General features: G+C 41.6%; 5 protein-coding genes across 11 annotated transcripts; 3 read left to right on the forward strand and 2 right to left on the reverse strand.

Moving 5' to 3' along the window:
* Positions 1-3,532: 3,532 nt before the first annotated feature.
* On the reverse strand, positions 3,533-14,068 carry mthfr (methylenetetrahydrofolate reductase (NAD(P)H)). 4 transcript variants are annotated; one of them, XM_010752642.3, is made up of 12 exons: positions 13,905-14,068; positions 13,085-13,346; positions 12,483-12,721; positions 11,460-11,570; positions 11,175-11,368; positions 9,866-10,116; positions 9,286-9,420; positions 8,493-8,673; positions 6,234-6,416; positions 5,769-5,870; positions 5,562-5,681; positions 3,533-4,435 (listed from the first exon to the last, which is right to left on the reverse strand). In XM_010752642.3, exons 2-12 carry the CDS (start codon positions 13,330-13,332, stop codon positions 4,214-4,216), a joined length of 1,986 nt encoding a protein of 661 aa, XP_010750944.1. In that variant the 5' UTR covers positions 13,333-13,346; positions 13,905-14,068; the 3' UTR covers positions 3,533-4,213. The 4 variants fall into 4 exon arrangements, with proteins under 4 accessions (XP_010750944.1, XP_027132637.1, XP_010750941.1 ...); XM_027276836.1 differs by having other exon boundaries at positions 13,833-14,068; XM_010752639.3 differs by having other exon boundaries at positions 13,749-14,068.
* Positions 14,069-15,937: 1,869 nt separating this feature from the next.
* On the forward strand, positions 15,938-51,041 carry clcn6 (chloride channel 6). 3 transcript variants are annotated; one of them, XM_027276834.1, is made up of 23 exons: positions 15,938-16,249; positions 16,801-16,860; positions 16,961-17,026; positions 17,575-17,640; positions 17,731-17,797; positions 18,390-18,496; positions 19,307-19,433; positions 19,935-20,002; positions 22,071-22,129; positions 22,252-22,384; positions 24,342-24,455; positions 26,128-26,294; positions 26,573-26,684; positions 27,092-27,221; positions 38,508-38,661; positions 40,848-41,004; positions 41,172-41,278; positions 44,621-44,807; positions 46,988-47,148; positions 48,125-48,281; positions 48,373-48,480; positions 48,642-48,730; positions 48,846-51,041. In XM_027276834.1, exons 1-23 carry the CDS (start codon positions 16,175-16,177, stop codon positions 48,856-48,858), a joined length of 2,484 nt encoding a protein of 827 aa, XP_027132635.1. In that variant the 5' UTR covers positions 15,938-16,174; the 3' UTR covers positions 48,859-51,041. The 3 variants fall into 3 exon arrangements, with proteins under 3 accessions (XP_027132635.1, XP_019116674.1, XP_027132636.1); XM_019261129.2 differs by having other exon boundaries at positions 15,939-16,249; positions 48,605-48,730; XM_027276835.1 differs by having other exon boundaries at positions 15,940-16,249; positions 16,773-16,860; positions 48,605-48,730.
* A 6,601-nt stretch (positions 51,042-57,642) lies between these two features.
* Positions 57,643-82,620, forward strand: nppal (natriuretic peptide A-like). Its single transcript, XM_010755934.3, has 4 exons — positions 57,643-57,700; positions 80,886-81,104; positions 81,369-81,679; positions 82,421-82,620. Exons 2-3 carry the CDS (start codon positions 81,021-81,023, stop codon positions 81,675-81,677), a joined length of 393 nt encoding a protein of 130 aa, XP_010754236.1. The 5' UTR covers positions 57,643-57,700; positions 80,886-81,020; the 3' UTR covers positions 81,678-81,679; positions 82,421-82,620.
* On the reverse strand, positions 77,362-79,884 carry LOC113745309 (uncharacterized). Its single transcript, XM_027276837.1, has 2 exons — positions 79,382-79,884; positions 77,362-78,682 (listed from the first exon to the last, which is right to left on the reverse strand). The coding sequence occupies exons 1-2, from the start codon at positions 79,458-79,460 to the stop codon at positions 77,544-77,546; spliced, it is 1,218 nt and encodes a 405-aa protein (XP_027132638.1). The 5' UTR covers positions 79,461-79,884; the 3' UTR covers positions 77,362-77,543.
* A 4,111-nt stretch (positions 82,621-86,731) lies between the features above and the next one.
* Positions 86,732-88,138, forward strand: nppb (natriuretic peptide B). 2 transcript variants are annotated; one of them, XM_010755933.2, is made up of 3 exons: positions 86,752-86,961; positions 87,419-87,695; positions 87,949-88,138. In XM_010755933.2, the coding sequence occupies exons 1-3, from the start codon at positions 86,848-86,850 to the stop codon at positions 87,957-87,959; spliced, it is 402 nt and encodes a 133-aa protein (XP_010754235.1). In that variant the 5' UTR covers positions 86,752-86,847; the 3' UTR covers positions 87,960-88,138. The 2 variants fall into 2 exon arrangements, with proteins under 2 accessions (XP_027132639.1, XP_010754235.1); XM_027276838.1 differs by lacking the exon at positions 87,949-88,138 and having other exon boundaries at positions 86,732-86,961; positions 87,419-87,709.
* The last annotated feature ends 24,978 nt before the right edge of the window (positions 88,139-113,116 follow it).

Below are 113,116 nucleotides of genomic sequence, written 5' to 3' on the forward strand. Positions count from 1 at the left end.
CAAAGCAACGACTGTACAGAGTTAGTCTGAACTGAATTAGAGTTTAGTATTCAAATTTAAATTCAAATTTTATTTGTATAGCCCAAAGTCACAAAGTACATTTGCTCTGAGGGCTTTACAATCTGTACAGGGAGTGACACCCTCTGTCCTTAGACCCTCGGTTTGAGTGAGGAAAAGCCCACAAAAAACTCTTTTAACAGGGAAATCAACAGAACAAATCAACAGAGACATATTGTACAATTACAATGAATGAGCTGAATTAGAGTTTAGTCTGAGTTTGTACCTGATGTTCTTCACACTGGACAGGTAAGTGAGGTAGTAATTGTCATGACTTTTCCATGACTGCTGAAGTCGGTCTGTGGATGCTTGAAAAGAAAAGAGCAGCAACTCATCTTGAGCTGAATAATTAGGACTTTATTCAAAGAAACACGTGAGTTTGCGATGCATCCACTGATCGGATCCCTTCCAAATCTCCATGCCGAATTGCCCAAATTGTTGTACCCCTCTTCTCCCAGGCTAGGTCTTATACTCACAGGAAAAACATGAATAAACATTCTGAAAATGTCCTTTTAAGGAACCAACTTCCATAATTGTCTTCCCTAACTTACTTTACCACATCTGTTTCATTACCAAGAGATGGACAATGAAGGTAAAAGAAAGGTAAAAAGCTCAGCAGAACCTCTCACCATTTTCCCCAGAAAGATCGTAAATACTATAGAATGTTTATTCTTCATGCAGAGAGAGGTCATAAATACTATTGAATGTTTAGTCTTCACAGAGAGAAAGGTCATAGCAAATTCTTAACCTTAGGAGAGACCAATGAGATACTATGAAATGCTTATAATGCTTATAAGAAAATATACCACATTCCCCCCTCCGCAGCTTTCTAAAGTCACGGCAGAGAAACACAAAGCTTATCACAAAGCCTATAAATTATCTTCAAATTTTCTTCTCACTTGTTTAACTGCAACAAAGTCCCTTTTCCCAATAATCAATTTTAATTTCTGATACACACTACAATTTAAGTCAACTATTTTAGTATTTTCCCTTACAGTAAATCCTATGCGCACATTATTTTTAATTCCTTTTAAACTAGAGAAGATCTCACCCACAGGCAAATCAGGATGAGGAACTTCCCTTCAACTCAATCATGTCCTATTAACAACAAAAATAATCATCACAGAATATTGTCATCTTTTAACATAACTCATTAGAAAGAAATCAAACTGTATCATGCAAAAGAAATATAGCATATAAAGAGCACAAAAACATATATTCAGTTGAAACTATTAGCCATGTTGCCTCCAAATGTAGCAAATTTATCCATGGTTGGCTAAATCAATCGATCCAATTATCCTCCCTTGTATCTTATTAGTCATTTTATTCCCCATATTACTTATTTATACTGGTCCCTATTCAGAGTTTTGAACACCTCTGCTCCAGGCAACAAGGCTGAATCCCATTCCTAAAGTAAATAATAAAGTCATCATTAACATATGAATATATATTCAGAACAATTCAGTTAACAAACATATCACAAAACAAATCAAACAAACATGTATACATGGATCACTTAAATGGTAAATTAATTGAATATTCATTAAGCTATCACTAATTAACATAGTCATCTTAATATATGATCACACTCTAATAAGGTCAAATACTCAAAATGGATACATTTCCATCACACAACCCTCTGTCACTACTTCTTCTAAACTGTTCAGTTGACTTCCAAAAAACAGTCAAATCTCGTCCTTGCTTCTCTGGATCTTCCTCATCTTCCAAAAGGGATGAACTTAGACCTTTGCTGCTCGTACGCAAACAAGTAGTTGGCATTCATCTGCCCATAAGCAACTCATGTGGTGTCATATGCAACTAACTCAATTCAGTTGAACGACACACCATTAATGCAAGTGGAAGTGCTGCTACCCAGTTTAATCCCTTATGTTGAAAAATTTTAGCAATTTGGTGTTTAATTACTCCATTCTTTTTTTTACAAATCCCCTGACTTTGGCAATGATAGATCACCCTGAGACACTGTTTGATTCCTAGCTTTTATAGAATCAGCTTCACTGTTTTATCGATCTAGAATCATCCATTATTGCTACTTATACGATCAATTTGTTATTTTCCTTCTAACCTCCCCCCTTGCAACATGGGCAAGCCCATGTGCCTCCTGAATCATTAGACCCAACAAATCAGGGGTGCCACAATTAATCCCTCATGGTTTCTCCACAAGCCTGTGGAGTCCTGACTAGCACCTCTGTCCACCCCCAGCTGTCTGTCTATGGCATCAACCGCTTCCTGCATCAATATCACATCCCTAGGAGTGATCTTATCCTCTCGCTCTATCTCATGGGTGACTAGAAGAACTTTCCCTAGTTTATTTTCACCTGTAACTGCTTTGGCAGCTTCATCAGCTTCCTTGTTACCTTGTGTTTATCTGACGTGTGCTGCACACTTAGCAATTGCAATCTCCTTAGGCTTCATCATAGCCTGCAACAACTTCCCTATCTGTGCATGATGCTATATTGGAGAGCCATCAGTCCAATACTCCAGGTCTGCCTCCTTTAATGGAAGGGCCAGCAAATCTGACCTGAACCTTGAGTACCACTCTGCTTCTTGTATGCAATCATGAGGTTCTCCTTCCTCCAAGGTTGGCAAAGTCTCAGCTGGATTCACTGAGACTTTTTCTTGAACATATTGCAACTTTTTCTGAGAAACCTTAAGTCCGCGTTCTGCCAATATCTGTAGCAGCCTAACTGAGTCTTCATGAAATGTTTCTTTATCAACTGAGGAGATAATTATATCATCCACATATTGACACACTTTGCTGTTTTTTTCCCTGTCCTATGTGAGGGAAATGCTTGAATCCTTGAGGTAGTCTTTGATACTGGTAAAACTGCTCCACATGATATTACTGCAGCTAAACCAAATAGCTTCACTTTCCCTCTGGAGCCTCTATCTCTGCTGGAATTACTACCAGAGGATCTTAACACAGGTAGTAATCAAACCAAAGATGGTGCCATGTGGGTAGCCACTTGTTACAGCAGCTCTAAACTTTTCTTACAGCTTTTAGTGTTTTTGTGTACTTTTGTTTTGCCACATCAACACTTCAAGCAAGTGTGCAGCTATGGATGTGCATATTGTTACAGTTGTAGTTTCCATCTTGCTGTTTTTTTTAACTTTTTGGTATGGTTGCGGGAAACTCATTCAACCATGGCTCCATTGTTTACATCTGGGATCAGCTGTTGGCCTGCCGCTAACTAACTTAAATAATTCAATGGATTTCTTGCCTCACCCTCATGACTTCAACAAGTACTGTTTGTATTTGTTGTATTTGTAGGTGAAGACTGACCTGAGAACAGTCTGCAGGGAGAGCAGAACATCAGTGGTCCCCTCGCTGCTAAACTCCACTATGGAAAGAAGAGCTCTTGAGCCTCCCCCCCCCCCCCCTTTTTTTTTTTCAAAAAGCCCAGAGATTGGATGTAGGCTGTGTCATGAAGTCTTTGTAAATAAAACAATGTGTGAGTACATTTCTGTGTTGTGGCATTTATTTATTTATATTTTCTACACATAAATGTCAAAAGCTGCAAATCAAGAAAAAATACTAAGGGATTTAGGGGATAACCAATGGTGTTCAGCGACGTGTGGTCACTTAATGCTCAGTGAGTACACTTGGATTAACTGCACTTCCTGTTCCCCACCCCCATACCCCCAGACAGACCTGGTGGACTTCTGTACTGTTCTAGTTGATGATATCATATCATCATCATATAGGGTTTTTCGTTAATGTGTAGTGGTGCGGTCTCTGAATAGCTAATGAAGTCACTATAGGTGCAGTAACTCCCATTAACTCTGGTCAAACTAAGTTAAAAAGGTTCAGACATACACCTCATCTTGATCTAAACAACATCACACATTATGAAAGATCTATTTTACATGAAAATAAAAACATTTACTGTTTTAAAAATTTTGTGGGGTTTTCTCATTTGTTATGTTTCAGTGTTAAAAATATTCAAAGATATTTTATAAAAACTTTTTTTTAACGATATTTTCATTCACTCAAATGTAAAAACATTTATAAAAAAAAAAGTTTTCCTGTAAAAAATACTGTTAAGTACACTTCTTACTCACAATAGCAGCTTTTTAAACAATGCATAAAATATCAACACTTCCACAGTTTTCTTTCTTTCCCTAAACACAGTGAATCTTATTCAGAGATTGCTCCATCACTGAGTGGCTCTGGAGGTGCATCAAGCAGCTCAAACATGTCATCAATGACCTGCCACAGACAGTTCTCCAGAGGAAAGTCATTGTCCACCAAATTGACCAGGAAGTAGTTGTCGTGGATATACTTGATGATCATTCGTGAAGGAGACTCATCTTCATAGAGTTTAGCCCACTGCTCAATCCACAAGGCAAAGGCCTCATCCTGGGGAAAACATGGGGCAGGTTTAACCTTTGTGTCTGACATGGACACTTTTGTCCAATTCTGATTTTCATTTTGTGACTATTTCATAGTGGTTTAAGAAAGAGCCTTGAAAATTGGTAAAGGTTAATCATTTTTCACCAATTTTTGAATTCCAAACCTAATCCTGTATGCGCCTTCCAACTCTGAGAAAATCAACTTTCCGGCACATTTACCATGTTGGACACTTTTGTCCAATGTGGTAAATGTGCCTGTTTGATGCCATAAAAAAGGCAGATATGAGAATTTATTTTCCATTTTTTTTTGCATGAATCTCCTCTATTGATCCAAACCATTGATTTAATTAATTTCAAATAATTTAACCCCTCCAATGCCAGAAAATAGAGTCCATGGTAAAAAAAAAAGGCACATGTAAAGGGGGTTATTTCCAATATAGTGAAGGCAAATTAGATCCACCTGGGCCTATATGTAAACAAGGTCTTAACAGGGGTGGGTGTGTGTGTGTGTTTGTTTGTTTGTTTGTTTGTTTGTTTGTGTGTGTGCTAGTCTGTGTCATGTGTGCACATTGCCATTTTATGCCATTGCCCCATAGACTTCAATTTATTTTATTTATTTTTAAATAATGGAAGTCTATGGGAGCCATTTCTTTAATCTGACTACACAAAAAAAAACAAAAAAACCCTGGAAATCAATCGTGTTACTCATCAATGACATATCCAAGACTGTTATAATCCCCACAAACCAAATCCAATTTGCATTCAGTATATCGGAAATAACCCCCTTTTCATGTGCTTTTTTTTTTTGGATCAATAGAGGAGAAGTGGATTAGAAGATGCATGCAAAAAAAAAAAAAAAAGGGCAAAAATTCTCAAATATGCCTTATTTATGGCATCAAACACATTGGACACTTTTGTCCAAGTGGTACTTGTTCCAGTAAAAAATATTAGGGTACAAAGGGTAATAGGCAAACACAATATGCTTTTGATTTATGTTGATGTCCCCATCATCTCACATCAAAGTGCCAATTCTACTTCACTAACCTTTCCATAAGACAGGCAAAAAGCTTTATTATCTATTATCATATATGATAAGTGAAATCCCTTTCAGCACTGGCAGACCTTTATCTTACCTTCCAATACATGAAGCTGACTGGGTCTGCTACAGTAGGCTGAACGATTTCCCTGCCAGGAAAGATCCCCCATGTCACAGCGTTAGGCTGCATGTCAGGGGCGTTGGTGAGGTTATGGCCCTGCATAAAATAATATTTAATGTGACATATTGAACTAAATGCTCACACACAAACATGGAATGACAGAAGCTTTCTGTTTAAACTTACATGCACATTAACAATGTGGTAGTTGACACGGGGCTCATACTTCTTCAACACTTTGAGGAGGGCAGTTACATTTTCACTGGAGGTGAAGAACTCCAGATAGGCCTGTTGGATTTAAAACAAGAGGATTAAGGTAGCATCTGGATGGTTGTGGCTCAGGACATAGGGTGGGTCATCTAGGAATTTGAGGGTTTAATTGCTGCAGTCCAATCATAGTGTCATTGTGCAAGAACCCCAAATTGCTCTCAATAGCTGTGATGTCAGTGTGAATGTATGTGTATGAGCATCAGTGTGAGCAGATAGGAAGCACTGTATGGCTCCTAATGAGCATTTGAGTGGTTGGTAGATCACAAAGGCACTTTTTAACTACAAGTCCATATCAGATAGAAGACCCCATTCTCTATCCATTCCACCCCATTCTCTATCCATTCCAACCAAACGCACAAACAAGACAAAAAGTTCTCTTACCTTCTGAAAGACATAGCCCCCTGCAGGTCCCCAACCTACTATAGGGTCTGTGGAAGATTTGCCATTGATGTTGGGCTGGGAGTTGATGGTGAGGACTCCTCTTCTGTTTACCTTCTCTAGCTCATCTTTCAGCAGGTTGGTCTCTGGGGCCAGAGGCTCATCATTCCATGGCAAACACATTACCTAGCAGGAACCATAGCCTGATCAACATGGTTAATTTTTAATTTTTGTCTTTAAAGCATCAATTTCACATTTTGGGAAAGACGCTTATTTTCTTTCTTCCTGAGAGTGAGATGTGCACAGAGTAAGTAAGTAGTTAAGCACAGAGCTGGAGTCAGCTGTAGTCTAGTCCAAATAGAGGCAAAGGACAGTGCAGCACCTGATGAAGTTAGGCGCATGTCATCCTCTCCGGGTTGGGCTCTAGTTCAAAATTAAGGATTAGAGATAAGGTTTGGAAAACATCTTTCCAGTATTTTTTCCAGGCTGGGACATGTCCACAACATGTGGATAAGTGCAGCCTCAACTCTCTTACATTTCTCGCTGCAGCTGCAGTTGGCCTTTAAAGCATCCCAAACCATCAGGCTAGAGGTTTCAGGTGAGGTATTTGTATCAAAGGAGAAGGTAATCTGCTCCTCCATAAATTTCACAAAACCATCATCTAAGTCGATTTAAATGTCTATGTCTCGTCATTTGAGGGAGGCCAGGAAGCGTGCCTGGTCAGATATCACTACACTCTGATAACCACAGGTGAGGGCCAGTGTTGATCTTGACAAGGAAAGAGTCTATCCTAGACATTGGTGGACATGTGAGAAGAAGGAATACCCCCTCCTGTTTGGGTGGAGATATTAACATACATCGGAGACACCATAATAAGGTATGAAGGACTAAATGAGTGAGCCAGATTCACTCATTTTACCAGCATTGGGGGAAAAAAACAATCGGTCCAGTACAGGATCCAACCTGCAATTGAAATCCCCACAAAGTATGAGATAATATGAGCTTAGTTCTGTTGCTGGCTAACGTAACATGATGCCTGGATTAGTAAAACCACATTTAGAGAACATGCTCAGTTGCAACACACAGTTACTGTAATGCGATTTTGGTCATTCGATTTGGATCGGGACACTTGTCACTAAATCATCAAGCAATCCAGAGATCAACAATCGTGTACCTCAGAGGAACTTCCAGACTCCCCAGACAGTATCTGTCAGAATTAGAGGAAATCCGTAGGAAGAAAATGCAGCTACAGCAGTCTCAAAGAGCATTATACGCAGAACTGACTGAACTGAAGAAGACAAGAAAAAGCTGATGTGATCAGTCCAACACACCAACTCACCATGTCACCCTGTCACAACTAACCTTCCTGACACTGTGTGCTACCTGAGGATAGGCCACCCCTACAAGCAAAATCTGGTCCTCCAAAGTACCTCCCACCTCCACCTCCCCCTCCACTGGAAGAGCTGGAGGGAGAAGATGGTGACTGGCCTGACCCCTGTCCATGGCTAGGAACTGAGGAAGCAAACAAGCCTTCTCCAGTCATCGAACCTATGCTGAACATGCTGGAGAAATTGATGACTTAGCTTAAAGTCATAAGGGATCAATCAATAGCCACCTCACCAGCAGTTAAGATGTCATCCATACAACTGATCACAGGGTACCAGAGATGAAGTGGTAAGCCTCAAGCAGACCTTAATGCTGTATGGCCCAGACTTGTTGCAGATTCTTATCTTAATTCTGCAACCTCATACACTGACACCATGACAGCCCCCCAGTCTCTAAATACACAGCTAGAGACAGAGCTATCTAAGACCAACTTTCTAAATGGATAAGGACACATAACAGATGCTGGCGTTGTGCAAGATCTAACCATGTATCTCAGTGTGACCTGACAGTCCACAAGGCTTTCATAGTGTGACCTACAGTAGCCTTGTGGACTCTCAGAGCAACCCTTCAGGTCCTCTATGCTATGAATACTCAAGAAGAGAAAGAAACAGCCAGAGAAGAGAGATGTCTGTCAGTACCACCATGAAGAGCTGTACCTTGACCAACCACCTGACACAACAGGGTCTTGGCTTAAGGTCGCGCGCACACACACACACACACACACACACACACACACACACACAGGTGCTGATTGGGCAAAGAAGTCATTTAGCTCATATGAGCAACACAGGAAAAACACACGCAATCAACAGTTTGATGTAAAGAAAGTTATCAGTCTTCTGTGTTGTAGAAACATTTTCTGTTCCAGTTGTCTACCTTGTGACCATGGCAGTTTGGTTGGGCTGTGATGTAGCAGGTGAAGACCTCAAAGACGCTCTCTTCATTCTTCAGCTCCTCCCCCCACATCTGCAGCAGTGCATCTTTGGATGACTTGCTCTTCAAGTAGAACAGGTAGTAGTCGTTTAACTCACCAAAAGCTGGAGACGAGGAGTTTCCCCTGAAAACATCAATAACAGGACACCATTTAGTCGTTTGACAGTAGGCTTCACACTCAGTCATTCACATAACTCTATTAATCCAAATTAAGAAAGTAAATTTGTTAATAACATAATTAAATTATGTATTTATTTAAAAAAATGCATCAATGAGGAAATTCAAATTTTGCAGAATATAATTTATATATATACAGTGGTCCCTCGTTTATCGCGGGGGATACGTTCTAAAAATAACCTGCAATAAACGAAATCCGCAAAGTAAGTTTTACAATTATTATACATGTTTTAAGGCCGTAAACCCCCTAACCACACACTTTTATACACCTTTTTACACGCATTTTGTACAGTACTCCCTTAATTAATCAGGACGCAGAACACACGTGCGGTTCTCACTTAGCCAATCAGGACGCAGAGCACAATGCGCGTCCATACTGTTACAGTACGCTGTAAAAAAAGCATGCAAAATTACACTAAAAAAATCCGCGAAACAGCGAGTCCACGAAAAGTGAACCGCGATATAGCGAGGGACGACATTATATATATATATATAATTATCATAGTAGTAGTAGTAGTAGTAGTAGTAGTAGTATCTGTTCACGTGTAATTGAGCTCACCATCTGCCATTGGGGAACTCATCCCAGTCCTGGGTTCTGTAGATGTAGCTCTTGGGCCTGGAAGCCCAGAAGATGGGTCGAACATCTTCTACCTTCCGTTTAGGATGGGCACTCACTGCCCAGGGAAGAGGCCGCCTGTCAAACAAAACAAGCTCTCAAACTATAACCTTTTCATTCCATTCCATAGCATACAATGACCCTGATCTACAAAACAGCAACACTGTTGATGCTGGATAACCTAGCACCCTTTAACATGAATGCTGTTTGTGCTATTGATGTATACAGGAGTACTATGAAAATGTGTTGTTAAGGGCTGTAGATGTCACACTTTTCAACTTTCATTATATTTCCAGTATAACAGATCACTAGCCATACTGTGATATAGATACATGTGAAATGTTATATGCTTTATTGGAAACATAACACAGCACACACATATTTCTTTTGTTATAAAAACTGTCAACATTATTAAAGTTTAAATTCAAGTTCTTGGAAATACCGTAAAACATTTCTATACTTTGCTAGAGCATGAAGTACATTTGAACTGGGAGTATTAAGCAAGCAGAGAGACATTAGTCACCTGGGGTCTTCTATCCACAGGCCCAGCTGTCGAAGCACCTCCATGGTCGCAACCTCTCGATTCAGTGTATAGAAATGGAGGCCTGGTACGTTGCCACTGTCTAGCAGCACATGGCACATCTCCACTGCCTGTTGGATTCCGTAGTTACGGATGGCAGCATCATTATCTTTGATGGGCTCGATGACTTTGGTGATCTCCTCTGGTACCTCAAGCTTTGACAGTTTGACAAGCTGACGTAGAGACTGGTAACCCTGGAGATGAACAAGGTAAAGTTCAACTTCTAACTTCATCTTCAATCTATGGAGTCTTTACAGAGACATAAAGAAAGATCTGTGGTAAGCACTCAAGAGTTTCTCCTGCACAAAAGACTGGTTGCGGTTTATGGGGTTCAACTTTTATATGTCTTGTGCACATGGGAAATGATGTGTTGATCACCAGAAACTATTTGGTTATTGATATTTCAGAGTTTGATGTCCTGTTATTCATCAACCAACATGCTAATACTAACATTGCTAATATTGGCCTAGCAAATCTATTGGCTAACATCTACTCTGGAAAGTCCAATAAAACGCAGGGCACAGTGGAACAAAGCGCTACAGCAGGAGCACAGTGAACTCTTTGCAATCAGGCTACTGAAAAAATATGAAAAATCATGAAAACAAAGAATCCTGTCAAGGAGGTAATGAATCGACCTAGTGTTGTTTACCCTACTTTTACGGATAAGTATGTATGCATCTTCTACATTTAATATGCCAATGTTTGTCTATCACTCTTTATTTTATTTCACCTAATTAATAAAGCAAGCATGTCATACTTACAGTACATATTGTGCCTATGTTTGAAAATGCTAAAAACAATAAAAAGGATATTGGTCCTTGCAGTTTCATGAAGCTGTAGAACTGGCTTACCAGTAGAAGGCCATAAAAAAAATAAAAAAAATCAGCCTGTGATATGTTCATGACAATAAGAACAGTATTTCTATTCATGGAAGCAGCAGTGAGTTACCTGAATTCTAATAAACGTTTCATCCTGAACGTGACGCACACGATACATTTGAAATAATGTGTCATTTCCTAGTGTTTTTTTGTTGTTGATTTTAGTTCAAATGAATACACATCCTTGAGATATCACCATATCTGTTTACAATGATAAACAAAAGTTTATTATCTGAACATTGAATGTGAACAATTGTTTCAGTAGAATAAAATACCGCTATCACGTTTTTTCCCTACGGACACCAAACGCAACATGTCTTTAGGAGACTCAAAATTGCGCAAAAATACATTCACAAATATAAAATCTGAGTTACCTGAATGGGAAAGATTCCAGGTAGGATGGGACATGTGATACCAATTGCTCTGCAGTCATCCACAAACTTCAGGAAGGATTCTGCCCTAAAGAACAGTTGGGTGATAACAAAGTCTGCTCCAGCATCCACCTTCTCCTTCAGGTGTCTGAGATCCTCCTCATAGCTCTCTGCCTCAGGATGGCCTGTGGGGTATCCTGGACACAAACATATTTAATTCACTTACTGATTCTTTAAAGGGAGTTTTACCTAAATTTTCTACTACCAGTGTGGAGGAACAAAACATACCAGCGACACAGATGTCAAAGTAATCGTCAAACTCTGACCGGATATGTTTAACAAGGTCGATGGCATAGTTGAAGCCTCCCTCCTCTTCCTCCCAGTCTGCTCCCACTGGGTCTGGAGAAAGATCAATACATCACCACTCAGCTGGAAGCCACATTGTTTATTTAGGCAACATTTTTCATTTATGTGACATAACTAACAGGACTGAACTGTTGAACATGAAAACACATTATACAGACATCACAGAACATGTCTCCCTCATAGGTGCCATTTCAACACAATTCTCTTAATCAATAAACAACCAGTTTGGGCAGGGGTGGAACTAATATTTACTCCTCTTTTCTGAATTTTCCCAGCCACTCAGAGTCATTAACTACAAGTTACCACACATTTTTGAGTAAAAAGCAGGAATTATAAATTATTTTGACTATAGTTAGGGTCAGAGGCACATATGTTGATGCATTATCACAGACTGGTATATGTCAAAGTTTAGTCAGGATATTGTTTTGAAACCATTTCATTTTTTTTAATGGCAGCAAATAGTCACTCCTGTTGTCCTCCTGGGTAAAACTGACCCATCTAGTTTGACTGTTAAAGCACAAAATGTGTGCGTGTGTGTGTGTGTATGTGCATGTTTACAAATGTGTAGCTTTGAAATTGTGTGTTGTCTGGAGGCCCAATGCCAATGTTTACAATTTTACAAAGAGTTGGAACACCTGTTTCTTTGAGTGTGTCTGCATGTGCGTGCATGTGTGTGTGTGTGTGTGTGTGTGTGTGCTCATTGGAAAGCGCAATAGTGTGACCCTTTTCACCACTAAATGTGGGTGGGTTAAATTGACCCGGGAAGACCACAGACGCTGTAAATTTTAATAAAACACACAAAATTCTACAAAAATAGTCATAATTAATTTGACTTGCAAAGACCATAGTGTGGAACCATCAAAGTTATGACATATTAACTTTTGAAAATGGGTCAAATAGACCCGAAGACAACAGGAGGGTTGTTATGAATGTCACATTTCTTACCTCCCCTGAGTGCCATGATGTTTTTGAGGCCCAGGTGCTTTGCTTTGCCCAAGTAACCAGTAATCTTTTCTTTGGTCTGGTTGCAGCAGGTCAGGTGGAGGATACTCTCCAGACCACAATAGTTGACTGCTGTGCTGGCAATCATCATGGATGAGGTTTCCTTGTCTGAGCCTGGGTCCCCTGCTGGGTGCCAGGTAATGTCAATAAACAGCGGTCCTCCAGAGCCCATACGGTCAAATCTGAAGAGAAATGACATGTTCTAAAAACACGGTCCAGCTGTTGTTTGAATCACTAGTGATAGTGCCACGTTGATGAACCCTGCCATTGATCTCTGTACTTTCAGTAACCCTCGTTTCTAGAACTCCAGAACTGGATCAAAGTGGATCACTGTGACATATAATTCAACTAGCTTCTTGGAGCTATTGCCCACTGTTGTTGACCAAGGCAGCCGGAGGACAGTGGAGTTTGTGCTGAGACAAAGATTTTTTTAAAATAAGAAATTACAACGTTTCACTAAATGTTTTGAACGTGTCCTTGTGTCTAACCTTTGGGTGGTTCGATTCTAAGCGTATTTCTATAGAATCCAGTTTGAGTTCACATGCCTTGAGATGAGGTTGACAGCTCCACTGGCTGTGCGAGGAGGAAAGAATTCCAGCGAGAACCAGCGGTCTCCAGACTCCATCCTCCTCCGCATCTTGTCCCGCAGCCTGTCCGCCCGATCTGCGTCCAAAACCGGCGTAGAACACCGGGAGCTCTCCTTGGAGCTCTCTCCGCCGCTGTTGCTGGCCCCGCTGGAATCGCTCTTACATGACTGCATACTACAGTCCAGGCGCTGAACGTGGTTCACCATGACAGCAAATTATACTAAAAGAACAGAAAAGAACCCGGTTGTGTGAATTGAGAAATACTGCTGCAACCTCACTTTGACCACGCGTTTTGTCAATATACAGCCCCAACTGAAAGTTAAACAACCCCACTCTACCATTCCCCACCTGGTCCCATCATACCAAGGACTAAGGACTAAATAAAGACTAAGGACTAAGCATGACCTCTAAACTGCCTTATTTGTAGTTAACATGCGAGTGAAGACGTGTGGTAGCAGCAAACCCCTATTTAAAGCCCGCTAGCTCTCTCTGTGTCTCACAGCGAGGTTAGCCTACTGGTTATTACATGAGAGCATGCAGAATGTCCACAACAAGCCTCAAGCCAAAGCCGGGAACGTTCTCTTTACGTCGGGAAACATAAAGCGCGTGTAGCTTCTCCCACCTCCCGCAGCCGCCCGTCTTTATGTCGCCTGTGGATTTGTTTCCATCCAAGACGGGACATTAGTCGCCAGAGAAAGAAACGCACATGGGTAGTCTGCTGGGAGAGTAGAATGTCCGGTGTAACGGTTTAACGAGCGACTGTGTTAACTGTGGCTACCTTTAGTGTATCTGTGGATGTCGTAGTTAACAACTGTTGAAATACGAGCTATCAAATAAGACAGGGAAGCCCAATTGGTTTATTTTGGCGGCATTGTAACGTTAATGAAAAAACTGCACAAAGAGCCATTCACGAGGACCGCTACGTATTTTCTGTTTTCAACAGCTGTCGTAGCTACCACCATAGACATATATACATAGACGCCGCATTGAGCGGGTTGGTCGTTGGTCGCGATACGTCAACTGTCCGCCATATTGGATGTGGCAGATCTGCCCGTAAACTAATACAAGGAAATGGACTGAACTTCATAAAGCGCCTTTCTACAAAGTTCTTTAAGTTAATGCCTCTTATACACCCATTCACACACACACTAATATATCTGGTAAAAAATAGGCACCAAAAACAACGTATGTAACTTTTAAAGTGATGATTATAAATGTTTACTGCTTATGTTAGCACCAAACCAACGTATGTGTTTTTCTAATGCTGAGTGTTTACAGCTACTAATGTGTGTAACACTGTTACTGTGATGATAAATATTGAAATATTTATATTTAACATTTAATCAGTGTCTATAATAACCAGATCCTGAAATGTTGATGTGACATGAGGGTTTTCTGAATAAAGAGCACTAACATTTACATTTATATTCACAATGATAAACATGTACACGCACGCACACACACACACACACACACACATATATATACACATGCACACACACACACACACACACACACACATAACACATATATATTAATATATATAATATATATATATATATATATATATATATATATAATATATATATATGTGTGTGTGTGTGTGTGTGTGTGTGTGTACTATATGTATGTATATATGTTCATGTGTAATGTAAACGTCAGTGCTCTTTATTCAGAAAACCCTCATGTCACATCTACATTTCAGGATCTGGTTATTATAGACACAGATTAAATGTTAAATATAAATATTTCAATATTTATCATCACAGTAACAGTGTTACACACATTAGTAGCTGTAAACACTCAGCATTAGAAAAATACATACGTTGGTTTGGTGCTTACATAAGGAGTAAACATTTATAATCATCACTTTAAAAGTTACATACGTTGTTTTTGGTGCCTATTTGTTTCCCTGATATATTAGTGTGTGTTTGAATGGGTGTATAAGAGACATTAACTTAAAGCACTTTGTAGAAAGGCGCTTTATGAAGTTCAGTCCATTTCCTTGTCTTAGTTTACGGGCAGATCTGCCACATCCAATATGGCGGCGACGTCGACGTATGATTCAGCGCTCAATGCGGCGTCTATGTATATATGTCTATGGCTACCACAACCAGACGGGTGGCAGTCGCCAGATAACACGGTGGCTCATTGAACCGAAACATCGGCTCGCACCAACGAGACGGTGCTGCATTATCTAACATGGGAAACGAGACGTTTCTACACACATGATGAAAGAAACAAGTGGTTAACTCCTCGTGTCGGTCCGTAAAGTTGATGTAAAGACAAGTTTCACATCATCTTTATGAACCTGACCCTCGTTCTAAAATTCTAATAAACTTTTCATCCCGAACATGACGCACACAACACATTTGAAATAATGTGTAATTTCCTAATGTTTTTGTTGTTGATTTTAGTTCAAATGAATACACATCCTTGTCAACCCGAGATATCACCATATCTGTTTACAATGATAAACAAAAGTTTATTATCTGAACGCTGAATGTGAACAATTGTTTCAGTAGAATAAAATACCGCTATCACGTTTTTTCCCCACGGACACCAAACGCAACATGTCTTTAGGGAACTCAAAATTGCGCAATAATACATTCACAAATATAAAATCCGCAGCAGTTCTTAACTAATCAAATAGCTGTCCTTGCAATATCACAACAATCCCATTGAGTTCTATCTGACTCTCTTCATGTGAGACTTCTAAAGACACGTTTAGAGACTCGTACGACAAGCAGCTTTGATAGTGTGGAACGTCTTTCCCTCTTCTGCGTCATATAACACTGTGGAAGTGACGCCCATGGGTCGTTTGGATGCCATAGGAAATATGAAAACGTCTACGACGACGTCAATGTTTCATTTTAAAATCCAACTTTAGGACACAGTTGCAGTGTGATCCTCTCATCTGCTGTAAAACACGCTGTCACGTGCAGTGCTGACTAAATGTGTTTTTCTGGCGAGTTTGATCTTTTCAAATGAGGAAAATCTTACGAGTTTTACGATAAGCCCTGAACACAGCACGCCTCAACAACGAAGATGGCGTGTTGTGGAAACTGTTTTTGTTGCCAATGTTGCTGTCGAGAAGGAGAGACGCGGACACCCGAAGAACTGGTGAGATATATTCACCTTATGAGCCTGGAGGGGATCTCCTCATTATTTTCTATCAGGATATGTTTCTCTGAATTTCACCTGAACTCCTCAGTGCCATATTCTGTCTCGCTTGCTCCACCCTGCTGCCCAGTGACTGAGTTGTCATGTAGCTCTTTCAAACAACACACAATGAACTGGCAGTATTTTTGTTTTCTGTTTTTCATTGAGCATGTGGCGGAAAAGCCATTTGACTGAATTGACTGTACAGGTCTTTCTTTTCTTTGGAATACAGCTCCCTTCCTTAAGAGCAGTCAGACAATGTATGGACTTTTATGTTTGTATGTTTGAGTTCCCCTGTTATACCTCCCAGATAGCAGACCAACATTGAATCAGTGTTGCCTTGCTATCTGGGCTATCATCGATTCAATGATTGGGAGAGATTATCAATATGCTGAATTTACCTGAAGGCCACATTATGTGAGCATATTCTCTGTCAAGTATTAGTACATTTGCAAAATAAGTCAACTCACCATGCTGTGAACAGTGTCTGTCAATGTCTTTCTTTTTTAAAGACAATCCTCGGGGAAATCCGGGATGAAGAAGATGAGATTCTACCCAGGAAGGACTATGAGGTGAAAACACATCATTAGGAAAAAGATTTGATTTGATTTCATGCCAGCACACAGATGAAGTAGAGGTAATATTTATATAATATTTGTTTTGGACTTACAGAGCTTGGATTATGACCGCTGCATCAACGAGCCCCATGTGGAGGTTCTGGAGGGGATGGACAACAAGGTAGAATAAGTTCAAAGTGTATTTTGCTCAGATGTGGATAACATATCTGCAGAGCATCCAGATGATATTTGATTTGTGTACTATAAACTATCAACCATGGGAGATGCTTATTGTTTTGAATATTTGATTGAGGATCTACACAGTACTGATAATAAGGTCTTTAGTATAGATGATGTTTGAAGAAGCTGTGATGTACTACAGTGTTTCTCTAGTTTTTTTCATGGGTGGAAATTTGTCACATATGTAATGTTCTGCTCAGGTAATTTATTTCTTGATTCTATTTCAGAAATATGAAATCATTATGTATCAAAAATATCATCCGTGACTGTGGAGACAAAAAACATGGGATCAAAGCAACAAATGCTGTTAGTGTAGATTTGTTTACAACAACATGAAATGTAGATTTGTATCTGTTGCTATTTAATGTTTAGTTAGTGTGACAAAAACAACTTGGAGATCGGAGTAAAAAGTTAGTACTTGAGGTTTCAGTCCAGAATTTGCATTCAGTTCCCACTTTCAGATATTTTCTGTTTTTCATCTCCCAATAGAAAGCCAAAAAATATGAAGCAGTACGGTGGATGATGATGTTTGCTATTGGAGTGTCAGTGGGGCTGGTAGGTGCCTTTCAGATACATCGTTTTATCTTTGCTACGTTTCAACATGTTTCTGATGACCAGGGAGTGTTACCTTCATGTCTCTTTCAGGTGGGGCTGTTCGTGGATTTCTTTGTACGCCTCTTCACCAAAATCAAATTTGCTGTGGTTGGTGATTGTATCCTTTAACATTCTCTGCAAAGTTCTAAATATGAAACAGCAGACCTCATTCTCACATCAGTGTTCAATGACCCACAGAAGCTTTTATGAAAATGGCACTTAAAATACAGTCTGTGATGTGGTCTGACTCTGCAGCAGCCTGTCAGGACCACTGTGAGCTCAGAATATTTAATCCAGACATCACAATGTTAAGACAGTAATTAACAAGTTTCAACATTACAAACATACAACCAGAGTTATTCTATGAGGATGTAGTCTAATTATTACAAGAATGCCATAACTAAACAAATAGTAATAAACATCATTTTACAGCATAAAGGATGCAATAGTTCAAGAATATAGTTGTCCCCATTTAAAAAATATCTTCTCAAAAAATAACGCCATTGTAAGTTAAGTTATTTCAGTTTCTGATAAGTCACATAGGCGACTTACAGTATGTTTGGACAATAAACCTGTAGAATGCTGCCTGAAAAAAACATTTTATAGGTGTTACGAGTCATTGTGTAACTGCTGTTGTATTGATAAAGTGATATAAGAGACAGGACTCCTCAGTGTTGGGGGGTTATTCAACCTTAGCTGAACACCTCCAGCTGTAGAGAAGTGTAGGGACAAAGGCTGTCTCCCTCTGTCTCTGCTGGAGCTCCTGGCATTCAACATGACTTTCATCTTTATCGCCAGTGTGCTCGTCCTCATTGAGGTAAGACTGCTCACATATAATCATTTTTTTCGATTGAAGTTATTTTCTGCTGGTCTAACAATTAAAACTGCAAACAATGCTGAATGGGCCCTTGCACCCTGTGTGTGCTGGGAAGTAAAGTGGCTATGGCCTTCTTCCCAGATGTTGGTCGACACAGTTCCGACTTTTGATGTGTTTAGGATATTGCACAAAGGAGTTAAGGGTCACTTCCTTTGATCTACACTTGTAGAGAATATCTACAAGTGTCTACATCTAGGTTACATGTGTCGTGGGCCTGTTTTATTGAAATATTGCTATCACACCTTTTTGCTGCACCCTTGAGCAAAATGTAAATTTTTGCTACTTCTGACATGTGTGCCATGTTTCATGAGTTTAAGCACCTTTAGGCTCTTAAAATGTGATTCATTCAGATAAAGACAAACAAAAATGATAATCATAATATTAACACAAGGGATTCTGTGGCCCATATAATAATACTAATACTTCCAAGCACGTTGGTAGTGGGACCTGTGGGCTTGGACCCCTGAAAATCTCCTTCAAGAAGAAGCATATTTGTTAAAATAAAATTCTAGCACGAAGTCTAGCTACTGGTGAAAGATGAAAGATTTCTACACAAACATTCTCCTGGACAACTGTTTCTTATCCTTTGGGATAAAGTGGCACAGGCTGGCACTAAGCTGGTAAAGTTTGGAAGCTTTTTGATCACATTTTACCTGGTATCAATAGATTGTGTTGTTTCATTTTAATTTAAACAAAGTGTTGTGAACCATGTGATGATGCTAACATGCTATGTTTTGGCTCCCTGTATAGCCAGTAGCTGCAGGTTCGGGGATCCCAGAAATCAAAAGTTACTTGAATGGAGTGAAAATTCCTGGAATTGTCAGGCTGCGAACTTTTCTCTGCAAAGCTGCTGGAGTCCTGTTCAGTGTTGCTGGAGGTAAATTATGACAGAGAGCTGTGTGGATTAAAGTGGCTGACAGCTGACATTTGAACCCTAAATGACAGTAAATGTGGCAAATTTCTTGGCAAATATACAGGAAAAGAAAGTGAATTTCTTTTTACACAATACTGCTTAGGGTGCTTAGAGCAACACTAAGATCACAGTGCTGAAGGCTTTTATACCGTTGCACTAAGGGGGGCCGGGTGGTCAACGCGTGACATCACGCGGTCTCCTTTTAGGACCGCCCAAAAAATCCTGGACTGAAAATGGTGAAAAACTGTTTGGAACTCACTCACTAACCCTAACTCCCCATTTCAGTAATGTAGCGTTCAAAGTCTTTTCACGTGCGTTCAGCAACTATTTTCCAACATATTTATTGTGTTTTGAAAGAAATCATGGAATTGCCTTTACACTGACTTTAAATATCCAGAGCTGGCGATGAATCAGTAAAGAGCAGGGAGGTGGACAGTGCCTCTGACTTGGTGTATTTCCACTCAGGTCTGTTTGTGGGGAAAGAAGGTCCGATGATACACAGTGGAGCCATTGTGGGAGCTGGTCTTCCTCAGGTACACCACCACACATCCTGAACACAAAGACTCATACTAATAGTCTGTGTTAAGGTTTAAAGGTTCATACTGTTTTAATATACAGTGGTGGTCAAAAGTTTACATACACTTGTAAAGAACATAATGTCATGGCTGTCTTGAGTTTCCAGTTATTTCTACAACTCAGATTTTTCTCTGATATAGTGATTGGAACAGATCCTTCTTTGTCACAAAAAACATTCATGAAGCTTGGTTCTTTTATGACTTTATTATGGGTAAACTGAAAATGTGACAAAATCAGCTGGGTCAAAAATATACATACAGCAATGCTAATATTTGGTTACATGTCCCTTGGCCATTTTTATTTCAATTAGGCGCTTTTGGTAGCCATCCACAAGCTTCTGGCAAGTTTCTGGTTGAATCTTTGACCACTCCTCTTGACAGAATTGGTGCAGTTCAGTTAAATTTGTTGGCTTTCTGGCATGGACTTGTTTCTTCAGCATTATCCACATGTTCTCAATGGGGTTTAAGTCAGGACTTTGGGAAGGCCATTCTAAAACCTTAATTCTAGCCTGATTTAGCCATTCCATTACCACTTTTGATGTGTGTTTGGGGTCATTGTCCTGTTGGAACACCCAACTGCGCCCAAGACCCAACCTTCGGGCTGATGACTTTAGGTTTTCTTGAAGAATTTGAAGGTAATCCTCCTTCTTCATTGTCCCATTGACTCTCTGTAAAGCACCAGTTCCATTGGCAGCAAAACAGGCCCACAGCATAATACTACCACCACCGTGCTTGATGGTAGGCATGGTGTTCTTGGGGTTAAAGGCCTCACCTTTTCTCCTCCAAACATATTGCTGAGCATTGTGGCCAAACAGCTCCATTTTTGTTTCATCTGACCACAGAACTTTCCTCCAGAAGGTCTTATCTTTGTCCATGTGATCAGCAGCAAACTTTAGTCGAGCCTTAAGGTGCCGCTTTTGGAGCAAGGGCTTCCTTCTTGCACGGCAGCCTCTCAGTCCATGGCGATGCAAAACACGCTTGACTGTGGACACTGACACCTGTGTTCCAGCAGCGTCTAATTCTTGGCAGATCTGCTTTTTGGTGCTCCTGGGTTGACTCTTCACCCTCCTGACCAGTTTTCTCTCAGCAGCAGGTGACAGCTTGCGTTTTCTTCCTGATCGTGGCAGTGACAAAACAGTGCCATGCACTTTATACTTACAAACAATTGTTTGCACTGTTGCTCTTGGAACCTGCAGCTGCTTTGAAATGGCTCCAAGTGACTTTCCTGACTTGTTCAAGTCAATGATTCTCTTTTTCAGATCTGTGCTGAGCTCCTTTGACTTTCCCATTGTAGCGTTTGTGGGTGTTTTTATCCAATGAGCCCTTTTTAAATGGCCTCAGAGAAGTCACCAGCTGTAGTCACTCATGATCACTCACAGGAAGTTAAGAGGTCATGCTATGAAGCTCATGTCATTGACACAACTTTCTAAGTCTCCAAAATTGCTCATTCATGTTGCTGTATGTATATTTTTGACCCAGCAGATTTGGTCACAATTTCAGTTTACCCATAATAAAGTCATAAAAGAACCAAGCTTCATGAATGTTTTTTGTGACAAAGAAGGATCTGTTCCAATCACTATATCAGAGAAAAATCTGAGTTGTAGAAATAACTGGAAACTCAAGACAGCCATGACATTATGTTCTTTACAAGTGTATGTAAACTTTTGACCACCACTGTATACTACGTTTTTAGTGTGTATGTTTGTGTGTATTTAATATATGTCATGTATGTATGGGTATTCTGTGTAAAACACATTCCAAAGCCGAAGCTAATGTGAGACTTCATCATGCTGATGTACACAAATGAGCAGGCGTCCTTTTTAGTATGTGTCCTTATTTGAGCTCGGCACAGAAACTGTAGTAAATTGCTGGAGCCTTATATTGGCTTAATTTGATAGGACTTGAAAATTGACTAATATTTAGCTGGATACAGTTTGATTGAATTGTAAAAATTATGAACTGTTAAATGGTCCAGCCACTGACTGTTAATGTCCCTTAGGTGTGCTCATCAGATGTTCTCTCTCAGTTTCAGAGCATCACTTTGAAGAGGATCAAATTTAATTTTCCCTACTTCCGCAGTGACAGGTATGGCTGCCGTACGCACTCTTATTGAAACACTGAACACTGTTCACTGCTTCCCTTGAGATCAAAATATGATGCAAATATTGTCAAGCAAAGCTCATTGTGTTGTCTTCACTGTTCTCCAGGGACAAGCGAGACTTTGTCTCAGCAGGCGCTGCTGCTGGGGTAGCTGCTGCCTTTGGTGCTCCTATAGGGGGCACACTCTTCAGTCTGGAGGAGGGCTCCTCTTTCTGGAATCAGTCCCTCACATGGAAAGTGGTATGTCACCTTATTCAAAAAACACTGACTGCTGAGACATTTCTGTTCTCTTAAATTTAATTTACATAGCGCCAAATATAGCCTTGAAAGTATGTATGAAAGAAAATCTATACTTGAAAAGGTGTATAGAGCCTTTAGTAAGATGCTGAGATAGGCAGGGGCAGATCCTGAGATGGTTTTGTAGGCTAGCGTCAGAGCTTTGTGTTTAATTCTGGCAGCTACAGGCAGCCACTGCAGGTAGCTGAAGAGTGGGGTGACGTGTGTCCTTATGGGTTGATTGAAAACCAGTCGCAGCATTCTGGACCATTTGCAATGATTTGATCGCACAAGCAGGTAGGCCAGCCAGGAGCGAGTTGCAATAATCGAGGCGGGAGGTGACTGTAGCCTGTATCAGGAGCTGAGCGGCATATTGGGTCAGGTACGGTCTGATTTTTCTAATATTGTACAATGCATAGCGGCATGACCTCGCTACGGAGGAAATGTGCTCAGAGAAAGAAAGACGATCATCTAGTACGACGCCCAGGTTTTTAGCAGCATGGTTAGGGGTAATAGTGACAGTACCAATTTTCAAGTTGATGTCATGGCAGATTGACTCATGGGCAGGGATGACCAGGAGCTCGGTTTTTGACAGATTAAGCTGGAGATAGTGGTCTTTCATCCAAGTTGACAGATCAGAGAGACAGGCGGAGATGCGTGCGGAGACCGTGGTGTTGTCCGGGTGGAACGACAGGCTGTGTGCTGTGTGTCATCGGCATAGCAGTGGTAAGAGAAGCCGTGTGAGCGGATAACATGGGACCGCGAGGTGGTGTAGATGGCAAACAGAAGGGGACCCAGCACCGACCCCTGCGGCACCCCCGTGGAGAGGGTATGAGTCGATGACAGACGACCTTGCCAAGACACATTAAAGGAGCGTCCAGCGAGGTAGGACTCGAGCCAGGAGTGGGCAGTGCCGGTAATGCCCATGTTGGCGAGTGTGGCTAGGAGTATGTCGTGATTGACTGTATCGAAGGCAGCCGATAAGTCAAGAAGGATGAGTACAGATGATTGCCCTCATGTTCTGGCTGTTTTTAGGGCTTCTGTGACAGATAGTAAAGCTGTCTCGGTGGAGTGGCCACTTCTGAAACCCGACTGTTTTGGGTCAAGTAGGTGGTGATGGGCGAGGAAGTCAGTGACTTGTTTAGAGACCGCCTTCTCAATGGTTTTCGAGAGGAAGGGAAGCAGTGACACCGGCCGATAATTTTCAACCAAGGCGGGGTTAAGCGTAGTCTTTTTCAGTAATGGCGTAACTCTGGCTTGTTTGAAGGCAGCTGGAAATACGCCCGGGGACAATGAGGCATTAATCACGGATGTGATCGTTGGGAGTACCGTAGGAGCGATATCTTGTAGGAGTTTAGAGGGGATGGGGTCTAGCAGGCAGGTGGTGGGTCGGTTGTCAATGATCAGTTTGGATACCTCGTCTTCTGAGAGAGGGGTGAACGAGGAGAGAGTTGCGCTGTTGTAGGAGAGAGTTGCGCTGTCTGTAAGTCGCTTTGGATAAAAGCGTCTGCTAAATGCAATGTAATGTAATGTAATGTAATGTAATGTATATGACATGCCATCTTGGGACACTTTACATATTCGTTTACACAATTCCCACCATAACTAAGCACTTGGTGGCAGTGGCAAGGGAAAACCTCCTAGCACTATAAGCTATATCCAAAAGGAAAGTCTTATGCCTATTCTTAAATGTGGAGAGGGTGTCTGCCTCTTGAACAAGAACTGAGAGAGGAGCTTGATAGCTGAAAGCTCTGGCTCTCATTCTACTTTTAGAGTCTATAGGAACCACAAGGAACCCAGCATTCTGAGAGCGCAGCATTCTAGCATGGTGATATAATATGATGTAGCACTAAAAAAGGGTAAATAAGTACTGTAAGTAGAGAAGACTAAATGTCCATAAATCCATTCTATTTTATTTCAGCTCTTCTGTTCCATGTCAGCCACTTTCACTCTCAACTTCTTCCGTTCGGGGATTAACTTTAACAAGTGGGGCTCTTTCCAGCTGCCTGGTCTGCTCAACTTTGGAGAGTTCAAGGTAAATAGTCATTATCCTTAATTTAGCACAACATGTGTTTAAATGATTGTTTTTGTATTCATACATTCTTAATTTCCTCATATATGATTACAAAAACATTTCACTTTGATTGTACCCCTGGTTATATGGAACAGAACCTCTCTGCATGTCAAATACTGAAACGTATCATCCTCTGTGTGTAGGATTTAGTGGCATATGGCGCCATAACAGAAAACCTCCTCTCTGGAGCCAATGTTTGTTTTGTCCATTCTGGCCTACTGTACAAACATGACGCTTCAACATGACCGATTCCATGGAAGAGGATCTAAAGCATCTGTAGACAGCTGTCAGTGTGTCCCAGTGTGGAGAGGCAGACAGGGATCATATAGACCATACAAACAGATTTATGCACTACTGTGGATGGGGGAAAATCAATACCTGTTTCAAGGATCGGTGTATAGGACCTTTGCCTCTAGCAGTGTACTTGTGGATTGCAACCCCTTCCACTCATCCTCCTGTTCTAAACGTGAAGGAGAAACTGCAGTGGCTGAGAATAAGAGAAAGCTGACGGTCCAAATGAAGATCCATGTGGTGTTTTACAGTTGCCATCCACCATGCTCCTAATTACTCTGCTACTGTCATGTCTTTGGATATATCTGGAAAGACGTTCTGGGGCTAGACTGTTGATTACTAATTTGAGAAAAGAAAAATAAGTAAAACTCTCAAAGTTAAGTACGTAGATTCTATCTTGTTAGTATGTGATGGTGATGTCAGTGCACAGGCTTTTTGTCTGGTAGATGGTGATGCTTCAGCCCTTACTGTCCTACAATATGAAAAATTAGAGAAATTCATAGTGTGCATATGCATATGATCTCTGTCTTATCAACACTGCCTCGCTAGGAGACTAAATAAAGATAAAGATAAAGATAAATAGAGGACTGCATTATCTGCATAAAGCCCTCCCCTACTTCACCTATCTTGTCCAACACCACACTCCTTCCTGCAACCTCCTTTTAACTAGACACTAACCTCTTGTTTCCACCATCCAGGACCAACCATAGGTGATGAACTCATAACTGTCCTCACCCTGGAGCTCCAGTCTATCACTGCTCTGATCTGTCAAAACATTTGAGAACTGCTATCAATTTAAATGAGTTGTGAATTCAGTGCAAGCCACAACCTCTCTTAGATTTCAGGAACAAAATACCCAGAGAAAGAAAATAAATATTCTTATACACATATTTTACTTATCAAACAGAAAATATAGTTGTACACCTGATTTCTCAATCAAGTTTTAAGACTAGCTTAATTGTCTTGTCAACTCATCAGTGTTGTGGAGAAATTCAAAGGTCAGTGGTGAGGTCAGGAGGGAAGAAAGTGTTCAGAAGCCTCTGATGTCTTATGCTGTATTATTTATTGACGCTTGGCCAAGGAGAATTAGAGACACTCTCAAAGTTCATCAGAAGTGCCTGAGTCCGTCTCACATTCTGCCCAACTCATCCTGGTGGATAGGCTTTAAACCCTAAGATAACACTACAAATACTATACGCCCAGAATTAGTCAAAGTGAATGTCTTTACCCATGGAGGTGTTATTGTCAGCATATTCTAATCTGGAGACACAGATGTCTGTTTACGCAAAATTGGGACGTCAACAGCCACTTTACCTCTGTTGCAAAACTCCTTGCTCATCAGTGTCCAGATGGAGATAAGAACTGCCACCTGTGGACAGCAGTGGACCTGGCCTTTTTTATCCTGATGGGAGTGGTGGGTGGCCTGCTGGGGGCGCTCTTCAACTGCATGAACAAGAACCTGGCCAAGTATCGCATCAGAAACATCCACCCCAAGGCCAAGTTTATAAGGTTTGTGTGTGTGTGTATGTGTGTATGTATGTGTATGTGTACATATATAAAATTGAGTACGGTCTCGACCTGCTCTATATGGAAAGTGTCATGACATAACTTTGAAAGCCTCTTAACTGTTTTTAATATCAGATCTGCTTTTCAAAAATTGAAAATCCAGACTAAAGCCTATCCCAGCTGACTTTTGGGTGTGAGGCGGGGTATACCCTGGCAAAATATCACACTCATTTCCTTACAAGCATGTAATTAGTAATTATCCGATTGCTGGACTTTTCCAGAGTCCTTGAGAGTCTGCTGGTTACCATGGTGACAACAGTGGTGATATTTGTAGCTTCCATGCTGTTGGGTGAATGTCGTGACCTATCCTCCCCCACAACCCATAACACCACGGTAAGTATGAGTCCTTTCCTCCATCATTAGGCATTCACATTAAGACAGTGTCAGGTGCTGCAGTGAATCGTGGGACGCTGATTAACCAGCTTAGTGCCATGAGTTCACTTTCACAAGTCTTTCAAAGTTCAGTACTATGTTATAAATTCTGAAAAACACGAAGAGTTTGCAGATCTGGAAAATTCTTTATAAACATTGAATTCAGTTTCCATACGAAAAGGCCTGAACAAGATATAAAGTTTGAATGAAGTCTTAAAATGTTCTCTTGCCTACACTAATGTTAGCTCTATAATGTTTCTTGAATAGAATAGAATCCACAGAACACATGCACAGTCCACTGACCACACACACTACATTCAGCATCATGTATTTATTATCTCATATTAAGTTCTGTCTTTTGTTTTCAGGTGTCTGGCAGCGAGGACATCAACTCAACCATCCGCCAGTTCTTCTGCACCAATAAGACCTACAATGACATGGCCACGTTATTCTTCAACCCCCAGGAAGCTGCCATTCATCAACTCTTCCACCAGGATGGTAAGATAGGCTTATCAAACACACATTCTTAATAGCTCCATGTTTGCTAAATTAGTATTATGTATTTCTTATTTTATCTACAGTTTTATTGGGGATAAAGTCAGTTTTAGTTCATATCTTGCAAACTGTACATGACTTTTTCAAATGCTTTCATATTTACATGCTCTCTACATAAATCTGCCAATAGTGAAAAAGCCAAGCACCTTTCTACCAATAAAAATTTGGCTTAGTTTGGCTTAGTAAGAGTGGGTTGTGAAAGTGCATATTAAGTGCATGGAAATAACAAAAATTTACTAAAGCTACAAAACAGAAATTAATTGACAGGTGGGTCAGTTACAGGCAGCTTGTTTGAGCAACCAGGCTTCATTGATCCCACCTCAGGTTGACTGACGATTCACATCTTTGCCCATATTTAGATTAGCTTGGAGGTGGCAGAGGCAGGACCATTAAGATTGTGACAACCAGAGCCATCCCCACTTTCACAACGTAAACTGCCAAAAATTACCATTAAATTAAAAATGAATCAGTGAAACTTGCTACAAGCTAGTTATTTTGCCAGACCTATGCACAAGACCCTTATGAATTGTACATTTCCTCCTGGGACCACTGACGTGTGCACAGTGTACTTTTCAAGTACATACACCTTCTTGTGGAGGAATAATAATAATTATTATTTCAACAGGGTCTTCGCAGCAGTCACAGCTTGGGTATTAAATATTGTCTGTGTGGTATACATCCAATTAAATTTTATTTATATAGCTCTATATCATAACAAAAGTTATCTCATGACACTTTTCATACAGAGCAGGTCTCTTTATAATATTATTTTAGAAACAGACAGACAGACAAACAGACAAGTCTAATAGCAGCATAACTAAGGGATGACCTGAGCCAGCCCTGACTATAAGCTCTATCAAAAAGGAAAGTCTTAAGTCTACTCTTAAAAGTGTTGACTGACTAGTATTCTAGAAGGTTAGTAAGGTACTAAGAGCTCTTTTAGATATGATGGTGCCTGACCATGAAGAGCTTTGTATGTAAGGAGAATATAATTCTAAAGATATGTAATTTTTTCAAGAACACAGCTATTCATTTCTGTATGATTTTTTTTAAGCCCTCATGTATATGAGATTATTTGTCCTCTTTTAATGCTTCTAATGCTAAAGCTTTTAATGTGTCCCATAGTATGAAACTATTAGGCGAGGAAGGACCGTTTGTTTCACAAAATAGTTTGATTTGATCCCTGACAAATTTACAAAAGTCACTTTTTTTTAAGGAGGATTCAGACGCTACCTGTACATATTGGGCATTTTCTCAGACATTACTATAGATAAAGTGAGTGGAGAATGATCAGAAAGTATCCTTGGCAAATAATCAGAATGCTCTGTAAGTCACAAATGTTGACAGTAAGAAAAGATCTATTCTAGTATGGTAAATGGACTGTACTTATATAGCGCCTTTCTAGTCTTCCGACCACTCAAAGCGCTCTACACTACATATCTCATTTACATTCTCATTCACACACATTCATACACTGATGGCATTGGCTACCATGCAAGGTGCCAACTGCTCATCAGTTTGTGGAGCTAACCATTCATACACATTCACACACCGATGGCACAGCCTTCGGGAGCAATTTGGGGTTCAGTGTCTTGCCCAAGGACACTTCGACATGCAGACCGCAGGAGATCGAACCGCCAATCATCTGATTAGTGGACGACCCGCTCTGCCTGTGAGCCACAGCCGTATGTGAATTATGACGGTTTGAATAATAAGAATAATCAATGGTTTGGGGATATATTTGCCTCCAAACATCTGTTAGATTAACTACTACCTTAACTACTCTAACATTCATGAATGTTAGAATAGTCCAAGCTCACTTAGACTTTGAAGTGGAAGTTGCTGACTTGTCCAAAATTGGGTCTAAACTGAAGTTAAAGTCTCCTCCCATAAGAATATGTTCACAACCTCCTAATACTTTAAGAAAAATGTCTTGAATAAAGGAAATGTCGTCATAGTTAGGGGAATAAAGGTTTAGCTAAATTGGAGCTTCTTTGCATGCAGCTCCTTCTTAACCTGTTTGTATTCCTTTCTGCGCTTCACCAGGTTTGCACTCAGATCTGGGAAAAACCTCACTGCATTTCCATTGAAAGTGATTAGTTCACCTTTTTCTCCGGATGTCTTGCGGCGATTTGGATAATTTTATCCCGGTTCTGGTACTTAAGTAGACTGATGAGAATGGGCCTAGGTCGCTTATCTCCTGGCGGGCATAATGTCGAGGACCGATGCGCTCTTTCAATAACACTGGGGAGCAATTTGAAAAAAAAAAATCTGTTGAGTTAGATTTTTATGCTGATTAAAACTAAAATCGGCATGTCAGTGTTTTTTGACACGTCAAGTTTTTTCTCCACAGCTTACCCTCCAGATAAGCACATCCTGTCTATCACTGTTTTCAACCCTGAAATAGAATGATTCATTTCGGCAGTCTTGGCGTCAAGCTTTTGGGAGAGTGCTTCATTACCACATTTTATTTCTTCTAGTATGTCGTGGCTTCCTTGGACTTCACATTGCTCTTCTGCGGCCATGTTGTGCTCAGCACTCAGTGCTCGCTTCACGTGCTACAGTTTCCTGAGAGGAAAAATGGTCGATAATTGAGCTTTGCGTCTTATTTCGAGATCTCAAGTCCATATTTCACCGGCTGGGAAAAGTTTGAGGTAGAGCGGGCGTTATTTATAACTCAAAACCGAATTTACTATAAGAGCTCCGGAGCATAGTCTTCCTAGCTCAGCTGCATCACCGAAAGTCTAAATGAACTGTTCTTATGGAGAAAGTCACACAGCTGATTAGCTACAGCTTTCTCAAGTATCTTAGACAGAAAGGGAAGGTTTGATATCTGTCTGTAATTGGCTAAAACCACTGGATCTAGAGTGGGCTTTTTAAGAAGAGGTTTAATTACAGCTACCTTAAAGGACTGTGGTACATATCCTGATAATAAAGACAGATTATTAATTTTCAATAAAGAAGTGCTAACTGGAGGTAAAACGTCCTTGAGCAGCCTGGTTGGGATGGGGTCTAAGAGACGAAGAAATTTTTGAAGTCATTTGATGAAGGTCGATGGGAGAGAAACAGTCTAAGTATATATCAGGTTTTACAGCTGTTTCCAAACTTGCTGTATTAGAATGCAGACCAATGCCTGTTGAGGGCAAGAGGTGATGATCTTGATCTTGCCAGACTAAGCAAGATTCTTCCAGTTTAGTGGCACGCCATTTGCGGTCAGATTTCTCTTGCTTTAATTTGCGAGTCTGCTGGCTATAGTCGAGAGTTGTCCGTAATGAGCCTAGAGTAGAGTAGAGAGTAGAGATACTTTATTGATCCCGAAGGAAATTAAGGTGTCCAGCAGCATATACATGTAACACATTAACCAACATATCAGCATAACAACAACAGCAAAAATGCATAGCACATACACACATTGCACAAAAACACCACATTCAGCCTATCAGTCATTGCACGTGATCCTTTTTTGGGGGAGTCCAGTCAAAAGACCATTACAGTAGTCAAGTCTACTGGAGATGAAAGCATGGATCAGCTTCTCCTGATCTGTTTGGGACATAAAGCCCTTAACTCTGGATATGTTCTTAAGTTGGTAGAAGGCTGTTTTGGTGACTGATTTTATGTGACATACATACATACATACATTCACTCAACTGTCTTTCAAAAACACCAGGTAGTAAAGTGTCATAAAAATAGAAAAATGTCATACTAATAGAACGCCTGTCATGGTAATGAATAAATAAATAAGTATTAGTGCAAAACAAGGTAATGATTGGGGGTGGAGTGTGGTGCATAGTTTTGAGAAGGAGATAAGAGAGGTAAGAGAAGAGAAACACATTACTTTACTAGTTATTGCACAGTTGTGATTCAGTTATTGTCCGGTGGATTAATATTGCACGTCAACTGTGTGTGTGTGTGTGTGTGTGTGTGTGTGTGTGTGTGTGTGTGTGTGTGTGTGTGTGTGTGTGTGTGTGTGTGTGTGTGTGTGTGTGTGTGTGTGTGTGTGTGGTGTATAGTCAGTGGCCTCAGTTGCCCAGGCTGGGACACTCAGGTTTGTGTGTGTGCAGTCAGTGCATGGGTTGCCCAAGCTGGGACACTCAGATTTTTGTGTAAATTAGTTTGTTAAATAAGTGTATGAGTTAATAAGGTGGATAGTGTGCTGAGAGTAGACTCATGCTGTCCAGTCAAAAACACTTAGCTCTTTAAGTGAGGTGTTGAAAAGCTGTATGGCCATGGGAACAAAGGACCTACGCAGTCTGTCCGTCCTGCAGGGGAGGGACCGGAGTCTACTGCTGATCAAGCTCCTTTGATTAATGAAAGTGGTGTGTAGGGGGTGTCGGTCATTGTCCATTATAGACAGCAGCCTGCTCAGGGTCGTTCTCTCTGCGATTGTTGTGAGCGCCTCCAGCTCCATGCCCACCACAGACCCTGCTTTCCTCACCAGTCTGTACAGTATCTCTCTTCCTAGTGCTACCTCCCCAACATACCACAGCATAGAAGAGCACACTGACAATAACAGACTGGTAGAACATAAGCAGGAGTCTGCTGCAGACATTGAAGGACCTCAGCCTCCTAAGGCAAGGCAAGGCAAGGCAAGTTTATTTGTATAGCACAATTCGTACACAAGGCAATTCATAGTGCTTTACAGAGGCAAGGAAAAACATTTGACATTAAGACAAGCAATAGCAATAGAAATAAAAAATGAAAAAGAACAAAATTTGATTAAAAATATCAGAATGTCATTTAAAATCATTAAAACAGCAAATTTGAAAACAATTTAAAACATTAAACGAATCACTGGATTATGATTACAAATTCTTTAAAAGTTCTTTAAAAGAGCTCAGCCATAAGCACGTGAAAATAGAAAAGTTTTTAACCTGGATTTAAAAGTGCTCAGAGTTGGGGCTGATTTCAGTCCTGCTGGTAGTTTGTTCCAGTTGTGAGCAGCATAACTGCTAAATGCTGCTTTACCGTGTCTGGTTTGAACTCTGTGTTCCACTATCTGACCTGAGTCAGTAGATCTCAGAGCCCTACTGGGTCTATATTCTACTAACATGTCATTTATGTATTGTGGGCCTAAACCATTCAGTGATTTGTAAACTAGTAGCAGAACTTTAAAGTCTATTCTGTGGCTAACTGGGAGCCAGTGTAAAGACTTAAGAACTGGGGTGATGTGTTCTGATCTCTTTGTTCTGGTCAAAACTCGAGCTGCTGCGTTCTGAATGAGCTGCAGCTGTTTGATACTTTTTTGGGGGAGTCCAGTCAAAAGACCATTACAGTAGTCAAGTCTACTGGAGATGAAAGCATGGATCAGCTTCTCCTGATCTGTTTGGGACATAAAGCCCTTAACTCTGGATATGTTCTTAAGTTGGTAGAAGGCTGTTTTGATGACTGATTTTATGTGACTGTTGAAGGTCAGATCTGAGTCTATCAACACGCCAAGGTTTCGGACTTGGTCTTTAGTTTCTAGAGACAGTAACTCAAGGTGTTTACTGACAGCAACCCTCTTCTCTTTATTGCCAAAAACAATGACCTCAGTTTTTTCTTGATTTAACTGAAGAAAATTTTGGTTCATCCAATTTTTGACTTGCTCTAGACAGTTACATAATGACTCTATAGGACTGCAGTCATCTGGGGACAGCGCAAGATATATCTGTGTGTCATCTGCATAACTATGATAGTTGACATTAGAATTCTGCAGAATTTGACCCAAAGGCAGCATATATAGGCTGAACAAAAGGGGTCCAAGAACTGACCCCTGAGGAACCCCACATGTCATAGCCACTCGATCTGATTGATTACTTCCAATGGTCACAAAATAACTCCGCTCCTCCAAGTAGGACCTGAACCATTCTAGGACTGTTCCACGGAGTCCTGCCCATGTTTCCAGTCTGCTCAGCAGTGTGCTGTGATCCACAGTGTCAAACGCTAAGGAAGTAGAGCCTGCTCTGCCCTTTCTTGTATAATGCATTTGAATTAGCGGACCAGTCCAACTTATTGTCAAGGTGTACTCTCAGGTATTTGTATGTCAGACGGTCTCCACAGTCTCCTCACCAATAGTGATGGGCAGCAGTGGAGGGGTGGTTCTTCTGAAATCCACCACCATTTCCTTGGTTTTGGGGGTGTTCAGCTGCAACTGGTTAGCTCTGCACCACCCAACAAAGTCCTCCACAAGGCTCCGATATTCCCTCTCCTCACCATCCTTGACACACCCCACAATTGCAGTGTCGTCAGAGAACTTCTGCATATGGCATGACTCTGAGTTGTACCTGAAGTCAGTGGTGTATGGGGTAAATAGTACTGGGGAGTACAGGGGGGTGGAGTGAGGATTTACTGTACATTCCTCAGATGGTGGGGTGTGCATGAGGGTGCTGTTCATGCAGTCAGAGGTAGTAGATGGGGGGGAGGAGGCCAAAGTAGGGTGAGTTGAAAAGTCACATTTAGGGAGAGGTGGTATGATGACAAAGGTTGTGTGGTCATTGTCTGGGGCATTGTCCGAGGCCTCCCGGTCGTTGTCAGGGGCATTGTCAGAGGCATGTGGGGGAGGTGATCTGGAGGTGTCAATGGCTGCCCCATTACCTGAGTTGTCGAACCGGTTATAGAACTGGTTCAACTCGTTGGCTCTGGACATGTCTCCATCAGCCTCCAGGCTTATTTTTAGTTCCCTCTGCACACTCCTCAGCTCTGTCAAGTTGCCCTCCTTAAAAGCTTTCTTCTTCTTGTTCAGGAGTTTTTTGACATCAGTGGTCACCCACGGTTTGTTGTTAGGGTAGCAGCGCACAGTTTTAGTGGGAACAACAATGTCCATACAGAAGTTGAGGTAGTCAGTTGTGCATTCTGTTACTTCCTCCAGGTTCTCACTGTCCTGCAATACACTCCATTCAGTGGACTCGAAGCAGTCCCTTAACTCCTCCTCAGCTTCTGGTGTCCATTCCCTAAAGGTGCGCGTGGCAACTAGAAGTTTTTGTACTTTAGGCTGGTACAATGGCTGAAGGTGTATGAGGTTATGGTCAGAGTAGCCCAGTGGAGAAAGGGTGGCACTGTATGCATCTCTCACATTTGTGTAGAAGAGATCTGTTGTACTGTTTTTCCTTGTTGCACAGTCCACAGATTGGTGAAAGTTTGTGAGGGTCGAGTCCAGTGTAACGTGATTAAAATCGCCAGAAATAGCGAAAAAAGCATCCATGTGTTGTGTTTGTAGCCTCGCAACGGTTGTGTGGATGACGTCACAGGCAGTATCTGGAAGGGCTCGTGGCGGAATGTATACACACAACACAATCGTGTGCGAGAACTCTCTCGGCATGTAATAGGGTCGCAGACTCACCGCAAGTAACTCCACGTCTTAACTGCAAAAGTTCTCCTTCACCGCTGTTATAGAATTTTCTATCCTTAGGCTTTGACTAGGTGCCACCATATCTCAACACTGTGGTGGCCAGGGTCGAAGAGGCCTGTTGCTGCCTTCCTAGTCATAATAGAAAGCTTGTTATTGCCGTTCCAATCTGCGTAAACAGACATCTGTGTCCCCAGACTAGAATGTGTTGACAATAACACCTCCAAGAGTAAAGACATTTTCTTTGACTAATTCTGGGGCGTATAGTATTTGGGGTGTGATCTTTGGGTATAAAGTATATGCACCTTCACAAGTTTGTCAGAATGCGAGACCGACTCAAGCACTTCAGATGAACTTTGAGAGTGTCTCTAGTTTTCTTTAATCAAGCGTCAATAAATAATACAGCATAAGACATCAGAGGCTCCTAAACACTTCCCTCCTGACCTCCCCATTGACCTTTGACTTCAGCAATTTCTCCACAACAACCGTTACATGTCCGGGATTGCACCACCTGTTGTTAATATACATCAGCAGTCCTCCTCCCTTCTTTTTCCCAGAGAGTTTATTGTCTCTGTCGAGTCTCACTGTACTGAAGCCTGGTAGATCAACATTAGCATTGGGGACGTTGCTAGTTAGCCACGTCTCCATCAGGCAAATCAAACTTGATTCCCAGTACAGCTTTTGGTTCCTTACCAGGGCAGCCAGTTCGTCTGTCTTGTTCAACAGCGAATTCACGTTTCCCATCACGATTGCTGGAACAGAGGGCTTGTATCTCCACTTCTTCTCCCGTCGCCTAGCTCTCACAGCGACTCCAGATCTACAGCCCCGGAAGCAAAAAACCTCCTTCGGGATGTTCATGTGAACCGCACCAGCAAATTTGCGTAGAGCGAGCAGCTGATTCCTTGTGTACACAAGTTTGCTACTGCCAGAATGTTGTAATGACTGATCCATATCCATAGGATAGAATAAAGATTACTCCTTGAAGTGTTTAAAAGTTTAAAAAGTAAGAAAAATTTGAAAAAAACGAACATACACGAGAACAAAACAGACAAAAAACACGGAGCTACTTGGACTTGCTGCCACTCGCGCCGTCGCCCGCCTGTAATACTATCAACAAGATGTTTTATTTGTGAGGGGCTAAAGGAAGCAGACAAGTCCTCTGCTGCATTGAGACATGGCATTGAATTCAGTACTGAAGGAATCACTTCCTTAAATTTGGCTACAGCACTATCAGATAAACATCTGCTGTAGGAGTTTCTGCACAAAGGCTTATAGTATGAACTCCAGTATGGTGTACAGTATTATATTCAGAACAAGCTTTTTTCTTATCTGATAATTAATGTACAAACAAATTATTCGAACAAATAATGCCAATTAAGATGCAACATTATTTTTTCAATTGTTTTCTCTGGCTGCCATCTTAGAGCTCGCTATGTGTGTAGGCGGTAGAAATCTGCATTGAGACCACTGAATTGTCAAATGAAATAAGTAAGTAGCAATGACTTCATGAGCTTCTTTAATGATAAAATTATAACTATTAGAGACAAAATCCATCACTTTTTGCCCTCAACAGGCATTGATCTGCATTCTGATACAGAAAGTTTGGAAACCGCTGTAAAACCTGATATGTATTTAGACTCTTTTACTCCCATCGACCTTCATCAAATAACTTTAATCATTTCTGCAGCTAAGACGTCAACCTGTCTCTTAGACCCCATCCCAACCAGGCTGCTCAAGGATGTTTTACCTCTAGTTAGTCATTCTTTATTGGATACGATTAATCTGTCTTTATTATCAGGATATATACCACAGTCCTTTAAGGTAGCTGTAATTAGACCTCTTCTTAAAAAGCGCACTCTAGACCCAGAGGTCTTAACCAACTACAGACCGATGTCAAACCTTCCCTTTCTCTCTAAGATACTTGAGAAAGCTGTAGCTAATCAGCTGTGTGACTTTCTCCATAACAATAGTCTATTTGAGGATTTTCAGTCAGGATTTAGAGTGCATCATAGCACAGAGACCGCATTAGTCAAAGTTACAAATGACCTCCTAATGGCATCAGACAAAGGACTCATCTCTGTACTTGTCCTGTTAGATCTTAGTGCTGCATTTGACACCATCGACCATCAAATTCTTTTACAGAGACTGGAACATCAAATTGGCATCAAAGGAACCACCCTAAGCTGGTTTAAGTCATATTTCTTAGATCGATCTCAAGTTTGTTCACGTCAGTGATGAATCCTCCATGCATACCAAAGTTTGTCATGGAGTCCCACAAGGTTCTGTACTAGGACCACTTCTATTTAGTTTATATATGCTTCCTTTAGGTAACATTATTAGGAATCACTCTATCAATTTTCATTATGCTGACAACACCCAATTATATTTATTGATCAAGCCTGATGAAACCTATCAATTAATTAAACTCCAAGCATGCCTTAAGGATATAAAAAGTTGGATGACCTACAATTTTCTGATGTTAAATTCAGACAAAACTAAAGTTCTTGTAATTGGACCGAAACACCTCAGAAACTCTCTTTCTAGAGACTTAGTTACTTTAGATGGGATCACCCTGGCCTCCAGCTCCACTGTAAAGAATCTTGGAGTTGTTTTTGATCAGGATTTGTCCTTCAACGTCCACATAAAACAAATTTCAAGGACTGCATTCTTCTACTTACGTAACATTGCTTAAATCAGACGCATCATCTCTCAAGCGGATGCAGAAAAACTAGTCCACGCATTTGTTAATTCTAGGCTGGACTATTGTAACTCTTTGTTATCAGGCTGCTCCTTAGGACTTTGCAGTTAATTCAGAATGCTGCTGCACGTGTTCTGACAGGAACCAAGATCAGAGATCACATCTCTCCCATTTTGGCTTCTTTGCATTGGCTAACTATTAAATCTAGAATAGAATTAAAAAATCTTCTCCTTACTTATAAAGCTCTTCATGGTCAGGCACCGTCATATCTAAAAGAGCTCATAATACCTTACTACCCCTCTAGAACACTGCACTCTCAGGACGCTGGGTTCCTTGTGGTTCCTATAGTCTCCAAAAGTAGATTGGGAGCCAGAGTTTTTAGCTATCAGGCCCCTCTTCTGTGGAACAAACTACCATTCTGGGTTCGGGAGGCAGACATGGTCAACACTTTTAAGAGTAGACTTAAGACTTTACTAAGGTCATCCCTTAGTTATGCTGCCATAGGATTAGACTGCTGGGGGACTCTCCTTCCCTTCTCTCTCTCTCCCTCTCTCCCTCTCCCTCTCCCTCTCCCTCTCCCTCTCTCTCTCTCTCCCTCTCACCATCTGTGGACATACATGTCTCATTAATGCATGTTACTAACCAAACTTCCCCGGAGTTTCTGTGCTCTGTCGTCCAGCAGGTTCTCGTGGATTGTGGCTGCTGCTGTGATCCTGCACAACGTCCACTACACATATTATTACTGTCATTATTGCTACCATATCTGCTACTGTGGTCATTTTATCATTCATTGTGATTCATTGTCAATTTTGTCAGTCATTGTAATTGTACAATATGTTTGTGTTGATTTGTCCTGTACACGTGACATCCATTGCACGTCTGTCCGTCCTGGGAGAGGGATCCCTCCTCTGTGGCTCTTCCTAAGGTTTCTTACACCTTTTTTCCCTGTTAAAAGGGTTTTTTTTGTGGGCAAGTTTTTCCTCACTCGAACCGAGGGTCTAAGGACAGAGGGTGTCACTCCCTGTACAGATTGTAAAGCCCTCCGAGGCAAATGTACTTTGTGACTTTGGGCTATACAAATAAAACTGATTTGATTTGATTTTGATTTTGATTTGAAATGACAAATCCCAGCGTCCTATTACTCAGTTTCTGGTATATTATTCACAGACTGTTGATGATGAGCACCTGCATCTTGTTCTCCCATCAGGTACCTTCAGTCCTGTGACTCTGTCAGTGTTCTTCCTGCTGTACTTCCTGTTGGCCTGTTGGTCCTACGGTGTGTCTGTACCAAGTGGTCTCTTTGTCCCCTCACTGCTCTGTGGAGCGGCTTTTGGACGTCTGGTTGCCAACATCCTCAAAGTGTAAGAACAATGTTGTTTTAATGTTCTATTAACTGAGGTTTGGTTGTCCCTCATTCCCAATGGTGGTAAAATATCAAAAATAAGTCAGAACTGTATTTGATATAGTAAATTATCTTACAGATTACTGTAAGACGTTACATCAGTCAGTGAATGAGCAAACTTCTTTTTTAGTTCAGTAGAATATTTCCCATTGAATGGTGTCAGTTAGTCCAGATGTGGTGAGACTGTGTTAAATCGTCTCATTTTCTATAAGGGCCACAGTGAGATTACAGCTCTTTAGAAGTGTTATTGTATCCACAGAACAGATTTTGTATGTAACCATACTACATGTGGCATGATGTGACGTGAATAAAAAATAACACAAAGCATCTATTTATACAGACTTAATGTAGTGGTGTCCCTTGGGGGTGGCATTCTGGATCATCTGAAGGGGTTTCAAGCTGGGAGGCCCGCCAGTTGGGCATTACAGTAGTCTAGTCTTGAGATGACCACAGCTTGTGTCAGAGTTAAGTAGCATGTTGCCGGGGCCTAATTTTTCTGATGTTGTAAAGTGCAAAGCGACATGACTGGGCAACTGTGGCAACATGATTGGAAAAGGTTAGTTAAACATCAATCATAACCCCTAAGTTTCTCACCACCCTAGTGGGGGCGAGACATAGGGAGTCTATTTTGACGTTGATATTGTGTATAGTAGGTTTAGCTAGGAGGACCAGCAGTTCAGTTTTCGAGAGGTTCAGTTGGAGGTGATGTGCCTTCATCCATGTGGAGACATCTGAGAGGCAATCGGAGACCCATGCAGAGACTGAGGGGTCATCAGAAGGAAATGACGACAGAGCGGAGTGTCATCTGCATAGCAGTGATAGGAAAAGCCATGTGAGCGGATAATTGGACGCAGGGAGGTGGTGTGGATAGCGAAACGTGGGGGGCCCAGCACTGAGCCCTGGGGTACCCCTGTGGTGAGGTGATGCAAAGTGGACAACTGTCCAAGCCAGGATACACTGAATGAGCGTCCTGTCAGGTTGGATTCAAACCAGGAATGAGCCAAGCCAGAGATGCCCATGTTTGAGAGAATAGAGAGGAGGATGTGATGGTTAACTGTGTCAAAGGCAGCTGATAAGTCAAGTAGAATGAGGACAGGGGACTGTGCTGCTGCTCTGGCTTCTTTTAAGGCTTCTGTCACAGACAGCAGAGCAGTTTCAGTCGAGTGACTGCTCTTGAAGCTAGATTGATTTGGATCAAGAAGATTGTGTTCTGTAGGAAGAATTCTGAGAGTTGCTTTGCGACCGCCTTTTCAATAGTTTTGGATAAAAATGGAAGAAGCGAGACAGGACGATCGTTCTCGACCTGAGCAGGGTTGAGAGAGGGTTTCTTGAGTAGATATGTTACCTGAGCCGCTTTGAATGCAGTGGGAAAAGTGCTGGAGGTCAGTGACTAATTTATCACATGTGTGATAGCTGCCGTGATGGTTGGGTTAATGGACTGAAGTAGGTTTGTTGGTATGGGTTTCAACGAGCATGTAGTAGGACTTCTACATGTCAGCAGTTTGGATACCTCGCTCTCAGAGAGGGGTGTAGAGCCAGAAAATAGGATGCCAGCAACTGTTGTGACAATGCTCCTTGGCAACAAATTTTATATCACTGGAGCCTGATTATTTCCCTTTTAAATGGTGCTGCATTTGTAAGGAACATACATTTGTGAGATTAGCAGCAGAGATGAGTATGTGGGTTGCGCCCATGAAAAATTTGCCAGCTCTTGTCAGTGCCGAACAGCTTTTCTTTGCCTGTGTTATTGACTCGTATTTTGAGCTTCTGGTACACTCAGGTGCTGACAATCATGTGCCTGATAGGGCTGCCAGGAGGCCTACCATACTACCATACCCTTCTTCAGACTTTCCACTTTCAGACTCCCACCAAACAAGAGGCAACAGCAAAGAAAAGCTGTTTGTCAGAGAAGATATGGCAAAAAATTTTATGGACGCAACCTTCATACTCCGCTTCGCTGCTCGTCCCATAAATAAATATTTCTTAATATTGTGGCACCATTTTAAAGGGAAATAATCATGCTTTCCAATGGCAAAAGATTTATTGCTAAGAAACATTGTTACAACAAAAAATAATCTACCAAACACAAATTTCCTTATTATTTTGCATACTTTATGTGCACATTGTGTGTCTGTCTTCTGTTAGGAAACTGGGAATGGACATCTACTCTGGAACCTTCGCTCTCATCGGAGCTGCCGCCTTTCTTGGAGGTGTGGTCAGAATGACCATCAGCCTGACTGTCATCCTCATTGAATCTACCAATGAAATCACATACGGACTGCCTATCATGATCACTCTAATGGTACATTGGCAACTATGACATATACTATCAACCACTGTGCTATCTTTTAAAATCACATTTCAAGCCTCTGTGAGACATAAATAGGTATGTTGATAGGTAGATATGACGCAGTGGTGTATTTCCTATTGGGTTCATGTAATAAATGATAGTGTTGTGTTAACCATCAGGTGGCTAAGTGGACTGGAGATTTCTTCAACAAGGGCATCTATGACATCCACATTCAACTGAGAGGAGTGCCTCTGCTGGAGTGGGAGACTGAGGTTGAGATGGACAAGTAAGATTTGTTGTTTAGCAAACAGCTGGGCTAAAGGATTAATGTCTGTGCAGGCAGTGGTGGGTTGAGAACAGAAAAAAGTACAATTACTGCTATATGACTGCCAAAATTACTCAAGTTATAGGTTTAATCTTTTACCAATGAGCAATGTGAAGTTTCCATCTCCTCCATCGTTTTATGTTGCCAAATTGTGTTTGTAAAACACAAACAGAAGCATTACCTGTAGGACTTAGTAGCTGACCTATTGTACACACCGCCTCTCTGAGCAGCATGTGTGTTGCAGAACCTTTTGTTTTTCATGTTTTTACCAATGGTAACAGTTAGAACAGCTGCACAGGTCTTGGTGCTCCACTGCCTGCTGGTTCAAAGCAGGTTGACAGTGTAGTGTGCTAAAAAAAAAACGTTATCTGTCACTTTATTTGATGAATATTTGATGAATTTAGACACACATGAATCTTGCCCCATGCTTTGTTTTATTCTATGTTCTGTGGAACAAACTATCATTCTGGGTTTGGGAGGCAGACACGGTCAACACTTTTAAGAGTGGACTTAAGACTTTTCTTTTTGATAGAGCTTATAGTTAGGGCTGGCATTCACACACATTCATACACTGATGGTATGGCTGCCATGCAATCTCTCATCAGAGACTGGCATTCATACACATTCACACACCGATGGCACAGCCTTCAGGAGCAATTTGGGGTTCAGTATCTTGCCCAAGGACACTTCAACATGCAGACTGGAGGGGATCGAACCACTGATCTTCTGATTAGTGGATGCCTCCGAGCCACAGCTTGATTCATGTTGTTCAGCCAGCTGATGACTGACGAAACATTGTCTTCTCCCGCTTTATCGGTTATCGGGTCGCGGGGGCAGCAGTTTCAGCTTCCCTCTCCCCGGCCACTTCATTCAGCTCTCCCTAGGTGAGGGTAGGAACGTAGATCGACTGGTAAATCCGTCTTCACCACGACGGACCGGTGCAGAGTCCGCATTACTGCAGAAGCCGCACCGATCCACCGGTCGATCTCTCGTTCCATCCTTCCCTCACTCGTGAACAAGACCCCAAGATACTTGAACTCCTCCACTTGAGGCAGGATCTCATCCCTGACCCGGAGGCTGCACTCCACCCTTTTCTGGCTGAGAACCATGGCCTCGGATTTGGAGGTGTTGATTCTCATCCAAGCCGCTTCGCACTCGGCTGCAAACCGCTCCAGAGAGACCTGAAGGTCACGCTCCGATGAAGCCAACAGGACTAGATCGTCCGCAAAAAGCAGTGACCCAATCCTGAGGCCACCGAACCGCAGCCCCTCAACGCCCTGGCTGCGCCTAGAAATTCTGTCCATGAAGGTTATGAACAGAACCGGTGACAAAGGGCAGCCCTGGCGGAGTCCAACTCCCACGGGAAACGGGTCCGACTTACTGCCGGCAATGCGGCAGGGACCGTACAGGGACCGGATAGCCCGTAATAATGGGTCCGGAACCCCATACTCCCGGAGCACCCCCCACAGGACTCCCTGAGGGACACGGTCGAACGCCTTCTCCAAGTCCACAAAGCGCATGTAGACTGGTTGGGCGAACTCCCATGCACCCTCCCTCCACTGACCCAAGACGTCCCCAGTCGAGGTCAGCAGCACCCCGTCCCCGCTGAACACAGTGATGAGCTTCCCCCGCCTGAGCCGCCGGATGGTGGTCCAGAACCTCCTCGAAAGTCGTTCTCCGTGGCCTCACCGAACTCCTCCCACGCCCGACCGCCGAGGCTGCACTCGCTTGGCACGTCGATACCCGTCAGCTGCTTCAGGAGTCCCACAGGCCAAAAAGGTTCTGTAGGACTCCTTCTTCAGCTTGACGGCATCCCTCACTGCCGGTGTCCACCGGCGGGTTTGGGGGCTGCCGCCGCGACAGGCACCGGCCACAGCTTCGGTCAGCCGCCTCGACAATGGAGGAACGGAACAAGGTCCACTTGGACTCAATGTCCCCCGCCTCCCCCGGAACGTGAGTGAAGCTCTCCCGGAGGTGGGAGTTGAAGCTCTTTCTGACAGGAGATTCAGCCAGATGTTCCCAGCAAACCCGCACAGAACGTTTGGGCCTGCCAGGTCTGACCGCCATCCTCCCCCACCATTGGAGCCAACTCACCACCAGGTTGTGATCAGTTGACAGCTCCGCCCCTCTCTTCACCCGAGTATCCAAAACATGTGGTCCGCAAGTCCGACGTCACGACCACAAAGTCGATCATCGAACTGCGGCCGAGGGTGTCCTGGTGCCAAGTGCACATATGGACACCCTTATGCTTGGACATGGTGTTCGTTATGGACCATCCATGACGAACACCGAAGTCCAATAACAGAACACCGCTCAGGTTCAGATCAGGGGGGCCATTCCTCCCAATCACGCCCCTCCAGGTCTCACTGTCACTGCCCACGTGAGCATTGAAGTCCCCCAGGAGGATGAGGGAGTCCCCAGAGGGAGCGCTCTCCAGCACCCCCTCCAAAGACTCCAAAAAAGGTGGGTACTCTGAACTGCCATTCGGTGCATAGGCACAGACGACAGTCAGGACCTGCCCCCCCCCACCCGAAGGCGAAGGGAGGCTACCCTCTCGTCCACCGGGGTGAACCCCAACGTACAGGCGCCGAGCCGAGGGGAAACAAGAATTGCCACCCCCGCTCTGCGCCTCTCACCGGGGGAAACTCCAGACTGGTAGAGCGTCTGGTTCCGGAGCCCACGCTGTGCGTCGAGGCGAGCCCATCTATATCTAGCTGGTACCTCTCAAACTCGCGCACCAGCACAGGCTCCTTCCCCGCCAGAGAGGTGACGTTCCACGTCCCCAGAGCCAGCTTCTGCAACCGGGGGTCAGACCGCCAGGGTCCCCGCCTCCGACTGCCGCCCAACTCTCTTTGCACACACGCCCTATGACCCCTCCCATGGGTGGTGGGCCCATGTGAAGACTGATGAAACATTTTAATTACAATACAGGAAAACAAAATAACAGTGTGTATACATTTTATAGTTTGTAGCTGTAAACAAGGAGATTGTTTTCCAGTTTACTTGTTTGTGGATCATAAATGGTTCATACGGAATAACTGCACAATAGTTCCATTCCCAGTCTGACAGAAGTTATTCTTTTTTTAATAATATTTTTATTAAAATTGTGTAGATGACAAGAAAACGGACATAGAATGAACAAAATAAAAGAAACAAAAAAAATGCAGGGCATATTTAAGGATTTTTTCTCATCCCACCCCCCTTATGTGTGAGTGTGTGAGTTCTACACTTTTTCTCCTTAAAGAGCCAAACTGAGATTAATGCTCATCTTGTGTATTTGTTTGTTCATGTCATCTTTCCAAGGCTGACAGCCAGTGATATCATGGAGCCCAACTTGACCTATGTCTATCCCCACACCCGGGTCCAGTCTCTAGTCAGCATCCTGCGCACCACTGTCTATCACGCCTTCCCCGTAGTCACTGAAAACCGGCAGAATGAACAGGATTTCATGAAGGGAAACATCCTGATCAGCAACAATATCCACTTCAAGGTATGTCTGGGGGTGGAGATTTGAAACATCGCTATAAAGATGAACAATGTACACCGTATAGCTAAAGCTATAGCATGTTCTAGCTATTATGAAATTTTACTTCAACATTCTCTTTGATTCCAGATCTGTCTCCGGTTCTTAACTGTAGTTAATGGTGTATCCAGTAGATGGAGGTAGAGTTCTGTGTGTATTCTCAGCATGATGGACCAAGTATAAAAACCCAAGATGGCAGTATTGGTTTTACTGGACACTTAACTGGATTAGTTTTATTGGATTTCCTGAAAATATATAGCAACCCCGTTTTCAATGGCAACTTATCAAATGTTGAACCTGTAAAGTTTGATTGTTTTTGTAAAATGATATGCACATTTTAAATTTGATGGCAGCAACATATTTGAAAAAGTTGGGACTGGGTTATGTTTACCAGTGTGTTCACCATCTCTTCTGTTAACACTCTGTAAGCTTCTGGGAACTGAGGAGACCAATTGTTGTCATCTGGAAAGTGGAATGTTTTCATTGTTATGGAATTTTGTATCCTTAGGTTACTTGAGGTCACGTGTGAGCCTTGTGGTCCTCGGCAGTATTAATTGTTTGTCTTTGACTAGGTGTCACCATATCTCAACACTGTGGTGGCCAGGGTCGAAGAGGCCTGTTGCTGCCTTCCTAGACATAATAGATTGTTTGTTGTTGCCGTTCCAATCTGCGTAAACAGACATCTGTGTCTCCAGACTAGATTATGTTGACAATAACACCTCCAAGAGTAAAGACATTCTCTTTGACTAATTCTGGGGCGTATAGGATTTGGGGTGTGATCTTTGGGTTTAAAGTATATCCACCATCACGAGTTCATCGGAATGCGAGACCGACTCAAGCACTTCAGGTGTACTTTGAGAGTGTCTCTAGTTCTCCTTGGCCAAGCGTCAATAAATAATACAGCATAAGACATCAGAGGCTCCTGAACACGTTCTTCCCTCCTGACCTCACCATTGACCTTTGACTTCAGCAATTTCTCCACAACATTCATAATGCACGAAACATTTTCTGCAGGCTTTACTACGGACCCATGCTGTTTGAGTATGTGCAGAATGTGCTTTGACATTGTGTTAATGACAGAAATATTGGTTTTCAGTCTTGTTCCTTGTGTACAGAGATTTCTTCTTTTGGCCTTTTCAAGCTTTATTTCTGACAGAGCCAGCTGAAGAGTGACAGGAATGTGGGGAGAGAGAGATGGGGAATGACATGCGGGAAAGAGCCACAGGTCAGATTTGAATCCTGGGCTTCCACAGCAAGGACTGAGCCTTTATACATGGGGCGGATACTCTACCAACTGAGCTAATCAACACCAATCAACTGTAGCCACAGACTCTTTGTCATTTTATGATGAGAAAGATTACTTTTAAATTGTTGCACTATTTTCTAGTGTAGTTTTTCATAGAGCAGTGAACCCCTCTCCATCTTTACTTCACAAACACTCAGCCTCTCTGGATGTTCTTTTTATACCCAATCATGTTACTAACCTTTTTTCCTGTTTTCCCTGTTAAAAGGGTTTTTTGTGGGCAAGTTTTTCCTCACTCGAACCGAGGGTCTAAGGACAGACTGTGTCACTCCCTGTACAGATATTAAAGCCCTCAGAGGCAAATGTACTTTGTAACTTTGGGCTATACAAATAAAATCTGATTTGATTTAACCTGTTACCAGTTAACCTCATTCATTGTGAGATGTTCCACCAGCTGTTTTCTTTCACACCTTTTCCAGTCTTTTGTTGCCACTGTCCAACTTTGCTGCTGTGTTGCTGCCAAATTCATATAATTTTCCAAAAACAATGAAAAAATTCTCTGTTTTATAATTTGATAAGCTGTCTTTATTTTTAATTGTCTATTTTGAGTTAAATATGTTATTTCAATGTTTTGCAATGTTTTCTTGGAAACAGGGTTCTATATTGTAAAATATAGTGATCTCACATGTAAAGTTTTATGTACAGAATTTTTACATTCATACAAAGTTGCATTCTGAATAAAAATCTTATCAATCAAAGAGAATATTTTAATGTGTTTAAACAAGTGATGAAGCAACAAAATCATTTTGTCTGCAGTGATTAGTTAATGAGCTGACATTCATTTAAGATTGTCTTGATTGAAAACTAACTTCATTATAATCTTACTCTTCACTGTGACATACAGAAATCCAGTGTGATGTCCCGTGCGGGGGAACAGAGGCGGCGCTGTCAGTCCATGAAGTCGTACCCATCAAGCGAGCTGAGGAATGTTTGTGACGAGCAGAACACTGTCGTGGAGCCGGCAGAGGAGGGAGAGGACTTGCTGCAGCAGATGTTAGAGAGAAGGTAGCACTCTCTCTCTCTCTCTCTCTCTCTCTCTCTATATCCATCTCTCTCTATATATATCTCTCTATATTTCTCTATATCTCACTCTCTCTATATATATATATCTATATCTCTATATCTCTCCATATCTCTCCATATCTCTCCATCTGTGGACATGTCTCATTAATGCATGTTACTAACCAAACTTCCCCGGAGTTTCTGTGCTCTGTCGTCCAGCAGGTTCTCGTGGATCGTGGCTGCTGCTGTGATCCTGCATGACGCCCACTACATATATTATTACTGTCATTATTACTACCATATCTATTACTGTAATCACTTTTATCATTCATTATAATTCATTGTCATTTTATCAGTCATTGTACAATATGTTTGTGTTGATTTGTCCTGTACACGTGACATCCATTGCACGTCTGTCCGTCCTGGGAGAGGGATCCCTCCTCTGTGGCTCTTCCTGAGGTTTCTTCCACATTTTTTCCCTGTTAAAAGGGTTTTTGTGGGCAAGTTTTTCCTCACTCGAACCGAGGGTCTAAGGACAGAGGGTGTCACTCCCTGTACAGATTGTAAAGCCCTCTGAGGCAAATGTACTTTGTGACTTTGGGCTATACAAATAAAATTGATTTGATTTGATTTGATTTGATTTGACACAGGTTCACTAATATACAGTCCCACCTGTTCAGGCACCTAACATTTAGATAGGGTGACAACTTAACATGAGAGTTGACTGAAACACTGGGTACACTGAGACAATGCACACAATGCAATGATGACAATATTATTTCATAATAACAAACACATTTGTTAGTTATTTAGCTTTTTCTCAAAAACAAGTTCAAGATGTCTATTACATTTGAGCAGCAAAGAAGAATAGAATGTATACCTTATAATATGTAATGGATTCTAACATAACATAACATCATATAACACAGCACTGAACCAGACCTCCTGTAATTGCTGTATTGTTGTTGTCCACATGCAGGTATGCTCCCTATCCCAACCTGTACCCAGATCAGTCTCCCAGTGAGGAGTGGACCATGGAGGAGCGCTTCAGACCACTCACCTTCCATGGCCTCATCCTGCGTTCCCAGCTGGTCAACCTCCTCATCAGAGGGGTCTGCTATGCTGAGAACCAATCGGTCAGACACACACATGCACACACATGTAAGATTGACACATTTGTTTTAGTTGTATATCCAACTGAATGTGTCTGCATACGTTCCATCACAGAGCGCCACTCAGCCCAGGCTGTCCTATGCAGAAATGACTGAAGATTACCCCCGTTACCCTGACATCCACGACTTGGATCTCGCCCTGCTCAACCCCCGCATGATAGTGGTACGACCAGTTTAAATAGTTAGAGCAAGACTTCTCTGAATAGTATACAAACAGAAATTTTAAGATTTCAGCAAAATGTTCAGTTGATTAAAAAAAAAAAAACATTCCCTCTGTGTGTCCCAAGGATGTCACTCCCTACATGAATTCGTGTCCCTACACAGTGTCTCCCAACACCCGCATCTCCCAGGTATTCAACCTGTTCAGGACCATGGGCCTGCGACACTTACCAGTGGTCAATGCTGTTGGAGAAGTAAGTAGTCACAGAAGAGATGCTGAAAAAGTTCTAGTTCCACCAGTATGAACTTTTAAAGGCTGGTACTAAAATGATCGGGTTACTCATGTTTATTATCTACTATCTCTTTCAGATTGTTGGAATAATCACAAGACATAATCTAACCCACGAGTTCCTTGTGGCCAAACTGCGACAGCACTACATCACTATTTGATCTGATTCTGGACGTCCTGCCGTGCTTCCAGTCCAGACTCTATTTAGCCAGGTCCTGAGCCTTTGCTAGCTCAGTATGTAGGCATCCCCAAATACATCCAGGACATTCAAAATATAACACATCCATATAAATATTCTTTGTGGTAAAGTAGGAACACAGTTCATCAGTAAGTCAAACCATTCAATTGTATTTCACTCAAGTCTAAATATGTTTAGTGTTGAGGAATTATCAGCCTTCCTCTAGCCTCAGATCCAGTGTTCTGCTCATTATTAATCCATTAACAATAATGTATTTTATTTATTTCTTTTTTATTACTCCCACAAAATCTGTGATTGTGTCCTTTCTCCTTAAAATGCCTTGTGTGAATGTCATCTGCTCAGTAAGCACAGCTAAGGCAGCCTATGAAATCCTATGAAAAATTTAAATTTGACAACAATGTTCCTGTACTGTTATGTTAATGAACGATGTTCACTAATAATGTAATATTATTTAGGTAATGCGTTACTGCCCAACCCTGCTTAAATCCGCTGGGCTAAACACAGGAGCAATCTGTATAGAAAAAGTTTGCTAGCAGCAGCGTGAATCATATTCTTTAATTTAACTTTTAAGTTCTGCTCCTAGTTTTTCTCCCTTTCACCCACACACACAGATGAAGTTCAAAGGTCTGGTATTAAGCTCATATAATGTGGTTTCTGCTGGTTGGAGACACAATTGACCAATCAGAGCTTTGTAGGGAGAATTTGGAATAAAATAGTTGTCTTTGCTAGCACAAGAAAAAACTTGCAAACTGTGCTGAACAGACACCATGCTCATCCGAGAAGTTATGTGAACAGGCGTTTCCTCATTATAAATTGGGAAAATCTTGACATGCATACAGGTAATGTTGTTTGCTGCCGCTCAATTTTGGGTTAAAACAGCATGTTTGAATTTGTCTGAACTCAATAGTTTGAAAAAATGACAGCTACCCAAGTCTGGGGTACAACAAATTACCAAAGTAAAATATCAAGATTTCCTTACTTCCTTCATGACAGACACTTTTATTTAACCTTTAAAGTATGCTTTATCATAGTTGTCACTGTAGCACTTTTATTTTTGGCTGCTGTCTGGACATTTTGATATACTGTGTAAGGAACTGGAATTATATGCACTAAAAGTAGGCCAACATCCCCTCACAGCCTTTGGTTAAATTGGACTGCAGTAGTTCTCGGAGGAGTTTGTTTTCTGACCATGTCATTATTCCACGTTGGACATACAGTAACATTTCTAACCACTTCAGCAGTCTGTAAATACATTAGCATTGTTTTGCACTTATGTTATAAAGTAATGTTGTCACTGTCATTCAGTTAGTTCAGTGTTACACAAGGAACAGCAACAGGGAATTTAAAGGACAAGCTGTAAAAATCACATTTTGATAAAACTAATATCTAAAATATACATATACATATATACATATGTTATGCCTCTGCTCCTATGTATTCAGCAGAGTCATATGTTTCTGGTCCATCGTCCTAGTTCATCAGTCCATTGTCATTCCTGAAAGGGACTAAAAATGTGCCTCGGAGCAAAAATAAGTGAAGCAAGTGGAATTGTACGTCAGGTTGTCAGATTATTAGATACCACAGCGGCACATATACACATCAAACATCCTGACATCCTGATTTGTTCCTTGTCTCTGCTTTTTATGTTTTTATTTAAGAAATTATTTTTTATACAGTTTTATTTTTATGATTTGCTGCCTGTCCTGTCAATGATTTGGTGTCCTGCAACTGATGATGATGATGATGATGATGATGATGATGATGATGATGAGATGATGATGATGATGATGATGATGATGATGATGATGATGATGATATCATTGCTCTTGCTTTAAATAAATAATAAATTGGTATGCAAAGTATTATATGTCCAGCTGTGAAGCTGACCTGAGGGACTGTTTGCTAAATACACTGTGTTTCATATGACTTCTATAGAGATATATCTAGCACCTTGTGCTTGTTTAGGACTTTGTAATTTCTACAAATGTAGACTAAGCTGAACTGGCACATGGCAAAAAAAAGTTATCTCTGTCTTGTGCCTTTCAATAATAAAGGTCCTTCTGTTTTGCCAATCATACAAGTTATGTCTGCATGTTTCTTTTGTTTGTTTGAGCTAAAACAATTAATTGATTAATTAATTTCACGATTTCAATAATTTTGACAGTCAATTACTTGATTGATAAATTGAATAAATAAAATAATAAATAAACATGATGATTAAGTGAAACAAGACAAGGCTCTTCCTGAGGTTTCTTCCACCTTTTTTCCCTGTTAAAGGTTTTTTGTGGGCAGGTTTTTCCTCACTCAAACCAAGGGTCTAAGGACAGAGGGTGTCACTCCCTGTACAGATTGTAAAGCCCTCCGAGGCAAATGTACTTTGTGACTTTGGGCTATACAAATAAGATTTTATTTGATTTGATTTGACAAGAAGCACTGATAGACTTTTTTTTTTTCCCACAATGCAGTGCACAAAGGAAATGGAAGAGCTTCTCACAACTGTAACTGATGGTGACATCAGCAGAGAGATCATGCTAGTGGTAAAACTATCAGGGTGATCAGCAACTGTAGATGAAACGATATTGAATATTTAAATATACATATGAATCATAGACATGGAGACATACGTACTACACTAATTACAGCAATTTGAGGTTACTCTCTTGGCATCCATGTTTGTAAAAAAAAAAAAAAAAAATCGGACAATCAAGACCAAATTTCAGAACAAAATGTATTGATTTATTTGGAATTGTCGCAATCCACTCCTTTTCTTGTAGAGGCAAAATAAATGTATGCACATCTTGTTGGTGAGCTTGCACTGTGTGGAAACAGCAAACCTGAGAGTCCAAACTGGTAGCTTTAAATAAGCTGTGTTGTACAACATTTTAGTTTTATACTACCCACAGTACCACACAAATCTAGTTCAAACTAGAGGCCCAAGAGTCTCCAGTCATACTAGTAAATGTAATGTTCATTGATAAGACAAGCCTTCCTGTTACTGAGACATTTTCAGGCCTAATTTCTTTCCGTTGGTGCTGTCAGAAGAGATTAATGCTGAACTGCACCTGAGCTGTTAGGAGTACCTGCTGCACTCAGATCTGTCAGCGGCCACTTATGGGTAAACACTAGTGCACCTGTCCATGCTATGAGATTCCCAGGTCTGCCATACATCACTCTCTAGATCCACAAAGCTCAGTTTATGAACCTTTAAATGTGCAGGTTATTGTATTTACATAACATACAGTGTATGCATTGAAATATATGACTCAAATATATGAGTATATATGACACAGTGGCAAACTAGTGCTGTGCTCAAAGAGGTGGTTAATAAAAAAATAAAAAAAACTACCACAATACATGGTATTATATTGCAGTGACATAACTTTGCATTGTCACAAAAACTAAAATGTTTATCTGAATCCTAAAATCAAAATGTTTGCATGTCACTTTAAATTCAACTTATTTTAAACCAAAGGATTCGTCTGCTCAGTTGCAGTGAACAAATTACTAGAACACATTTATGGCACTTTATATTCCATCTTCTGTAAATGATCCTAAACACTCAAACATCATGATGAAAGATAATAATGTTTACAATAGGCTCTCCTAGGATGATTGAATGCCATGTCGATTACCTCAATTTAATCCAGCCAGTAACAAATGTCACCTTTAACCTGTGGGCTAATTGAACCTATTCCGTTTAACAGACTGTGTGATGGGTGAGTTTGCTACATTGTCTACTCTCTGCTTTCAATTCACAGCTATTCCACTGCAGCCTGCCCTCTTTGCTGTTGTGAACTGCTCCTGATGAGTCTCTTTATCCTCCATCTCTTACAAGATCAGTATTCTTTTTCTGCTCCTTCAGTTTCATCCTGTTCAATGTCCATCTCAACTCATAAGTAGAACATTTGTTCTCAAATTGTTATCAGTCACATAATGCTGCTTTCAGCTTTTAAACTCAGACACGTGATTGTATTTTGAAGTTGTTTTATTTTGACATGCACTAGAATAATGCTTAATTATTTTGTTATTTTAATGTTGTTCAACTGTTAAATTATGGCATCAAAAAACTATTCTATACTATTGTTTTTGAAGCTTTGTGGAATACACTATACAGTTAGATGGCATCAGGCTAAAATATTACAGCATATTGAGGGTAGGGATTAGAGTTTACTTACATGAATGAAAACTCAGTGTTTGTAGAGCTTCAAAGCCAAATGGGTGGTAATTTATCTGGCCATCACACAAAACCAGTTTTGTCACTCATGGGTAAAATGATCACAAAACACATTCAAACACATCAAATGACTTTTTTCTATAAAAGGTGTAGATGATTGGACAGTGTCTTTATTAATGTCAATCTCTTCATCATCAGGATCTGTAACACAGTCCTTTAAAATATCTGTAATCAAGCATCATTTTAAAAAGCCCACTTTGAGGATTTTCAGTCAGGATTTGGAGTGCACCATAGCACGGAAACAACACTGGTGAAGGTTACAAATGATCTTCTAATGGATAAAGGAAGACTCGTCTTTGTACTTGTCTTGTTAGATCTTAGTGCTGTATTTGATACCACTGACCATCATATTCTTTTACAGGTAAAGGAACCACTCTAAACTGGTTTAAGTCCTCTTTATCAGATCGATTTCAGTTTGTTCACGTTAATGTTGAATCTTGCATGCACACCAAAGTTTAGTCACAGAGTTCCACAAGATTCTGTGCTTGGACCACTTCTATTCACCTGATGCTTCCTTTAAGAATCACTCCATTAACTTTCATTGATATGCAATTTATTTAATTACATTTATCAATCAGGCCAGATGAAACCAATCAGTTAGCTAACTTAAAGAATGCCTTAAGGACATAAAAATGCAATTGTAATGGACCCAAACACCTCAGAAAGTCTCTTTCTAAAGGTATAGTTACTCTAGTTGGGATCATCCTGGCCTTCAGTTCCACTGTAACGAATCTTGGAGTCATCTTTGATCAGGATATGTCCTTTAACAGCCACATTTTTTTTAAAAAGCCCTTTTTCACCTACATAACATCGCAAATATGTCTCTGTTAGGGTTTGAAGTTGTGTCCTTTTGAGTGTGTTTGCCCTTGTGTTTGGGTTTGTCTTGTCTCCCGTTTGTGCAGGTTGGGAGTGGCTGACCTACTCTCTCCTCCTACTCATCCACACCTGCTCATCATTCACCTGATTGCCACCTCCCACCTCGGCAGTAGTGGTACTTCATCCTTCATGCTTTGCCAGTTTGTTGTTGTAACCCTCGTAGTAACTATCTGACCAACTGGAAAACCCTTTTGGAAAACTCTTTTGGACTGGACAGTTGCCTTTTGCTTTGTTGTCTAGCCCAGCCATGCTCACCTGCTCACCGCTTGCCACAATCCACCTTCTCTTTGTTTGTTCACCCCCATGGAGCTCACCGTCACAGAGCCTTCAGCTATCAAGCTCTGTTGTGAAATTCATTTTCCATTCAGATTCTATATAACAACATGATAGGATTAACTGCTTAGATAATGTGTTCTGATATATGCTTGTGATACGAAGCATAGCTCCTGTCACTCTGTACGCCTAGCCATAGCTAATGTACATTAGAAGTAGCTAAGTTAACTTTAGCATTGGATGTAGCAGGCTAAGTTTGGAAACTATATGCTCATTCGCAAAGCTGGTAGTTTCCCCATGTAACTGCTGACATTTTCACCATTATTTTTCCTGGTAAGATTGTGGTATGTTTTTGATTTTGTGTTATAACATTTAGTTCAGGGATTTCTTCCATCACTTTCTGCCATGTACTTTCCCACTTTGCATGCGTTGTTGCTACACTACATCATATGTCTCTTGTCTCAATGGTTGCTCTTTGAAAGGTAAGCAGCACTCAAGCCAAAAGTTGAAATAATTTGAACTTTTTTAAAATCCTTTTTTAAGAATGTGACAGTGTTACAGGAGTGCCAAAACTCAATCAGCTCAGTGTTCTTTTAAGCTGATTAGTCCCGTGTTGTAACTGTAATTGTCAAGAACCTAGCTAAGCACCATGGCACAGGGTAACAATGATACATTGTACGGCACAGCTTATGCTTGGGACAAACAAAATAAATACACAACTGTTTTTCTTATTGTAGTAGAATATTTATCATATAGAATATAGAATATTTTCCTTTCTATATTTGTCTTTTTATTTATTATCTTTCTCTCCTGTCATCCTCTCCTCTCTCCCTCCCCATCCACTCATGTCAGCCACACTCACTTGTCCCGAGGTGTGGAAGGCGGCTGAGATCATTAGGGGAAATTACTCTTGTGTTGCATACCAGCTCTGATAATAAAACTGTCACAAGGGGCAGCATGATGACTGCAGCGACCATTGCTCTACCTTCTGTTCCATTTTCTTTCCTTCTTTGGTTAAATCATCTTTTTAATGATGTTAACTGAGACTGTATTGTTGTAGCAATACAGCAGGAGAGAGAGAGAGAAAGAAAATTATTATTATTTTATTATTTTATAATATAAACAAAAGCATACACATATATTATTATGCACATATTATTACCGAGCCTAAACATGAAATGCAGGGCTATTTGTGCTCTGTGGATTATATTCCCACACTAATTTTGAATTAAATCACTGCACAAACCAGTTGCCCATTTTGTCTGGTTGGGAATCCAGCCAACTGCTCTGCTATGGCTGATCTGTGACTTTGGTCTCTCTCTCTCTTTATTTCCTTACAGAACACTGCCCAACAACCAGATCCATTATAAAGGTGTACCCTGGCTCCATCACATGCATATTTATCCACAGGTACTACATTCTCTTATACAATATTAAGTCTAGTGACAATGCCATGCTCTTTTCATAGCTACGCAAATGAGCTGATAATTATTCACAGGTGAACTGTAGGAGGTGTTGTTCATCCAGTCATCAGGTTTCTGTGGAGAAAGTGGAAATGGCTTTGCAGGGATTTGTGGACTTCATATTAGTGTTTCACCTTTATAAATGCAGGGTTATAGAGTATGAGCGGCCTGACTATTCATGTAGGTACTGGGTTACTTTCTATTCTTTGTGTGTTGTTACCAGGGCATTAGTGACTGTGGGGGTCCTGGCAGCCTTAGGCAATGTCATTGATATCTGTCAGGACGCAGTGGGAGGTCAGCAGAGGGGAAGGGGGGGCGCTAAAGAGGTTTTAATGACATCTTAAGCAGCTCTTTGCATCTGTGTGAGAAATATGTCTCAAAGGCATTACTAGAGTTAAACAATGGAACATATTTTGTTGTTGTTTTGTTGCTTTGGAGAAACACTGACTGTCAAACTGAGTTGAAATTATTCCATTCTGCCAGTATTTGGAACTGTATACTGTGTTATACAAACCTCTTCATGAAAAGTTGACCTTTCACCTTAAGTAATGAGTGAGTAAGTAGTTTTAGCTCTTTGTTGAAGATATATTTCGTTTACACAGAGCAAAACATTTAAACCTGGGTGTTGTTTAGCTCAGTTAGAGCATCCACTCCATGCACAAAGGCTCAGTCCTTGCCTCAGCGGCCCTGGGTTGGAGTACGACTTGTGGCCCTTTGCTGCATGTCATTCTACATCTCTCTCTCCCTACATTCCTGTCACTCTTCAACTGTCTCTGTCAAATAAAGGTTGAAAAGGCCCAAAAAATATCTTAAAAACAAACAAACAAAACATTTAAACCCAAGATGTTTATTGTGTATCATATGTGATACAGTGCTTTCTATCTAAAGCACTTATGATAATACTAGGCTATTGCTATTAGCTTATTAAGGGCTCTTTATCTTGTCCAGGAAAGCAAGCAGCAACCCTCTGATTACTAGATGACCTGAGCCACAGCCATCACCTCACTTCCATCACAGCTCTATAAAACCAAAATGAACAACTGAATTAATATCTAAGAGCCAGTGTTGCTTGGTGTGGCACTAAAACAGAGATTATGTATTTATTTCATTTGTCCTCATAACATTTACAGCTAAACTGTTGTTTTCTTTTTTGTATTTCAGTTTAGCTCAATGACTCCAGCTCAAACATAACACATATGAAACTAATTAAAAGTCACAAAGGAAAATGTGAAATGAATAAAGGGCATCTTATTCCCTGTACATTGGACTAGAGGCACAGCTAATGAGAATTAAGGCCCCTGACACACCTATCAAACCCATCACTTAACAGAAGCCCAGAGTTAATTAGAGGCTGTAATAAAGACTCTAACTGACAGTGCCCTATGACTCATCTTAATAACTTGAGAGTGGATACCTACTACATTGATCTATATACACTTACATAGTTTGACCCAGTGAAATGGAGGTTGGCAGCAATACATGCATTTTATTATGCTATATATTGCACTATTCTTTTAGAAAATACATGAATAAAATGTCAGCACTTAATCCAATGACCAGAAACAATGAGCAATAGGGACTGAAAAGAGTACTTCCTCTGTTTATTTAGGTGATCAGGTTAAAAATAGCATGAACTAATACTAAATATATGCGACACCATCCTTAGCAAGTGAAAATAGCCTTATCTGTGTAAAGGTGGCTTTAGAGGGGTCACATTTACAACATGTGTATGCTAATCTTTTCACAGCCAGCGGGAAGGGAAAGAGATGATGTAATGGTGTGGGAGTCTGGGATCAGTCTAGGACAGGAATAGATGGCAGAGCTGATTGATGCAGTGAAGGTTAAAATGGTGTTCTGCTGCAGCTTCAGCCATGAGCAAGGTGGACTGGAGTAAGTATAAGTATAATTCTCTGAACTGTGTGGTTTACTGTCTAAAATAACTGTTGGAAGGTTACAGGTTAGAGCATGGTTTGATTTGCCATGATTTTAAAGGACACTTTTATGGTTAAAAGGGGCAGTGTTTATTATTTAAATGGTAAATGGACTGTACTAACATAGCACTTCTAGCCTTCTGACCCTGATCACTCAATGTGCTTTTACACAGTTTACATATTTCATTCACCCATTCACTAACATTGATACACTGACAGTTGTCATGCAAGGTGGAAATTGCTCATCGGTTTTAGACCTGCTCTACTTCCTGAGCACCACATCTGCACTATTTAGGGATTAGTGAAAGAGTAAATAGGGTATTGAATTTTTTAGACCCCAATTTCATCTGGTGGAAATGTGATCTGTACCAGTATATCTGTATGAGGGAATAACTCAATCATTCATTACATTTATGCAATCTTTTATAACCTGTAGGGTGGTTGTGGTTCTGAAATATGTTCATGAGCCTATTAGTGACCTATTAGTGTCACTAGGGGCTCAAAATCTGAGCAGCATGTTTTAAAGACAAGCTAGAAGAGACAGGCTGCAGCAGCTCATGCAAAATGGAGGCAGATGTTGTTTTTAACATCTAGACGTATCCTAATTTCTGAGTAATTTAAAGTGATAAAGTTAAAGTTTTTTGCAACATGTGTCTTTACTGAATTTGTTAGTTAGGCATTCTTTACTATTGTAACTAAAAGTTCCGATTAGTCAGATTACAGGAGCAAAACATCAAAACACTGCATTGCATTTCTCAGGTATGACACCACATGGCAGCCCTGAGAGCTTATTGCAATGCAAGTGAAAGATGGCAATTGACGTAACACAAGCAAATGAAAAAAACGAGAAAACACAACCACAACACAGAAACATGCTGCAAATACAGAAAACACAACAAATACAGAAATGCTGCAAGTACAAAGGAGTTTAATTTACTTCATGGACATTCAAGCTATTTTCAAAATGTTTTAACAATCTGTTTTCTGTACTTGGTTGTTTTCTGACTGATTAAATAAATAGTTTTATACATAACCCAAATCCTTCCAGTGCTGGTCCCGCCAGGTCTTGCACGCCTCTGGGACCTGGAGGAACCGTGAGGTGAACACAAAGGTGTGTATGCAGCACAAGCCATATGTCAGCGTCCTCTCATTTCTACATTGACCCTTTCAAATGATACCTCAGTTTGAGCTCTCACAAGCATGCACATTCTTCTGATCTGCTCTTTCTATAACTAATACATCATCTAGTTACAGGAAAATTAGCAGGCCTACACCCTTGATAGGTGAAATTCAGAAATAACCACAAGCTTGTAATGTTTAAAAAATGTCATCTCTTTCTGACAAGTTAGGAAAAATACAGTAGATTTGTGCAAGTTTTGACTGCTATTTTTGGCAAGGCTGTCACTGATTACCTATAAGTGGAAATGAGTAAGCTGTGGACTGGAAGAAAGTCAGAAAGATAGTCAAAAAGAAAAGAAAAATAAAGACCCATCAACAGACTATTTTAACAGTTGAAATCACACAAACATTTAAATAATTAAAATAAATATAAAAACATTTAAAACACATGAAAAATATTGGTGAATAAAATAGAGTAAACAATGAACATTATCCACTGCACTCCAAGGGGCACCTAATGAAATAGTTAAATTCTTCATTTCAACAACAAGCTAATGAGTTACACATATTACATTATATGCGGGTAGAAGTCAAATTTTCAATGAAACTCTTAATGTTTAATTGAAAACTAGAATGACATTCTGCTCGAGGAGAGGCTTGAAGGCAGACAACTAAGGATTCTTCCGGCACTATGTTGGTGATAAACTAATCTGCTAAAGAGAGGAAGTGCTGCAACACTGTTGACAGGATGGCATCCATGACTGACTAACTGTATCTCTGTCCCATCATTTATCAGGTGTCACATTCCCTGCTTACACCACACAGTACCAGACACTGGGTTCAAATAGTGTCAGTAAATGTGTCATAAACTATGATAGAGTTACTGCTATCCTTGATGCTGCCTTTTAGGTGTGTCATAGGGTGTCTCAGATGATGCTGTTGGTGGGCGTGTCTTGTGTTTTTCACAGATGTACCCATACAAAACTTTAACTGAGTTGTCATCATTGACTGATGTAACTGATGTAATCTGGCAACTGGCCAGAGGCTAAACTGTAAAGTGGAATGGGGAGCTGGTCCAGAGAGCGACCAGGAAACAGTTAAAGGGCAGAGCATATTTGGAAGGCAACCAGTAGTCAATAGTGATCCCTAGGCTGGTGGCGAAGGTCGAACCCCTCAAGAGGCTGGAGGCAATGCCAGAACCCCTCAAGAGGCTGGCGACAAAGGCAGAACCCCTCTTGAGGATCAAGGTCAGGATTGTGGGTGTGTAGGCAGGATAATAAAATGTGTTCAAGTGATTCAGTGTCCTGACTCATATTTGCATATTGAGTCCATAATCCTTCAGCCTAACAGAATGAGCTGGTGAACATGGACTCAGCAAACAAAACCACTGAATCCTGCCCACTTCACAAAGCTAAGCTAACACGAACAACATCTCTGAGCTTTGTCAGACAGCAACCTGAGCATAGTAAAACAATTACCCGAATTAACTATCCAAGTGTCTCAACTCGCATAGCTGCTCTTAAATCTTAAATCTCATCTGCACCTGCAGCAGCCTGACCTGAACATCCATCATTTTTCAACTCAAACACTTTGGATACTGAACCATTCGACTGCGGTTTAAAAATCTGTGTAAATCTGTGATAGTGAGTGCTTCTCCTTTGCCGAGATAATCCATCCCACCTCACAGGTGTGGCATATCAAGATGCTGATTAGACAGCATGAATATTGCACAGGTGTGCCTTAGGCTGGCCACAATAAAAGGCCACTCTGAAATGTTCAGTTTTATCACACAGCACAATGCCACAGATGTCGCAAGTTTTGAGGGAGCGTGTAATTGGCATGCTGAGAGCAGGAATGTCCACCAGAGCTGTTGCCTGTGAATTGAATGTTCAATTCTCTACCATATGCTGTCTCCAAAGGCGTTTCAGAGAATTTGGCAGTACATCCAACCGGCCTCACAACTGCAGACCACGTGTAACCACACCACTGTTCAGGGCAGACAGCGTATGTGGCATCATGTGGGTGAGCAGTTTTCTGATGTCAATGTTATAGATCGAGTGTCTCATGGTGGTGGTGGGGTTATGGTATGGGCAGGCCTATGTTATGGACGACGAACACAGGTGCATTTTATTGATGGCATTGTGAATGCACAGAGATACCATGACGAGATTCTGAGGCCCATTGTTGTGCCATTTATCCACGACCATCACCTCATGTTGCAGCATGATAATGCACGGCCCCATGTTGCAAGGATCTGTACACAATTCCTGGAAGCTGAACATCCCAGTTCTTGCATGGCCAGCATACTCACCGGACATGTCACCCACTGAGCATGTTTGGAATGTTCTCGATCAGCGTATATGACGGCGTGTTCCAGTTCCTGCCAATATCCAGCAACTTTGCACAGCCATTGAAGAGGAGTGGACCAACATTCCACAGGCCACAATCAACAACTTGATCTGAACCTGAACTCTATGCGAAGTAGATATGTTGCAGTGCGTGAGGTAAATGGTGGTCACACCAGATACTGACTGGTTTTCCGACCCCCCCAGACTCCACCAAAAAAACAAAACTGCACATTTCAGAGTGGCCTTTTATTGTGGCCAGCCTAAGGCACACCTGTGCAATAATCATGCTGTCTAATCAGCATCTTGATATGCCACACCTGTGAGGTGGAATGGATTATCTTGGCAAAGGAGAAGTGCTCACTATCACAGATTTGTGAACAATATTTGAGAGATTTTGTGTATATAGAAAATGTTTTAGATCTTTAAGTTCATCTCATGAAAAATGTGAGCAAAAACAAAAGTGTTGCGTTTATATTTTTGTGTAATTCCTTAGGAATTCCTGAGGAATTCATTCCTTAGGCAGTCCACTACGACTTGGGGCATTTAGCTTCCTCCTAAGAAGCATAGTTTCAGGAAGCTTAGGAGGAAGTATGCCACTTAGTCAAGCACACCCAACACAGGAGGAGTGGCAATGCCACATCAGGTCTGATGAGTGTGTTTATTGTAAGAAATCTGGACATTTTTGAGACAGTATTTGGTTTTGCCATTTGGTGTAATCAGTGCTTCGGCTATTCTGCTAGTTTTGGTCACTGACATTCTGAGAGACTTCCTCAACTGTTTTTTGTGTTTGTCTATCTGGACAACATTCTAAAGGATCCTTCTGAGCATGTTATTCATGTTTGCCAGAGGTCCAGAGCACCCCAGAGGTTACTTGAAACAAACTTTTGTTTGTTAAACCTCGAAAAATGTGAGTTTTGTGCCTCTACTGTGAGTGTCCTAGGATGCATCAGGTGCAGATGGACCTGGAGAAATGAAGGCAGTAGCTGAGTGGCCACAACTTGAGACCAAGAAACAACAACAAAGGTTTCTGTGTTTCTTCAACTTTTATCAATGATTCATCAAGGACTTTAGTCAGGTAGCAGCACCCATTACCAAACTTCCATCTCCCCCTCTCTCTCCTTTCATTGGACACACGAGGCAGAGGAAGCCTTCCAGAAGTTAATATCTGCGCCCATCCTCATCCAGCCAGAGCCCTTGTACCATATTATCATGGAGCTAGTTTGGATAGTTTTGGTTTGGCTGAAGGAATTCTGAACAGCCATTTGTGGTCTGGATCGACCACAAAAACATAGCATACATTCAGTCTGGAGATTGAACTCTTGCCTCGCCCGATGGACTATATTCTTTTCCTGTTTTAAAATCAGACTCACTCAGCTGCTACTACTACTACTCACTCCACCTTTTTTCCCTGTTAAAAGGGTTTTTTGTGGGCAAGACTTTCTTCACTCGAACCGAGGGTCTAAGGACAGAGGATGTCACTCCCTGTACAGATTGTAAAGCCCTCTGAGGCAAATGAAATTTGTGACTTTGGGCTATACAAATAAAATTTGATTTGATGTACCCAACTTCTCCACTTCCCAAGGTAACACCACCATCCTTACCATTATTAATCGGTTTTCTAAGGCTAGACACTTCATCGCTCTCCCTAAACTGCCAGTTCCAAAACCTCTGAGCCTATCATGGAGTTAACACCATTCCCTGGATCAAGATCTCACAATTCCCTAACCAACTGGGGTACCCCCCTTTGAAGCTTCTTTGGGGTATCAGCCTCTCTTTTTTCCTGCTCACGAGAGCGAGCTGACAGTCACCTCCATCCAACATCATGTGTGCTGTTGTTAGTAAACCTGGAGAGTTACTCATGCTGCCCTACTCAAAACCATCTACAGTATAACAAGCGCTCTGAAGACCGTGACCATACTCTGGCCCTGAGTCCTATTAAATGTCTCCCCACTTCCTGGGCCTATTTGTTGTTGAAAAAATCATAAGCCCTCCTCTAGTGAAACACCCCTCATTCCATTTCTCCAGCTCAAGCCTGTTGTCTCCAGTCCTTTGTGCCCTCCTGCCAGCCCCACTCCACCCAGTCGGCTTACTGACAGCCATAGCTTATGCGATACAGGCAGGACAAGGACGAGGTTTCCAGTAACTTATAGATCTGGCGGGACAGAATACAGTAGTACAGAAGTACTGTATTTAACTGCCAAATTGTTGTGTTCTGTGTGCGTCACAGCAGAGAATATTGTTACTAAAATACTGTTCTATTTTGACAGAGACGACAAGCAGTCTGCATCAAGCTGCACAGAGCTGCTCAAGAAATACTCTGTAGGGTTTGAAGTCGCATGGAGAATGGACCAAAACAGTGTTCGCAGCCACAACATGACAGAGACACAGAGACATGCCCGGTGGTTTTTTTTTTTGCGTGTTAGCTTCACCTTCATTATGAACATTGATGTGATGACATCATGAAACATGAAACATGAACCTGGACCAAAGTACTCTCCCACTTATTGACAGACATTGCAATGTCATATATTAACCATGCCTACTCTCACATTATCCTTGTCTATATTGTGGCTCAGAGGCAGAGCGGGTCGTCCACTAATCAGATGATCGGCAGTTCGATCCCTGGTTCCTCCGGTCCACATGTCGAAGTGTCCTTGGGCAAGATACTACTGAATGCGTATGAATGTTTATCTCCTCAAACTGATCAGCAGTCAGCACCTTGCATGGTAGCCAATGCCATCAGTGTATGAATGTGTATGGGGTGAATGAGATATGTAGTGTAAAGTGCTTTGAGTGGTTGGAAGACTAGAAAGGCGCTATATAAGTACAGTCCATTTACCATTTTTAAGTACTTCTGGGTGTCTACAGTGTGGTATTGATACTTCCTTTCTCGTTCACTGCTCATTTGACCTAAAAACAAGGAAAATGTAGACAGACTACTTTCTGATGCCATTTCTAGTTATATAGCACATCCGACATCTGTCCCAGTGTTGGTATGTTAGTTTCTTCATACATTCATTTTACAGTGACAGAACCAACCAATTGAATTAACAGAACTTTTTCCAATGAAATCATGACTACTGCCCTGCAGCATGAGACAATTTCATATGATAGCTCTCCAGTTGAGAAGCTGGTGAAATGTCAATTAGTCGCCCACCTCCACAGTGTGCACAGCTTCACAGGTCCAGGGCTAATCGCTTATCATTTACCCCTGGTACCGTCTGGATGGTGGCTAATTGTCTCCACCTCCTCTGAGTCCCATCTCTGGACTCCAGGTGTGCATATCAACAGGATGTTTGTGAGGTAGGAGACACAAATGACAGCAAAGGTCAGTTTAAATAGCTTATGTTTACACTAAGTAGCAAAGCATATGACAGATATGTCATTTCACTGTTGTCGTGGAAATTCGATAAAGACTGAGAACACGATCAGTATTAAATGAGAACTTTATTCTTGGCCAAGGAGAGACAACAGTACGACTACAAGAGTCGCAAAGTCCTCTCTGCTGATAATACATTCAACTGCTCCTTTTGTAGACATTTCTCCCCCTCCCTCTCCTCTGAGGTAATAAAAGAGAAACTCTAAATGCAAAGGGGGGGTTACCCTCGTAAATATCTGCTTTACTCCCCTTCTGCACCGTGGCTGGTACCAACATCTCTGGGACAGAAAGAAATGTCTACACTCAAACATATATCAACCCATCAGTAGGCAGTCTCCTAGATAGGACAAAGTTCATACAAAGTTAAACATAAAATATAATTGTAAAACAAAGTAAGCATAAAATAGTAAGACAGAGGTTAAAAGGTTATTTTTTCCACTACACTTCCCCCCTTTTGATTACACATTAATCAAAAAAAAAATACAAAATCATTTTACATCAAACATGACAATTCACAAGGATTTAAGACATGTCATCATACAGATTGCCTGTTAGAAAAAGACGTTTACTATTTTTGTGAAGGATAGACCCTGCGGTGTCGATTACAAAAGTATATATAAAGAAAAACAAAAAGGGGAAGAAATCACATGTTTACATCTCATCCTCAGACGAAGCTGAGGAACCATAATCACTAACAGGGAAAGGATCTTGCTTTGACAAAAGTTCAGCCTGTGACAAGAGTGCATACTGACCAGTCACTGTCTCGCCTATCCAACGATGCATCAAGGCTTTCATACAGGTCAGAGTGCATGTACAAAAGAATAATATTAATCCTAGGGTGATAAGTACAGGTAACAAAAGTTGGAAAACCATTGCGCCCGAGGGTCCGAATCTAGAGCTCAACCATGGATTAAAGGAGGTTCCTGCCGAAGCAGAGGGCCCAAACTCATCTCGAATCTTCTCAAGTGCATGAATAACAGATGTTATATTGTCATTATTATCAGGAATTAAAGTCACACATGCATCACCAGTCAAATTAAGGGTTACACACAAACCACCGGTACGTGCAGTAAGATAATCTAGGGCCATCCCATGTTTCAGCAAAGTCATACGATGAGATTGTTGAGTGGTTGTAAGAAGTCTAAAGCCATTTATAGTCTGATTAGCAAACAAAGACATGGAAAAAGTGACATCCAGGTGGTCTGCCAAAAATGTCACACCATACCAGGAAAAAAATCAAAAATGCAATCACAAAAGAAAACCACAGAATGCATCTCATCCCACAACCCAAATATCGTCTTTGATCAGCCATGATGATCATCCCTCGAAGGTCAATCAAGTTGACTCGTGTTTTTGTGCTCTCCGGAAGTATATTGTGTACAGTGTAATCACCGGTGCAGTAGAAGCGGCGCTAGGTTCTCACTTGCTTACTATGATGAATCAACGCAGCCTCGCTTTACGTGTGTGCATGCGAGTGTACTGCAGGCTTGGTGGGGTTACGACTCCGTGGGGTTGGGCACCCTCTTGCAGTGGTGGGCGTGGATCCAAGTTGCTCTCTTTGCGACCTTCACTGCTGTGTGTGTTGTGAGTAACACTTGGAACGGCCCTTGCCACCTCTCAGACCTCCAGTGCTTCCTTCGCAGGTTTTTTATCACCACCCAATCGCCAGGCTGGATCGAGTGTAGGGGACCTGTGGCCTGCTGAGGGAGGGCTGCTTTAACCTGTTGAGAAACTTGAGACAACATACCAGAGAGCAATACTCAATCATGTTAAGTATGTAAGACAAAACAATGGGGAGTGCATCCGTCCATGACAAACCTGTTTCTTCACAACATTTAGCAAGTTTTGCTTTGAGCGTACCATTCTCTCTCTCCACTGCTCCCCCACTCTGTGGATGATGTACACAATGTTTTTTCATGTCAATGCCTAAGAACTGTCCCACTGCCTCCACTGCAGCGTTTCAGAGTGTGTGCCGTTAGCACTACTGATTCTTGATGGAATTCCCCTTTGTGGAATGATTTCTGTTAACAGAGCCTTGGTGACTGCATGGCTGTTAGCAAAGCTTCCACCCACTTAGACCACATATCTACCATCACTAGACAATACTTCTTCCCTTTGTCTGGAGTTAGTTCTATGAAATCCATCATTAAGTGATCAAATGGTTTGTCTGGTGTTGGGTGTGCTGCTGCAGGGACCAGAATACCTCTTCCTGCATTGTAGGTTGCACAAATAACACAAGATTGACAATATTTCTGTGCATATGCTGCAAAGCCCTTTGTAAACCAGTGTTGTGTTATTACCTGTAACATTCCCCCTTTTGACACATGGTCTAACCCGTGTGTCAATTTAGCAAAATGAGGAAAAAGTGTTTAGGGAAACAGGGCAGTCCATCCGGACCGAACCAAACCTTATCTTTGTATTGGGCTCCACATGCTCTCCACTGGGTTACTTCAGGAGGAGAGGCAAATGACTGAAATGCATAGAGAGAGTCGGGGAGTGTTTCTGAGAAAAAAACAGAACGCCTCAGCTGGGGGAGGAGGGAGTGATAAATCAGCAGCGCGCTTGGCTGCAGCATTAGCTCGCGCATTGCCTTTAGATACAGAGTCTGTGTCACCTGTGTGGGCTTGACACTTGCAAACTGCAATCTGTTTTGGCAAAAGAATAGCATCCAATAAAGCTAAGACTTTGTCATGATGTAAGATAGGCTTTCCATCAGATTTAAGAAAATTTCTGTGTTTCCATAGTGCGCCAAAATCATGCACCACACCAAAGGCGTAGCGAGAATCTGTATAGATAGTCACTGAGCGACCTTTTGCTAGTGTGCAAGCCGCAGTGAGAGCTATCAATTCAGCGGCCTGTGCCGAATAATTAGAGGGCAAAGAGCCCGATTGCACTATGGAGTGATCATCACATACAGCAAAGCCCACTTTGTTTAACCCAGACTGAGTATCTCGAAAGGCAGAACCATCAACATAAAAGATCAGGGTTAGTAAGAGGAGTCTCTTGCAAATCAGGTCTGGGTGTGCAAACCTGTTGAAGAATAGAAACACAATCATGAGCTTCACCATCATCTGGAGAAAGTAAAAGAGTGGCAGGGGTAAGAACAGTGCATCTTTTCACAGTAATGTTAGGCATATCCAACAAAACAGTGTTGTATCTTAACCAACGTGCTGTTGAAAGATGAGATGTTTTTGTTCCAACAGGATCATAGAGACTGCATGGGGAACAAGAAGAGTTAGATCAGAATATCCAACAATTTCCCTAGAAGCTAAAACAGCTTTCTCTGCAGCCACTACTGCCCTGAGGCAACGAGGCAGTCCAGTAGCCACTGGGTCTAACTTAGAAGAGAAATAGGCCACTGGTCTCAGCCGCCCTCCATGTTCCTGCAAAAGAACTGATGTCATACAACCATTCTTTTCATCCACAGTCTGAGTAAAAGGCCTGAGTGGGTCTGGGAGGCCTAATGTGGGAGTTGACTGCAATAAAAGCTTCAGATCAGTGAATGCCTGTGTTGCATCATGAGTCCAGGTCAAACGGTCAAACAGATTGTAGACCTCTACCATAAATTAGGGCTCCCAACGGGGCCTCTAACTCAGCATAGTTAGGGATAAACTGTCGACAATAAGAGCACATTCCCAAAAAAGACATTAGTTGTTTTTTTGTCAGAGGTTTGGGCAATTTTTGAATAGCTTCTACACGTTTGGGTGAGAGGGATTTGCCCTCTACTGTGATCACATGACCCAAAAAAAACAACTTCCTGCTGTACAAATTAAAGTTTAGACAAACTGGCCTTATGCCCATGATCAGCCAAATGCCGTAACAGAGTCACTGTATCAGCCTCACACTGCTCTTTAGTGGGGCTACAAATCATCAAATCATCAACATACTGCAACAATGCTGTCCTGGGGGTCAGGACTAAAGGCTCTACGCTGTCCTTAAGAGCTGCATTGTAAATAGTTGGACTCTCACAATAACCTTGACACAAACGAGTGAACGTGTATGGTTTGCCATTAAAGGTAAAAGCAAACCAAAATTGACTATCGGGGTGCACTGGCACACTGAAAAAGGCATTTGAGAGATCAACTACTGAGAAAAACTTAGCATCTGCAGGTGTAACAGGTCCCAGGCAGGGTACCTGTAAAACAGGAGAAGAAATGAGACAGACACGCGCTTGCTCCTTTCCAGTACAGCTTCGCTCAGCGTAATGAGGAAGTTGACAACGGTCCGTTCATAAGAGTCCAAAAGGAGAAGCAAGGCGCAACACTGCCTCCTACTGGTAATACTAATAGCTCTCTTTGCTGTTGATTTTACCAAGAGGTAATCATTGACCAGTTTGGCACATATAATCAGATATTTCTTCCAGAGAAAATAATATTTTCAAAATAAAACAAACAAAATTATATAAAATGTGACCTTACATTTCATGGACGTCACACGCTCCCTGACAAAATAAAAATGGCTCCAGACATTTACATACTCCTAAACCTCAAATCTTTCAACATTCAACAATATACAACATTTCTTGTACAGTACCCAAAGGTAAGTTCAAAATGAGTCTGTTTAGTGGTGTACGTGCACGACTCTTAATAAACAAGTAATGGTGCAGTGAACTGTGTAGCTGATGTGTGTGGCAAGATTTGGTATAGTGTGTGGTATGGCAGTGCCTGAACAGGTGTGTGATGGGTCATGGGATATGGTGGCACTCCCCAGGTTGGTATTGCTGGCAATCCATAGGCCCCCACTGTGTTGCAAATGGTTCGGGGTTGGTATGAGGGTCGGCCTAGTGTTTGGTATGTGAGCATCTGGGTGGGCTTTCTCTCACGACTGGACCTCCGAGTTTGAGGATGGGTAGCTTGATCATCATTGAGCTGTTCGCTTCCTGTCTGAGGGGTTACCAGCCTTGTGGCTTCCTGCCCAGGTTCTGCTGGCTCAATAGGTAAGTACTCCTCCTCTACTCCTTCCTCCTCATATGTCCTCTGTCCCGTTTCTCTGCTCTCCATGTCATGCAAACTCTCCCCTCTTTCACTGACATGTACACTTCGTCTTGTTTCTCTTTCAGATACAAGTGCTCGAGTTTGGTCAGATTTCTCAGTGGTTGTTACATGATTGTAATGTTGATTAGAGTGTCCCTGAGGCTCACATACAGGCTGTACTTGTGTGTTCTCGAGTCCTCTCCTCACAGGTAGTCTCAGCCAGTATCGGGGCTCCTCGTCATCAGAAGAATCACTGCTTGGGCTCCATTCACTCTGTCTCTTTGTATTTGGCTGTCTGACCCTTGCTCTCTGTTGAAGTGGTGCTGTTGGTGGAGCAGGTAAGTGTCTTGGTGAGTGCCCCCTCTGTTCTGCTGGCTGAGGTGAGTCTACTGGTAGATCATTGACTAAGTGAAACAGGTTGCGGTGTAGTGTGCGTACTCTACTTCCACCGGTTTCTGGCATCACTTTATAGACCGGCCCATCAGCAACTCTCTCCTTTACAACATGGACTGTGTCCTCCCAGTATGCTCTTAGCTTACCTGGCCCACCTCTCTCACTCAAGTTACGCACCAAGACACGGTCACCTGGCTCAAGAACAACACCCTTCATGTGGCGGTCATAGTATCTCTTCCCCCTAGAACTTGATTGCTGACTATTCTCAGAGGCGAGTCTATAAGCTTCCTTCATTCCAGAGGCCCACTTCTCTGCATAGCCTCTTGGGGAGGTAGTCTCTTCATCCGTACCCAGGCCAAATATCATGTCCACAGGCAGACGTGGGTGACGGCCATACATCAAATAGAAAGGTGAGAACCCAGTCGCCTCATGTCTGGTACAGTTATAAGCATGGATGACTTTTGACAGATGTTCTCTCCACCTTTCCTTTTCCTTCTCCTTCAGGGTCCTGAGCATTTGAAGCAAAGTGCGGTTAAATCTCTCCGCCGGGTTACCCTGAGGATGGTAGGGGGTGGTCCTTGAGTGACCCACACCACTCAGCTGCTGCAAGGTTTTAAACAGTTCGTTTTCAAATTCTCTTCCTTGGTCATGATGTAATTTCCATGGATAGCCGAACCGTGGGATAAAATCATCAAAGATTTTCTCTGCAGCTGTTTTTCCAGACTTATTTCTGGTTGCATAGGCTTGGGCGAACCTAGTGAAATGGTCTACAACCACCAGGATGTACTCGAAGCCTCCTCTACTAGGCTCCAGGTGAAGGTAGTCAATTGAGACAAGCTCTAGGGGTGAGCTGGTGGTAATGCTTCCCATGGGTGCTCTGATGTGTGAGACAGGTTTCTTCTGCTTGATGCACGGGCACTTTCTGGTCACATAAGCCTCAACATCCTGTTTCATGTATGGCCAGTAAAACTGATCTCTAGCTAGGCCCAAGACCCTCTCGGTCCCCATATGACCCATGTCATCATGGAGGTGTTTCAGGACCAAAGCTCGGTACTGGTTGGGCAGGACAAGTTGACTCCTTTGACTGGTTTCCCGGTATAGCAGACCATCTTTGAGATGGAGTTTTCCCCACTCATGCAGAAGTTTCCTGGTCAGACCATTAACTCCCCCTCTCACATCACTGGTCAGAGTGTTGTTAGTCTCTTTCAGTTTGATGACTTGACTGATGACGGGATCAGCCCGCTGAGATTTCATGAGCTCATCGTGGCTTATGGTTGGAACCAGCTCTGGTGACTGTGTAGTTGAACTGTGCTGTGACAAGTTGAGGACAGCTACATAGGCGACATCTTGTTGCTTGGCAACTCTGCTACCTTCCCAGGTTGCCAGAATGATGTCTCTGGGCAGCTCCTGTGTGCATGAGTCCACATAACTGTCGATGTCTAAGGGCAACCTAAACAGAGTGTCAGCATCAATGTTTACTTTTCCTGGTCGGTATTTCACCTCAAACCGGAAATCAGCAAGCTCACCCACCCATCGGTGGCCAACAGCATTTAACTTAGCCGTGCTCATCACATAGGTTAACGGATTGTTATCCGTGTAGACAGTGAAGTGGGGTGCAAAGAACAAATAGTCTCGAAATTTCTCACTGATGGCCCACTTCAAAGCCAGAAATTCGAGCTTGCCTGAGTGAAGGTGGTAGCCTGGATGGCTTCCAGGTCCTTGGGGTCAACCCTGACTCCATCGGCTGAGACCAGCCTCCCTACATAACGAACCTCTCTTTTTAGGAGCTCGCACTTGGTTGGCCTGAGTTTCACACTGTGGCATTGGAGAGCCCTCAGGACGCGTCTCAGAACCTCAACATGTTCTTCAAAGGTCTTAGCATAACAGAGGACGTCGTCCAAGTAGGGGATACAGCACTCATCCCGCAAGGAGTTGAGCATCTCCTCCATACTCTTCTGAAATGCTGCTGGTGCATTTGAAAGCCCAAAGGGGATACGCACCCACTCATACAAGCCCCATGGAGTGATGAACGCCGTCAGGTGCCGTGACCCCTCAGCGATGAACCCTTGATGATAGGCTTTTCCCTGATCCAAAATTGAGAACCAGCTGTACCCACCAAGCGTATCAATCAGGTCTTGAATATGGGGCAGAGGGTGTCTGTCTGGGACTGTCTTTTGGTTCAGAAGCCTGTAGTCAATGCACAGCCTCAAGCTCCCGTCCTTCTTACGGACGCAAACTACTGGGGCGGAGTATGGGGACTTTGATTTCACTATCCACTTCTTTGCCAATAAGTCCTGAATATACTCCTTGACTTCCTGGTAGAGGGGCTTGGGGACTGCTGCATAGGATCGCTGCACTGGGATGTCATCCTTCAGTGTTATGCTCATTTGGAGGCTTGGAACACATCCGATATCGTGATCATCCCGAGCAAATGCATTTGATTCCTCATAGAGCATTGTTTTCACCAGTTCTTGTTGCTCCTGATTTAAATAGCTTAGATCAACAGGGGGTTGCCACAGCTGGGGCAGCTGTTCTGTTTCATTTTTGCAGTCAGGAACAGGTGAGTCGACTTCATTGACCTCAATGCTACCTGCTTGATCTGTTTCCACTATCTTGTCGATGGGCTGGATACTGCCTAAGACTGTGAAGTGGTCCAGCGTGATGTTGTGCTGGGTATGGTTACCCACTGGGATTTCCACATAAGGCCGCCCGGTGTGGTGAACCTCAACCAGGCCATCACCGAGGTCTAGTTGTTTCAGTTTAATGTCCAGATGGCTGACCTCGAACAGTGCCACAGATGGGGTGAAATCAGCTGGCACCTTACATTTGATGCAGGCAACCTGGCCAGGATGGATAACTACTTCATGCTGACCAACTCTCACCAGTGGATGGCCATGAGTGGGCTCCTGGGTCTGGATAAAGTTTACAATTGCCTCGGCTTTGTCGCTTTCAACCTGCATGGCATCTTCCAGCAGTCGCGCAATAACACTGACAACACCCATCCCACCCTCTTGCCCCAGGATGAGCTCTTTAATCACGTCGAAGCCCACTATTGGCCTCGCCAGACTCACCTGACTGACCAGGAATGGTACTCTGATGGCGAGGTTTGGATCGTCATTGCCCGGTAGGTTAAAGGTGAGTTCAACCCACCCATCATATGGTATCGGCTCTCCATTGGCTGCAATGAGATCAAGTTCTCTGTCTCCCAAGAGCTCACCAAGAGGACGCACTTCTTGTTGGGGTAGGTATTTTTGTTTCCATGAGCGGTCTATTATACTGACCTGAGCACCAGAGTCTTGAAGGGCAGTCACAGTATACCCATTCAGGTTACATTTCAGTAAGCATTTCTCTCCAATTAGTTTAGCTACTCGCTGTGATGTTGGTTTACTATCAACTGGTGGCTGAGTGACGGCTGGTTTGCTGTTGTTTGGGTGGGACTTAGCACTATTGTCGGTCACAGCTTGTCCCCCTGCCATGACCGGGGTGCGTTTCCCGATGGTTTAGATCTTTTTAAGCATCCTACAGCACGGTGTCCCTCTTCACCGCAAACAAAGCAGTGATTGCAGTCAGTCCGACTGCTGGCGATGCAGTTAGGGCAGCCGTGTGGTTTCCCTTTTCTTAGCCGTCTGCTCTGTACATTAGGGCACTGGCAGGCACACTGGGGCTGGTGATCAAGTGTTGGCTGCTTCACTGTTACTGGAGCATTTGACTGCAGGGAGCTTACAGCTTGAGCCAGGACCTGCACTTGAGTGCTCAGTTGATGAAGCAGCTCATCTTTAGTGTTGGTATCAGGGTTACTCTTCTCTTTGCTCACCTCACCAGTGTTACTCTCACTGCTCTGTACGTGAGCTGTTCTCGGGCGGGTGCTGCGCCCTAAGCGTCTTTTCCTCTCACTCTCCTCATTTGTTGTCTTGGTAACTTGTCTTAAAAGCATCTCATCAGTGACTGTAGGGTCTGAGAGGAAGGGTCTCAGCTCACGCCGAACGTCGTCATGTTTCTCATTCAAGCCCTGGTAGACTGTGCGAAGGAATACGTTTTGTGCTGTTCGTGCCTCATACTTAATATCTGAATCTGTTTCTCTGGAAGTGAACATCACCCTTTGTTTGAGCCCCATCATTCTGTAGAGGAACTGCTGCGGTGTTTCATGCTCATGCTGTTTGGCGTTCATCAGTTCCTGAAACAGTTCAGTGCTGCTTTTCTCTCCTAAATGTGATTGGAGGAAGCTCTTCAACTCGGCTATTGTCATCTCGTCCTTGCTGGAGAGCATATCCTTGAAGTTGCCAGGCTTTATGATACGGAACACTGCCCTGGTTATCTTGCCCTCAGTGTGCTTTTCTTTCAGTCCTTGGTCAATCTGTTTACTGATATTACTGTAACTTATATCAGATGTATTATCACCGATTTGCCCACCATGGATTTTGAATTCTTTCCTCTGCAGGAGGGGAAGGTCTTTGAGAGCAATCATACTTTCAGAGGTGTTAATGGAATGCTGGTCACTGTTTGAGCAAAACGAAAGCATGGCCTGTGGGTTGCGGGACTGGTTGCAGCCATTGTCAGTGAGTTGAACGCCTGTCATATGAGGAGTGGGCGGGGTATTACCCTGTCTATGCTCTTGGTAGTGCATAAAACTAGAGATCAACTTATCCTGTTGGGATTCAGGGGAACTAGCTTGAGAGACTACGTCTATTGTTGTAGCTTCAGGGTGTGTACCTGTGGTATGAGTGCTAATGTGAGCAACAGTAGATGGTGGAGGTGGCAAAACATTAGCATCAGACACAACATCTGTCCCACCCCCTGGAGTGAATTCACCCTGTTCATGGTTATGCATCATGTCAATCATATCTTTTATAAAGAGTAACTGCGAAATGCCCTCGTCCTCTAACTCTAGCAAACTTGAACTGTTCATGTATGCACATACATAGTCAATACAGCCTTCTTCGTCGTGTTTGTTCAACTTAGCTGAGTCTTGGCCAGGTGTCCATGGAATGGTAGTTGCAACCTGGAACAGGTCATCCGCAGAAAGACGAAACAGTCTCTTCTTCACAGTCCAAACCAGCTTCTTCCTCTCGTCATCCGCCATTGTGAACACACGTCAGATGCCCTCGGCCCTTGGATTCCCTCGCTCTAACAGCAGTCAGACGCCTCGGATCCTTGCAGCCCCCGGATCTGATGATGGGTCCCACACTGGTCGACGAGTTCAGAGATCACTGGATCAACGACGTCCCTCCACCACAGGTGTCGCCGATCCCGGACGAGCCCCCACAAATCTGTAACAGGTCCCAGGCAGGGTACCTGTAAAACAGGAGAAGAAATGAGACAGACACGCGCTTGCTCCTTTCCAGTACAGCTTCGCTTAGCGTAATTTATTTTCCAGTTTTCAAAATATCTCTTTTTTTAAATCTCTTTTCTGTATTTTGTTTATCCATATTCAAACGTCCTTAATCAGTACAAAACAAACTCAAAATACAGACAGGCGGGTTATTACATCATCCTCGTTTCCAAATAAACACGTTTTTTTCCCAATACTTTATAAGGAATAATTCAGTGGATTAACTGCTACTGTCGAGTTCAGAACTACTGACAATAATGAAATATAAAGCATAGGCCTTCACAGGTTCCCTTATTCAATTTCACATATAGTGCAAATAAAAAAAAAAAAAAAATGTCTGAGCTGAAGGCTTGAAAAGTTGAAACACTTAATTACTGCCAATATTAACAAATGTATCTCCCATAGCCTAACTGTAACATTCAACTTATTTCCGTATATAACAAAATACTTTACCGAAAATAACAGCTTTTACTCGAACTGAAATGTGCTGGAGCCAGAAACAAGGTTTGGTCACAACATAAAAACAAATATACAGCGGCGCAATCTTAGGCCACACGCGACACACAGAAAACCACGTTTTTGCTACTTATTACAAAAAGTCACACAAACATTTTCAGTACCCTTAGCAAAAATCGACCTCACATCATTTTTAAACTTATAACACAACTGTGGGTAGCTAAACATGTTTTAAGTCATCACCAACCTGTAAAACAGGAGAAGAAATGAGACAGACACGCGCTTGCTCCTTTCCAGTACAGCTTCGCTCAGCGTAATGAGGAAGTTGACAACGGTCCGTTCATAAGAGTCCAAAAGGAGAAGCAAGGCGCAACACTGCCTCCTACTGGTAATACTAATAGCTCTCTTTGCTGTTGATTTTACCAAGAGGTAATCATTGACCAGTTTGGCACATATAATCAGATATTTCTTCCAGAGAAAATAATATTTTCAAAATAAAACAAACAAAATTACATAAAATGTGACCTTACATTTCATGGACGTCACACAGGCACTTGTGATAAAATAGTGTAGGGATTTGGAACATTGGGAGCACGTGGCTGTACTGCAGCATTCACAGCTTGTAGGCCTTGTACAAATCGCCATTCAACTGGTTGGCCTTCATCCCTAATCTTTTTGACAGGGAATAAAGGTGTGCGAACCGGAGAATCAGGACACGGAACAATTACGCCTGCTCGCAAAAGGTGATTGAACACTGGAGTAATGCCATCAATAGCCTCTTGTTTTAAAGGATATTGTTGTTTGCATGGGCAAAAGTCAGATTTTGCAGTTATCATTACTGGCTCACAACCCTGAATTAGTCCTACATCATATTTATGCTTTGCCCACAGAATATCAGGCACTTCTTTCAGAGCAGGTACATGCTTAACATTTTCTGCTGATAATAAGACATATTTCTTGTGTGAGAATGAGTCGTTCAGCGGCAACAACTGCACAGTGCGTGTGCCGTGGAAAGAAGACTGTAATGACTGTTTATATACCTGCAGCCGGGGAGAGTAAGTGACCAATGGGTCACTTGTACTTTGCCAGTCTTAAATATGTACACATCTTTCTACAAACAACCCCAAATCTTCCCATCTATCCTTCACGTGTTTGGAAAAAGACACGTGAGGAAAACAATTGTTTGCATCAAAAAGTCTTTTCTGATTCTCAGTCAAACAAACAGAAAGCGCTGCACGGTGGTCATCCCAGAAAAGGGAGACCGTAGTCAGTCGTTCTTGCGTCACTTGGAGCCATGTGTGTTCATAGTCAGAGTCCGGGCCAAGATTCACATGAGATGTACAATGTAATTCATTGATTGTTAGAAAATCTGTATCTGTAGGAGACACAAGCGTTCTTATTTTTTGTATCAGTTGATCAGTGGATGCAGAAGCCTCTAACTTCCACTGATATGCATACAACAATTGTCGGGGATCATAACAGCTATCAATGATTCATCGGGTCCTGTCAGGGAGGTGAGAGAACTCACCTTTAACCCGTCCGGAGTCGATATTAAACATATCCCCAATTTACACATGAGGTTCGCCCAGGGCGCAAATGTGGCCAGGACCGGCGCTGGTTTCAACCTGTGGTGTGTTTTTCTGTTCAAGATATCTTATAGCATTATGTACATGAGCATGAACATGCTGGTGTGTGTGCTCCTGGCTATTATCATTATGTAAACATGCATGTGGCTGTGTGTGTGTTTCACTTCCCTGTTCTGCAGAGCCTTCGAGTGATGTCCCTCACCCTTCGTCCTGTCCCTGTCAATCAGACGTGCCGTGTGCTCGTGCCTGTTCATCCAAAGCGTTCATGGGACAGTCTCTAGCCCAGTGTCCAATTTTGCCACACCTGTAACAGGTGTTGGGATCTTCAGAGCCTTGTCCGTGCTGACCTCCTCTACCACCTCCTTTTCCCCCGCGTCCACGGCTTCTGCCTCGTCCTCGCTGCCCCTGCATTGTTGCCAATGCAGAATACATAGTGAGGGCTGCCATATGCAGTTCTTTCTCAGTCTTTTCCTGCTTAGCTTTCTTCTTCTGTTGCTGAGTCAGTTGTGCATGGCGTGCATGTCGCTTGAGATCATTCAGTCGACATTCTTCTTTGCACCCCACATATGTGCGGATTACAATATCATGTAACTCAGGGAGCATACCTGTGAGGATGGAATTGCAGGGGTGGCTCTCCGATGCACCAGGCTGCTCCAGCCCATTATGTTCACTAAAGATGGCAGTCAATCTGGATACATAGTCATTGACCTGTTCTTCTGGTTTTCGTTTGCAGCTGGCTATTTTAGACATATCAACCTTGGGAGGAAAGGCTTTTCTCAGTGCGTCACCTAGCTCAAGGAGCGCATCTCGATATTCCATGTTTTTAGCATGAGCCCAATCTACGTGAACAATTTTCAACTCAGGCCTGGGAATACGTTGGGAGATTTTAAGCAGGTCTCCTGGCCCAAGTCTCTTTGCCAGAATCCTTCGTATTTCAACTCCTGTAGGTCGGAATTCTTGACAAAAATTCAGAAATTGTTCAATAAATTTCATTCCTGAGTTGCGTGGATCTGGCAGGTGTTCTGCCGCCTCTCTTACATCAGCTGCTGTCCGTGGCCGATACACGAGGATAGGACCATCCGGTCCAGCCACCTCGACCATGGGAAAGGTCGAAGCAGTCAGTGTGTCAGTCTTAGAAGCTTGTAGTCTGGTCTGCATGGTGTATGTTGAGGACTTGAATCCTGGTGGTACAGAAGGTGGCGGTGATGCAGGCAGCACGACATCTCCATATTCTTCCTTCTCTTCTTCTTTCACATGTTGATCTGGCTCAGCATATCCTCCCATTGCTCCGGACACAACAGGTGTTCGTTGAAAGGGACAGGACTCCAGGTCAGGGTTCACCTTCAGGGCCTGCAGTTCTGTAACAGAATACACAGAAGTGGGTGCAGTAAGAGGTGAAAGAACATATGGTGGTGGACCTTGTGTTTTCTTCATTTTCTGTTTTTCACTATTCTTTCTCTCTGGCAATACCTTCTGACACTGCAATCTCTCTCGTCTGTCAGCTTCTGCTTTCCAGTTACTCAAACACTTCCTATGTTTTTCTATTTCTGACTCCTTATAGTCTAATTTTCTTTCTAACTGTCTTATCTCTTTCATGCTCAGGGATCCCCCTTTAGGGAACCCAAATTCATTTGTCCATGCATTAAGACAATCAATACATTCAGAACCATATTTTGAGGTCATAATGGTGACGATGGGGCCTCCTGGAGGAGTCAGCGACTTAGACTTTCCTATTCCCATTTTCCAATAATGGGTGAGAGCTCTCTTTTATTCTCACAGGCGTCCCCGGAGAAGGGTGATTCGTTTTTAAGTCTCAATCACTCCAAAAAGACTTGTACCCAAAGTACAGAGATTGGACTCTTGCCAATCCCAGGTTGGCCTCTAACCAACCCGATCCATCCAAGGTTGGCCTCTAACCAACCCGTCTAGTCGCCACTCGTCAAGTTTTACCCCTTCACCACACTGTGCCTCTTTTCTCCATTTTTTTTTTCTTCTATTTTTTTTTTTTTCAGTCTTCTTCTTTTTTTTTTGTTCTCAAGAAACTGAAAGTGTCTCACCAAATTTCTTTTTCTTTTTCTTTTGAGTTCGTTGAATCCCAACGCCGGTGATCACGGACAAAATGATCAGTCCTCCCATCTCTTAATTGTTGATCGAGGTTGGAGGCCGGATTTCTTTTCTAATCCGGGGAAGCCACTCCACTGGTCACTGTCCGGACGACCGGTCGGGGGATCCTGTTCGTGACGCCAAGTTTGTCGTGGAAATTCGATAAAGACTGAGAACACGATCAGTATTAAATGAGAACTTGGCCAAGGAGAGACAACAGTACAACTACAAGAGTCGCAAAGTCCTCTCTGCTGATAATACATTCAACTGCTCCTTTTGTAGACATTTCTCCCCCTCCCTCTCCTCTGAGGTAATAAAAGAGAAACTCTAAATGCAAAGGGGGGGTTACCCTCGTAAATATCTGCTTTACTCCCCTTCTGCACCGTGGCTGGTACCAACATCTCTGGGACAGAAAGAAATGTCTACACTCAAACATATATCAACCCATCAGGAGGCAGTCTCCTAGATAGGACAAAGTTCATACAAAGTTAAACATAAAATATAATTGTAAAACAAAGTAAGCATAAAATAGTAAGACAGAGGTTAAAAGAATTTTTCCACTACACTGTGCACTACACAGCGCCGGTCCTGCGCCGGTCCCCCTCCCGAGGCGAACATTTTCTCGTGCGCCCTCACGGCCGTCCGTGCGCCCCTGGATGCGCCGTGCGCCCCCATCATTCTGTCCGCCGCCCCCCTCTGCCTTGTCAACACCACGCTCCCGGGGCGCCCGCTCCGCTAACTTAATGCGCGGTATCGAAAATTACCGAGGTTTTTTTTCCGTTTTTCACCACCACGGAGACCGCCCACATTGCCCATAGCTAAGACCGGCCCTGGCACTACAGATATACTGTAGGTAAGACCTGCTCAGCCTAAATAATGGATAACCTTTCCCCCCAAAATGTAAATAATTAGAATTTTACAAAATTGTACAATTTTCAACTTCAAATACAGTTTGCAGTACTACATCTTGTAGTTTAACCAATTATTGTTTCACAAATTACAATGTGGAACAATCAGTAGCTTACTCCAGTTTTATAATTTTTCAGTTTTTTTATTTTAATTTCTGTTATCCTGCCATTGCCCAGTACACACCAAATGTCCAGTGTGCACTTAATGTAGCATAATTGTAAAGTTGGAGTGGTGGATCCAACCAAAATGCAGTCAATCTGCCATTACAGATCAACAATGAACATTTCACACAATCCTTGTTTTCACTAAACATAATCTTGGTTTTGAAAAAGAGACAATCATTCTCGTTAACCACACACTGTTTACTGTAACTCTGCTCCAAACAACAACAACAAAAAATAAATGAAAAGAAAAAAAAAACACAGTGAGCCTTCAGTCTTCAGTCTTCAGTCTGAGAGAGTTGGAACCTGAGAACACTTCCCTCAATTTCAAGTTAGCCTGTACTCCCACGTGTAGGAGTCATTAGTCACACCTCGTTAATTTTCCCAGGCCTTGTGACGGAATCGGGTCGTGTATAAAGGCGGCACCTGGCCACCGCTGGATAGCTGGACGAGCGCGAGACAGACAGAGGAGCGAGGAAAAGTGAGCCGCCGCGCGCCCTACAGACCTGGGAACAAGAAGAAAATGATCAGAAACATCTTCGTCTGCGCAGTATCTCTGCTTCTACTACTTAACTTAGTGGGAGGCAAACCCATTTCTGACCTACAGGTAAGTTCACTCCATCTCTGAACTGCTGTCGCTGATGGAGAAGACCATTCATCAGAGATTCAAGTGGTGGTGATGTCATAAACAGCCAATACAACGACGAATTAGAGTGTTGTCTAATAATAAGCTCAGTGTATTTTTTCACGTGTAGAGTTGTGTGTGAGGACAGCACTTTATGAGGAGTCAGGAGTGATTTAACTGCAAGCATAGCGCATTTGGCAGAAAATATGAATTCCACTTCCACATCTGTATTTATTTTTCTTAAAGAGTTTGAAACAACTTTTAGAAGAGGAGAGTAACACCACGCCATATTTCTCATCGGAGGAAATGGAGGTGGAGGGGAAAGATAAAAAGACAGACAAGTCGGTGTTCGGGGCTCCAGAGCAGCACACCTGGGACTCCACCGACCACAGCAACTCGGCGCTGGCGGCAAAAGAAAACGTCCTTGCGAGTCTCTTCAAAGACCTCATGAGGACCTCGAAGCGCTCCTGGAGTCGGTACAAGAAGGGCGGGCTGAGGAGCTGCTTCGGTGTCCGGTTAGAGAGGATCGGCTCCTTCAGCGGGTTGGGATGCTGAAGGTAGGAAGCACAGTATGTTCCTGTTCATTTGAGAACATCTTTATTTTTTAATATCACGGAACAGATACGGGCAGTTTAACTGAAGGTGCAGATGACTATGTATGAGACACTCATATATGAGATCATGAATGGATTACAGTTTATTTGTACACTGAGATGTATAATATAGGAAATGTGTTACAGTATTCAATCAATTATTTATATAGCTCATAACAGTGGTTAACAAGTTATCTCATGACACTTTCCATACAGAGCAGGTCTAGACCGTATACTCTTTATAATATTATTTACAGTTCCACCATGAGCAGGCACTTTGTGGTGCTGGCAAGTGAGAGAGAGAGAGGCGATGACATGCACCCATCATTTTATTTTGTTATTATTTTTCATAAAAAAAATGTTTTCAAATAGAATACGAATAAGGCCCACGACCACAGATGCACAACAGCAGCAATAATAATAATTATAATAATAGTAATAATAATAATAATAATGATGATGAAATTATAATAACAATATTGCATTGATATTTTTATACAGAAAAAATTAACTTAATCCTTCTCCACTGAGAGCTATACTAATCTCAGGTATCAATGGACATCTTCACTGGAGCACCTGGTGGTTCAGTGGCTCTTTGCTCAAGGGCACCTGGGCAGCATCTGCAGTTATAACCAATTCAGATATAACAATGTAACAAGATGCTTTTTAATGCGATGTAATAATGTGTTTGTGTTCTGTCAACAGGTGAGGATGACTGAGTTTTCTCATCTACACATCAGTGTGACATGATCGTCCACAAAGCTTTGACTGACACTTTAAAGGGTGGTTACTTAAGTCTCCCCTATCTATGGTTCTCATGAAGAACTGTGATTTCCTTTTTCATATATGAGCTGTTATCATAATAGATTATTGTAAATGTATTATTTATTATTTTCCTGTTGGATAGAGTTGCCTTGTAATAGATTATATTGCAGTAAAGTAATTATTTTGCATAACAGCTGAGTCTGATTTGTTTCTGTTGGGCCACAACTGAAAGCAGCTTACTCATTTTCAGAGGAACTGTTGTCCAGTATATGCATGTTAAATAAACCACTGTAGTAGAAGGGTGACCAGTTCAATTAAAATGTATTTTATTAGTAGCACATTTTATATTCATGTCTCTGTCAGGAATAGACAGAATGGTTAGAAAATCAACACGCTTCACTTCTTGCAGGAAATATTCATTAAATTAAGTTAGAGTTAAATATGAACTCTTCATATTTTAGCTCCATTTTTTTTTATCACTGTCATGTTTTAGCTTCAATTAAAGAAAACAAACAAGTAACATGACTGAAGATAAGATGAGATAAGACACACACACACAAAGAAAGAAACTTAAATAAGAAACAATGGACATAAAAGAGATGGAGAAAAGAAGATTGTTCAATTAAAAATTAATATGACTATTTCTTTGTGGTACTAAGTATGGTTAGACTTAGCTTCAGTCCTTCATAAAGTAAAGTCAGATAAAGTGCGAGTACATTTGCAATCACAGATACTCTCATGTCCTATAATATGAAATCTCTACCTAAGATGGCTTCTCTAAAACGATCTTTAATCAGGTAAATTTAATTTAGTTGGGAGAGGGCTGGCTCAATTCGTGGCAGCTAGCGGCAGCCTGTCGCAGCAGCTGCCAGTATCTGAGGCAGCTGACACTAACCTGTCGACACGGACCTGCCGCGGTGTCTGCATGTGTGTGTGTGCGTGCATTATGCGCGCGTCATTGTTGTATTAGTATTTCTTTTCAGTGAGTTCCGCATTAATTTGCGAGGTTTTCTTAAATAATCTCTTAACCACTGCCACTGTGTGGCGCAGCGTGTATGTGCGTGTGTGTCACGGCAGTTGCCGGTATCTGAGGCAGCTGCCACGGACCTGCCGCGGCAACTGCTGCTGTTATGCGCATCTGTTTTTTATTTTATTTTATGTGTGTGTGTGTGTGTGTGTGTGTGTGTGTGTGTGTGTGCGTGAGTCGGTGTCTGGCCACCGCAACTGCTGCTGTTATGGGCATTTGTTTTTACTTTATAAGACAGTCGTCAGTGTTGTGTTAGACTCGCTGGTATCGGCATTTCCATTACATGATTTGTGCCGCAGTGATGCCGATGTCTGGGGCAGTTACCACTGCTGCCGCTGTGTAGCGCAGGTGACCTGCCACGGCAACTATTGATGCTTTGATCATCTGTTTTGATTTTTTATTTTATAAAACAGTCATTGGGAATAAAAGGGAATGTTATAACATTTAAAGCATTCAGTTCATACCACTTATGTCATAAAATGTCATATCCTATGATAAGTGTTGTTTCTGAACACTTTTGATGGTCATTTTCAGTTTTTATAGATGAATTAAGTGAAAACAAATGACCCTACAAACAACACAAAACATTGCACTTTTAAATTAACTTTTTATTCAGGGTTAACCATTCCAACACAAATCTAGCAACCATTCAAATATTTATTCTTTAAATTAACAATGTGTTTCACATTTTATTTAGTTACCTACCTCACACAAACATACACACACGCACAGCGGCAGGTCAGTGGCAGCTGCGCCACACAGTGGTTAAGAGTTTATTTAAGAAAACCTCCCAAATTAATGCAGAACTCACGTAAAAGAAATGTTACTTCCATCGAGTCTAATACAACAATGACTGTTTTATAAAATAAAAACAAATGCCCATAACAGCAGCAACTGCCGTGGCACACACACACACACACACACACACACACACACACGCACACACATGCAGCAGTTGAGAGATTAATCAAAACCTCGCAAATTAATGCAGAACTCACGTAATACCAACTAGCCAACGAGTCTAATACAACTCTGCCGACTGTTTTATAAACACAGACACTGCTAAGACACCGGCCTTGACAGGTTAGTGGCAGCTGCCTCAGATACTGGCAGCTGCTGTGGCAGGTCAGTGGCTGCTCCAATAAGATCTCTCACATTTTGGCTTCCTTGCACTGTCTATGTTAAATCTAGAATAGAATTTAAAATCCTTCTCCTTACTTACAAAGCTCTTCAAGGTCAGGCACCATTATATCTAAAAGAGCTCATAGTACCTTACTACCCCTCTGCGCTCTCAGGATGCTGGGTTCCTTGTGGTTCCTATAGTTTCCAAAAGTAGATTGGGAGCCAGAGCTTTTAGCTATTAAGGCTGGCTCAGGTCATCCCTTGGTTATGCTGTTATAGGACTTAACTGCCTGTGTTTTGTTACTTTGGGCTATACAAAAAAAAATAGATCTGACATGTAGCTACAGAATTACAATCAAACACAGACACCTATCCTATATATATATATATATACAACCCCATTTCCCAAAAAGTTGTTACACTATGTAAAATGTGAATAGGAACAAAATGTGATGACATGTAAAACATTAAAACGTACATATTTAATTAAAAACAGAACAATGTATCAAATGTAGAAACTGAGAAATTTGATCGTTTTTCTAAAATGATTTGCTATATTTGATGCCAGAAACACATTTGAAAAAAGTTGGGACTAGGTCATGTTTACCAGTGTGTTCATCGCCTCTTCTGTTAACAGTGTACACTTGTGGAAACTGAGGAGACCAATTGTTGTCATCTGGAAAGTGGAATGTTTTTCTCCATTCTTGCCCAGTGTAGGATTTCAGCTGCTCAACATTTTCAAGTTTTTTTTCTCTTTTTCATATTTTACATTTCATAATATACCAAACTGTTTTAATAGTTAACAAGACTGGGCAGTTGGCAGGCCAGTTTATCACACTGCCACAGTATTTGAATATGTGCAGAATGTGGCTTGACATCATTTGTTGCTATAAAACCTGTATATATTGTTCAGCATTTATGGTGCCTTCCCAAATGTGCAGGAACATGCCTTTTGTATTAATGCACCATCATGGATGCTGGCTTTTGAACTGATAGGTCCCTCTCCTCTTTAGCTTGGAGGACACAGTGTCCATAAACATTATTCTTAAATTGTTGCTTTCCCAGTGCAGTCTTTCATAGAGTGGTGAACCTCTGCTCATCTTTACCTCACAAAGACTCAGCCTCCCTGGGATGCTCTTTTTATACCCAATCATGTTACCCTGTTGTCAGTTAAATTCATTCATTGTGAGATGTCCAACCAGCTGCTTTTTACCATTTCACAACTGTTCCAGTCTTTTGTTGCCACTGAAAGCTGTTGCTTTTAAACATTTTGCTGGCCTCAAATTCAAAATGAGTCAGAGAGGTCACATTCTGCCATATAGTGGTGCCATATAGCAGCAGTCTGAATATGGGTCCTCCCACTGAGGGCTGATCTCTACTACATATATTACTACTGTCATTATTGCTACCATATCTCCATTACAGTTTATATTTAGTTAATGATTTGCTGCTGCTGTTAATCTGTGTCTCTTTATTATCTGACTCTATCAGTCATTGTAATTGTACAATATGTATGTGATTGATTGATTGATTGATTGATTTGTCCTGTACACGTCACATCTATTGCACGTCTGTCCGTCCTGGGAGAGGGATCCCTCCTCTGTGGCTCTTCCTGAGGTTTCTTCCACCTTTTTTCCCTGTTAAAGGTTTTTTGTGGGCAAGTTTTTCCTCACTTGAACCAAGGGTCTAAGGACAGACTCCCTGTACAGATTGTAAAGCCCTCTGAGGCAAATGTACTTTGTGACTTTGGGCTATACAAATAATAATAATAATTTGATTTGATGATTTGATTTGATCTCTCAAACCAGCAGGCTACCCTACCACAATCACGTATACCTCTGAAATTAGTAACACATAATCTAACTCTCTATTAGTTTAGTGCTTCCCATAGCTCAGTGACAACAATGTCCTGTGTAGAAGGGAGTTGGAGTATGTTTCTGAGACAAAGTAGCATATAAAAGCAGCTATGTCATACGAATACCCCATATCTAAGAGACAAGGCTTTAAAAGGAGCAGCTTCCGACAGCTCCTATTATCAGAATCAGGTGTCAGGAATGCAAGTTCAATTCCTCGCATACCTACGTGTGTCAAGCGTAAGTATAAAAGAGCGGAGGGTGGTACTGTGGACTCCATCATTTAAACAGCTACCAAGAAAAGAAGCTAAAGAGCATCCATCCATCTATCTACTGAAACAACCAACAGGAACGCACAGAGAAACATGCATCTGTCTGCCATTTCCCTCCTTGGCCTCCTCCTCATCTTGAACATGAGGCTGGTCAGCACATATCCCATCAACACCAGCTTGACTGACACTGACATGGACATCTTAAAGGTGAGTCTCTAAATGACTGATTCTCAAACAGGGGCACCATGGATCCTTGTGGAAATCTACAGCAACAAGACATAAAGGTTTCACTTCAATCTAATTTTTGTTATCGCAGTTGTAATGTATAAAGGTGTTATATTGACATTACATTTAATGGGACTCTGGGATCTGATCTGCTTACTGAAGTTAAATGTTCCTCTCAGCAAATAATAATAATGGTTGTAATGGATATATAAGAATTAAGCCTGTAGTTGTATAGACAACAAGATTAACTTGAAGGATGTTTTGCCTGACAGTCTTTATTTTGTGCAGACACTGTAAGAAAAGATCATGTTTCCAATGGTCTTAAAATCTCTTAATGCATCACAGTGCTTAAAACTGCTACCAGAAATGTTTGAGGATCCCTCCTGGTGCATATCCTAATTTAATGTAGACCTAACTTTTGTCTTTGTGGATGTTGCAGTCGATCCTTCACAGACTAGAAGAGTCTGTTTCAGAGCAGACTGAGGTGGACCCTGTCCAGAGGAATAGTCTGAACATCCTCAACATAGAGGAGGATGCAAATGAACATCAGCTCCCAACTGGTTTGGATGAGGTGGCAATCAGGGACTTTCTCTCAGCCAAGAACCTGAAGAACGTCCGCAATGACTCGTCCAGGAGATCCTCTGGTTGCTTTGGTCGACGTATGGACAGAATAGGCTCAATGAGCTCTCTTGGGTGCAACACTGTCGGCAAATACAGTAAGTTACAGTAACTCCACTGCAAAAAGCTCAGCGAAAGCTCTAGGGACAGTGAGATGATAATCAATCAACAAAATAGCCAACAAGAAAAAAGCTTTGACTCATCCTCTAGCATGGTGATACAAGAAGAGCCCAACAGGCTGAATTATTATGAAATGATTATGAAATGACCTTAAACAAAATGATACCCTAAATGAGATGAATGAGAACATATGAACTGAATTGATGTTGTTGTTATCTTGTTCTTTTGCAGATCCAAAGTAAAGATGAAGTCTTACCACCCAAATTCTGGAACTGCAATGTCTCTACCAAATGATATTTTTATTTGAATGCTATTTATTTGCTAATATTTATTAAATATTGTTTGTGGCTTATAAGTATATTTTTGAAACTGATGTAAGACTGTTCTTTATGTACTGTTGAGTTTTAATAAATGTTTACAACTGCAAACCATGTAACCAAGTGTTTGCGTGAATAAATACAGCAACATATGCATATATACGACAACAATACTGTCCCACAACATGCCTATATTACCTTCAAACCTTTTTAAAAAATTTTGTTCTCATGAGGACTGATTTTCACATAAAGTGTATTTCACAATATAAAGCCACAGGTCCAAGAGTATATACAGAACACCCTAGTAGTACATCCAAGAGTACAGAATATGCACATCACGTCAAAACCAGTTATATATTATTAATGAAGTAGCTCTTTGCCATCCCAAGACACCCATAGTCAATTCCGTGCAGGATATTGTGTGATTGTACAGGATAAGTAACTGCACTAGAATTAGCAGTCATACAGTAGATATCTTCATCACATTTGTTTCAGCTGGATTTTGCTGGTAGGACTGACAGAGACTGAAATAGACAAGAGGAGTCCTGTGAGAAGTTAGTGCAAAGTTGATCTCCAGAGGATTCTAGAGAATACACAAATCAGTTGAGGTAAGCAACACTGTAGGATACAGTTCTTTGTGGTCATTTATTAAATTTAATTAATTCCACCAGACATAACCTCCAATAACTTCTCCTTCTGATCCTGTGTTTGTAAGGCGCAGCAAGTTGTTATTTTTTTTTATTTGTTCCTCCAATGGAACAAATATTTTTCTATTTTAAGTAACATCCACTGACTCTTTCACTCAGTGAACAGTAATCTATACAGGTAGCAATAAAAATCACACAAATCTCCCGCTGTTTATATGTTGTGAATTCATTAACAGGAACTACGATGATTGATCAAGGTCCCCATAGTGGCTATGAGCTTTCAAGTCAAAAGTAGGGTCAGTCATGCTAGAGTAAGCTAGTTGATGGTTGAATCCATTTCTTCCAGGGTACTGAATACTCATAAATAGGAAACAAAGTGGCACACAACATGATAGGTAGCTGTCTAGCTCTGCCCACTAATAAATCTGTCAACATTTAAATTCAAATTGTCTGTTTCTGAATACAGAATCAAGGTTTTGTTTTGTGTTTTTTCATTAATTTACTGTTATCCTCAGCCATCCTTAGTTCATGACAAACCAAGACAGAACAAAGAATGTCGTAATTGCTCAGTGGATTCTGCTGAAAGATCACCATTAGAGTATTGTGAGCAGTCTTTAGCTTATCTGTGGATGAAGAAATATAGGAGTAAGAAACCTTTTTACTGTCCACTCTGAGAAGTGGTTTGAATACAATGAAACTAAGAACTGAAGTTTGCAGCTTAAATGATTGTATAATCTTTTCAGTTAGATTAAAGAGTAAAGACTCATTTCTAACCATTTACTTCTGCTTTGTGTTTACTAGAGTTGGCAAACAGACACCATTGCCGGTGATTTAGCTGTGTGTAAGGCTTGTTCAGCCTCATGCCCTACTGAGTACTGCTGCAGCGTAATGCAGTAATTGTACATGTAAATTTGATATGCAGATTCTTAAACATTATAAATGACGTGCACAATACAAAATACACTTTGATGTTGATCGCCAACAACAGTCCCTGAAAAACGACTGAAAAATGCAACAACATAATAAACCAAACAGAAATGGTTATATGATAATATTATGTAGTAGTACTTTAAATATTGCAAATTGATGACAGTTTTAAATGTAGCCCCCTAATTTAAACCATGTAAGCTCCCTGTAACCCAGCAGGAGGAGCAGCAGCAGCATTTAACCCACTGTGGTATTTTTCAGGCTTAGGAGTGTAGACAGTGTTAAGTATTTGCACGGTGAATGCTGCATTCCCGTCATTACAGACCACGTCTGAGTTCAGAGCTCCAAGATGGCTCCTGAGGTCATGCCATTGTTGGCTGATTAGCATAGACAGCACAGACACATGTACTTTACACACACACACACACACACACACACACACACACACACACACACACACACACACACACACACACACACACACACACATCACACCACATCACCTACCACCAAGCACCACTTAAAGGGACATCTGACCAGCTGCCTTATCATGCAGAGGTGCCGGAATGCACTTGAGATGTTTTGATGAACAAATTGATGAGCCACTGACGCTGACTGTCTGTTCCATGGTGTGACTGCCTGTGTGTGTGCACATGTGCATGCTGGCATGTATATAAAATCTTGCAGTGCAGGCTGTAGTATCCATAGCAGCAGCAGAAGAATAACATGAGGACCGCGGTCCTGTGGGGCTTGCTGGTCCTGCTGTGCCAGCATGCACCAGTTAACAGCCACATACTGAGAAGGCCCTCTTCTACCAGTGACCTGACTCAGCTTAAGGTAAGTAATCATCTCTCATTTAGGGCACCAAGTGCTGGAGGGGGCACAAAAATGGCCCAATTACCATCATGTAGCTTCAAGTGTAGCTTAATTCCCTTGGGGAGCTGTGCATAACGTGTGTGTAAGGTGTGAGTGGACGAATTATTTAAATTTATTGAATCCTTTCTGTAATGTGCATCATTAGTCTACTATAGCCAACATTTTCTCAAAATAATAAAATACATCATGGTTTGGTGGGTGGCACCACAAAGCAATTATGCTTAGGGCACCAAATTGGTACCTGTGTACAAGGTATAAATAAATAGAGGGTTGTGTATTTTAAGATCAAAGATGAGAAGCAGTACAGTAGCTGTTGTGCCTGTGATCTTTATACACATTGCTTAAACATCTTGAGATGTAACTTCATGGAAAGGAGGTCTCAGGTTGAAACTTATCTTATAAGCATAACAAACCCTAACTGTTGGCAACAAGAATATTTCCTAAAATCTTTGAATTTAACAGAACATTTTTCAGAACATGATCTAAAGAGAAGGCAAATTAAAGTGCATTTCTATTCCCTACTCTAATGTAAATATTAGGAGTTAGATCCATCTAGATAAACAATCACAGTGGTGGTGCTTATTCTCCCCACCGAGCATTTTTCAGTCTAATAAATGTCTAAATGGTCCCTAGATGTCTAGGTTAAAATCGGTCTGCCAGTGGTCTAGAAATGAAAGTTTTTTAGACGTCTAAGTTTAGACTAGCCGTCTAATAGACGTCTAAAAGACGACTATGTCTAGACGCCTCGTCTAATCTTAGACGTTTATATAACCGCAAATATACGTCTATTTATAGACGTCTAAATTTAGACGTTTGCCAGACGTCTATTTTATACCAAATGTATACGCCTCGTCTAATCTTAGACGTTTAAATAACCACTAATATACATCTATTTATAGACGTCTAAATTTAGACGTTTGCCAGACATTTACTTTTATACCATATTTAAACCCCATTACATAATCTAGACGTCATATAGACCTCTATTAAACATACTATTATATGGATATTCTAATAAATCTAGATATTCAAGTAATGTAATTACAATCTATTAAATTTTTCACAACAAACCTATATTAAAAGGAAATTAAAGTTGTCAAAATTGAATGTTAAATCAGATTCTCTAAAAAATTGACCAAATTTAACCTGTGATCTATACCTTGATGTAGTTGCAGTATGTTATGATAGTTTATTTACTATGTGTTTATTTGGTCTTTTAAATAGGTTTCAATAACAATAATGTCATGCTTATTTTACCACTCGATATAAATACATCTCTTGATGGGAACATTAACCAAACTATCCTACTGTAATCTCAATGAATACATTTATTAAAATCATTAAAACAAATGACAACCATCACAAACATTTTAAAGTGCAATATAAATATTTTTATTTTCTTAACAAAAACGAAGGAAGGAAAGATGGAGGGAGGAAACAGATAGGGTCAACTGGATCAAAAGAAGAAGGAAGAAGAAGGACAAAGGAAAGGAAGCAAGGAAAGAAGCAAGGATGGAGGAAGTGAACAGATTGGGTCAATTTGAACCAGAAGAACAGGAGGGTTAACATTATTTTATTTTTAAACATGTTGAAAAAAATAGCAAAAATAAAATACAATTATTGTTTTTTATAATACAAACAAACATTAGAAATTTTAAAAGAACACCCTATAACTCTAAGGCAAAAAAAGAAAAAAAAAAAAGAAAAATTACACCAATGGTGTCCTGGGCCTCTTGTAGCCCCCTCCACCGCTTCGAGCTGGGGCCTGTTTGAAATGGGTGCCCAGTGCAGAGCTGATCAGGTCATCTGTGGCCTCCTTAAATGATTTCCGAACTGCTTCTGGAAACAAAGCAAAAAAAAAAACTAGAAAGATTTCTAATAGAAATTTTGAGTGTGCCTGACTCTGGCCCCGTCGCCCCCCATACATTATTACTGACACTGCTCAGAAAATTCAGTAGGAGAAAATTCCTGCAGATATTTTGAGACTGACGATGGGCTCTTGTATTCAAAAAGCAAACCTCAAATAGTCATTTTTAACATGTTTATTTAGACACAGGAGCAGCTAGCGCTGATGCATTAGCATTTTATCCATAGCATGTTAACGCCGATGCGCTAGCAATTAACAGTAGCATGTTATCATTTCCATTTCAGCATTAGAATGTTAGCGCTGATGCGCTAGCAATTACCATTAGCATGTTAGCATTAGCATGTTAACATTATCATGTTAGCGCTGATGCGCTAGCAATTAACATTAGCATGTTAACATTAACATGTCACCATTAGCATGTTATCCCTGATGCACTAGCAATTACCATTAGCATGTTAACATTACCATGTTAGCATTAGCAAATTAACATTAGCATGTTAACATTACCATGTTAGCGCTGATGCGCTGACATGCTAGCAATTAACATTAGCATGTTAACATTACCATGTTAGCATTACCAATTACCATTAGCATGTTAACATTAGCATTTTAGCACTGATGCGCTGACACACTAGCAATTAACATTAGCATGTTAACATTAGCATGTTAATGCTGATGCGCTGACGCACTAGCAATTAACATTAGCATGTTAGGCCTAGCATGTTAACATTAGCATGTATTTAATTCCTAGTGGCTAATGTTAATTAGCACTAATTTTAACATTGGTCGCTAATGTTAGCAAATAGCATGTCTTTACAGCTAACGCTAACGCGCTACCTGCTCTGCTGTCTCTGTCTGCCATTTTAGACAGACAAGTTCAAATTAAGTGCCAAGAACTACTAAAATGGCCGCCATTAGGCTTCTGCCTGCTGGCCCCTCCCCCCTCTCCTCCTTCAAGCAGGCTGAGGTTGCCAAGCAACCAGGACCTAATCAGCAGCAGCTAATCTGCACCTGTTAAAATGGCAGTTGAAAATGCTGAGACCTTCCCTCAAAGAGGAAGGATCTCTGACCAAACCATATTTCCAATAATTGAACCGGCTTAACCTGAAGCAGGATGAGCCCTTCCTGGTTGTCTACATAGTCGTTTTGTGTCGGTAAATGAAGAAATGTGCCCTTAGGAGCAATTCAGAGAAACGTTACTTCTGCTTTCCTCCAGAAAATTTCCCTCCTTTTTAACATGGGAGTATATGAGGATGGGAGTTGCTGCTGCATATTTGCGTGTCATGCCAAAACTATATATCTGACAGCTTCAACAGTGTTATCTCTGCGACCGCCTCGAATTTCACCACGTTTCTGGCTATAAATGATTTCTGTAGCTTCACATTTGCGGCCACAGTCGCAGCTTACAAATGTATTTTTCGACTACTTTTTCTCTCCCTCTCCACTCTAGCGATGACATCACGCACTCTAGCTCTCCAAAGTTCTCGCAATACAAACCCATTCATTTTTTGGCGTGGTTTTTGGCGATTTTTGGCAAAACCGTTTGCCGAAACCTTAGAAAAGTCATAGCCATCGATTCCCGGCCGAGCTGGTCGTTTTGATACCCATTTTGTGTATGTGTGACAAAAACTCTTGGGAGGAGTAGTGAACCGAAAAAACCACGGAAGAAACTGAAGACGAACTAGAAAACTGCATTTCCTGTGGAAAGTGTGGTGTGGGTGCCCTCTGCCGCCGCCGGCCCCACTATGAAGCGGTACAATGTTGTGTAATACTGTAGAAAAAAGGTAGAACTGTAGAAAGTAATAGTAATAGTATAAGAAAGTGAAGTGAAGTTGTGTGTGTCTGTCTCTGTCATTAAATAGCTATCGGTATGTGTATGTGTTATTATTTAGAAAGCCATCTGGCTGTGTGTGTGTGTGTGTCTGTGTGTGCATGCTTGTGTCTGTAGTAATGTCCTAAATGACTTGAATCTAAAAAAAAGTTGAATACAAGTTTAATAGTACAAGATCTTGTTGAAATGTGTAGTTTGAAGTCTGTAGTAAAGGAGAAGTAGTTTAAATTGTAGGTCTGTAGAAAGATTTGAAGTTTGTATGATGTATTTGTATTTGTATTTTAATCTGTAGTAGTAGGAGAAGTAGTTTAAAGTGTAGAAGGATTGTAGAAGGTTAGTGTAGAAGTAAAATGAGCTGAATGTCGTGATATAATTTTTATTTCTGTAGTACAAAATTTGTGGAAGTAGGTGAGAACTGTTAAGAAGAGTTTTAAGTCTTTTATTTTGAAGGGACTCTTATTTTGAAGGGAGTCTTGGGGGAGTTTTGTCTTATCTGTGTCAATCTGTGCCTGTGCCTGTGTGTGTCTGAGTAATTAGTGACAGCTGCGCATGCTCAGTCTCTCTCCCTCTGAGCACACACAAAAGCTTCAAATGAAGTTCCTCGAAGAGGTGGCACAGGAAATGGCATAAGGTGTCCAAACTGAAATCTGAAATGACCAGAAGAATGCTCGTCTTGTGGAACATGTCTGTGCCAAGTTTCAGGCGAAAATTGTATAAACCTTGGCCGTAGGAGTCAGAGGAAGCACAGGTGCTGCCTCTTCCTTCCAGAAAGATCTCTTATCAAAATAACATTGGAGTGAATAAGGCTGTGGAGGGGAGTACTCGATCAATTAGCCTGTAGCGAGCCAACTATAACAGAGACAGCTTCAACAGTGTTATCACTGCGACCACCTCGAATTTTCCTACGTTTTGATGGTATAATCATGTCTGTAGCTGTGCATTTGAGGCCACCATAGTCGAAAACGTTTTATTTTTTCACTGATCGTTTTCCCACCACTCCCCTCTAGCTGATGATGTCATCACTCTAGGAAACCACATACACACTCATTATAAACGCAGAATTTGAGTAAAAACCTACTCAACTTTGAATAGTTAACATTAACAGGTATTTAATTCCTAGTGGCTAATACTAATTAGCTTTAGCAGGTTAACATTAACATGTTAACAATGATCATGTATTTAATTCTTACTGGCTAATAGGGATGTAACGATACACTCAACTCACGACTCGATTCGAGTCACGATTTTTTGTTCACAATACGATTTTTTCACGATGTTTTTTAAATCAAAATGAGCTACAGACAAATTATGACCAAATAAAAATATCTTTTTATTTGTAGGAAAAAAATCTCTCTTTACAGAAACTCTCAAACAGTTTGTGGTCTTATTAGGGCTGCCAGCAAGCAGCTGATCTGACCATTACCTTTCAGCTTGAAGTATGAGCTAACTGAAAATAAAAACAACAAGATGATAGCTCATTTACCCTTTAATGAGAGTCCACGGCCCCGGGAAACGGCGAGGTCCGGGCGCTGTAAACGCAGAGCCGGTCGCGGCGCACCACCTCGGAGGAAATGTGCCCGGCGGGGGCCAGCCAGCGCCGGGGAGAGGTCCGACGAAGGGATCCTCCCGCACGGTGCGGCCGTCTCTGACCCGACTTTAATCCCCCGTGCAGACTGCGCGGAAGTTGCGGTGATTGGTTAAGATTGCAACACCCCTGAATTCACGGGGATTCACTGAAGTTGCGTTGAAGTTGCAAATTGCAACATCGTGAATTCCTGGGGATCTGTGTTATGGTATCATTCAGTACAGTCAGGCCTGACGCCGATTACCACTACTGCGCATGTGTGTAGGGGTGTGTGTGTGTGTGTGTGCGGTGTGTGTGGTGTGTGGGTGTGACACAGAAAGGCAGACGCGGCAGTGGAAGCTGCAGCCACAACGTAACCACATTAAAAAAAGACGAAAAAAAACAATATCCACTTCTCTCCGCATTCGCCAAGAATCGCGATTCATTTTTTCTGTCAACCAATGCGAGTCGTCACACATTTGTACCGATTTTAATCGTGTCACGATGCATCGTTACATCCCTAGTGGCTAATGCTAATTAACATTAGCATGTTAACATTAACATGTTAACAAAGATCATGTATTTAATTCTTAGTGGCTAATGTTAATTAACATTAGCATGTTACATTAACATGTTAACATTAACATGTTAGCAATGATCATGTATTTAATTCTTAGTGGCTAATGCAATAACATTAGCATGTTAACATTAACATGTTAGCAAGTAGCATGTATTTGGTTATTAGTGGCTAATGCTAATTGCTAGCGTTGACGTGTTAGCAATTACCATTGCACTAATTTTAGCGTGGCTGCTAATGTAGCAGTTAGCATGTCTTTACAGCTAGCCGTAATGTGCTAGCTGCTCTGCTGTCTCTGTTGGCCATTTTACACAGACAAGTTCAAATGAAGCCATAACTGCTCACATGGCCACTGGGCTGCTGCACTGTTGTCAGTTGGAAAGCCAGTTGAAAATCCTGACAGAGAGGAGAGGAAAATGCTGAGACCACCCCTCGAAGAGGAGGGCTCTATGGCCAAACCATTTTCCAATCATTGAACCGACATAACTGGGGCATCGCGTGCCCTTCTGATGTTTTACATAGTTATTTTGTGTCGATAAATGAAGAAAACGTGCCCTCAGGAGCAAGAGAGAGAAACGTTACTTCTGCCTTCCTTAAGAAAATTTCCCTTGTTTTTTAACATGGGAGTGAATGAGGTGAGGATGGGAGTATCGATCAGTTAGCCTGTATGGAGACAAAACTATAAAAGGACAGCTTCAACAGTGTTATCGCTGCGATCACCTCGAATTTTCCTACATTTGAGGGGATAATCATGTCTGTAGTGGGGCATTTGAGGCCACGGTAGTCGAATACGTTTTTATTTTTTCACTGATTTTTCTCCCTGCTCCTCACTCCAGCTGATGATGTCATCCACTCTAGCTCAAACATTCCGCCACATACACACCCATTATAAAACCAGAATTTGACTAAAACATGCTCAACTTTGAGCCTTGATAGTTTAAAACGGTTAAAGCTGTCGATGGTGTCGTGAATCCCTGAAGATAAGGGAAGCTACCCTCCGTTTTAAGTTCAAATGCAGTCTTTCGGTTAAAGTATGCCAGGCAGTTCATTGTTGAAAAAGTCTGTTGAAATGTACTTTTTTTCGGGCCTCCCCATTCATTCCCTATGAAAATTTTTCGCAGTTTTTCCAGAATAAATTCGCGAAAACACGCGTCTCTTAGAAAAGTAATAGCACTCGATTCGGGATCAAGACGCACGTTTTGATATATAATTTGTTGGGGTCCTCTCACCGGCGCGCCGCCTTAATGTTCGAAAAAGGGTGGAAAATGAATAATAATGCCATGAAACACGCAGAAGAACAATAGTTGACGAGTGCCGTAGGAAGCTCTGGGAGCAAGCTCTGGGAGTAGTTGACGAGTGTAGTAGGCACTCGTCACTAACTAGAAAATTCCCGCAGAAATTTTGAGAGTGACAAGTGGGCTGTTGCCGGGGGTCTGTAGTCAAAAAGCACACCTCAAATAGTCATTTTTAACATGTTTATTTAGACACAGGAGCAGCTATTAACATTAGCGTGTTAACAATTACCATGTCTTTAACTTTTAGTGGCTAATGTTAATTAGTATGTTAGCATTTGCATTAATTTTAACATTGGCCACTAATGTTACCAGTTAGCATGTCTTTACAGCTAGCGCCGTATTTCCAATCATTGAACCGAAATCACTGGGAGCATCCTGTGCCCTTCCTGAACGTCTACATATTTGTTTGTGTCGATAAGTGAAGAAATGTGTCCTTAAGAGCGATTCAGAGAAAGGTTACTTCTCTTTCTCCAGAAAATTTCCCGCCTTTTTAACATGGTAGTCTATGGGCTGTGGATGGGGGTTGCTGCCGCATCTTTACGTTTCCCCAAAAACGATTATCTGACAGTTTTAGCCGGCGAATGTGAGCGGGACAAATTTTCCTACGTTTCTATGTATAAATCGTGTCTGTAGTGGGGCATTTGAGGCCACGGTAGTCAAATACGTTTTATTTTTCACAGATTTTCTCCCTGCTCCCACTCTAGCTGATGATGTCATCCACTCTAGCACAAAACATTCCGCCACATACAACACCCATTATCAAAACCCAAAAATTTGACTAAAAACCTGCTCAACTTTGAGCCTTGATAGTTTAAAAACGGTAAAAGCTGTCGATGAGTGTCGTGAATCCCTGAAGATAAGGGAAGCATACCTCCGTTTTAAAGTTTAAATGCAGTCTCTCGGTGAAAGTATGCCAGAGCAGTTCATTGTTGAAAATGTCTGTTGAAATGTACTTTTTTTCAGGCCTCCCCATTCATTCCCTATGGGAAGTTTTTCGCAGTTTTTCCAGAATAAATTCGCGAAAAACACGCGAATCTCTTAGAAAAGTAATAGCACTTGATTCGGGATCAAGACGCACGTTTTGATATATAATTTGTTGGGGTCCTCTCACCGCTGCGGGCCGCATTAATGTTCGAAAAAGGGCGGAAAATGAATAATAATGCCATGAAACATGCAGAAGAACAATGCCTACGGCACTCGTCACTAACTAGAAAATTCCCGCAGAAATTTTGAGAGTGACGAGTGGGCTGTTGTCGGGGGTCTGTAGTCAAAAAGCACACCTCAAATAGTCATTTTTAACATGTTTATTTAGACACAGGAGCAATTACCATGTCTTTAATTTTTAGTGGCTTAGTGGCTAATTATCCACTAAATCAGCATTTGCCACTAAAAATTAAAAACATGGCAATTTGCCAACATGCTAATGATAATTGCTAGCGCGTCATGTTAGCAATTACCATGTCTTTAATTTTTAGTGGCTAATGTTAATTGGTATATTAGCATTTGCATTAATTCTAGCATTGGCCGCTAATGTTACCAGTTAGCATGTCTTTACAGCTAGCACTAACGCGCTAGCTTCTCTGCTGTCTCTGACGTGCTAGCAATTAACATGTATTCTTACTGACTGAAAATGAGTGGCTAGCATTAATGTGCTAGCAGTTAACATTAGCATGCTAGCATTAGCATGTTATCAATGAGCATGTATTTAATTCTTAGTGGCTAATAGTAATCAATAAGCATTAGCAGGTTACCATTACCAGGTTAGCATTAGCATTTTAACATTAGCATTTATTTAATACTTAATGGCTAATGCTAATCGTTAACACGCTAGCTGCTCTGCTGTCATTGTCTGTCATTTTAGACAGACAACGCGCTAGCAATTATCATTAGCAGGTTAGCTTTAGCATGTTAACATGAGCATGTACTTAATTCCTAGTGGCTAATGTTAATTAACATTAGCATGTTAGCAATGATCATGTATTTAATTCTTCGTGGCTAATGCTTATTGCTAGCGCAGACGGCTAACAATTAGCATTAACATGTTAGACATAGCATGTATTTAATTCTTTGTGGCTAGTGCTAATTAACATTAGCATGTTAGCATTAGCACATTAGCAAGTAGCATGTATTTGGTTATTCATGGCTAATGTTAATTGCTAGTGTTGACGCGCTAGCAATTAGCATTAGCAGTAATTTTAGCTTTGGCCGCTAATGTTAACAGTTAACAGCATGTCTTTACAGCTAGTGCTAACGCGCTAGCTGCTCTGCTGTCTTTGGCGCACTAACAATTAATATTACCATATTAATATTATTATGTATTCTTAGTGACTAAAAATTATGGGCTAGCATTGACGTGCTAGCAATTAACATTAGCATGTTAGCATTAGCATGTTAACATTAACAGGTATTTAATTCCTAGTGGCTAATATTAATTAGCTTTAGCATTAACATGTTAACAATGATCATGTATTTAATTCTTAGTGGTTCACAGGTGGTTGTTTATTCACCACAGGGGTGTAGTCTGTGATGAGGTGAACAAGGTTGTGATCAGAGCGACCCAGCGGGGGGAGGGGGGATGAGTTGTATGCCTCCTTGATGTTTGCATACAGTAAGTCCAACGTTTTATTGTCTCTGGTGTGGCAGTTCACGTACTGGGTGAAGGTGGGGAGAGCAGAGGACAGAGAGGCATGATTGAAGTCACCGGAGATAAGCAGGAGGGATTGGGGGTGCTGGTTTAGGAGCTGCGAGACGACAGTGTGGATCTGGTCTGTAGCTGCAGCAGCGACCGCCGAGGGGGGGATGTACACAGTCACGGCAATGACCTGTGAAAACTCCCTCGGGAGGTAGTATGGCCGCATGCTGACCGCTAACAGCTCCAAGTCTCTGGTGCAGAGTTGCTCCTTCACCCTGATGTGTCCCGGGTGGCACCATCTATCGTTCACAAACACAGCGACCCCCCCTCCCTTCTTCTTACCGCTCTCCGGTGCTTTCCGGTCCGCCCGGACGAGCTGGAATCCGTCCAGGTTAATGTGCGAGTCCGGAGAAAGTTCAGTCAGCCACGTCTCCGTGAAGCACATGAGGCTGCATTCCCGGTACTCCCTCTGCAGCCGGGTCAGCGCCGTTAACTCTTCCATCTTGTTTGGGAGAGATCTTACGTTCCCCATGAAGACAGACGCTAAACATGGTTTATACCGTCTTTTCTTCTCCCTGCCTTCACCTCCGCTCTGCATCCTCTTCTCTTCCTCCGTAACTCTCTGGGGATCTCCGGCCACTCCGCGCAGTGAAGGGGTGTGTGTCGCAAGCCTAACAGCTGATCCCGGGTGTAAACAATGGAGCCGTAGTTGAATGGGGAGCCGTGGTTCAATGTATTTCCCACAACCACACCAAAAGTGCCGAAAACAGCAAGGAGCAGACCACGAATGTCACAATGTGAACATCCATAGCTGCACACTTGCTTAAAGTGTCGATGAGGTAAAAACACAACAAAGAAATACACTAAAAAACACTAGAAAAACACTAAAAAGAGGTAGAAAGTTCGGAGCTGCTGTAACAAGCGGCCGCTCACTCCGGCGCTCACTATCGATATATGCTCACTATCGATATAGCTATCGCTATGCTAGCAATTACTATTTGCACTAATTTTGGCATTGGCCGCTAATGTTAGCAGTTAGCATGTCTTTACAGCTAGCGCTAATGTGCTAGCTGCTCTGCTGTCTCTGTCTGCCATTTTACACAGACAAGTTCAAATGAAGCCAATAACTGCTCAAATGGCCGCCACTGGGCTGCTGCAACTGTTGTCAGTTGGAACGCCAGTTGAAAATCCTGACAGAGAGAGAGGGGAAATGCTGAGACCACCCCTCGAAGAGGAGGGCTCTATGGCCAAACCGTAATTCCAATCATTGAACCGAAATCACTGGGGGCATCCTGTGCCCTTCCTGATCGTCTACATATTTGTTTGTGTTGATAAGTGAAGAAATGTGTACTTAAGAGCAACTCAGAGAAAGGTTACTTCTGCTTTCCTCCAGAACATTTCCCGCCTTTTTTAACATGGGAGTATATGAGGCTGAGGATGGGAGTTGCTGCCGCATATTTACGTGTCAGGCCAAAACTATATGTCTGACAGCTTTAGCAGGCGAATGTGAGTATAGTTGACAATAGTTGATGAGTGTCGTAGGCACTCGTCACTACCTAGAAAATTCCCGCAGAAATTTTGAGAGTGACGAGTGGGCTGTTGCCGGGGGTCTGTATTCAAAAAGCACACCTCAAAAAGTAATTATTAACATGTTTATTTAGACACAGGAGCAATTACCATGTCTTTAATTTTTAGTGGCTTAGTGGCTAATTATCCACTAAATCAGCATTAGCCAGTAAGCCACTAAAAATTAAAAACATGGCAATTGCTAACATGCTAATGATAATTGCTAGCACGCCATGTTAGCAATTACCATGTCTTTAATTTTTAGTGGCTAATGTTAATTAGTATATTAGCATTTGCATTAATTTTAGCATTGGCCGCTAATGTTACCAGTTGTTACCAGTATGTCTTTACAGCGCTAACACGCTAGCTTCTCTGCTGTCTCTGACGCGCTAACAATTAATATTAGCATATTAGCAACATGTATTCTTAGTGACTGAAAATGAGTGGCTAGCCTTAACGGCTGTGGCTCACAGGCAGAGCGGGTCGTCCACTAATCAGATGATCGGTTGTTCGATTCCCGGCTCCTGCGGTCTGCATGTCGAAGTGTCCTTGGGCAAGACACTGAACCCCAAATTGCTCCCGAAGGCTGTGCCATCGGTGTATGAATGGTTAGATCCTTAAAACATTTACAGTCCATTTAACTTGCTAGCAATTAACATTAGCATGTTAGCATTAGCATGTTAGCAATGAGCATGTATTTAATTCTTAGTGGGTAATAGTAAACAATAAGCATTGGCAGGTTACCATTACCAGGGTAGCATTACCATGTTAATATTAGCATGTATTTAATACTTAATGGCTAATGTTAATTGTTAACGCGCTAGCTGCTCTGCTGTCATTGTCTGTCATTTTAGACAGACAACGCGCTAGCAATTATCATTAGCAGGTTAGCTTTAGCATGTTAACATGAGCATGTACTTAATTCCTAGTGGCTAATGTTAATTAACATTACCATTTTAACATTAACATGTTAGCAATGATCATGTATTTGATTCTTAGTGGCTAATGCTCATTGCTAGCACAGAATGCTAACAATTAACATTAACATGTTGGAATTAGCATGTATTTAATTCTTTGTGGCTAGTGTTAATTAACATTATCATGTAAGCATTAGCATATTAGCAAGTAGCATGTATTTGGTTATTAGTGGATAAGGCTAATTGCTAGCGCTGATGTGCTAGCAAATAGCTTAGCATGTTAGCAGTTGTCATGTAATAAATTCTTAGTGGCTAATGTTAATTGCTAGCGTTGACGCGCTAGCAATTACCATTTGCAGTAATTTTAGCTTTGGCCGCTAATGTTAGCAGGTAAGCATTCCTTTACAACTAGTGCTAACGCGCTAGCTGCTCTGCTGTCTTTGGCGCACTAACAATTAATATTACCATATTAACATTAGCATGTATTCTTAGTGACAAAAAATTAAGGGCTAGCACTGACGTGAAAAATTTCCCGCCTTTTTAACATGGCAGCCTATGGGCTGTGGAAGGGGGGTTGCTGCCGCATCTTTACGTTTCCCGCCAAAACGATATATCTGACAGTTTTAGCAGGCGAATGTGAGTGATACAACAAATTTTGCTATGTTTCTATGTATAAATCATGTCTGTAGTGGGGCATTTGAGGCCACGGTAGTCGAATACGTTTTATTTTTTCACTGATTTTTCTCCCTGCTCCTCACTCTAGCTGATGATGTCATCCACTCTAGCACAAACATTCCGCCACATACACACCCATTATAAAACCAGAAATTTGACTAAAAACCTGCTCAACTTTAAGCCTTGATAGTTTAAAAACGGTAAAAGCTGTCGATGAGTGTAGTGAATCCCTGAAGAGAAGGCAAGCATGCCTACGTTTTAAAAGTTTAAATGAAGTCTCTCGGTGAAAGTATGCCAGAGCAGTTCATTGTTGAAACAGTCTGTTGAAATGTATTTTTTTTCGGGCCTCCCCATTCATTCCCTATGGGAATAAATTCGCGAAAGATGGAGGGCGGAAAATTAATAATGAAACACGCAGAAGAACAATAGTTGACGAGTGTCGTAGGCATTCGTCACTAATAATTTTAATGCCATGAAACACGCAGAAGAACAATAGATGACGAGTGCCTACGGCACTCTACTACTGCTCTACTGCTCTACTACTCCCAGAGCTTGCTAGCTCTGTGAGTAGTTGACGAGTGTCTTAGGCACTCATCACTAATAATAATGCCATGAAACACGCAGAAGAACAATACTCACAGGGCGGCTGTGGCTCACAGGCAGAGCGGGTCGTCCACTAATCAGATGATCGGCGGTTCGATTCCCCGGTCTGCATGCCGAAGTGTCCTCGGGCAAGATACTGAACCCCAAGTTGCTCCCGAAGGCTGTGCCATCGGTGTATGAATGTGTATGAATGCTTAAATCCTTAACCTTAAACTGATGAGCAGTTGGCACGGTAGCCAATGCCATCAGTGTGTGAATGGGATGAATGAGATATTAGGTGTGTCTTTGTAGAGCGCTTTGAGTGGTCAGAAGACTAGAAAGGCGCTATAAAAGTACAGTACATTTAGCTAGCAAGCTCTGGGAGTAGTTGACGTGTGTTGAAGGCACTCGTCACTAATAACTAGAAAACTGCATTTCCTGCGGAAAGTGCGTTGTGGGTGCCCTCTGCTGCCGCCGGCCCCAGAGGCCCACCTGCTGCCCTTTTTCTGCATGTCTTTTCCCTGTCTCTTACACTCTCTCTCCCCCTCACCTTCCTGTCACTCTTCAGCTGTCTCTATACTATAAAGTTTGAAAAGGCCATAAAAGATAGTATGAAGTGATACAATGTTGTGTAACACTGTAGAAATTCAAAGGAAAGGTAGAATTGTAGAGAGTAATAGTAATAGTACAAGATCTTGGTGAACTGTGTAGTTTGACTGAACTCTGTAGTAGAAGAAAAGGTAGTTTAAATTGTAGGTCTGTATAAAGATTTGAAGTTTGTATAATGGATTTGAAATGGTAAAATATTTGTAGAAAAAGTTGAATAATTTGTAGAATATTAATAGTAGAATTTAGTAAAATAATAGTACAAGATCTTGGTGAATTGTGTAGTTTGAATGCAGTCTATAGTAGTAGGAGAAGTAGTTTAAAGTGTAAAAGGATTGTAGAGACTGTCATGAGAATGTCCTGAGACTCACCTGTCCAGGTGTGCAGCTCAGCCTGTATTGATCGTAGATCAGCAGATTTTTATTGTTTGAACACGATGATGTCGATCTATTTATTGAGCGTCTGTTCAGTGTGTCTGTGTGTGTGTGCGTGTGCGTTTGTCTGTGTGTCTGTCTTTGTTACTGTGTGTGTGTGTGTGTGTGTGTGTGTGTGTGTGTGTGTGTGTGCATGCTTGTGTCTGTAGAAATGTTCTAAATGAGTTGAATCTAAAAAAAAAAGGTGAATACAAGTTTAATAGTACAAGATCTGTTGAAATGTGTAGTTTGAATGAAGTCTGTAGTAAAGGAGAAGTAGTTTAAATTGTAGGTCTGTAGAAAGATTTGAAGTTTGTATGATGTTTTTGTATTTTAATCTGTAGTAAAGGAGAAGTAATTTTAATCTGTAGTAAAGGAGAAGTAGTTTAAATTGTAGGTCTATAGGAAGATTTGAAGTTTGTATGATGTATTTGTATTTTAATCTGTAGTAAAGGAGAAGTAGTTTAAATTGTAGGTCTGTAGAAAGATTAGAAGTTTGTATGATGTATTTGTATTTTAATCTGTAGTAAAGGAGAAGTAGTTTAAATTGTAGGTCTGTAGAAAGATTTGAAGTTTGTATGATGTATTTGTATTTGTATTTGAATCTGTACTAAAGGAGAAGTAGTTTAAATTGTAGGTCTGTAGAAAGATTTGAAGTTTGTATGATGTATTTGTATTAATCTGTAGTAGTAGGATTCAAGGATTCAAGGAGTTTTATTTGTCATTACAACACATGTAAACATGGGATGAAACGAAAATTGGTTTCCCCTGGTCCCGGAGCAGCCCAATCTCAAATATAAAATATAAAATAAAAAAAAAAAAAAAAAAAAAAAAAAAAAAATATATATATATATATAGATATATATAGAATTGTGCTATACAAATAAACTTGCCTTGCCTTGAGTAATTAGTGACAGCTGCGCATGCTCAGTCCCTTTCCCTCTGAGCACACACAAAAGTTTCAAATGAAGTCCCTCATGGCACAGGACATGGCATAAGGTGTCCAAACTGAAATCCAAAATGACCAGAAGAATGCTCGTCTTGTGGACCATGTCTGTGCCAAGTTTCAGGCGAAAATTGTATAAACTTTGGCCGTAGGAGTCAGAGAAAGCACACGTGGTGCCTCCTCCTTCCGGAAAGATTTCTGCTCCAAATAACATTGGAGTGAATAAGGCTGTGGAGGGGAGTACTCGATCAATTAGCCTGTAGCGAGCCGAAACTATAACAGAGACAGCTTCAACAGTGTTATCACTGCGACCACCTCGAATTTTCCTACGTTTTGATGGTATAATCATGTCTGTAGCTGTGCATTTGAGGCCACCATAGTCGAAAATGTTTTATTTTTTCACTGATCGTTTTGTCATCTTCACACTCTCGCTGATGATGTCATCACTCTAGGAAACCACATACACACTCATTATAAACGCAGAATTTGACTAAAAACCTGCTCAACTTTGATAGTTTAAAAACGGTAAAAGATTTTGAAAAAAGTTAAATACAAGTTTAATAGTTGAAGAGTTTGTGTACAATTTGAAATTTGAATGAAGTCTGTAGTAATAATAAGCGCGGTGGATAACATATAGTGTGCGCCTTGAACGCACACTCAACTAGAAAAATTTCTAAAGAAATTTTGAGTGTGCCTAACTCTGGCCCCGTCGTCCCCATACATTATACTTACTGACACTGCTCAGCAAAATTCAGTACTAGAAAAGAAATTTTGAAGTGATGAGTGGGCTGTTGCGGGGGTCTGTATTCAAAAAGCACACCTCAAACAGTAATTTTTAACATGTATTTTAGACACAGGAGCAGCTAGCGCTTACGTGCTAGCAATTAGCATTAGCATTTTTAGCTAGCAGTTAACATTAGCATTTTAACATTAGCATTTTAGCATTAGCATGTTAACATTAGCATGTTAGCATTAGCATGTTAGCACTGATGCGCTAGCAGTTAACATTAGCATGTTAACATTAACATGTTAACATTAGCATTTTAGCACTAGCATGTTAGCATTAGCATGTTAACATTAGCAAGTTAACGCTGATGCGCTAGCAGTTAACATTAGCATGTTAGCATTAGCATGTTAGTAATTAACATGTGTTTAATTCCTAGTGGCGGCTTAATAGCACTAATTTTAGCATTGGTCGCTAACGTTTGCAAATAGCATGCTTTACAGCTTGCGCTAACGTCTGCTGTCTCTGTCGCCATTTACAACAAGACAGGTTCAAATTAAGTGCCAAGAACAACTAAAAGGCCACGCGCTTCTGTCTGCTGGCCCCTCCCCCCTCTCCTCCTTCACGCAGGCTGAGGTTGCTAAGCAACCAGGACCAACTGTAATCAGGGGAGCAGCTACTGCACCTGTTAGAATGTCACTTAGAGACTGAGAGAAAATGCTGAGACTTCCTCTCGAACAGGAAGGACTCCTGGCCAAACCGTATTTTCAATCATTGAGCCGACTTAACCACAGGCAAGATGAGAACTTCCTGATCGTTTTACATAGTAGTTTTGTCGAAAATGAAGAAATGTGCCCGTAGGAGCAAGAGAGAGAAACGTTACTTCTGCCTTCCTCCAGAAAATTTCCCGCTTTTTTAACATGGGATTATATGAGGCTGTGGGGGGGAGTAGTCGATGAATGAGCGCGTAGGGAGCCAAAACAATAACAGACACAGCTTCAACAGTGTTATCACTGCGACGCCTCGAATTTCCTACGTTTGAGGGAAATCAGTGTCTGTAGCTGTGCATTGGCGGCACAGTCGCAGTTTACAAATGTATTTTCGACGACTTTTTCTCTCCCCCTCCACTCTAGCGATGACATCACTCACTCTAGCTCTGGAAAGTTCTCGCAATACACACCCATTAATTTTTTGGCGTGGTTTTTGGCAATTTTTGGCAAAACCGTTTGCCAAAACTCTTAGAAAAGACATAGAGCACACATGTCCCGGCCGACCCGCACGTTTTGATACCCTTTTTGTGTATGTGCGACAAAAACTCTAGGAGGAGTAGCGAACCAAAAAACGGGCGTAAGAATAATAATAAGCGCGGTGGATAACATATAGTGTGCGCCTTGCACGCACACTCAATAAGTGCGCGTGGATAACATATAGTGTGGCGCTTTCAGGCACACTCAATAAGCGCGGGGATAACATTAGTGTGCGCTTTCAGGCACACTCAATAATAATAAGCGCGGTGGATAACATATAGTGTGCGCCTTGCACGCACACTCAATAATAATAACTAGAAAAATTTCTAAAGAAATTTTGAGTGTGCCTGACTTTGGCCCCGTCGTCCCCATACATTATTACTGACACTGCTCAGCAAATTCAGTAAGAAAAAGAAATTTTGAGAGTGACGAGTGGGCTGTTGCTGGGGGTCTGTATTCAAAAAGCACACCTCAAACAGTCATTTTTAACATGTTTATTTAGACACAGGAGCAGCTAGCGCTTACGTGCTAGCAATTAACATTAGCATTTTTAGCTAGCAGTTAGCATTAGCATTTTAACATTAGCATTTTAGCATTAGCATCTTAACAATGATGGACTAGCAGTTAGCATTAGCATGTTAGCATTAGCAGTTTAACATAGCATGTTATCATTAGCATGTTAGCGCTGATGCGCTAGCAGTTAACCTTAGCATGTTAACATTAACATGTTAACATTAGCATTTTAGCATTAGCATGTTAGCATTAGCATGTTAACATTAGCAAGTTAACGTTGATGCGCTAGCAGTTAACATTAGCATGTTAGCATTAGCATGTTAGTAATTAACATGTGTTTAATTCCTAGTGGCTGCTGTTAATTAGCACTAATTTTAGCATTGGTCGCTAACGTTTGCAAATAGCATGTCTTTACAGTTGCGCTAACGCTCTGCTGTCTCTGTCTGCCATTTTACACAGACAGGTTCAAATTAAGTGCCAAGAACTACTAAAATGGCCACTCGGCTTCTGTCTGCTGGCCCCTCCCCCCTCTCCTCCTTCACACAGGCTGAGGTTGCTAAGCAACCAGGACCAACTGTAATCAGGGGAGCAGCTACTGCACCTGTTAGAATGTCACTTAGAGACTGAGAGAAAATACTGAGACTTCCTCTCGAACAGGAAGGACTCCTGGCCAAACCGTATTTCCAATCATTGAGCCGACTTAACCACAGGCAAGATGAGAACTTCCTGATCATTTTACATAGTAGTTTTTGTCGATAAATGAAGAAATGTGCCCGTAGGAGCAAGAGAGAGAAACGTTACTTCTGCCTTCCTCCAGAAAATTCCCTCCCGCTTTTTAACATGGGAGTATATGAGGCTGTGGGGGGGAGTAGTCGATGAATGAGCGCGTAGGGAACCAAAACTATAACAGACACAGCTTCAACAGTGTTATCACTGCGACCGCCTCGAATTTTCCTACGTTTGAGGGGATAATCATGTCTGTAGCTGTGCATTTGCGGCCACAGTCGCAGTTTACAAATGTATTTTTCGACGACTTTTTCTCTCCCCCTCCACTCTAGCGATGACATCACTCACTCTAGCTCTGGAAAGTTCTCGCAATACACACCCATTAATTTTTTGGCGTGGTTTTTGGCGATTTTTGGCAAAACCGTTTGCCAAAACTCTTAGAAAAGACATAGAGCACACATGTCCCGGCCGACCCGCACGTTTTGATACCCTTTTTGTGTATGTGCGACAAAAACTCTAGGAGGAGTAGCGAACCAAAAAACGGGCGTAAGAATAATAATAAGCGCGGTGGATAACATATAGTGTGCGCCTTGCACGCACACTCAATAAGTGCGGTGGATAACATATAGTGTGCGCTTTCAGGCACACTCAATAAGCGCGGTGGATAACATATAGTGTGCGCTTTCAGGCACACTCAATAATAATAAGCGGGTGGATAAACATATAGTGTGCGCCTTGCACGCACACTCAATAAATAACTAGAAAAATTTCTAAAGAAATTTTGAGTGTGCCTGACTTTGGCCCCGTCGCCCCATACATTATACTGACACTGCTCAGCAAATTCAGTACTAGAAAAGAAATTTTGAGAGTGACGAGTGGGCTGTTGCTGGGGGTCTGTATTCAAAAAGCACACCTCAAACAGTCATTTTTAACATGTTTATTTAGACACAGGAGCAGCTAGCGCTTACGTGCTAGCAATTAGCATTAGCATTTTTAGCTAGCAGTTAGCATAGCATGTTAACAGAATGGATTAGCAGTTTAGCATTAGCATGTTAACATTAGCATGTTAGCGCTGATGGGCTAGCAGTTAGCATTAAAATGTTACCATTAGCAGTTAACATTAGCATGTTAACATTAGCATGTTAGCATTAGCATGTTAGCGCTGATGCGCTAGCAGTTAACATTAGCATGTTAGCATTACATGTTAACATTAGCATTTTAGCATTAGCATGTTAGCATGTTACCATTAGCATTTTAACATTAGCATGTTAACGCTGATGCACTAGCAATTAACATTACCATGTTGGCATTACCATGTTAACATTAGTATGTATTTAATTCCTAGTGGCAATGGTAATTATCATTAGCATGTTAACGAGCTAGCTGCTCGTGCTCTGTCCTGCTGTCTGCCATTTGTAGACAGACAAGTTCAAATTAAGTGCCAAGAAACTAAAAATGGCTGCCGCTCGGCTTCTGGTGGCCCCTCCCCCCTCTTCTTCCTTCAAGCAGCCTGAGGTGCCAAACAACAGGACCAACTGTAATCAGGGGAGCAGTTTGCACCTGTTAGAAGGTCAGTTAGAGACTGAGAGAAAATGCGGAGAACTCCTCTCGAAAGGAAGGACTTCTGGCCAAACCGTAATTCCAATCATGAACCGGCTTAACCTGAGGCACGATGAGACCTTCCTATCGTTTACATATTCGTTTTGTGTCGATAATGAAGAAATGTGCCCTCAGGAGCAAGAGAGAGAAACGTTACTTCTGCCTTTCTCCAGAAAATTCCCTCTTTTTTAACATTGGAGTCTATGAGGCTGTTGGCGGGAGTAGTCGATCAATGAGCGCGTACGGAGCCAAAACTATATGTCTGACAGCTTTGGCAGGTGACTGTGAGTGATACAACTAATTTTGCTACGTTTCTATGTAGAAATCGTGTCTGTAGTGGCTCATTTGAGGCCACGGAGTCATGTTAATGCTAACATGGTAATGTTAACTGCAGCGCATCAGCGCTAACATGCTAATGCTAACATGGTAATGCTAACATGCTAATGCTAACATGCTAATGCCAGCTGCTAGCATCAGCGCTAACGTAAAATGCTAATGCTAACATGCTAATGATAACTGCTAGCAATAAATGCTAATGCTAATTGGGTGGATGCCTACACACTAACATAGCCCATTGATAACATTAACATGAAATTAGCCTGTTAACCGCTGCTGGGCTAGCATTTAGCATTAGCATGTTCGCATTAGCCATGTTAAACATACATGTTAGCATTCGCATGTTAACATTAGCATGTTAGCGCTTGATTGGGCTAAACATTTAACATTAGCATGTTAGGCATTCGCATGTTAAGCATTCGCATGTTAAAACATTTTAGCTGGTTAGCATTGCATTTTAACATTCGCTTTTAGCGCTGATTGGCTAACCAGTTACATTAGCATGTTAGCATTAGCATGTTAGCATTAGCATGTTAACGTGATGGCTAACCAGTTAACATTAAACATGTTAGCATTGTCATGTTAGCATTAGAATGTTAACATTAGCATGTTTAGCATTAGCATGTAGCATTAGGCATGTTAGCATTAGCATTTTAACGCTGATGCGACTAGCAATTAACATTAGCATGTTGCATTAGCCATGTTATATATTAAGCATGTGATTTAATTCTAGTTGGCTTAATTGGTAATTTGAGGTCCACTTAGCATGTTAACGATGCGCTAGCTTGCTCTGCTGTCTCTGTCTGCCATTTTAACAGACAAGTTCAAATTAAGTGCCAAGAACTACTAAATGGCGCCACTCGGCTTTTGCGTGGCCCCTCCCCCCTCTTCTCCTTCACGCAGGCTGAGGTTGCCAAGCAACCAGGACCACTAATCAGAGCAGCTGATCTGCACCTGTTAGAATGTCATTAGAGACTGAGAGAAACATCTGAGACTTCCTCTCGAACAGGAAGAAGACTTTGGCCAAACCGTAATTCCAATCATTGAACCGGCTTAACCAGCACGATGAGACTTCCTGATCGTTACATAGTCAGTTTTGTGTCGATAAATGAAGAAATGTGCCCTAGGAGCAGAGAGAGAGAAACGTTACTTCTGCCTTCTTCTCCCGAAAATTTTCCTCCTTTTTTAACTGGAGATCATGAGGCTGTTGGCGGAGTAGTCGATAATAGCCTGTATGGAGCCAAAACTAAAGAGCACAGCTTCAACAGTGTTCTCACTGCGACGACCTCGTTTTCCTACCTTTGAGGGGATAATTGTCTGTAGCTGGGCATTTGGGCCAGTAGTGGATCGTTTATTATTTTTTCGACTGATTTTCTCTCCCCCTCCACTCTAACGATGACATCACCCACTCTAGGTCTGGAGAGTTCTCGCAATACACACCCATTATTTTTTTGGCGTGTGTTTTTGGATTTTTGGCAAAACCGTTTGCCAAAACCTCTAGAAAAGACATGAGCACACATGTCCCGGCCGACCGCACGTTTTGATACCTTTTTGTGTATGTGCGACAAAAACTCTGGAGGGTAGCGAACCAAAAAAAGGGCGTAAGAATAATATAAAATAGCGCGGTGGATAAACATATAGTGTGCGCTTTCAGGCACACTCAATAAGCGCGGTGGATAACTATAGTGTGCGCCTTCAGCACACTCAATAATAAGTGCCGGTGGATAACAATATAGTGTCGCTTTCAGGCACACTCAATAATAATAGCGCGGTGGATAACATATGTGCGCTTTCAGGCCACTCAACTGAAAAATTTCTAAAGAATTTGGTGTGCCTGACTTTGGCCCCGTCGTCCCCATTACATTATTACTGACACTGCTCAGCAAATTCCGTACTAGAAAAGAAATTTTGAGAGTGACGAGTGGTGTTGCTGGGGGTCTGTATTCAAAAAGCACACCTCAAACAGTCATTTTTACTGTTTATTTAGACACAGGAGCAGCTAGCGCTTACTGCTAG

This window comes from Larimichthys crocea, unplaced genomic scaffold, assembly GCF_000972845.2.
Source record: "Larimichthys crocea isolate SSNF unplaced genomic scaffold, L_crocea_2.0 scaffold630, whole genome shotgun sequence".
Taxonomy (NCBI): domain Eukaryota; kingdom Metazoa; phylum Chordata; class Actinopteri; family Sciaenidae; genus Larimichthys; species Larimichthys crocea.

Coding starts and splice junctions, on each gene's coding strand:
- mthfr (XM_010752642.3), bottom strand. CDS start 13,332: ATGGTGAACCACGTTCAGCGCCTGGACTGTAGTATGCAGTCATGTAAG. Junction 10,117..11,174: donor CTGGAATCTTTCCCATTCAG/GTAACTCAGATT, acceptor GTTCATCTCCAG/GGTTACCAGTCTCTACGTCA. Junction 6,417..8,492: donor CAAACTGCCATGGTCACAAG/GTAGACAACTGG, acceptor GGTTCCTGCTAG/GTAATGTGTTTGCCATGGAA.
- LOC113745309 (XM_027276837.1), bottom strand. CDS start 79,460: ATGGGAGGACTGATCATTTTGTCCGTGATCACCGGCGTTGGGATTCAA. Junction 78,683..79,381: donor GAAAAAGAAAAAGAAATTTG/GTGAGACACTTT, acceptor ATTCTGTTACAG/AACTGCAGGCCCTGAAGGTG.
- clcn6 (XM_019261129.2), top strand. CDS start 16,175: ATGGCGTGTTGTGGAAACTGTTTTTGTTGCCAATGTTGCTGTCGAGAA. Junction 47,149..48,124: donor CAGCAGATGTTAGAGAGAAG/GTAGCACTCTCT, acceptor GTCCACATGCAG/GTATGCTCCCTATCCCAACC. Junction 48,481..48,604: donor TCAACCCCCGCATGATAGTG/GTACGACCAGTT, acceptor GTGTGTCCCAAG/GATGTCACTCCCTACATGAA.
- nppb (XM_027276838.1), top strand. CDS start 86,848: ATGCATCTGTCTGCCATTTCCCTCCTTGGCCTCCTCCTCATCTTGAAC. Junction 86,962..87,418: donor CTGACATGGACATCTTAAAG/GTGAGTCTCTAA, acceptor TGGATGTTGCAG/TCGATCCTTCACAGACTAGA.
- nppal (XM_010755934.3), top strand. CDS start 81,021: ATGATCAGAAACATCTTCGTCTGCGCAGTATCTCTGCTTCTACTACTT. Junction 81,105..81,368: donor AACCCATTTCTGACCTACAG/GTAAGTTCACTC, acceptor TTTTTCTTAAAG/AGTTTGAAACAACTTTTAGA.